This window comes from Coregonus clupeaformis, chromosome 10 (genome assembly GCF_020615455.1).
Source record: "Coregonus clupeaformis isolate EN_2021a chromosome 10, ASM2061545v1, whole genome shotgun sequence".
Classification (NCBI taxonomy): Eukaryota; Metazoa; Chordata; class Actinopteri; order Salmoniformes; family Salmonidae; genus Coregonus; species Coregonus clupeaformis.
In genome coordinates this window covers 53,805,106-53,949,284 of record NC_059201.1, presented here as the reverse complement: position 1 = coordinate 53,949,284, position 144,179 = coordinate 53,805,106, and the positions used below count along the sequence as shown (strand labels likewise).

General features: G+C 43.9%; 1 protein-coding gene across 1 annotated transcript; it reads left to right on the top strand.

Annotated features, from left to right (window-relative positions):
* The first annotated feature begins 22,833 nt into the window (after positions 1–22,833).
* LOC121575567 (potassium voltage-gated channel subfamily KQT member 2) lies at positions 22,834–133,107 on the top strand. Its single transcript, XM_041888742.2, has 16 exons — positions 22,834–23,258; positions 51,550–51,640; positions 55,468–55,594; positions 58,481–58,656; positions 90,557–90,682; positions 91,210–91,320; positions 91,557–91,652; positions 92,620–92,714; positions 108,640–108,711; positions 108,940–108,969; positions 120,072–120,346; positions 124,236–124,344; positions 124,625–124,756; positions 127,290–127,385; positions 130,268–130,391; positions 130,497–133,107. Exons 1-16 carry the CDS (start codon positions 22,963–22,965, stop codon positions 131,220–131,222), a joined length of 2,682 nt encoding a protein of 893 aa, XP_041744676.2. The 5' UTR covers positions 22,834–22,962; the 3' UTR covers positions 131,223–133,107.
* The last annotated feature ends 11,072 nt before the right edge of the window (positions 133,108–144,179 follow it).

Below are 144,179 nucleotides of genomic sequence, written 5' to 3'. Positions count from 1 at the left end.
AAATAATTTTTTATACAGTGAGGGAAAAAAGTATTTGATCCCCTGCTGATTTTGTACGTTTGCCCACTGACAAAGACATTATCAGTCTATCATTTTAATGGTAGGTTTATTTGAACAGTGAGAGACAGAATAACAACAACAAAATCCAGAAAAACGCATGTCAAAAATGTTATAAATTGATTTGCATTTTAATGAGGGAAATAAGTATTTGACCCCCTCTCAATCAGAAAGATTTCTGGCTCCCAGGTGTCTTTTATACAGGTAACGAGCTGAGATTAGGAGCACACTCTTAAAGGGAGTGCTCCTAATCTCAGCTTGTTACCTGTATAAAAGACACTTGTCCACAGAAGCAATCAATCAATCAGATTCCAAACTCTCTACCATGACCAAGACCAAAGAGCTCTCCAAGGATGTCAGGGACAAGATTGTAGACCTACACAAGGCTGGAATGGGCTACAAGACCATCACCAAGCAGCTTGGTGAGAAGGTGACAACAGTTGGTGCGATTGTTCGCAAATGGAAGAAACACAAAATAACTGTCAATCTCCCTCGGCCTGGGGCTCCATGCAAGATCTCACCTCGTGGAGTTGCAATGATCATGAGAACGGTGAGGAATCAGCCCAGAACTACACGGGAGGATCTTGTCAATGATCTCAAGGCAGCTGGGACCATAGTCACCAAGAAAACAACTGGTAACACACTACGCCGTGAAGGACTGAAATCCTGCAGCGCCCGCAAGGTCCCCTGCTCAAGAAAGCACATATACAGGGCCATCTGAAGTTTGCCAATGAACATCTGAATGATTCAGAGGAGAACTGGGTGAAAGTGTTGTGGTCAGATGAGACCAAAATGGAGCTCTTTGGCATCAACTCAACTCGCCGTGTTTGGAGGAGGAGGAATGCTGCCAATGACCCCAAGAACACCATCCCCACCGTCAAACATGGAGGTGGAAACATTATGCTTTGGGGGTGTTTTTCTGCTAAGGGGACAGGACAACTTCACTGCATCAAAGGGACGATGGACGGGGCCATGTACCGTCAAATCTTGGGTGAGAACCTCCTTCCTTAGCCAGGGCATTGAAAATGGGTCGTGGATGGGTATTCCAGCATGACAATGACCCAAAACACACGGCCAAGGCAACAAAGGAGTGGTTCAAGAAGAAGCACATTAAGGTCCTGGAGTGGCCTAGCCAGTCTCCAGACCTTAATCCCATAGAAAATCTGTGGAGGGAGCTGAAGGTTTGAGTTGCCAAACGTCAGCCTCGAAACCTTAATGACTTGGAGAAGATCTGCAAAGAGGAGTGGAACAAAATCCCTCCTGAGATGTGTGCAAACCTGGTGGCCAACTACAAGAAACGTCTGACCTCTGTGATTGCCAACAAGGGTTTTGCCACCAAGTACTAAGTCATGTTTTGCAGAGGGGTCAAATACTTATTTCCCTCATTAAAATGAAAATCAATTTATAACATTTTTGATATGCGTTTTTCTGGATTTTTTTGTTGTTATTCTGTCTCTCACTGTTCAAATAAACCTACCATTAAAATTATAGACTGATCATGTCTTTGTCAGTGGGCAAACGTACAAAATCAGCAGGGGATAAAATAATTTTTTCCCTCACTGTAATTTACCGATTTCTCTCAGTTATTTATCCCGGGAAAAGGGAGTGGTTTTGGGTGGTAAATCGCAATAACCGGGTTCCCTCCATTCAACCCTAGTGTGAATACTTTCTGAAGGCACTGTACCTTGTCCTTAGGACCATAATGTAAAGTGAAATGTGAGCTAACACCATAACTGCAATGTATCTAAACAACACAACGTTGTCCTCTATCCAATGCCCCTAACGCATGTTTCTCTTCTCTATGGTTTTTAAGTGGTCCCTGCGGGCTTCACACACACCACACACAGCCCTATGCAGCTTAAGAGTTTTAATTCACACTCTCAGCAGCTCATAACACCTAGAATTGGTGGGGTTGGGCGGTAACCTTCACATTATTCCATTCCTTTTTATCAGTAATTCTGAGCCAGTTGGAATATTGCCACATAGAAAGACATAGCATATTATAATGTAGATTTCATTATATAACATTGTAAGGCCTCATGTGCTTAATGCATTAATACTGTATGCTCAAAGTAAAGTGTTACCATTAAGGCCATACAACATAGCTGGTAGGAATGTGACAGACAGAATGTGACAGTGTTTGTAGATTAAGATAGATGATGAGAGACAGGGAGGCTGCACAAAATGACATTGAGCAGGTACTGTCAAAGTTAAGACGAACAAAGCTAAACTGGTAAGATTGAAATATGTTCATCTTTAGCTGCAATTTTAGTGGCTTATATTGCATAAATGTTTTTACATTTTGGTAATTTAGCAGACGCTCTTATCCAGAGAGACTTACAGTTAGTGAGTGTACACATTTTCATACTGGCCCCCCGTGGGAAATGAACCCACAACCCTGGCGTTGCAAGTGTCATGCTCTACCAACTGAGCTACACATGTTCCAAACACTGTCAAGACTCAACATATGCGAGCACATTCAGATATATCACACAGTGGGGCTATAATGGGCACATGTTTATCTCTTGATCCGTTTGACTCAGTGATGGAATTTGGCCCACATGCTCAGGGATATGAGTCTAGCTAACCTGTAAAGTATGGTTCAGTTTGGCCGCATGGTGGCTCTGTTGGACAGGAAAAAACATTAATGCAAGCTCATAGCGGCCATATTGTTTTAGCTAGAGTCCAGGAAAATGGTGCATTTAAAAACATTGGTACATAGATGCTATGTACCAAATCTGGTGCTAAATGGTCCAGCGGTTCTGGAGAAGAAGACGTTTAAAGTAGTCAACATCATTACAAATGGTCTAAAATATGTCAAAGGCATATTGCATGATCTGTTTGATGTTGAGTTCTGCTATTTGGCAAGCATGGTAAGAATTACAGAAGTAGCTCATCCTAGGGAGATGTGCCCAATTTGTCCTGATGGTGGCACAGTGGGCCCACAGCTTGAACCCCAGCATTGCTGCTTGTAGCTTTAATCATCCATTTGGTATTCTTCTATAACTCTTCATTAATCATACTCATGGTTTTTATCTCACACATACTGTACATACATATACAAATACATGTCACCGTGACACACAGTATAAATCTTTGCAAAGACCGGTGTAGGCCGTCATTGTAAATAAGAATTTGTTCTTAACTGACTTGCCTAGTTAAATAAAGGTAAAATAAATTAAATTAAAATAATGCAACGAACATACAGCCACACAACTCTATCTACTAGCACATTATACAGCAACCAAATATTAAGTTATGAATTGATTTTTCCTCTAATGTACATTTTCATTCACTACACTACAAAGAGTGTAAAATGAGGATTCCAGTACTCACCAGACGATTCCCTGAGCTCCAGAACCGATGGGTTTTAGATTCTGGTAGCGTTTGAGAACTGTGAAGGTGGAATCTCCTACTTCCACACTGTAGAACTGGTTGTCAACTTTGCATTTGCTCATGTTGTAATGCTTGCCAATGTATGACACATCCACTTGTTTACTAAAACCCTTATTTTAACATAACATACTATCTATCTGTACCTAAAAGCATGGCAATACTTTCTGTAGCTGAGCTTGGCAATAAATACTAGAAGATATACAGTCTATGTCCCAAATGGCAATCTATCCCCTATATAGTGCACTACTTTTGACCAGAGCAAGTGCATTATATAGGGAATAGTTAACTAAATAACTGAATGATTTTTGCACAGTCAATCTTGAGCCATGCTGCTGCCTGGGGCATTTTTATCCACTATTCTTCGTATTCTATATGAATACTGGTAACCAAGGTAAACATTGTCAGAGACAACAACTCCCCCTAATTGGGTAAGAAGAATATTATAATTATTTTCAAGATGCTGTATCATTTGGTCTTTCAATTTAGGTATTGAACAATCCACCTCGGGACTTCACTATTCTAGTCTTTTCCTCCTCCGAATCCAGATTGAAATCCAGTGTGTGTCTGCTGTAGTCTTATTAGTCTGTGTACAGTACACCTACGTACAGTATCTATCCCAAGGGACATTCAGGCAAAGCTACAGAGTCATGGTCTGCCTCTTGTAGTTTATCCTCATTTACGTTCCTCCTCCATCCATCTACCCCCAACTGTACACTCCTGCTGAATGTGCACCCCCCCACCCCCTCCACGACCCCCCCTCCGTCCCCCCCCCCCTCCGTCCTTCCTGACCTGGTCGACCTCTGTGGCTTGATGCGGCCCCTTCGTCAATGTCAAAACCCCACATTAACTGGCAACCCGCAGTCGACCCCCACAATACCTGGCAACCGCAGCAGTGGTATAGCCTTCTGTTCTCTCTCCCAGTGTGGAGGTGGGTCGGCATCCTGGCAAGGTCTGCGAAGGCCTGGGTCAGTTCCATGCCACGTCATCTTAGCCCTCTGAAGCACCGCTGCAACCTGTTATGCTGCACTTTTCTACACCCAAATCACCTACAGTTGAAGTCGGAAGTTTACATACACCTTAGCCAAATACATTTAAACTCAGTTTTTCACAATTCCTGACATTTAATCCTAGTAAAAATTATCTTTCTTAGGTCAGTTAGGATCACCACTTTAAGAATGTGAAATGTCAGAATAATAGTAGAGAGAATGATTTGTTTCAGCTTTTATTTCTTTCATCACATTCCCAGTGGGTCAGAAGTTTACATACACTCAATTAGTATTTGGTAGCATTGCCTTTCAATTAGTTAACTTGGGTCCAACGTTCCGGGTAGCCTTCCACAAGCTTCCCACAATAAGTTGGGTGAATTTTGGCCCATTCCTCCTGACAAAGCTGGTGTAACTGAGTCAGGTTTGTAGGCCTCCTTGCTCGCACACGCTTTTTCAGTTCTGCCCACAACTGTTCTATAGGATTGAGGTCAGGGCTTTGTGATGGCCACTCCAATACCTTGACTTTGTTGTCCTTAAGCCATTTTGCCACAACTTTGGAAGTATGCTCTGGGTCATTGTCCATTTGGAAGACCCCTTTGCGACCAAGCTTTAACTTCCTGACTGATCTCTTGAGATGTTGCTTCAATATATCCACATAATTTTCCTTCCTCATGATGCCATCTATTTTGTGAAGTGCACCAGTCCCTGCTGCAGCAAAGCACCCACACAGCATGATGCTGCCACCCCCGTGCTTCACGGTTGGGATGGTGTTCTTCGGCTTGCAAGCCTTCCCCCTTTTTCCTCCAAACATAACGATGGTCATTATGGTCAAACAGTTCTATTTTTGTTTCATCAGACCAGAGGACATCTCTCCAAAAAGTACGATCTTTGTCCCCATGTGCAGTTGCAAACCGTAGTCTGGCTTTTTTATGGTGGTTTTGGAGCAGTGGCTTCTTCCTTGCTGAGCGGCCTGTTTCCTCCAGCATCTTCACAAGGTCCTTTGCTGTTGTTCTGGGATTGATTTGCACTTTTCGCACCAAAGTACGTTCATCTCTAGGAGACAGAACGCGTCTCCTTCCTGAGCGGTATGACGGCTGCGTGGTCCCATGGTGTTTATACTTGCATACTCTTGTTTGTACAGATGAACGTGGTACCTTCAGGTGTTTGGAAATTGCTCACAAGAATGAACCAGACTTGTGGAGGTCTACAATTCTTTTTCTGAGGTCTTGCACAAAGTAGATGTCCTAACCGACTTGCCAAAACTATAGTTTGTTAACAAGAAATTTGTGGAGTGGTTGAAAAACTAGTTTTAATGACTCCAACCTAAGTGTATGTAAACTTCAGACTTCAACTGTATTTTCTTCTCAATGTCAGCAGCGTTTTGGCGGATTTAAAAATTCAGAAGGGGGGGGAGAGAATGCCCTCTTTTCAGTTTTATGGGCACAGCCGAAAAGGGGAGGTATGCTATGATCCCTGGGACCTCAGTGTTGATAAAACTAGGGGGACAGAGATGGATGGAGGGAAAGGTCTGCATTATTACATGTGATAAGCAGCCTTTATAATGTCTTATTATAAGGTTAATTTGATACATTTTATGCACCTACTCCTTACAGTGGAACTGACAGCACTTTAGCAACATGAAATCTTATTAAAATCTGTTCATATACACCCCCAGGAAGAATGACACTTTTTTTGTACATTTTCTGACAAGCAAGCACTTAGATATGGTCATTTTCACGTTTTCATAAATTCTTAGAATATTTGGGAATCATATATACTAAGGCATTTGTGAAAATTCTATAGCAATATAGAGTGGGAAAGGGGCCGTGCGTTTGGACAATTAATAGAAACTGCAGTAAATAAAACCTAATAAAATTATTTGTCTCATCCAGGACTGGAGTCTACGCAGACCGGTGTACCCTAGCCAACCAGCGCTACAGTAGACCTTTATGCAAACAAGCCATTTGCCACACAGGCCTGCGATCATTCACTTTGAACTGAACTGAGTGTTTACAAGCAGTTGCAACAGTGCGACATTAGATCATTAGAACGCATTCGCCAAAAGCCAAAAAAGACACCTGAATGGATTTATGCAAATATGTCAATACCACAGGAGTCTTCTTACATTTGGGAACTTTACAGTCCTATTGATCAAACAACCATGAAAAGGTAGGCTCTCTCTCCCTCAGTAACGCACAACAAGATCAACAACTAATGCCAGCCAGACCAAGATTAGCTAAAATCTAACGAAGGAACATTAGATAAACCCTCTCAAACATTTCAGCTAGTTGGCCGTCAAAATTGCACTGGTTAACGATAGGGAATTACATTGACATTTTAATCATTTATAGCCTACTCGTCCTTCTGCAGCTTGCTGCAACCAAGCACCCAAGCTAACAGTCAGTCAGTCACCGACTCCTCCAATGACATAGCTCCTCCTAGCAGCTAACGTTAGGCACCGTGTTTTTAGCTTGCTACATAAATAGATCCTCTAGCCTAATAGCCACATTATGACTGACTTGTGATCAATGCCCTTGCTAGTTTGATTATATTGACATTCCCAGCCTTAGTTACATTCATCCGTTTTTGTCCAAAATATTGAGTCATTGAAACTGAAACAGTGCATCCCGAATGGAGGCAGCAAACAATGTACCTGGCCAGATGTGATTTACAACCTGATAGCAATATATTTTGGACTACCAAGAAATGTATTGGTGAATTATATTAATCATGCATTGAATTGCATCCATCTATTCTGCCAACAATGCCTTGGTGTACGTCATGGAGTGTTGAGTCAAATTGAACCTATTTTTAAAACCTCTTATAAAGTTGGTTTTGGAGCATAAACTGGGAATTTGATATTTTTGACATATGATTGTCTGTTTGTTTCATATTGGCAAAATAGTTAAAACGCTGTCAGTTCCACTTTAGTGAACAGATACATTTTAGATGATAAGCCAGTATAAGGGGTCAAAAGGTGGGTTATAGGTGCTTATGACAAGTCTCACAATGCATTTAAACGCATTATAATGCAGTATACCTGCCTACGTTAAAGGAGCCCCTTTGAGTGAAGTGTTAATGTTCTCTTTTCTTTCACTTCTCTCTTTGGTTAATTAATGCACAGCTTCTATTCATGAGGCCAAACCCTACTATTTTCTTCATACACCTTCATTTTATTACATTTGAAAAACAGAAGTTCTATGGATTTTTTGCCTGCCCAATTATTTCTCTGACACTGTGAAGGAGGTCCACGCTGATATTTTATTTATTTTCTTATCTGGATTCGTTACTGCAATATATGCTCCCCAATGTGTTCATTATAGCAATTATTGTACCATTACTAGAAGTTTACAATATCTAACAATGTTCGAGTAAGTATCATATCATATGTGAGGGCTAGATTCAATCAGATTCGCGTGGCTCCCGGCGTTATACCAGTCACAGACCTTACCTTTGGCTGCACAGTCGCATTATAAATCCCATGCAGCCGTGTTTACAAGTTCGAACACTGGAATGTGTGATGTAATCTACACCTGGACTAGGCTGATAGAAATCTTCATTATTTAGTTAAATAATTTTCAATCTGAGTGTCATTATTTCTTAGTAGCCTACACTTTCTCGTTCTGAATTTCTAGCACGAGTGGGACGGCTGTGGCTTCGTGACAATGACCATAGAGCAGCCGCTCACTGATTTGACAGCTCCTACGCAGTTACACCTCGGACAACTCGCCTAAATAAAAGCAATGATCTGCAGGTACCGGTTATCGCGGGTTAAAGCTAAACTGATTGAATCTAGGCCTGAGTTTTTTAGGCCTGTTCAAAAACAAAGTCAATGAATGCGTGTATGTTCTACCATTTCTAATATATTTATTATAACTACACACAGGTCCAGTCTCACATACTGTAAGCACAAATATGACCACTCTTCTGCATCATGGCTTCCATTCCAGCCTGTCTATTTCACTCCTTCATGAGCAGGTGCACTCCGGCTACATTCCGCGGAGCAGAACAGTCTCCTGGCAAAGGATTCTGGGCAAGCAGGAATGCCAGAGGCACCAGACCGTGCACCAGCCAGTCCCAGCCTGCCACTGAAACCAGAGTATGCAATGTAAACAATGGTATTATCCATATGTCTTACGGAGAGTTATATGGACGATATTTCCTAAGGCCCCTATTCAATCAAACAATTTGAAACCCAGCTACAATAAATCATTTACAGAACTGTAACTGGGTTTCAGGGAGAAGTCAACAATTATATTATTCTTGAGCTGCAAAAATGGTTGTTTGGATCCATGTTGCCTACGCAACAAAATAATGCTTATTGTGTGACATACAGCTGCATAAATTCGAACATGTTTTCCTACTGTACAATATCCTAGACAATCAGATTAAACCCTGAAACTCAGTTATCTTTATAATAATATGACAGACTATCCACTCAATATCATCATAATTACAAAAGCATAAATTATGCATGTATTATATCACAGGAGGTTGGTGGCACCTTAATTGGGGAGGACGGGCTCGTGGTAATGTCTGGAGCGGAATTGGTGGAATGGTATCAAATACATCAAACACATGGTTTTCATGTGTTTGATGCCATTCCATATGCGCCGTTCCAGCTATTATTAGTAGCCTCTACTCAGCAGCCTCTACTGTATTATATAGATCTACTTGTACTGTTCGGAACACTTGAACATATAGACAGTCTATTCAGAAATGTCATAAATCCACGTATAATGTTTGAACAAATTTTCAGAGACCTGTGCGAGCTCCAAGGTCACAAATCTATACTGAACAAAAATGTATATGCAACATTTAAAGTGTTGGTCCCATGTTTCATGAGCTGAAATAAAAGATCCCAGAAATGTACCGTACGCACAAAAAGCTTATTTCTCTCCAATTTTGTGCACACATTTGTTTACACACTTGGCGCCGACGAAGATGGCGGCCTCGCTACTAGCTCTTAGGAAACTTAGCGGTATTATTTTGTTTATGTATTTTTTTTTTTTTATCAGCTCAAAGTGTTTTGTATCATTACATACAGCCGGGAAAGTTTTTGGATATCAGAGCGGCGGTAACTCACCAGCATTACGACCAGGGATACGACTTTCCCAAAGCAAATCCTTTGTTTGCTCTCTCCAGGGCAATTTAACTGATTCCAGCGGCTGACCCAAAACAACTCCGGTGGAGGAGAGGCACTCGGAGCGGCCTGCTGGTTCGACTTAGGAGGCGTGCACACCACCCACCGCTTCCAAGTATACTACTCACTAATGTTCAGTCTTTGGATAACAAACTCAATGAGCTCAGGGCAAGGATTTCTTTTCAGAGAGACATCAGGGACTGTAACATATTTTGTTTCACGGAAACATGGCTCTCTGGGGATATTCTGTTGAAATCGGTCCAGCCAGATGGGTTCTCAGTTCATCGCACAGACAGAAATTAATATCTCTCCGGGAAGCAGAAGGGCGGAGGTGTGTGTTTCATGATTAACGACTCATGGTGTAATTGTAGTAACATACAGGAACTCAAGTCCTTTTGTTCACCCAACCTAGAATACCTCACAATCAAATGCCGACCGTATTATCTCCCAAGGTAATTTTCTTCGGTTATAGTCACGGCCGTGTATATCCCCCTCAAGCCGATACCACGACGGCCCTCAAAGAACTTCACTGGACTTTATGCAAACTGGAAACCACATGTCCTGAGGCTGCATTTATTGTAGCCGGGGTTTTAACAAAGCAAATTTGAGGACTAGGCTGCCAAAGTTCTATCAACATATCGACTGTTGTACTCGGGCTGCTAAAATCCTTGACCGTTGCTAATCGAACTTCCGGGATGGTTATAAGGCCCTCCCCCGCCCTCCTTTCGGCAAATCTGACCACGACTCCATTTTGCTCCTCCGTTCCTATAGGCAGAAACTCACAGGAAGTACTCGTGCTAAGGACTGATCAACACTGGTCTGACCAATCGGAATCCATGCTTCAAGATTGTTTTGATCACGCGGACTTGGATATGTTCCGGGTAGCTTGCGAAAATAATTTAGACGAATACACTGAAATGGTGACTGAGTTTATCAGGAAGTGTATAGGAGATGTTGTGCCCACTGTGACTATTAAAACCTACCCTAACCAGAAACCGTGGATAGATGGCAGCATTCGCGCAAAACTGAAAGCGCGAACCACCGCATTTAACCATGGCAAGGTGACTGGGAATATGTCATAATACAAACAGTGTAGCTACTCACTCCGCAAGGCAATTAAACTGGCAAATTGTCAGAATACAAACAGTGTAGCTACTCGCTCTGCAAGGCAATTAAACTGGCAAAACATCAGTATAGAGACAAAGTGGAGTCGCAATTCAACGGCTCAGACACGAGACGTATGTGGCAGGGTCTACAGACAATCACGGACTACAAAAGGAAAACCAGCCACGTCGCCGACGCCAACGTCTCGCTTCCAGACAAGCTAAACACCTTCTTCGCCCGCTTTGAGGATAACACAGTGCCACCGACGCAGCCCACTACCAAGGACTGTGGGCTCTCCTTCTCCGTAGCCGACGTGAGTAAGACATTTAAGCATGTTAACCCCCGCTGCCGGCCCAGACGGCATCCCTAGCCGTGTCCTCAGAGCATGAGCAGACCAGCTGGCTGGTGTGTTTACGGACATATTCAATCTCTCCCTATTCCAGTCTGCTGTCCCCACATGCTTCAAGATGGCCACAATTGTTCCTCTACCCAAGAAAGCAAAGATAACTGAACTAAATGACTATCGCCCCGTAGCACTCACCTCTGTCCGGACGCTTATAAGAAATCCCGCTATGCCCTCCGATGAACCATCGAACAGGCAAAGAGTCAATACAGGACTAAGATTGAATCGTACTACACCGGCTCTGACGCTCGTCGGATGTGGCAGGGCTTGAAAACTATTACAGACTACAAAGGGAAGCACAGCCGCGAGCTGCCCAGTGACACAAGACTTCCAGACGAGCTAAACCACTTCTATGCTCGCTTCGAGGCAAGCAACACTGAAGCATACATGAGAGCACCAGCTGTTCCGGATGACTATGTGATCACGCTCTCCGTAGCTGATGTGAGTAAGACTTTTAAGCAGGTCAACATACACAAGGCCGCAGGGCCAGACGGATTACCAGGACGTGACACCGAGCATGTGCTGACCAACTGGCAAGTGTCTTCACTGACATTTTCAACATGTCCCTGACTGAGTCTGTAATACCAACATGTTTCAAGCAGACCACCATAGTCCCCGTGCCCAAGGACTCTAAGATAACCTGCCTAAATGACTACCGACCCGTAGCACTGACGTCTGTAGCCATGAAGTGCTTTGAAAGGCTGGTCATGGCTCACATCAACACCATTATCCCAGAAACCCTAGATCCACTCCAATTTGCATACCGCCCCAACAGATCCACAGATGATGCAATCTCTATTGCAGTCCACACTGCCCTTTCCCACCTGGACAAGAGGAACACCTACGTGAGAATGCTATTCATTGACTACAGCTCAGCATTCAACACCATAGTGCCCTCAAAGCTCATCATTAAGCTCGAGGCCCTGGGTCTGAACCCCGCCCTGTGCAACTGGGTCCTGGACTTCCTGACGGGCCGCCCCCAGGTGGTGAAGGTAGGAAACAATATCTCCACTTCGCTGATCCTCAACACTGGGGCCCCACAAGGGTGCGTGCTCAGCCCCCTCCTGTACTCCCTATTCACCCATGACTGCGTGGCCAAGCACGCCTCCAACTCAATCATCAAGTTTACAGACGAAACAACAGTAGTAGGCTTGATTAGCAAAAATGACGAGACAGCCTACACGGAGGAGGTGAGGGCTCTGGGAGTGTGGTGCCTGGAAAATAACATCTCACTCAACATCAACAAAACAAAGGAGATGATCTTTAGGAAACAGCAGAGGGTGCACCCCCCTATCCACATAGACGGGACCGCAGTGGAGAAGGTGGAAAGCTTCAAGTTCCTTGGCGTACACATCACTGACAAACTGAAATGGTCCACCCACGCAGACAGTGTGGTGAAGAAGGCGCAACAGAGCCTCTTCAACCTCAGGAGGCTGAAGAAATTTGTCTTGGCACCTAAAATCCTCACAAACTTTTACAGATGCACAATTGAGAGCATCCTGTCGGACTGTATCACCGCCTGGTACGGCAACTGCACCGCCTGCAACTGCAGGGCTCTCCAGAGGGTGGTGCGGTCTGCCGAACGCATTACCAGGGGCAAACTACCTGCCCTCCAGGACACCTACAGCACCCGATTTCACAGGAAGGCCAAAAAGATAATCAAGGACATCAACCACCCGAGTCATGGCCTGTTCACCCCGCTATCATCCAGAAGGTTTTGTCAGTACAGGTGCATCAAAGCTGGGACAGAGAGAATGAAAAACACCTTCAATCTCAAGGCCATCAGACTGTTAAATAGCCATCACTAGCACATTAGAGGCTGCTGCTGCCTATTGAAATCACTGGCCACTTTAAGAAATGGAACACTAGTCACTTTAATAATGTTTACATATCTTGCATTACTCATCTCATATGTACAGTGGGGAGAACAAGTATTTGATACACTGCCGATTTTGCAGGTTTTCCTACTTACAAAGCATGTAGAGGTCTGTAATTTTTATCATAGGTACACTTCAACTATGAGAGACAAAAATCCAGAAAATCACATTGTATGATTTTTAAGTAATTAATTTGCATTTTAATGCATGACATAAGTATTTGATACATCAGCAAAGCAGAACTTAATATTTGGTACAGAAACCTTTGTTTGCAATTACAGAGATCATACGTTTCCTGTAGGTCTTGACCAGGTTTGCACACACTGCAGCTGGGATTTTGGCTCACTCCTCCATACAGACCTTCTCCAGATCCTTCAGGTTTCGGGGCTGTCGCTGGGCAATACGGACTTTCAGCTCCCTCCAAAGATTTTCTATTGGGTTCAGGTCTGGAGACTGGCTAGGCCACTCCAGGACCTTGAGATGCTTCTTACGAAGCCACTCCTTAGTTGCCCTGGCTGTGTGTTTCGGGTCGTTGTCATGCAGGAAGACCCAGCCACGACCCATCTTCAATGCTCTTACTGAGGGAAGGAGGTTGATGGCCAAGATCTCGCGATACATGGCCCCATCCATCCTCCCCTCAATACGGTGCAGTCGTCCTGTCCCCTTTGCAGAAAAGCATCCCCAAAGAATGATGTTTCCACCTCCATGCTTCACGATTGCGATGGTGTTCTTGGGGTTGTACTCATCCTTCTTCTTCCTCCAAACACGGCGAGTGGAGTTTAGACCAAAAAGCTATTTTTGTCTCATCAGACCATATGACCTTCTCCCATTCCTCCTCTGGATCATCCAGATGGTCATTGGCAAACTTCAGACGGGCCTGGAAATGCGCTGGCTTGAGGATGGGGACCTTGCGTGTGCTGCAGGATTTTAATCCATGACCGCGTATTGTGTTACTAATGGTTTTCTTTGAGACTGTGGTCCCAGCTCTCTTCAGGTCATTGACCAGGTCCTGCCGTGTAGTTCTGGGCTGATCCCTCACCTTCTTCATGATCATTGATGCCCCACGAGGTGAGATCTTGCATGGAGCCCCAGACCGAGAGTGATTGACCGTCATCTTGAACTTCTTCCATTTTCTAATAATTGCACCAACAGTTGTTGCCTTCTCACCAAGCTGCTTGCCTATTGTCCTGTAGCCCATCCCAGCCTTGTGCAGGTCTACAATTTTATCCCTGATGTCCTTACACAGCTCTCTGGTCTTGGCCATTGTGGAGAGGTTGGAGTCTGTTTGATTGAGTGTGTGGACAGGTGTCCTTTATACAGGTAACGAGTTCAAACAGGTGCAGTTAATACAGGTAATGAGTGGAGAACAGGAGGGCTTCTTAAAGAAAAACTAACAGGTCTGTGAGAGCCGGAATTCTTACTGGTTGGTAGGTGATCGAATACTTATGTCATGCAATAAAATGCAAATTAATTACTTAAAAATCATACAATGTGATTTTCTGGATTTTCTAGATTCCGTCTCTCACAGTTGAAGTGTACCTATGATAAAAATGACAGACCTCTTCATGCTTTGTAAGTAGGAAAACCTGCAAAATCGGCAGTGTATCAAATACGTGTTCTCCCCACTGTATATACTGTATTCTATAATATTCTACTGTATCTTAGTCCATGCCGCTCTGTCATTGCTTGTCCATATACAGCTGCAGAAAAAATTAAGAGACCACTGCAAAATTATCAGTTTCTCAGGTTTTACTATTTATAGGTATGTGTTTGGGTAAAAATAACATTTTTGTTTTATTCTATAAACTACTGACAACGTTTCTCCCAAATTCCAAATAAAAATATTGTCATTTAGAGCATTTATTTGCAGAAAATGACAACTGTTGTCAGACTTTGAATAATGCAAATAAAATAAGTTCATGTGCATTTTTAAACAACACAATAGTAATGTTTTAACTTAGGAAGAGTTCAGAAATCAATATTTGGTGTTATAACCCTGATTTTCAATCACAGCTTTCATGCGTCTTGGCATGAACTCCACCAGTCTTTCACATTGATGTTGGGTGACTTTATGGCACTCCTGGCGCAAAAATTCAAGCAGCTCAGCTTTGTTTGATGGCTTGTGACCATCCATCTTCCTCTTGATCACATTCCAGAAGTTTTCAATGGGGTTCAGGTCTGGAGATTGGGCTGGCCATGACAGGGTATTGATCTGGTGGTCCTCCATCCACACCTTGATTGACCTGGCTGTGTGGCATGGCGCATTGTCCTGCTGGAAAAAACAATCCTCAGAGTTGGGGAACAATGTCAGAGCAAAATGAAGCAAGTTTTCTTCCAGGACAACCTTGTACGTGGCTTGATTCATGCATCCTTCACAAAGACAAATTTGCCCGATTCCAGCCTTGCTGAAGCAACCCCAGATCATCACCAATCCTCCACCAAATTTCACAGTGGGTGCGAGACACTGTGGCTTGTAGCCTCTCCAGGTCTCCGTCTAACCATTAGACGACCAGGTGTTGGGCAAAGCTGAAAATTGGACTCATCAGAGAAGATGACCTTACTCACTTGATGTCATCCTACGGTTATTGAGTGACGTTCAAATGAGTTGGCGGTCATCCCGGTCAGTAGAGAGTCGTTTTCGCCCTCTGCCGATCTGTAGCTTTGTTGTCCCCAATGTCTGCTGCTTGACCTTGTTCTTATGAACCGCAGTCTTTGAAATTTTAAGGATGGAAGCAACCTGACGCTTACTGTATCCCTCTGCCAGTAAAGCCAGAATTGAACCCTTATTTTCCTCACTCAAAACTTCCCTTTTCAACTCTTTTGGTATGGTCAATAGTTATTTTTTGATTAATATTACTTTTGAGGTACTATTAGCACTGTTTTTTCCATCCAGCTGGTCCTATTGCAAGAAGATAGTGATGACCACAGCAGTGGTTTTTATACTTTTCCTCGTTAAATAAGATTTGGTTCATGTGATCACCTAATCAGTACCCAATTCAGTAGAATGAGGTGTGCCTGTGTTGGAATTCAACAGACACTGGAATGGAATGGCTGTCATACATGTAGAGATGCTGATTTAAGAAAAATATGCAGTGGTGTCTTAATTTTTTCCAGAGCTGTATGTATATATTCTTAAATTCCATTCCTTACTTAGATTTGTGTGTATTGGGTATATGTTGTGAAATTGTTAGATATTACTGCACTGTCGGAGCTAGAAGCACAAGCATTTCGCTACACCCGCAATAACATCTGCTAAACACGTGTATGTGACAAATAACTTTGATTTGATTTGTTAGTGAGAATTTCTCCTTTGCCAAGATAATCCATCCACCTGATTAAACAGCATGATCATTACACAGGTACACCTTGTGCTGTGAACCATAAAAGGCCACTCTAAAATTTGCAGTTTTGTCACACAATGCCATAGATGTCTCAAGTTTTGAGTGAGCATGCAATTAACATGCTGACTGCAGGAATGTCCATCAGAGCTGTTGCCAGAGAATTGAATGTTAATTTCTCTACCATAAGCCACCTCCAACGTCGTTTTAGAGAATTTGGCAGTACGTCCAACCGGCCTCACAACCGCAGACCACGTGTAACCACACCAGCCCAGGACCTCCACATCCGGCTTCTTCACCTGCGGGATTGTCTGAGACCAGCCAGACAGCTGATGAAGCTGTCAGTAATAAAGACCTTTTGTGGGGAGAAACTCATTCTGATTGGCTGGGCCTGGCTCCCCAGTGGGTGGGCCTATGCCCACCCATGGCTGCGCCCCTGCCCAGTCATGTGAAATCCATAGATTAGGGCTTAAGAATTTATTTCAATTGACTGATTATCTTATATGAACTGTAACTCAGTAAAATCGTTGAAATTGTTGCATGTTGCGTTTATATTTTTGTAGTTTCATCATTACATGAAGCTGAAGTGGTGATAGTGAATGAGGCAGACATAGTTTCCATGGTTACCATCCCCAACCAGCTTTTGTATCCAATCTGGAAGAAAAAAACAAACATCATATTCTAGCATTCTCAATCAATGGCTCAGTACATACAGAGGAACTGCTAAACTCGATTGTGAATCATCACAACCAACGTTCTCTTACAAAAGAGACTATACGAACAAACACCTCTTGTCACTAGGTTGTGAAAAGAGGTGTCTGCTTCGTTGTTTATATAATTTTAAAAAGTGTGTAATTGACTATTACAGGTCTAGCTGGTGTTGCCAGTCGTGTTAGAAAGTCAGTCTGTGGAAAGCAGCTGGTGTGTCTGTGGACTGTATTGACAAGATGGACACCACAGTGTGGGTTGGGGTGGAGTGTCTCGCTCCTGTCATAATTGCCCATGGCGGCTTCACTTCACCTCGTCACATCTGGCCATCAGGGACAAGAGAGACAGAGAGGAAGAGGCCTTATTGTTCACTGGGTTAGTTGTCATGGAAATGCAGCCTTAATAGATGAAAACCAAACCCAGCACCTTAAAACCAGGCTGGGTCCAATCTCTAAAAAAAATTATATCGCCATCTTTCTTTCTTTTTCTTTCTCTTCACTAGCTACGTTTCCATCCAATAGGCAACAGATTTTTATGTGAATATTCTAAAATCTGCATAAAAGCATTTTCCACCAGAGGGGTATTTCCATCAAATGGACTTGTTCAAATCAAATCAAATGTTATTGGTCACATACACATATTTAGCAGATGTTATTGCGGGTGTAGCGAAATGCTTGTGTTCCTAGCTCCAACAGTGCAGTAGTATCATAAAAATTCACAATACACAAATCTAAAAGTAAAAGAATGGAATTAAGAAATATAAATATTAGGACGAGCAATGTTGGAGTGGCATTGACTAAAAACAGTAGAATACATATATACTTATGAGCTGAGTAAAGCAGTATGTAAACATTATTAAAGTGACCTAGTGTTCCATTATTAAAGTGGCCAGTGATTCCATGCCTCTAAGGTGCAGGGCTGAGTATCCGGGTGGTAACCGGCTAGTGATGGCTATTTAACAGTCTGATGGCCTTGAGATGGAAGCTGTTTCTCAGTCTCTCGGTCCCAGCTTTGATGCACCTGTACTGACCTCAACTTCTGGATGATAGCGGGGTGAACAGGCCGTGACTCGGGTGGTTGATGTCCTTGATTATCTTTTTGGCCTTCCTGTGACATTGGATGCTGTAGGTGTCCTGGAGGGCAGGCAGTGTGCCCCCGGTGATGCGTTGGGCAGACCGTACCACCCTCTGGAGAGCCCTGCGGTTGCGGACGATGCAGTTGCCATACCAGGCGGTGATACAGCCCAACAGGATGCTCTCAATTGTGCATCTGTAAAAGTTTAGAATTTGTCCACCTTCTCCACTGCGGTCCCGTCGATATAGATAGGGACGTGCTCCCTCTGCTGTTTCCTGAAGTCCACGATCAGCTCCTTCATTTTGTTGACATTGAGAGAGAGGTTATTTTCCTGGACCCACTCTGCCAGGGCCCTCACCACCTCCCTGTAGGCTGTCTCGTCATTGTTGGTAATTAGGCCTACTACTGTTGTGTCGTCTGCAAACTTGATGATTGAGTTGGAGGCGTGCGTGGCTACGCAGGCATAGGTGCACAGGGAGTACAGGAGGGGGCTGATTACGCACCCTTGTGGGGCCCCAGTGTTGAGGATCAGCGAAGTGGAGGTGTTGTTTCCTACCTTCACCACCTGGGGCGGCCCGTCCGGAGTCCAGAACCCAATTGCAGAGGGTGGGGTTCAGACCCAGGGCCCCGAGCTTAATGATGAGCTTGGAGGGTACTATGGTGTTGAAGGCTGAGCTATAGTCAATGAACAGCATTCTGACGTAGGTATTCCTCTTGTCCAGATGGAATAGGGCAGTGTGCAGTGCAAAGGCGATTGCATCGTCTGTGGATCTATTGGGGCGGTAAGCAAATTGAAGTGGGTCTATGGTGTCAGGTAAGGTAGAGGTGAAGTGATCCTTAACTAGCCTCTGGGCCAGCAGGCTTGCGAGGGTTAACACACTTAAAACGAGGGCCCACAGTCCTTGGGAGTGGGCTGTGTCGGTGGCAATGTGTTATCCTCAAAGCGGGCGAAGAAGGTGTTTAGCTTGTCTGGGAGCAAGACATCGGTATCCGTGACGTGGCTGGTTTTCCCTTTGTAATCCGTGATTGTCTGTAGACCATGCCACATACGTCTTGTGTTTGAGCTGTTGAATTGCGATAAAAGCCTGTGGGTGATGTTTTTGCGGTTAAATTCCCATGTATTGAATAAAAATACAAGTTAAATGGGTTTCCATCGCATTTTCAACTCTACTGATAGTTTTGTCGGTAAAAATGTGTTATATAGCGATTGTGCCCACTCTGGTCTTGGCACGTGCACTCTAACTAACAGCTCACAGATACAGTGCGGGTATAACGTACATGATGAGATTATTATGGACAAAATAATTAGGTTATTTTTATTTGTCAAACGGCAGCCAAGCATCGATCATCATGTCACCAGAATAAGACCCTCTATGTTTATTGGAAAGGAGCATCAAGCTCATCACTGTGCACTTTCACCACCCTGTGAAGTTCATCATAATTTATTTCATCTGTAGCCTAATAAACTGCATGCTTTCCCGAGTCGTAGTGGGAGAACATATCATCGCGTGACTTCAAGTTCACTTCGATATGATGGTTATTATATCAATATTTGTGCATAAAGGATTTTCCACTGCCATTTTTCGCATAATACATTTCACAGACACAAAAAGATCACACCTTTTCTAGCCCATTTTCTTTTGTCGACATTTGAAAAGTTTACCGACAAATTAGCTGTTTCCATCAGGCCGGTTGTGACATTTACTCGCAGAAAAAAGTTGTCTGGAAACCTGATCTTGTGATTTTTATTTTGTATCTTTCTCCGTCTCTCACCCTACCTCTTTCGCTCTCTCTACGTGATAAGCTACATGTAGGAAGCCTACTACCATTTATTGCTGAATAATGCATTACTACTTAATCTACATTTGCAAATGTTCAAAGTTCTGAATAGCTTTACTCCAAATATGATCTACATTTGCTTTTAATAAACATTCATATTTCTGTAACAGGTTTTATGTATGTTATGATATATCATGCCCCATATAGTTTTACTGAAGGATTACCAAATCATAAGTCAGTATATACCGCATGTGAACTGATTCCGTTCTTTACCCTTTAAAGACACTTTTTTTTTCATTTGTGATTCATTTGGGGTAACAAAACAATAAGGCCTATATCATTAATTTAAAAATCCATATAGATGTACCAATCACAGATTTAACCTTTAAGGCCTTAAAGTTAAACAACTATGTTACTAGCAAAGATTTTTTATAACTAACTTCCCCTTTTATCTGTGGTATTGTTGCCATATAACATGTTAGGAAGTACAGTATCCAATACATCTCCAACTATACTGATTCCATTTCACGTTGTAGAGTTTGACAGTACAGTAGTGCTACACCATAGAGACCATAAATCAATATTTATACATATGAAAGTATTGCTCAAGTGTTGGTTTTCAGTCATTGGTTTATGTGCCCACCACAAAACATACATAATGAATATAGATTGAACCCCTGGGTCTTTGGTTGTGGTTTCTTTTAGATAAGAGGTCAGGGATGGACTGGGACCAGAGATTGGCACAGGCATTTTTAATATAACGGTCTCATTTTTTTTCCTCAAGGTCTCCATTATTAGCCAAATAAAGATAATTCTGCTCATCTGACCTTTGCCCGAACGGCCACTCAGCCTCTGTAAGAGGTTGATTAAATGTAAGAGGTTGATCTAAATCAGGGTTGCCCAACCCTGTTCCTGGAGAGCTACCCTCCTGAAGGTTTTCGCTCCAACCCCAGGTGTTACTAACCTGATTCATCTTATCAACCTGCTAATTATTAGAATCAGGTGTGCTAGATTAGGGTTGGAGCAAAAACCTACAGGACGGTAGCTCTCCAGGAACAGGGTTGGGCAGTCCTGATCTAAATCATATTGCTTGACAAAAAAGGTTTAGTACTGTACATAGGACACTGCAGCGGCTTAGGTTTGACTTTAAAGTGGGGTGGGGGGGGATACTGTATCATAAGAGAGAACAATTTAGCCTATGACAGGGGATCTTATGTTGGGGTATCTAACACCCCCACATATAGTAGGAGACTGTAGAATAAATTAAATTAAATGCCTAAACTAGCTTACTCTTAGCCTTAACCTCCATTCTACAGTGTATTAGTGCTAACAAACTTCGCCACAGATGAGACGTGTTTTTGTACATTGTAATGGATACGGTGTCGTCTTTGGTAGGTAGGTTGCTGGCAGGCTTCGGCTACGGTACAGCAAAGCCAAGTCAGCCCATTCTCATAGTTTCTCACAGGGGAAGTGAAATGATAGGCTACAATTACTTTACTTATGATGCACGTTGCAAATGACATGTAACAACACCCTGAGCGAATCGGACATGAAACACCATTACAAATGTAACAACAGTACAACAAAATAAGTTCCTTGAATTTTGAATTTTCTTCCGTGGGTGCCACTTGGGGCGACACGGGGAGCAGGGTTTGCAAAATGCAATTATACCATTTGTAAAATTGTCATGTATATGTTTTTATACAGACTAGCTAAAAAATAAGTGAACATTTTCAAATGGCTTGGAGGTGCAAAAGCATACGTTTACAGACCCTATTTTAATTTGCTTCATGGCTCAGGCGGCCAAGTGCAGGCTACAGCGAAAAGCTGTTTTGCTCATTTGCGACTCGCAAAGAGGAACTACTTTGCAGGTGTTTCTGATTAATAAACAATGCCATGCTGGTGGGTGATAACATTCAAATAAAACCCAGCCCTGAAACGAAACGTAGGCTAAAAATAATTTACACGTCATCTCATAGGAAAATACATATAATTGACGTGCATTTGCACAAAGTGGACAGTTCGGATTTGTCACTTCAAGCCCAAATGTCATACTTTGACTAAAACTATGACTTATTGACTTAATAATAATTGTGCAACATCATGGGTAAGCTCTGGCCATCGTCTTTCAGCTGGTGTTTAAAAATAATAATACTTACGTAGTCGCCAAAGTTCCCAAACGTCTCTTTAAGGGTGGTACTACCACTGCTGTCATTAGGTGTAATTAGGTCTGTGTCATAGTGCAGGGCTCCTTGGGGAGGCCCCTGGGGGCCTAAGGGGAAGATGGGGGGATTTTGGATCGAACACTTGAAGAATCTGAATACTGTAGCAATCCTATGCATCTCAGACTAAAAGTGCTTATCTAGGATCAGTTTAGCCTTTAATAAGATCCTAATTAATAAGATTACTCGAACAGGGGGGACATTATCCTAAAGCAGTACTACTCTGGGACGCTTTATGAATATGGGGCAGACTGTAATTTAAGCACTATAGAATAGTTGTTGTATTTGCTTATGGCATTAGTTTGGAGCTTTGGGCAAATTAGGACAGTAGCCTACCACATGAACACTAACTTATGAAGTACTTTGCTATTATTGCTTGAACAATACGTGACGAGTGGTTCTAACCTTGAATATAGCCTATTTCATTCTGTAATAATTTTTTAAGATGGATAGCCAAACGTGGATGAAATCATATGTACACTTTGAAATGCCTCTAAGGATGTACAAAATTACCCCAGTAAAAGTATCTCTGAAGGTGGCAAATGAGCGCATTGTGTGTTTGTAGCGAAATCAAACAACCGAGTGTCAGTGTTTACATTGTTTATATGTAGGCTATAAGAAAAACATTTGTTTTCCCCTATTTTTCTTTCTGTTGTCAGGTGGCCGGAAGACGCTGAGGTAGAAGAAGTGTGTTCATTGCAGATTCTTCTCTGCATTTCAATTGGCTTCTCATAGAAGCAGGGTAGCCTCAGCCACGCGCACAGTCAGGGGCTCCGCGGCTCTACGGATAATCATATACGCCCAGCACTGCGATGCTGGTACCTGGTAAAGGGCTGAAAAAATATCCAAGCTCCCCATGACTGTATTTCGATAGAATGATCCAGAAATCCGGCAACGGCGGTGTTTACACCGGTCCAGCGGCGGAGAAAAAGCTCAAAGTAGGCTTTGTCGGGCTAGAACCTGGGGCTACGGACTCGAACAAAGATGCAGCGCTCCTCATAGCAGGTGCAGACGCGACAACGCGGGGCAGCATCCTTAGCAAACCGAGATCCAGCCTCTCCGGCAAACCCAAGCCTCCGAAGAGAACTGTCTTCTACAGAAGACTGCAGAATTTTCTTTACAATGTTTTGGAGAGACCAAGAGGATGGGCATTTATTTACCACGCATACGTGTAAGTATTTGTTTAAATGGGTTAAAAAGCAAGACCAGGGGTGCAAAAAATTGCACCCAGGTTCCGACACGGTCTCGGGAGGCGTCTGAAACATTGTTTATTATTGTTTTCTTTATATAGGCAGTGAAGACATTAAAACTATGGACTCACCGAGAAGTGTAGCGGGAGGGTTGGGCGTGCAGTCACTCAGCATTAATGTATAGTTTCCCAACTGGGCACACCACCTCATTTCAACGTGGATATTGGGTAATATTTGGTTAAGACGTTGAGCATGCCAAAATTAAGGAAACATTCCAGTTAATGAGTGATACAAAGTATATTGAAAGCAGGTGCTTCCTGAGTTAATTAAGCAATTAAAATTCCATCATGCTTAGGGTCATGTATAAAAATGCCCAGTTGCCCATTATTTTGGCTACCATGGCTAGAAGAAGAGATCTCAGTGACTTTGAAAGAGGGGTCTCAAGGGAGCATAGGGGGTTTAAAAGTTGTTTGTGTGTCAGTCACCAGATCTCAACCTAACTGAACACTTATGGGAGATTTCTGGAGCAGCCCCCTGAGACCATGTTTTCCACCACCATCAACAAAACACCAAATGAGGGAATTTCCTGTGGAAGAATGGTGTCACATCCCTCCAATAGAGTTCCAGACACTTGTAGAATCTATGCCAAGGAGCATTGAAGCTGTTCTGGTAGCTCGTGGTGGCCCAATGTCCTATAAAGACACTTTATGTTGGTGTTTCCTTTATTTTAGCAGTTACAGTGGCTTGCGAAAATATTCACCCCCCTTGGCATTTTTCTTATTTTGTTGCCTTACAACCTGGAATTTAAATAGATTTTCTGGGGGTTTGTATCATTTGATTTACACAACATGCCTACCACTTTGAAGATGCAAATTTTTTTTGTGTGAAACAAACAAGAAATAAGACAAAAAAACAGAAAACATGAGCGTGCATAACTATTCACCCCCCGCCACCCCAAAGTCAATACTTTGTAGAGCCACCTTTTGCAGCAATTACAGCTGCAAGTCTCTTGGGGTATGTCTCTATTATCTTGGCACATCTAGCCACTGGGAATTTTGCCCGTTCTTCAAGGCAAAACTGCTCCAGCTCCTTCAAGTTGAATGGGTTCCGCTGGTGTACAGCAATCTTTAAGTCATACCACAGATTCTCAATTGGATTGAGGTCTGGGCTTTGACTAGGCCATTCCGAGACATTGAAATGTTTCCCCTTAAACCACTCGAGTGTTGCTTTAGCAGAATGCTTAGGGTCATTGTCCTGCTGGAAGGTGAACCTCCGTCCCAGTCTCAAATCTCCGGAAGACTGAAACAGGTTTCCCTCAAGAATTTCCTTGTATTTAGTGCCATCCATCATTCCTTCAATTCTGACCAGTTTCCCAGTCCTTGCCGATGAAAAACATCCCCACAACATGATGCTGCCACCACCATGCTTCACTGTGGGGATGGTGTTCAAGGGGTGATGAGAGGTGTTGGGTTTGTGCCAGACATAGCGCTTTCCTTGATGGCCAAAAAGCTCAATTTTAGTCTCATCTGACCAGAGTACCTTCTTCCATATGTTAGGGGAGTATCCCATATGCCTTTTTGGCGAACACCAAACGTGTTTGCTTATTGTTTTATTTTATCAATGGCTTTTTTCTGGCCACTCTTCCGTAAAGGCCAGCTCTGTGGAGTGTACGGCTTAAGGTGGTCCTATGGACAGATACTCCAATCTTCGCTGTGGACCTTTGCAGCTCCTTCAGGGTTATCTGTGGTCTCTTTGTTGCCTCTCTGATTAATGCCCTCCTTGCCTGGTCCATGAGTTTTGGTGGGCAGCCCTCTCTTGGCAGGTTTGTTGTGGTGCCATATTCTTTAAATTTTTTAATAATGGATTTAATGGTGCTCCGTGGGGTGTTCAAAGTTTCTGATATTTTTTTATAACACAACCCTGATCTGTACTTCTCCACAACTTTGTCCCTGACCTGTTTGGAGAGCTCCTGGAACTACATGGTGCCGCTTGCTTAGTGATGTTGCAGACTCTGGGGCCTTTAAGAACAGGTGTATATACAGTTGAAGTCGGAAGTTTACATACAACTTAGCCAAATACATTTAAACTCAGTTTTTCACAATTCCTGACATTTAATCCTAGTAAAAATTCCCTGTCTTAGGTCAGTTAGGATCACCACTATATTTTAAGAATGTGAAATGTCAGAGTAATAGTAGAGAGAATGATTTATTTCAGCTTTTATTTATTTCATCACATTCCCAGTGGGTCAGAAGTTTACATACACTCAATTAGTATTTGGTAGCATTGCCTTTAAATTGTTTAACTTGGGTCAAACATTTCAGGTAGCCTTCCACAAGCTTCCCACAATAAATTGGGTGAATTTTGGCCCATTCCTCCTGACAGAGCTGGTGTAACTGAGTCAGGTTTGTAGGCCTAGTTGCTCGCACACGCTTTTTCAGTTCTGCCCACACATTTTCTATAGGATTGAGGTCAGGGCTTTGTGATGGCCACTCCAATACCTTGACTTTGTTGTCCTTAGGCCATTTTGACACAACTTTGGAAGAATGCTTGGGGTCATTGTCCATTTGGAAGACCCATTTGCGACCAAGCTTTAACTTCCTGACTGATCTCTTGAGATGTTGCTTCAATATATCCACATACATTTCCTTCCTCATGATGCCATCCATTTTGTGAAGTGCACCATTCCCTCCTGCAGCAAAGCACCCCCGCAGCATGATGCTGCCACCCCCGTGCTTCACGGTTGGGATGGTGTTCTTCTCCTTGCAAGCAACCCCCTTTTTCCTCCAAACATAACAATGGTCATTATCGCCAAACAGTTCTATTTTTGTTTCATCAGACCAGAGGATGTTTCTCCAAAAAGTACGATCTTTGTCCCCATGTGCAGTTGCAAAACATAGTCCTCCTTTTTTATGGAGGTTTTGGAGCAGTGGCTTCTTCCTTGCTGAGCGGCCTTTCAGGTTATGTCGATATAGGACTCGTTTTACTGTGGATATAGATACTTTTGAACCTGTTTCCTCCAGCATCTTCACAAGGTCCTTTGCTGTTGTTCTGGGATTGATTTGCACTTTTTGCACCAAAGTACGTTCATCTCTAGGAGACAGAACGTGTCTCCTTCCTGAGCGGTATGATGGCTGCTTGGTCCCCTGGTGTTTATACTTGCGTGCTATTGTTTGTACAGATGAACGTGGTACCTTCAGGCGTTTGGAAATTGCTCCCAAGGATGAACCAGACTTGTGGAGGTCTACAATTTTCTTTCTGAGGTCTTGGCTGATTTTCCCATGATGTCAAGCAAAGAGGCACTGAGTTTGAAGGTAGGCCTTGAAATACATCGACATGTACACCTCCAATTGACTCAAATGATGTCAAGTAGCCTATCAGAAGCTTCTAAAGCCATGACATCATTTTCTGGAATTTTTCAAGCTGTTTAAAGCACCGTCAACTTAGTGTCTGTAAACTTCTGACCCACTGGAATTGTGATACAGTGAATTATAAGTGAAATAATCTGTCTGTAAACAATTGTTGGAAAAATTACTTGTGTCATGCACAAAGTTGATGTCCTAACCGACTTGCCAAAACTATAGTTTGTTAACAAGAAATTTGTGGAGTGGTTAAAAAACATGTTTTTATGACTCCAACCCAAGTGTATGTAAACTTCCGACTTCAACTGTATACTGAGATCATGTGACAGATCATGTGACACTTAGATTGCACACAGGTGGACTTTATTTAACTAATTATGTGACTTCTGAAGGTAATTGGTTGCACCAGATCTTATTTAGGGGCTTCATAGCAAAGGGGGTGAACACATTTGCACGCAGCACTTTTCCGTTATTTATTTTGTATAATCTTTTGGAAAAAAAAATCACTTCACCAAATTGGACTATTTTGTGTATGTCCATTACATGAAATCCAAATAAAAATCCATTTAAATTACAGGTTGAAATGCAACAAAATAGGAAAAACAAGAAGGGGGGTGAATACTTTTGCAAGGCACTATACCTGTATATTCACCCAATGAAAAAGACAGCCAAAAGTTAATTGAGTTGCGAATGTGTTATAACTGTGCTTTCAACCATTTAAAAGCACAGCAAAGTTCAAATGGGAATACAATGTCAGATATTTTGTTTATTTATACAACAGATTCATGTGTTATAACAGTGCTGCATCTAATAGCAGAACCAATTACTTGGATTGCAGTTGAAGTTACCTTTTTAAGTACATGGTGCAAGTGATCAATGCTGTTTAAGATTCTGCTTATTATTATTATTATTATTATTATTATTACAGCAATTTTGAAGGTCTCCACAGACCCGCGACGACCTATTTTGTTAACTTGTCAACAAGTTAATAGGCTACTTATTGTATTTCAAATGTGATATTTAATTCTGTTTGGTTGTCAACGCAACCAAATATCAACATTTAAAGGAGATGTATCTTCTGCTTGGATAGTTCCATCTGTGGAACTTAGTCTGGCTTGAATTCCAGTTAGTCTACAAATTAATAATTGATATGTTGGATTCACGCCTCCATCTCAACCAAAAATCTAAGCTAAAGAGTAGGACCAACTACTTTATAACATTTGGCCAACGCGATAACGTCACAGCTATTGCATGTACAGTAGCTAGCTGTGTGATGCAGCACTCGGCGCACTTATCACGGCAGAACAGAAACTGCCTTTTCATGAAAACTCATTTGTGCTATTAGCTAGAGTGTCACTACACTAGCTAGAGGGAGTATTCAGCATTGTGTATGAACTGCCATTTTTAGCATCCCATTAGCATCCCTTTCATTTCATTATGGATTGATATGAGACTGTAAAAACTTGACCTGTAATCAGTTACGTTACCAGAAAAAATATTGCAAACAGATTGCAGATACTTTTGAAAAACTAGATGATTACTTCTTGGATTACTTTTAAATGTTTGCGAAAGAAACAAATACATTATGACACCTTTCTGTTTTCTAAATGACATTCAATTCAGCTTTGAAAAAAGGCGCAAGTTTAAGTTTGTTCCACCTGAGCGAGTCTGACCACAAGTCAGAGACCACTATGATGACGCACCTAATGTGCTTGATGGATCATTTTTGTCTTCTTCTCATGCTTCTTAAGGGAAAAGTAATCAAAAAGTAACAAAGTAATCCGATTACATTACTGAGTTTGGGTAATCCAAAAATTACGTTACTGATTACAATTTTGGACAGGGAACTAACTACTAACTGTACATTTAGAAAGTAACCTACCCAACAGATGCTAACGTTAGCTAGGTAGCACATTTTCGTGCACATTTTTGAATTTCATAAATACTGATTCTACAACCACAAAACACCTTAGCTATATGTAGAATTAGGTAGTGAAAACTTGCTCATGAAAAAAATAATCAATATTAACTACAGGTTTATCGTTTATGGTAAGATTAACTCTGACTTTTTAGAGGATGAAAGGGGTTTCAGAGGACGACGTCGCCTTGGTAATATTTTCTAGTGTTAGAACAGTACATTGTAGCCAAGCTCCTTTTGTGTTATGTGAGTGTTTGCGAGTTATCAGACAGATCCGTGCAGATGGCCGTAAGACAATGACCCTGGATGGGAGACCAAAGGGTAGCTGTAGATAGATCAAATCTCCAGTAGGAGGTGCTGCCAGCTTATAGTTTTTTAAATTTTTATAGTGGATATAAGATCTGATGTTGTTCAAAGGTACAAATTCAAAGGTTTGTCTCTGTTGAAATTTGGTGACATAATGACATAATCCTGTGGTTAAAATTTCACACTCAAAACAACGGTTTAGACTTTTGATGACCTTTCTCAAATCCAATGTATTTTCCACTTAGATTCCACGTCACAATACGTTGACAAATTACATGGAAACGACATTGATTCAACCAGTTTCTGCAAAGTGTCGGCGCGCGCAGAAATCATTTTAATATAATCATACTTATTAATTTGCCATACATATCTTTTTATATGGGTGTGAGTGGTGGTATGGGCTACATTGTTATTAGTTTGTGATAACGATCTACTCTGGGCTACTTGGCATCACTTTGAAATCAGTCATTACTTTACATTTTTGTTAATGTTGTTGACATTGCCTTTTAAATGGATAAAGTACAATCAATAGGCTACCTAGGCGATCCATGCAATTATGCTTTTAGGAACGTGGATTATGCATTTTTATATCAGAACATAGGCTACTGCTGTGTCGGTGTGAATATGGTGTGAATTCCTTAAATTACACAGATATGTCTCATGTTGAATTGTCAACGCTTTACCAGTGGCAGACGCGCCAGAATTTCCCCTCTAACCATAGTTACTACTCTCTGTTGATTTAAGGTGATTCCGACTGAGCTAATTGAGCGTACTGCTGCAACCCTTCCAGGGCTTTTGTCAATTCAGCACCAAAAGCAACTGGACAGCTCCACTAGCTGCTACTTTGTGCTCCTGTAAAGCAAAGCACATGGCTCGAACACTATTGCATTTGTGCCTAGAGGCAAATGGTTCCTACGATAGGAACCCAATTATTAAATCATTATATTAAGCTTTTTTTTCGGTCTGTATGTTTTCATTTGTTTTTCAATGCAGTATGGATATTTTTTATACCAGAGTAGAGCTTCTGATCAATGAGCATTGAAGGATGGAAGAGCAGTGAATCCTCACATTTTATTAATGTTCGTCTCTAATCTAGAATTTATACACTTTGTCTCTCCGTCTTCCCATCGCTCACATCCTGTTTTCTACATAAATACCGTTGTGGCCTCAGTAAGAAACATGAGATTCACATCCTTAGGCAGTTTTTCTATTTCTCTTTCCCAATGAACACAGTATTATTTGATCAAGTACTGTTATCCAATAATAGGCCTATGCCATTTATCTCTCTTCCTCCTTTCTATAGATTGAACATAGTATACCTTTATCAAGTAATATGCAGTTAGTCTCTCTATTTCTCCTTCCCATAGCCAAACACAGTAATAGGCTTTTATCAACATTATTACCTGCAAATGCACTACGTCTAGTCATTTGGCATCTTGGTCCTAGCAAATGGACTGCATTAGAATCAATCTGGGGATGCATAAAACATTGATTAGAGACAAATTAAAAGTCTTGCAACTGCTATGGGCATTTTCACACTGGCACAGATGTCACCCTGTGGTGAACAGGCTAGTGGGTTCAGACCAATGATTTATATATACACTAGATCAGTGGTTCTCAAACCTCTACTCGGGACCCCCAGATGTTTCACCATTTTGTTGTAGCCCTGAACTAGCACACCTGATTCACTAATCAAGGGCTTGATGATTAGTTGACAAGTTGAATCAGGTGTGCTACCTCTGGAATAGTTCAACTACATGGAACGGCTGGGGGTCCCCGAAGAGAGGTTTGAGAACCACTGCACTAGATGACTGACGCTGTGTTAAAGCCACCGCGCCTCCATCTTGGCGCACCCCCACCATTGTAAAAAATATTTTGGAAGCTATAGAAATGCATGAATTAATGTCTACATTTGTTTTTGCCACATTTATTATATTACAGACAGCTTAATGCATACTTTTAAATTATATTATGTGAGCTAAACATACAACAACAACATATGTATAAAACCATTTTCCTTCAAGTATAATTTTTTGAGATTGCTAATGTTATTGTCCCCACTACAACAGAAAAATACTTAAATACATGTAATTTTGTCATTGAAAAATGTCATTGAAATACTATACAATTCACAGGAGGTTGGTGGCACCTTAAGGGCGGCAGGTAGCTTAGTGGTTAAGAGCGTTGTGCCAGTAACCGAAAGGTCGCTGGTTCTAATCCCCGAGCCGACTAGGTGAAAAATCTGTCGATGTGCCCTTGAGCAAGGCACTTAACCCTAATTGCTCATGTAAGTCGCTCTGGATAAGAGCGTCTGCTAAATGACTAAAAAATAAATAAATAAATAATAATAATAATTGGGGAGGACGGGCTCGTGGTAATGTCTGGAGCGGAATAGGTGGAAAGGTATCAAATACATCAAACACATGGTTTCCATGTGTTTGATGCCATTCCATATGCGCCGTTCCAGCTATTATTATGAGCCGTTCTCCCCTCAGCAGCCTCCACTGGTAGAATTCCATTCATTCATTCCTATGGAGGACTGCTTCTACTGGGGAGTGCCAATATGGCCTCGCAATGGCCAATACATAGCATCAGCAATTCAGGGTTTATATACGCCATTGGTTCAGACACATTGGCATTTTCGCCCAGTGGCGAGAGTTTGAACCCAGGTTAACCTGCCCAGAGGTGAAATGGTCAATGTGGAAATGCTTATTAAACAGAAAATCTAATGACAAGACACTTTAAACAACATGCTTTTATCTAGCATAAAACTGCTATCTATTCCAAGCCGACAATAACATAACTGTGAATGCTGTTTTGTTTTAGTTTTTTTTACTAGAACTCTGTGTTGCCAAGGATCCGGTATGCTGACCTTCTAGGCAGAGTTGCAAAGAAAAAGCCATATCTCAGACTGGCCAATAAAAAGAAAAGATTAAGATGGGCAGTCTGATATGGCTTTTTCTTTGCAACTCTGCCTAGAAGGTCAGCATCCCGGAGTCGCCTCTACACTGTTGACGTTGAGACTGGTGTTTTGCGGGGTACTATTTCATGAAGCTGCCATTTGAGGACCTGTGAGGCGCCTGTTTCTCAAACTAGACACTCTAATGTATTGTCCTCTTGCTCAGTTGTGCACCGGGGCCTCCCACTCCTCTTTCTATTCTGGTTAGAGACAGTTTGCGCTGTTCTGTGAAGGGAGTAGTACACAGCGTTGTACGAGATCTTCAGTTTCTTGGCAATTTCTCGCATGGAATAGCCTTCATTTCTCAGAACAAGAATAGAGTGACGAGTTTCAGAATAAAGTTATTTGTTTCTGGCCATTTTGAGCCTGTAATCAAACCCACAATTGCTTATGCTCCAGATACTCAACTAGTCTCAAGAAGGCCAGTTTTATTGCTTCTTTAATCAGCACAACAGTTTTCAGCTGTGCTAACATAATTGCAAAATGGTTTTCTAATGATCAATTAGCCTTTTAAAATGATAAACTTGGATAAGCAAACACAACGTGCCATTGGAACACAGGACTGATGGTTGCTGATAATGGGCCTCTGTATGCCTATGTAGATATTCCATTAAAAATCAGCCGTTTCCAGCTACAATGGCCATTTAAAACATTAACAATGTCTACACTGTATTTCTGATCAATTTGATGTTATTTTAATGGACAAAAAAATGCTTTTCTTTCGAAAATAAGGACATTTTGGGAAAATTGGGTTGAGGTTGGGGGATTGTGGAGGCCAGGTCATCTGATGCAGCACTCCATCACTCTCCTTCTTGGTAAAATAGTGCTCGTGCTAATATTTATATATTTCTTAATTCCATTCTTTTACTTTTAGATTTGTGTATTGTTGTGAATTGTTAGATACTACTGCACTGTTGGAGCTAGGAACACAAGCATTTCGCTACACCCGCAATAACATCTGCTAAATATGTGTATGTGACCAATAACATTTGATTTGAGATAGTGAGCTCACCTGAGTAGGACTGATAAGACTAAGGCACTGCCAGCCAGGCTAAATATTACATCTGGCTGCCTGGTACACTAACACCCCACATGGGTGATAACAACGGGAGAAATGGATTCCTCCTTCAACATGAGAACAGTGCCTGAAAGCCTGATCGGCATTGCAGTGATAAAGCAAGAGGAAAAAGACAGAAGAGAGAAGGAATTGTTTTGCAACACATTGGAAGATTGTCAAGGGATGAGAGGAGAGTTTCACAGCAGTCTCATAACGGCAGACTATTGTCAGCGTACATCAGATTGTACTGAGAGGGAGAAAGCAGCCACAATAAAAGCTTTGAGTGATATAAAGATCGATGCCAGGCACTCCTGTCAAATTGGTCCAGGCATTCGATCAGATTAGATGTTTTAGTTTTTTGTTTCCTAATCACCCAATACTGATAAGGATTCTCAAAATGACGTCGTCCCCACAGTGACCGTACGTGCCCCAACCAGAAGCCATGGATTACAGGCAACATCTGCACTGAGCTAAAGGGTAGAGCTGCCGCTTTCAAGGACCGTGACTCTAACCCGGATGCTTATAAGAAATCCCGCTCTGCCCTCCGACGAACCATCAAACAGGCAAAGCGTCAATACAGGACTAAGATTGAATCGTACGACACCGGCTCCGACACTCGTCGGATGTAGCAGGGCTTGCAAACTATTACAGACTACAAAGGGAAGCAAAGCCGCGAGCTGCCCAGTGACACGAGCATACCAGATGAGCTAAATTACTTATATGCTCGCTTTGAGGCAAGCAACACTGAAGCATGCATGAGAGCATCAGCTGTTCCGGACGACTGTGTGATGGACAAAAGGAACACCTACGTGAGAATGCTGTTCATTGACTACAGCTCAGCGTTCAACACCATAGTGCCCTCAAAGCTCATCACTAAGCTAAAGACCCTGGGACTTAACACCTCCCTCTGCAACTGGATCCTGGACTTCCTGATGGGCCGCCCCCAGGAGGTAAGGGTAGGTAACAAACATCTGCCACGCTGATTCTCAACACGGGGGCCCCACAGGGGTGCATGCTCAGTCCCCTCCGGTACTCCCTGTTCACCCATGACTGCATGGCCAGGCATGACTCCATCACCATCATTAAGTTTGCCGACGACACAACAGTGGTAGGCCTGATCACCGACAACGATGAGACAGCCTATAGGGAGGAGGTCAGAGAACTGGCCATGTGGTGCCAGGATAACAACCTCTCCCTCAACGTGATCAAGACAAAGGAGATTATTGTGGACTACATTCTCATCGACTGCGTTGTAGTGGAGCAGGTTGAGAGCTTCAAGTTTGGTCACCATCACCAACAAACTAGCATGGTCCAAACACACCAAGACAGTCATGAAGAGGGCACGACAAAGCTATTCCCCCTCAGGAGACTGAAAAGATTTGGCATGGGTCCTCAGATCCTCAAATAGTTCTACAGCTGCACCATCGAGAGCATCCTGACTGGTTGCATCACTGCCTGGTATGACAACTGCTCGGCCTCCGACCGCAAGGCACTACAGAGGGTAGTGCGTACGGCCCAGTACATCACTGGGGCCAAGCTTCCTGCCATCCAGGACCTCTATACCAGGCGGTGTCAAAGGAAGGCCCTAAAAATTGTCAAAGACTCCAGCCACCCTAGTCATAGACTGTTCTCTCTGCTACCGCACGGCAAGTGGTACCGAAGCGCCAAGTCTAGGTGCAAAAGGCTTCTAAACAGCTTCTACCCCCAAGCCATAAGACTCCTGAACAGCTAATTTAATTGGCTATCCGGACTATTTGCATTTTTCCCCCACCCCTCCCCTCCACCCCCTCTTTTACGCTGCTGCTACTCTGTTTTTTTACCTACATGTACATATTACCTCAACTACCTCAACTAACCTGTGCCCCCGCACATTGACTCTGTACCAGTACCACTAAATATAGCCTCCCTACTATTATTTTACTGCTGCTCTTTAATTATAATTATTTTTTTTTTTTTGTTATCTATTTTTTACTTCACTTATTTTTCTTTAAACTGCATTGTTGGTTAAGGGCTTGTAAGTAAGCATTTCACTGTAAGGTCTACACCTGTTGTATTCGGCGCATGTGACAAATAACATTTGATTTGATGTCCTTTTTCCACCTCTGGGATTTACACCGGTGCATGGCCGAAAGACTCAGCCTTTTGTGTTTCCATGGCTGAGACTGAGGCCAAAGAAAAGTATTGGCTGGGCCCACATTGGTCCTACTCTGATTTAGTGCCACTAGGAAGTCTCATTATAATGTAGCCGAAGTGTGATTCATTTCAGCTCATTTCAGCTAAATTACCAAAATGTACAACAAAAATCTTCTTGGGAACATAGAGAAGGCGTAATCACAGCTGTTGCAGCATATAGAGAGGCAACATCTGTCTGGCAAAAGGCTGTGGGCCAAGTGCCTAATGAGGCTGAAAAACAGTGACTGCCATTGGGTAAGGGTGCTACCAGACCCAGTCTCCCAGTTGGACCGGTGTGCCTGCCGAGCGCAGACTCCAGGCACTCTCACTGCTAACAAGGAAGATGGGTGCAGTAATCTCGTTCCCAGACCCTTCCGCCCAATGCTTTGCCCAATAGCCTGGGGACAAGGTTTTGTAGCGTGGTAACACTTTACTTAAAGCCAACAGGTAGGTTATATGCATGATGATGTGGTTATGTATTGTAAGACTTAACATGTATGACCCTTTTATAATGACTTAGTATCTTTTTATAATAACTAAATGCCTGCCATTTTGAATAAGTTGACATTTTGATACATTAGAAAATAATAATATATGCCATTTAGCAGACGCTTTTATCCAAAGTGATATATAGTCATGCGTTCATACATTTTACGTATGAGTGGTCCCGGGAATCAAACCCACTACCTTGGCGTTACAAGCACCATGCTCTACCAATTGAGATACAAAGGACCACTTTCATTGGTGGACTTGTCATTAACATGCATGAGCCTTTTATAATGACTTAATTTCTTCTCATAATAACTAAATGCCGGCCATTTTGATCAGTTGAAACGTTGACACATAGATAGACAAAACATACAGTATAAGCTTTATTGTAAGAAGTTACAAAGGCTCATACTGGCTTATAAGAAGTTATAAACTAAACTATGATAGCTGAAGACTTTAAGTAAGTGTTACTGGTAGTTTTACTGTACGTAGTTCTGTGTTTGTGCGTATGTTTGAGAGCATGTACAGAGCCAGTCTATGTACGAGGCTGTACATCTATGGGTGTGCAACCATACTGACATTCATGTGTTTATGTGTGCTTTCATATGTGTGATGGCCGCAATGTGGACCGCAAAGTAAAACCCAGGCCATTTTAATTTTATACACATGAACACTCACTTTGCACTATACACATGGCAATACACATAATATACATTACCAGTCAAAAGTTTGGACACACCTACACATTCCAGGGTTTTTCTTTATTTTTACAATTTTCTACATTGTAGAATAATATTGAAGACATCAAAACTATGTAATAACACATATGGAATCATGTAGTAACCAAAAAAGTGGTAAACAAATCAAAATATATTTTATATTTGAGGTTCTTCAAATAGCCACCCTTTGCCTTGATGACAGCTTTGTACACTCTTGGCATTCTCTCAACCAGCTTCACCTGGAATGCTTTTCCAACAGTCTTGAAGGAGTTCCCACATATGCTGAGCACTTGTTGGCTGCTTTTCCTTCACTCTGCGGTCCGACTCATCCCAAACCATCTCAATTGGGTTGAGGTTGGGGGATTGTGGAGGCCAGGTCATCTGATGCAGCACTCCATCACTCTCCTTCTTGGTAAAATAGCCTTACACAGCCTGGAGGTGTGTTGGGTCATTGTCCTGTTGAAAAACAGATGGGGATGGCGTATCGCTGCAGAATGCTGTGGCAGCCATGCTGGTTAAGTGTGCCTTGAATTCTAAATAAATCAAAGCACCCCCACACTATAACACCTCCTCCTCCATGCTTTACGGTGGGAAATACACATGCAGAGATCATCCGTTCACCCACAATGCGTCTCACAAAGCCATGGCGGTTGGAACCAAAAATCTCAAATTTGGACTCCAGACCAAAGGACAAATTTCCACAAGTCTAATGTCCATTGCTCGTGTTTGTTGGCCCAAGCAGGTCTCTTCTTCTTATTGGTGCCCTTTAGTAGTGGTTTCTTTGCAGCAATTCGGCCATGAAGGCCTGATTCACACAGTCTCCTCTGAACAGTTGATGTTGAGATATGTCTGTTACTTGAACTCTGTGAAGCATTTTATTTGGGCTGCAATTTCTGAGGCTGGTAAATCTAATGAACTTATCTCCTGCAACAGACGTAACTCTGGGTCTTCCATTCCTGTGGATGAGAGCCAGTTTCATCATAGCGCTTGATGGTTTTTGCGACTGCACTTGAAAAAACGTTCAGAGTTCTTGAAATGTTCCGTATTTACTGACCTTCATGTCTTAAAGTAATGATGGACTGTTGTTTCTCTTTGCTTATTTGAGCTGTTCTTGCCATAATATGGACTTGGTCTTTTACCAAATAGGGCTATCTTCTGTATACCCCCATACGTTGTCACAACACAACTGATTGGCTCAAACGCATTAAGAAGGAAAGAAATTCCACGAATTAACATTTAAGAAGGCACACCTGTTAATTGAAATGCATTCCAGGTGACTACCTCATGAAGCTGGTTGAGAGAATGCCAAGAGTGTGCAAAGCTGTCATCAAGGCAAAGGGTGGCGATTTGAAGAATCTCAAATATAAAATGTATTTTGATTTGTTTAACACTTTTTTTTTGTTCTTTCATAGTTTTGATGTCTTCACTATTATTCTACAATGTAAAAAATAGTAAAAATAAAGAAAAACCCTTGAATGAGTAGGTGTGTGCAAACTTTTGACTGGTGGTGTATAAATGCATACAATTATCTGTATGGTCCCGTTTCTTATAACGTTATCCCATACATAACTTTATAGCAGAATTACAAGTCATGACATTTGTTATCATTGTTTCTGTATGTTGAGTGCACGCTTCATAGTTTACGTGGTAAGTCACTGGTATAATTTAACTCTATCATCTAACTTTAAAATTTAACCATTATTATTCTCAAAGAAACAGTCAAAGTTCTATGCAGTGTCTTGTTTACCTCTGTGTCTCAGCAGAGTTACCGGCACCATGCCTGCAGCATGTATGCCACTGTGTTCTATCTAGTAAAGGAGGTCCGACCGGAATTCCGATGTTAAAGTATGGTTCTGGAGGGGTGTTGAAAAACGCCTCTGTTCACCGCAGGGGCGTGTTTAAAATAGCCAAATACAGTTATACATTGATATTGTTTCGATATACTTATCAGGTTCTTAAATACAAGCATTATTTTAGCATTAACAGTACACAATATCAATGTATAACTGTATTTGGCTATTTTAAACACGCCCCTGCGGTGAACAGAGGCGTGTTTAAAATAGCCAAATACAGTTATACATTGATATTGTGTACTGTTAATGCAAAAATAATGCTTGTATTTAAGAACCTGATAAGTATATCAAAACTTTATATCATTATTGTCTGTATTGAAAATGTATGTTTTGCAGACTCCCTTGGAACAGAGAATTGGACTGGCCACTCCCCTTATAGTCTCTGTGTAACCAAAGATTATGGATATACTGACAAGATACAGGTCTCTCCGCCCTAACAATGGGAGTTGTTGTCCACAAAGCGGCACGGAGGGCTGTCTAGCTCCCGCCTATCCTTTCTTTGGATTGGTGGATACATCTCATTATTGTAATCCTTTTTTGTAATATTTGATGAAGGTTGTTGACATCAACTGCCTGTATTCAATGGAGAGAGATGCTATGCTACTAGCCTAATCCCATGAATATGCATAGCCATCTTGAGACAACTCCGATATAAAGTGTTTTTTCTAAACATTGCCCGAATGTCACGTGTCCTAATTATATCAGAACAGTCGTAACAACTTAAGCATTATGAAACTTCTATTCGATCAAATAAACCTCACGTAGCAAATAAGTCATAAATGTTTTGATTTATTTATTTTTGAACCAAATTCGACACTCATTGACCTCCATACAAAAACACCTTTCTTGGTGTGCGAAACAACGAAAATACGCCACCTGCTAGATGGAGATAGATTTTCCGCCGAGTTGGGCCTCTCTCATCCTCTTCCTGTCTGGTGTAATGTCCCATTCTGTTCCTGCACTTTAGACTTCAGTTCTTTTTTAAGTTGAGACTTTATAGGACAGTCAGTTCTTTTCATTTAATTGATCAATTTAGTCTGTTTTAAAGCTGGTTTATTTTCTCCTCATCATTTGTATTTTTCTATTTTGAGGAATAAAACCCTTACATTGTTTGCATGCTACTCGGTTGTCTCTCGTTGCCTGCTTGGTCATCATAACAATGAGCGTAGGCACGTTCGGTTGCTTGGGCTCGGCAATTTAGTGAAGGTCTATGGCTAAGCTGTGTAGAACCACTCCTCAGAGCTGTCTGTCACACTGCGCAGATAGGCCATCAATTGTGCCAGTGAGGAACCCAGCCTGTGTTGTGTGTTGAATGGACGGCTAACCAACGACCGTGGCTTGACCCCAATCAGGCAAGGTGAGGCGAGACATCGATGGAGAAAAGATTGGCCATGTCATTTCCTCCCGGCTTCTGAGTAGTTTCACATATTGCCAGTCCATTTTGGGTGTTTAGATTCTCTAGATGGAATAAGCTTATTCTGATTTAGTGGGTTTTGTGGTACAACACTGGCTGGTAATGTGGTAGTTTGGTGTTATGGTAACGCTGACTGCATTTACATGGAGTGTTCAAATCGAAGGCTTGAAGGAAAGCCTTGAAATTTATAGAAAATTATTGAGTACGCCAATATTATCAGGAAAAAATAGGCCTACGCAAGCACTTCTGTAACCATATTCACAAAGAGTTGGAGTGCTGAACTAGGGGCAGGTTCTCCTTCTTATTCATTCTGATTTAAAAGGCAAAACAGATCCTAGATCAGTACTCCTACTTTGAAACACTTAATGAATACAGGCCTTAGTCTTCCATTTCTACCCTTATCGTCCCTTATTTGCTCAAGATGGCGCTGTATCCTTAAAAGTCTGCGATCGTATTCTAGGGCAGATTGTGCTGAGAGGCTGTGTAATTACAGCCTATTAGGAGACCAATACATTATGCATTCAGGCAAAACTTGCTGTTCTCTCAGCTTGGTGTAAAACAGGCTAAAAACCACCCTGAAAAGTGATGTGCTCAGTCACTGTGACTTGTTTTCCTCAGGAAATACATCCAGCCTTGCAACTCATTCATTAAACATAATCAGTTAGCCACTTGTAAGGAGAGAGGTGAGCTCAAGTGTTTTATGAGTGTGTCAAAACCGACGACATTATGGAGAGACATTATTAGAGTTGACAGTCATTTGAGTTGGCAGTCATAAGAGTTGACAATCATTACAGTGGTGACAGCCTTTGGTTGAGAGGGCTTGACGAGCACCGGTTTTAAGTGTGTGTGCGTCTGCGTTGCAATGTGCTTACACACAGTATATGGAGACTAACAGACACAATTTGCACCTCGATGTAGTAGCTGACAGGTATCAGCCTGCCTCCGGTACGTTAGGGTTTAGTAGTGGGAACTGGATTACTAAGATTTACTTAGATTTCCCGCCCAAACCCACTTCTGTTTCCCGCGATAAATACAGTGCCTTGCAAAAGTAATCATCCCCCTTGGCGTTTGTCCTATTTTGTTGCATTACAACCTGTAATTTAAATGGATTTTGATTTTGATTTCATGTAATGGACATACACAAAATAGTCCAAATTGTTGAAGTGAATTGAAAAAAATAACTTGTTTCAAAAAATTAAAAATTAAAAAATTACAGAAAAGTGGTGCGTGCATACAGTGGGGGAAAAAAGTATTTAGTCAGCCACCAATTGTGCAAGTTCTCCCACTTAAAAAGATGAGAGAGGCCTGTAATTTTCATCATAGGTACACGTCAACTATGACAGACAAAATGAGAAAAAATAATCCAGAAAATCACATTGTAGGATTTTTAATGAATTTATTTGCAAATTATGGTGGAAAATAAGTATTTGGTCAATAACAAAAGTTTCTCAATACTTTGTTATATACCCTTTGTTGGCAATGACACAGGTCAAACGTTTTCTGTAAGTCTTCACAAGGTTTTCACACACTGTTGCTGGTATTTTGGCCCATTCCTCCATGCAGATCTCCTCTAGAGCAGTGATGTTTTGGGGCTGTCGCTGGGCAACACGGACTTTCAACTCCCTCCAAAGATTTTCTATGGGGTTGAGATCTGGAGACTGGCTAGGCCACTCCAGGACCTTGAAATGCTTCTTACGAAGCCACTCCTTCGTTGCCCGGGCGGTGTGTTTGGGATCATTGTCATGCTGAAAGACCCAGCCACGTTTCATCTTCAATGCCCTTGCTGATGGAAGGAGGTTTTCACTCAAAATCTCATGATACATGGCCCCATTCATTCCTTCCTTTACACGGGATCAGTCGTCCTGGTCCCTTTGCAGAAAAACAGCCCCAAATCATGATGTTTCCACCCCCATACTTCACAGTAGGTATGGTGTTCTTTGGATGCAACTCAGCATTCTTTGTCCTCCAAACATGACGAGTTGAGTTTTTACCAAAAAGTTATATTTTGGTTTCATCTGACCATATGACATTCTCCCAATCCTCTTCTGGATCATCCAAATGCACTCTAGCAAACTTCAGACGGGGCCTGGACATGTACTGGCTTAAGCAGGGGGGACACGTCTGGCACTGCAGGATTTGAGTCCCTGGCGGCGTAGTGTGTTACTGATGGTAGGCTTTGTTACTTTGGTCCCAGCTCTCTGCAGGTCATTCACTAGGTCCCCCGTGTGGTTCTGGGATTTTTGCTCACTGTTCTTGTGATCATTTTGACCCCCACGGGGTGAGATCTTGCGTGGAGCCCCAGATCGAGGGAGATTATCAGTGGTCTTGTATGTCTTCCATTTCCTAATAATTGCTCCCACAGTTGATTTCTTCAAACCAAGCTGCTTACCTATTGCAGATTCAGTCTTCCCAGCCTGGTGCAGGTCTACAATTTTGTTTCTGGTGTCCTTTGACAGCTCTTTGGTCTTGGCCATAGTGGAGTTTGGAGTGTGACTGTTTGAGGTTGTGGACAGGTGTCTTTTATACTGATAACAAGTTCAAACAGGTGCCATTAATACAGGTAACGAGTGGAGGACAGAGGAGCCTCTTAAAGAAGAAGTTACAGGTCTGTGAGAGACAGACATCTTGCTTGTTTGTAGGTGACCAAATACTTATTTTCCACCATAATTTGCAAATAAATTCATTAAAAATCCTACAATGTGATTTTCTGGATTTTTTTTTTCTCAATTTGTCTGTCATAGTTGACGTGTACCTATGATGAAAATGACAGGCCTCTCTCATCTTTTTAAGTGGGAGAACTTGCACAATTGGTGGCTGACTAAATACTTTTTCCCCCCACTGTATGTATTCACCCACTTTGCTATGAAGCCCCTAAATAGGATCTGGTACAACCAATTACCTTCAGAAGTCACATAATTAGTTAAATAAAGTCCACCTGTGTGCAATCTAAGTGTCACATGATCTGTCACATGATCTCAGTATATATACACCTGTTCTGAAGGCCCCAGAGTCTGCAACACCACTAAGCAAGGGGCACCACCAAGCAAGCGGAAGACCAAGGAGCTCTCCAAACAGGTCAGGGATAAAGTTGTGGAGAAGTACAGATCAGGGTTGGGTTATGAAAAAAATATCCGAAACTTTGAACATCCAACGGAGCACCATTAAATCCATTATAAAAAAATGGAAAGAATAAGGCACCACAAGAAACCTGCCAAGAGAGGGCTGCCCACCAAAACTCACGGACCAGGCAAGGAGGGCATTAATCAAAGAGGCAACAAAGAGACCAAAGATAACCCTGAAGGAGCTGCAAAGCTCCACAGCAGAGATTGGAGTATCTGTCCATAGGACCACTTTAAGCCGTACACTCCACAGAGCTGGGCTTTACGGCATGTGGGAGACTTCCCAAACATATTGAAGAAGGTACTCTGGTCAGATGAGACTAAAATAGAGCTTTTTGGCCATCAAGGAAAACGCTATGTCTGGCGCAAACCCAACACCTCTCATCACCCCGAGAACACCATTGAAGCATAGTGGTGGCAGCATCATGCTGTGGGGATATTTTTCATCGGCAGTGACTGGGAAACTGGTCAGAATTGAAGGAATGATGGATGGCGCTAAATACAGGGAAATTCTTGAGGGTAACCTGTTTCAGTCTTCCAGAGATTTGAGACTGGGACGGAGGTTCACCTTCCAGCAGGACAATGACCCTAAGCATACTGCTAAAGCAGCACTCGAGTGGTTTAAGGGGAAACATTTAAATGTCTTGGAATGGCCTCGTCAAAGCCCAGACCTCAATCCAATTGAGAATCTGTGATATGACTTAAAGGTTGCAGAACCCATCCAACTTGAAGGAGCTGGAGCAGTTTTGCCATGATGAATGGGCAAACATACCAGTGGCTAGATGTGCCAAGCTTATAGAGACATACCCCAAGAGTCTTGCAGCTGTAATTGCTGCAAAAGGTGGCTCTACAAAGTATTGACTTTGGGGGGGTGAATAGTTATGCACACTCAAGTTTTCTGTTTTTATGTCTTATTTCTTGTTTGTTTCACAATAAAAAATATTTTGCATCTTCAAAGTGGTAGGCATGTTGTGTAAATCAAATGATACAAACCCCCCCAAAATCAATTTTAATTCCAGGTTGTAAGGCAACAAAATAGGGAAAATGCCAAGGGGGGTGAATACTTTCGCAAGCCACTGTAACTGTGAGAAACCAGTAAATTATAATAAATTATTTATATGAACAACATGATGTTAAATGGAACTGTTACATTATATGCAGTGTCTACATATTGCTTCTCTTCAGCCTGCTCTGCTAGCTGCATGATCAATCATCAACGCTCAAATTATTTTTCGACATAAAAACACGAGCAAATCAGCTCTAATTTTGGAAATCTGTTCCAAAGTATTCCCACTCATAATAGAGAGAGAGAGAGAGAGTGCATGTGATATTCAAATGTAAGGTTTGAAATGATTATGTTTAAGTCAAATGTTATACAGTTGAATTCGGAAGTTTAGCCAAATACATTTAAACTCTGTTTTTCATAATTCCTGACATTTAGGATCAACTCTTTATTTTAAGAATGTGAAATGTCAGAATAATAGTAGAGAGAATGATTTATTTCAGCTTTTATTTCTTTCATCACATTCCCAGTGGGTCAGAAGTTTACATACACTCAATTAGTATTTGGGAGCATTGCCTTTCAATTGTTTAACTTGGGTCAAACATTTCGGGTAGCCTTCCACAAGCTTCCCACAATAAGTTGGGTGAATTTTGGCCCATTCCTCCTGACAGAGCTGGTGTAACTGAGTCAGGTTTGTAGGCCTCCTTGCTCGCACACGCTTTTTCAGTTCTGCCCACAACTTTTCTATAGGATTGAGGTCAGGGCTTTGTGATGGCCCCTCCATTACATTGACTTTGTTGTCCTTACTAACTTTGGAAGTATGCTCTGGGTCATTGTCCATTTGGAAGACCCCTTTGCGACCAAGCTTTAACTTCCTGACTGATCTCTTGAGATGTTGCTTCAATATATCCACATAATTTTCCTTCCTCATGATGCCATCTATTTTGTGAAGTGCACCAGTACCTCCTGCAGCAAAGCACCCCCATAGCATGATGCTGCCACCCCCGTGCTTCACGGTTGGGATGGTGTTCTTCGGCTTGCAAGCGTCCCACTTTTTCCTCCAAACATAACAATGGTCATTATGGCCAAACAGTTCTATTTTTGTTTCATCAGACCAGAGGACATTTCTCCAAAAAGTACGATCTTTGTCCCCATGTGCAGTTGCAAACTGTAGTCTGGCTTTTTTATGGTGGTTTTGGAGCAGTGGCTTCTTCCTTGCTGAGCGGCCTTTCAGGTTATGTCGATATAGGACTAATTTTACTGTGGATATAGATACTTTTGAACCTGTTTCCTCCAGCATCTTCACAAGGTCCTTTGCTGTTGTTCTAGGATTGATTTGCACTTTTCGCACCAAAGTACGTTCATCTCTAGGAGACAGAACGTGTCTCCTTCCTGAGCGGTATGACGGCTGCGGGGTCCCATGGTGTTTATACTTGCGTACTATTGTTTTTACAGATGAACGTGGTACCTTCAGGCATTTGGAAATTGCTCCCAAGGATGAACCAGACTTGTGGATGTCTACAATTTTTTTCTGAGGTCTTGGCTGATTTCTTTTGATTTTCCCATGATATCAAGCAAAGGGGCACTGAGTTTGTCACCTCCAATGCTTAGCTCCATTCCGTTTATTTTTTATCCTGAAAAACTCCCCAGTTCTTAACGATTACAAGCATACTCATAACATGATGCAGCCACCACTATGCTTGAAAATATGAAGAGTGGTACTCAGTAATGTGTTGTATTGGATTTGCCCAAACATAACACTTTGTTTTCAGGACAAAAAGTTAATTGCTTTGCCACATTTTTTGCATATTACTTTAGTGCCTTATTGCAAACAGGATGTATGTTTGGGAATATTTGTTATTCTGTACAGGCTTCCTTCTTTTCGTTCTGTCAATTAGGTTAGTGTTTTGGAGTTACTACATTGTTATTGGTTCATCCTCAGTTTTGTCCTATCACAGCCATTAATCTCTGTTTTAAAGTCACCATTGGCTGTATGGTGAAATCCCTGAGCGGTTTCCTTCCTCTCCGACACCTGGGTTAGGAAGGACGCCTGTATCTTTGTAGTGACTGAGTGTATTGATACACCATCCAAAGTGTAATTAATAACTTCACCATGCTCAAAAGGATATTCAATATCTGCTTTTCTTTCTACCCATCTACCAATAGGTGCCCTTCTTTGCGAGGCAATGGTAAATCTCCATGGTCTTTGTGTTTGAACCTGGTTCACTGATGAGCTGTGCAGAATGAAGACTCACGGCAGTAAGCTTGAGAGACATTGGAGGAAGGATGGCCTCACTGTCCACCTACTGGCCTATAAAGACCTACTGGCCTATAAAGACCACCAAACTCATGCTGTCCAGCAGCCTCATCTGCGCAGTGCAATCACTTCTCAGATTTTTTCAAGACAAAGATTGACACCATCAGGACAAACATCATGGCCTCTAAGACGGCCTGCATCCCACCTCCTGAGCCCCCAACCCAGACTGCCCCTTCCTTCAGCAACTTTACAGAAGTCACATCCGCTGCTGTTTAGTCAATCATCTCTAAAATGAAGGCCACCACTTGCTCCCTTGACCCTATCCCTACATCCCTACTCAAAACCTGCTCATCTAGCCTGCTTATGTTTGTCACCACCCTGATCAACAAGTGTGTGCTGACCGGAGAGGTACCATCGATCTTCAAAACAGCTGCAGTCGCCCCCTTACATTAGAAGCCCAACCTTGGCCAGGACATCCTTTCCAACAACAGGCCCATCTCCAACCTCCCCTTCCTATCAAAAGTACTGGAGAAAGTGGTTACAAACCAGCTTCAATCGCAACTGTCATCTAATCAGTTGTACAAGGTTTTCCAGTCTGATTTCCGGCCCTTGCACAGCACCGAAACAGCTCTGGTTAAAGTTACCAATGCCCTACTGATGGCTGTTGATTCTGGATCTCAGTGCTGCTTTTGACACCGTAGACCACATCATCCTCCTGCGGCATCTCAGAGAGCACACTGCTCTCTGGAACACCTCTGAACTGATTCTCCTCCTACCTCTTCAATAGGAAGCAATACATCACTATTGGAGAGTCCAGATCGGAGGAGTCTGCAGTCATATGCGGTGTCCCACAGGGTCAGTGCTGGGGCCTATCCTGTTTTTAATTTACATCCTCCCTCTCGGATAAATCCTCAGAGATTATAACATCAACATCCACTGCTACGCTGACGATACCCAGGTTTACATTAACACCAAACCGTACACCATCTCAGTCCTAGCAAAGCTGCCTAGAGGACATCAGGGCATGGATGAAAGAGAACTTCCTCCAGTTGAACAGTAGCAAGGCTGAAGCTATGCTTATGGGAACACCCAAGCAGTTCACCAGTGCTGGAAACATTTGCCCTACAATCAACAGCCAGGCCATCCATCTGTCATCTCCAACCTAGGAGTCAAGTTTGATCCTTCTCTGTCCTTCGATGCCCACATAAAACAAATATTTAAAACATAATTTTTCCATCTAACAAATATTGCCCGGGTCATACCAAAGCAGCCAACAAGTGCTCAGCATATGTGGGAACTCCTTCAAGACTGTTTGGAAAGCATTCCAGGTGAAGCTGGTTGAGAGAATGCCAAGAGTGTGCAAAGCTGTCATCAAGGCAAACGGTGGCTATTTGAAGAATCTCAAATATAAAATATATTTTGATTTGTTTCACACTGTTTTGGTTACTACATGATTCCATATGTGTTATTTCATAGTTTTGATGTCTTCACTATTATTCTACAATGTAGAAAATAGTAAAAATAAAGAAAAACCCTTGAATGAGTAGGTGTGTCCAAACTTTTGACTGGTACTGTACATCCTGTATACCAAATGCATATTGATACTACAACACTTTCCAACACAACCCTATTGTACAAGTAGCCTTCGATTCAATGTACAGAGTGCTTTTAGTTATCATGTTTCATGAATCCTCCCCATGTTAGTCCTTGACCGTCAGATTACATAGTTAACTACCACGTTATCCAATTTCACCTTCCGGGTTATGCTACAATAACCTCACAGCGCCAAACCTAGCCGATCGATCGCCCCAGCGAGCAACACTCCCTCACAGTTCAAAGCGGACCTCCATTTTAAACCGGGCCATGTTCGACTTCAGACAGAAACGTTGGCGGTGGCACCAATTAGCTCGGTCTCCTCAAATCCAATCAAAGGCTTCGCCGGAGTCGCTGTGCTAAGATGGGAGCGCAAACCTTCAACCTGACACGACGCTTGTATTCCCTGATGGAGAGCGCTTTTCCATGAACTAATTTGCAAGGCACAGTGCGGTGGAGAAGTGCTCGGCTTACTGAGGGGACTCAGCCAGAGGCTTGTGGCTGTAGCTGCAGTAATTGATTGCTGCTTCACCAGTCACCTGCTTAACTACAGACCGTGTCACAGGGAGAAATTGATGTCTGGGATGACTGCATTAGGATGACTAAATACAAACACACCTATACACGCACACATGCAAATTACAGTTAGGATTTGTGCCGACATACTTGTGCAAAGACACACAAATGCATACATGGACGGAAGATGCAAAGACGCACACAAACCAAAGTGAGACATCACTGCAGGGCTACCCTGCTGAGGGAGTGATGGATTTTCAGCTGTCTGTAATTTTTTGGGAGCGTGGAGTTGAAATATTGTTTTTGGTCCCCCGAGCTGCTAGCTGGAGGACTAGAACTGGAGCACTGTGGGGGCTTGTGTGTCACTCTTTTTTCCTCTCTCATTTTCTCTCCTCCCCTTGCTCTCGCTCCCTCTCTCTCCCCCCTCCCCTCTCCTCGAGGCTGGCAGGGATTCAGTGGTGCAGATCTGAAACAGGCCAGGCTTTTCCTCTGGCTCCTGATCCATGTACTCCCTGTGCTACTGCTGTTACTGCTTCTGCTGCTGCTGAGTGGGCTGTATTTCTTCCAGCCTGTCTGGCAGCATCTGTCTGAGCCCGAGGCGAGATGACGTGACCACTTACTTTGACACTGAGGGAAAAAGAACATCCTTCTACCACTTCTACTACAGAAACGGCCAGAGGAAATGGTTTATCAATGACCAGAGCCTGGTGAAAGATAAGAGAGAGGGGGGAGAGAGAGGGGGAGAGAGAACAAGACCGAAGGAGGGAGAAAATTAAAGAAAGACTAAATAAAATTAAGAGGGAGAGAGAAAGAGGGAGACCATTCTCTAGGACCCTGACTAATACTTTAAGGCTGAGATAAGCGATACAAAAGGAAAATCCCCATCCGTCAAAACCCTATTGGTCATCCTTTACAGAGGAGCAGGCCCAGACATGTAACAGAGAATGGCCTATAGAGTTTTAGGCTATATTCCTATTATCTCCCTCCAGCCAAACTTGCAACAAGCTAATGCTTTTAAATGCTTGAAAGGGAGTGAATGAGTGTGCACTTCTGGAGAATGGGAGAGACACAGTTTCTCTTTTTCAGGGGAGACATGAATGGGTCTTGCTGGTCATGAAACATTTAGAAAATGACCTGTTTATCAATGACATCAGTTCACTGATCCGTTTCTTTTGTTTTTATTTGCGTAATTGTACTTAGCATCCAGCACCTGTGGCAAGTTATTTGATGTTTCATGTCCAAGCCTCTATCTTCTTGGTTGTGGTCCATAGACAGTGATTTCAAAGACAAATTTAAGATTCTTATTAGGCACCAAACGGAAGAAAACAGACTGAAACATGGAATCGGAACTACCTGAACTTGCCCAATAAGAAACGCTTGGTTTCATTTTCCGTTGCAAAACGGTTTGCTACGGTGTGCCCTAATGAATAGAACCCAGGAGAAGGGGACCACCTTGGTGTACTCAATGCACTCCAATCAAAACCGGGTCAAGGACATACAATCTGCTGTTTCCTGTGTCCAATGCCCTCAGGTCGACCAATGTAATCTGTTCAGAATCAATGGGCTAAAAGTAGAGGAGATATCTCTTCTCATCTGGTGTCACTTAATACACTGTTCACCATGTCCTCCATGTCTGTTTTCAGTTGCTCTTCTATCTGAAATGACCCACACCAAAATGCTCACTGTAAACTGAACCACTGCATGCTTCAAATATGGAAATCCCAAAACAAGTGTCTTTCTAAAGATCAACTAATTACTATCTTGGTTTTTCAAATGTATTGTAGCAAACAGTTACATTGCACCACCCCTTTGTGGGTCTCGAACCCAGGTCTCCTAGTCTGCAGGCATTTTGATTCAGTTGAAATGTTGCTACATAGAAACATAACATATAAGACTTATTACAAGCCATTGTAAAGGTTCATACACACTTATAAAAAGTTGAAATGGTTATATGTACAGGTTTTAACTAGTGTTACAACTTATTTTTTCTCTAGTCATCCTTGACACAGCACCAATGATTCATCAGTTTATTTTTCAAATGGTGTCACTGTAAACACACTGACGTGGGATTTTTTAAATCGACATACCCGACAACTGTTTCCGAGTAGTCGAGTGAACTGTCGGGAGGCCTAATTAATCATCTTGCAGCGACCCTGCAGGATAAAGCCGGGAATAGGATGCCATTTGGGACTCAGCCTCTGTCATGGTGACGAGCAAGTATCCATTTACCCTGGTTTGTAAAGTTTTGCGTCATACATTGATGTCCCAAGGCAAGCATTGTCAGTCATAATAGACACTTCCTAGCAGATGTCTCGCTCAATGTCCTTGAAAGATATAACATTTTACAATGAAGTCATTTGGCAGACGCTCTTAGAAAGTCTTCAGAGCGACCTACATTGACTGATACTGGCAAGAAGATAAATCAACCACATATCACTGCAAGGAAAACTTTAAAAGTAGCAGCTATCTGCCAAAGCAGTGCCAACAAGAGTAATGGGAAAGACAAATACAAGTGTTATGTGTTTGGGGGAGAAAATGGGGTGGGGGCCTCTGTTTTGGATCCATTTTGGTTTAATATGTGGTTTATTTAAAGCTGAGATCTGCAAAAGGTGAAAGCGCCACTGGTCGCTCTAGGCGCATTTGTTATAGTTTTTGTTTTGTTGACTAAACAGAGCTGAGATGCATCCAAAAGGAGGTGAGCAGCGTGCACATTTTTGTTTTGTTTTTTTTGCTGTACATTTTCTGCTGTACTATTGCGCGTGCACTGACGTCTGAGGGGAAAAAAACAGTGGTCTTGACATTTGACCACTTTTGAGGCATGAAAACATTAGACAAACATTAGACAAACATTGATTTTGGAGTAAACTATCACTTTCAGACTCCATTTTTTATTTGTTTTTACCAGGAAGTTCCATTGAAGTCAGAATACCTTATTCCCAAGGGAGACACCTGTGGTGTAGTGTTCTGGAAATACCAATACTGTCTTCAATATTTTTCTCATTGTATTTCCTTTTGCCTTTTTCAGTTTATTTAACTTACTCTCCTCGAATTTCCCCCTTGCCCCAACCCCGACCTTCGCATCACTGTCTACTATAACATTGAGCCCACTACTCACCATTTAAATCTGTTTAACCATAGAGCGAAAAATGCCAATATATTACCTTTTCCCCTCCTCCCCAGCTCTGATCTATAGGACTCAAACCCTCTTGGGTTCCTAACCAGCTACTGTCAGACTAATCTCCTGCATCTCCTGCAAAAGCTCATATGTCTCTTTATGGCCTGGGAGAGGGATACCGTGAAGCTCAGCAATTCCATATTATCAATTGAATTTGTGAAGCCACTGAAAACCCATCATATCTCTCTGCGTGTGAAATTGGTATTACTTGCAGGTTTATTGACTTGCCTGTGGTATATAGGGGTACTTATAGTTATTATCGGTGGAGACAGAACACAATTTGTAATTTAAGTGTATATTGATTGGATTGGACATGGTACAGATTGACCTTTAATGTGTTTTCTCTGATCTTGTTATCCACAGTTTTCTGCTGGTCTTCTCCTGTCTGGTCCTCTCTGTGTTTTCCACCATTAAGGAGTATGAGAAGAGCTCCGAAGATGCCTTGTATATACTGGTAGGCACTCGGTCTTGCACTTACAGTTCATGAAACTTATAAGTAACACTGTTATGTATATGGGGCATACAACCATCTCAGCTCTGCAGATTTTGCTGCGTAGAGACAGAATCATTAGATCACTGATTCTGGTATTGCCCATATGTAGAATGTTTCTGGTCACAGGTTCAGGAATGGCTGAAAAATCACAACATTACCCTACAAATAGCAGTGTTGGGAGATTTGGAAAGCCATAGTCAATCAATCAACAATATAATAATACTTTTAGTAAAATATTCATCTTTACACATGCAAATCAAAAGAAGGCAGTTTATGGAGATGGGTGGGATGGACTGAGAGTAGCTGAAGGGTGGGGTTTAAAAGCTCATGTTGTATAATAGTTATGAAAAAAACAATATATCATGTATACTGTACAGCCCTCAAACTCAACTCTGGACTGGTTCCACTGCATTTTTTTATTGTTACCCTCTAATCAGGGACTGATTTAGACTTGGGACACCAGGTGTGTGCAATTAATTATCATCTAGAACAGAAAACCACCAGGCTCCGGGCCTCGTAGGGTAAGAGTTGAGTTCCCTTGCTGTACAGTATGTGTTTGGATACTGTCTATCCAAATGTGATGTATGTCAAGTAACTATATTCTTGTCATGTAACTACTGTGAAGAAAAGAAAGAGAGCAGTGTATGTAAAATGTGTGAAGAATATACATGTAACAAAGTAACATGTAACACAGACACATGGGATGAATGGGATTTATTATCTGTTAATTTCATCACCTATTCATACTTTAAGCAAGGAGTTGCTAATTGTTTACCTCAATGTTGGTTATATACAGTGCATTCGGAAAGTATTCAGACCCCTTCACTTTTTCCACATTTTGTTACGTTACAGCCTTATTCTAAAATTGATTAAATAGTTGTTTTCCCTCATCAATCTACACACAATACCCCATGATGACAAAGCAAAAACAGTTTTTTATTATTTTTTGCAAATGTACACTACCGTTCAAAAGTTTGGGGTCACTTAGAAATATCCGTATTTTCGAAAGAAAAGCAATTTATTTGTCCATTAGAATAACATCAAATTGATCAGAAATACAGTGTAGACATTGTTAATGTTGTAAATGGCTATTGTAGCTGGAAACAGCTGATTTTTAATGGAATATAGTACAGCGCAAACTGTCTCTAACCAGAATAGAAAGAGGAGTGGGAAGCCCCGGTGCACAACTGAGCAAGAGGACAAATACATTAGAGTGTCTAGTTTGAGAAACAGATGCCTCACAGGTCCTCAACTGGCAGCTTCATTAAATAGTACCCGCAAAACACCAGTCTCAACGTCAACAGTGAAGAGGCGACTTCGGGATGCTGACCTTCTAGGCAGAGTTGCAAAGAAAAAGCCATATCTCAGACTGGCCAATAAAAAGAAAAGATTAAGATGGGCAAAAGAACACAGACGTGTTCTGGACAGACAAATCGAATTTTGAGGTGTTCGGATCACAAAGAAGAACATTTGTGAGATGCAGACCAAATGAAAAGATGCTGGAGGAGTGCTTGATGCCATCTGTCAAGCATGGTGGAGGCAATGTGATGGTCTGGGGGTGCTTTGGTGGTGGTAAAGTGGGAGATTTGTACAGGGTAAAAGGGATCTTGAAGAAGGAAGGCTATCACTCCATTTTGCAACGCCATGCAATACCCTGTGGACGGCGCTTGATTGGAGCCAATTTCCTCCTACAGGACAATGACCCAAAGCACAGCTCCAAACTATGCAATAACTATTTAAGGAAGAAGTAGTCAGCTGGTATTCTGTCTATAATGGAGTTGCCAGCACAGTCACCGGATCTCAACCCTATTGAGCTGTTGTGGGAGCAGCTTGACCGTATTGTACGTAAGAAGTGCCCATCAAGCCAATCCAACTTGTGGGAGGTGCTTCAGGAAGCATGGGGTGAAATCTTTTCAGATTACCTCAACAAATTGACAACTAGAATGCCAAAGGTCTGCAAGGCTGTAATTGCTGCAAATGGAGGATTCTTTGACAAAAGCAAAGTTTGAAGGACACAATTATTATTTCAATTAAAATTCATTATTTCTAACCTTGTCAATGACTACATTTCCTATTCATTTTGTTGTATTTCCTATTAAAACTCATTGCATGTATGTTTTCATGGAAAACAAGGACATTTCTAAGTGACCCCAAACTTTTGAACGTTACTATATATATATATATATATATATATATATTTATTTTTTTAATAATGAAATATCACATTTACATAAGTATTCAGACCCTTTACTCAATACTTTGTTGAAGCACCTTGGGCAGCATTTACAGCCTCGAGTCTTCTTGGGTATGACGCTACAAGCTTGGCACACCTTTATTTGGGGAGTTTCTCCCATTCTTCTCTGCAGATCCTCTCAAGCTCTGTCAGGTTGGATGGGGAGCGTCGCTGGACAGCTATTTTCAGGTCTCTCAAGAGATGTTAGATCGGGTTCAAGTCCGGGCTCTGGCTGGGCCACTCAAGGACATTCAGAGACTTGTCCCGAAGCCACTCCTGCGTTGTCTTGGCTGTGTGCTTAGGGTCGTTGTCCTGTTGGAAGGTGAACCTTTGCCCCAGTCTGATGTCCTGAGCTCTCTGGAGCAGGTTTTCATCAAGGATCTCTCTGTACTTTGTTCTGTTCATCTTTCCCTCGATCCTGACTAGTCTCCCAGTCCCTGCCGCTGAAAAACATCCCCACAGCATAATGCTGCCACCACCATCCTTCACCGTAGGGGTGGTGCCAGGTTTCCTCCAGACGTGACGCTTGGCATTCAAGCCAAATAGTTCAATCTTGGTTTCATCAGACCAGAAAATCTTGTTTCTCATGGTCTGAGTCCTTTAGGTGCCTTTTGGCAAACTCCAAGCGGGCTGTCATGTGCCTTTTACTGAGGAGTGGCTTCCGTCTGGTCACTCTAGCATAAAGGCCTGATTGGTGGAGTGCTGCAGAGATGGTTGTCCTTCTGGAAGGTTCTCCCATCTCCACAGAGGAACTTTGGAGCTCTGTCAGAGTGAGCATCGGGTTCTTGGTCACCTCTCTGACCAAGGCCCTTCTCCCCCGATTGCTCAGTTTGGCCGGGCGGCCAGCTCTAGGAAGAGTCTTGGTGGTTCCAAACTTCTTCCATTTAAGAATGATAGAGGCCACTGTGTTCTTGGGGACCTTCAACCTTCAAATTGTTTGGTACCCTTCCCCAGATCTGTGCCTCGACACAATCCTGTCTCTGAGTTCTACGGACAATTCCTTCTAACTCATGGCTTGGTTTTTGTTCTGATATGCACTGTCAACTGTGGGACCTTATGTAGACAGGTGTGTGCCTTTCCAAATCATGTCCAATCAATTGAATTTACCACAGGTGGACTCCAATCAAGTTGTAGAAACATTTCAAGGATAATCAATGGTAACAGAATGCACCGGAGCTAAATTTCGAGTCTCATAGCGAGGGGTCTGAATACTAATGTAAATAAGGTATTTCTGTTTTTTATTTGTAATACATTTGCAAACATTTCTAAAAACCTGTTTTCGCTTTTTCATTATGGGGTATTGTGTGTAGATTGATGAGAATTTGTATTATTTAATCATTTTAGAATAAGGTGGTAAGGTAACAAAATGTGAAAAAAGTCAAGGGGTCTGAATACATTCCGAATGAACAGTACGCACATGTCATATATTATATTGACAACTTTCAAAATAAAAGCATATACCAAACCATTATCATAATAGATAATATGCATGATCGATGATGATCAAATGCCTTGGGCAACTCTGTGATAACAGGAAGCCTTTGTCGTTAAACAGGAAATAGTCACTATTGTAGTGTTTGGGGTGGAGTACATAGTGAGGATATGGGCCGCCGGATGCTGCTGCAGATACAGAGGATGGAGTGGCCGTCTGAAATTCGCCCGCAAGCCCTTCTGTGTGATCGGTGAGTTTTACCCCCTGCCTGTTCTGAGTCATCAGTGAGATAAAACTGTCCACTAGCGGTCACTTAACCCTTTACACTCGTGGGAATTGGTCTATATGGATAGGGCTAAATTAAAATGTTTTTTACAGAAGAAATATAAAATGCATACGCATTAGCATGGTAGTAATTAAAAGGGAACTGTTTGGAGAATATGGGAAAATTATTAGACCAAAGTTGAGGACACAACAGTACACCTGACACAAGACTGAATCCAAACATTACACTATTGATTTTGATGTGTATTTTACATTTACTGTACTTTTCGCTGTATTTGTTGATAAAGACATCTGAAAATACTCTGGATACATTCAGTAACAAAATAATATTCCTGGAAAATGTAGGGTAGATGCAACATAGGACAAAAACAAGGGTTGGAGTGAGAGGACTAACTGGTGTCTACAAGTGACCACACACCTCTTCCTGGAAGATGAAATTGTCCCAGTTTTTCCATGGCCTGCATACTCACCAGACATGTCACCCATTGAGCATGTTTGGAATGCTCTGGATCGACCTGTACGACAGCGTGTTCCAGTTCCCGGCAATATCCAGCAACTTCACACAGCCATTGAAGAGGAGTGGGACAACATTCCACAGGCCACAATCAACAGCCTGAGCAACTCTATGCGATGGAGATGAGTCGCGCTGCATGATGCAAATGGTGGTAACACCAGATACTGACTGGTTTTCTGATCCACGCCCCTACTTTTTTTTAAAGGTATCTTTGACCAACAGATGCATATCTGTATTAACAGTCATTTGAAATCCATAGATTAGGGCCTAATGAATTTATTTTAATTTACTGATTTCCTTATATGAACCGTAACTCAGTAAAATCTTTGAAATTGTTGCATGTTGTGTTTATATTTTTGCTCAGAATATACGTTTTTTTTATCTCCTAGTTGTGCCGTTGAGGAACTAAAGCGAGCACATTAAGTTGTTTTGTTTGGAACACAACCCTGGATCCCCGCCATCACAGAATTACTGTTGTTGTTTACACAATCCAAAAATTGCCCATTATAAATCGCAATCTGGGTCAGGTGGGCATCATTTGAAAGCTTGTTCTATTGCCAACATGACTAGCAAAGTTATAAAATACGATCTTACAGTGTTAGGCTTTCACAAGGCAATTCAGAGAAACAGATTATAATTTTGTTGCACATAAAGAAGGAGTCTTGAGTGCATTCAGGTGCTTGTGCTGCGGCGAATTTTCTTCACAATAGACAAATATGCTCATTCTTTTCAGAACAACCAATGGCATGACGCCATGTCATCTTGTAACTGTACATCAAACATAGTGATCATAAACGTTGACACTGTACTGTATATGACATGAGTTTTATGATATGGAAATGTGAAGTGCACATTTGGACTCACAGGTGTTTGGCTTGCTTGTATGACATTAAAGTGGTATTTAATATAATCCCTTAACGTCTCATCTTTCAAAATACATTGAGTCCTCTTAATTTATAGCATTTCCCTCACTCAGACAACAAAACATTTGCAAAAGTTGACTAATTAGCGGGAGGGATGGGGCAACTTCTTGTTGCGTGCGGTGCTCATGTTCAGAACGGCTGTCAGTCTAAACCCATATAGCGCTGTGAAGCGCAGAGTCTGAGCTCTGACGTCATTTATAGCATGTTACTATACAGCCACTGCATTCTAATTTAGGCGCTTACCAAATCTGCCATTTTCAACTCTTATACAGGTGTAAAGATATACGTGGTCTGTTTGGTAATTTATTCCATGGACTGCTTGGTCATTTTATTGCATACATATTGTTTCTTCTTTCTTCTCAATTTGGGCCAAATATACCCATATCTCTTCCTTCCCCTCTGATTTGTGGTGATTGTTCTAGCACAAAATGGCTGCCATGCATCTCCCAGGCCAGGTGGCTGCTGGCTGTGGGTTGGTGGTGGATGATGAAAGTGATGCCCAAACTTTAAGTGCTTCATCAAATCCCGCCTAACAATACTTATGGCTAACTCCCCGCTAACAACTTCTATCCATCAACAATATACAGTACTTGAACCCAATAAAACTGTAGAGAGGAGATGTTTTCGTTCAAAATGTGGGATAGGTTGTGTGCTGAACTGTGTCTCTCGAAGATGGAGATCCTTGATTTCCTCACAACTGAATTCTGAATTCAACTCTGTTGTCCATGTATTGTCTGGCAGTACAAAACATTAAGAACACCTTCCTGCACCGGTGGTGGATGACGAAAGTGTTCCACAAGGATGCTGGCCCATGTTGACCCCAATGCTTCCCACAGTTGTGTCAAGTTGGCTGGATGTGCTTTGGGTGGTAGACCATTCTTGATACACAAGGGAAACTGTTGAGCGTGAAAAACCCAGCAGCGTTGCAGTTCTTGACACAAACCGGTGCGCCTGGCACCTACTACAATTTTTTTTTTTACCCATTTACCCTCAGAATGGCACACACACAATCACAATCCAATGGCACACACACAATCCATGTCTCAATTGTCTCAAGGCTTAAAAATCCTTCTTAAACCTCATCTACACTGATTGAAGTGGATTTAAAAGGTGACATCAATAAGTGATCATAGCTTTCACCTAGATTCACCTGGTCAGTCTATGTCATGGAAACCTCAAGTAGCTGTGGCTTTCTGTTCTATCAATATTTTATCATGTAGGTGAATATAACAGTGATCAAATGTCTTAGTTCCAACCGTATCAGGCATGATACGGTTCAGAATAAATACCTTCATACACATCATCTTAATGTTGATTGTTTTTTATGTCCTGTGATAGGAAAAGATAAATACATATAGCCTATATACATACAGAACATGCACACAAATAAAAATAAAATGTATCTCTTTCCCAGATGTCATGGTGCTGATTGCGTCCATCTCTGTGCTGGCGGCTGGAACCCAGGGGAATGTCTTTGCTACTTCTGCCATCAGGAGTTTGAGGTTCCTGCAGATCTTGCGCATGATCCGGATGGACCGCCGTGGAGGCACATGGAAACTCCTGGGATCTGTCGTCTACGCTCACAGCAAGGTAATAAATGGCTGGGGCCGGATCGTGTGGGTGGGTGCGTGCATACACGTTTATATATGTGTGCACGTGTGTGAGATTTGATTAATTTAACTGATGCATGTACCTCACCACCCCAATCTGGCTCCTTGCCCGCATTGCAGCATGTTTCTATAAATCCAAAATCCGGACTCAAGTGTCAAGTGTATTGATCCAAGTTCATTGATCACACTGCCATATGACATAACAGTGTCCCTTCCCCGTAACCAGATTGATTGACAGGCTGCTCAAACAAATAATAACTTCTGGGAACATTACGGCTCTCAGATTGTTCTACTACACCCGTAGCACAGAAAACAATACGCTCATCCTCGAGCTCTCCACGGGACATGCTGTGACCAATCCCATACCCACTATAATTAACTGTACCCTCCAATTTGTCAAAGGCTCCCGAAGCTTAGATTGCATTCCAAATGGCACCTTATTCCATATGTAGTGCACTACTTTTGATCAGGACCCATATGGCTCTGGTCAAAGGTAGTGCACTATACAGAGAATAGGGTGCCATTTGGGACACACTTGGTCTGATAAATGGAACACTCTCAGTTGGGAATTAAGAGTGTCTGCCTCTCCCAGTCCCAGAGATGCATAGCAGCAGAATCCCCATAGCGAGCCAGAGAGAAAGAGCAGAGGGCAGTGAAGTGCAGAGAACCTAAGGAGATCTCCTGTTAGAGGAGTGTCAGGGCAAAATGGATCAGGTCTGGAGTCTGACAAAGGCAGAAGCCGAAGCGGCCATGGACTATTTCCTCTTATTGAATTTGGCTCACCACACCGTGTCTGTCTTCTGCCTGCCTGTGAGATCGAACAGCTAGATTGCTGTGCAGCCTTGTCGTGATCTAATATATTAACAATGATAAAGGCAATGTTATTTCCTGGTCGTTGATCTTTTACAGAGCCTTGGGATTGAGCATGAGCAGAATGCACCAAGGCAGGTGGTTGTGATTGTTATTACTGGTGTTCTGTCTAAGCTTAATACATATTGTCGCTAATTACCTCATATATACAGTGCATTCTGAAAGTATTCAGTCCCCTTCCCTTTTTCCACATTCTGTTACATTACAGCCTTATTCTAAAATTGATTAAATAAATAAAAATGATCATCAATCTACACACAATACCCTATAATGACAAAGCGAAAACAGATTTTTAGAAGATCTTGCAAATTTCTTAAAAATAAAAAACGATGAGACTCGAAATTGAGCTCAGGTGCATCCTGATTCGATTGATCATTCTTCAGATGTTTCTACAACTTGATTGTAGTCCACCTGTGATACATTCAATTTATTGGACATTATTTGGAAAGGCACACACCTGTCTATATAAGGTCCAACAGTTGACAGTGCATGTCAGAACAAAAACCAAGCCATGAGGTTGTAGGAATTGTCCATAGAGCTCTGAGACAGGATTGTGTTGAGGCACAGATCTGGGGAAGGGTACCAAAAAAGTTCTGCAGCATTGAAGGTCCCCAAGAACACAGTGGCCATCATTCTTAAATGGAAGAAGTTTGGAACCACCAAGACTGAGTTGGTCCGCAGAGTGAAGGAAAAGCAGCCAACAAGTGCTCAGCATATGTGGGAACTCCTTCAAGACTGTTGGAAAAGCATTTCTCATGAAGCTGGTTGAGATAATGCCAAGAGTATGCAAAGCTGTCATCAAGGCAAGGGTCACTACTTTGAAGAATCTCAAATATAAAATATATTTGTTAAACACTTTTTTTGGTTACTACATGACTCCATATGTGTTATTTCATAGTTTTGTTGTCTTCACTATTATTCTACAATGTAGACAATAGTAAAAAAGAAAGAAAAACCCTTGAATGAGTAGCCTTCTAGCCAGTGCCGCTCCTCATCTCATCATTCCATTTGTTTTGTCTTGTTTATTACACACACCTGGTTCATATCCCTTCATCAGTACCTGTATAAGTGTTCCCTCTGCCCCCTTGTCTTTGTGTGTTATTGTTTATTGTGGAGATGATTATAGCTCGGTGGAGCTCTTTTGTATTGCCGGGATATTCTCCTGTGTGCCGTGTTGTTTTCCAGTGTGCCGTATTTCCGCACTAGAGTGTTTTACGCATTGCTGCGTACCGCTGTGTTACGGAATAAACCATTTATTCTGTGATTAACCCTCCTGCGCCTGACTCCTTCGCCTGTCTGAGTGGACTAATCCATTGTGGAGGCCGTCGGGGTGGCATAGTCCATCACTCTTAAGACGTGCTACTGAAATTATATATGGTTATATTACGTAAGAACAATGGTGCAACACTAATAAAAATATTATTGTTTTTTAACAAATGCGTTTTCTCCTGTGTTGGATAGCGGTCGCTATCAGTGGTTCTGAAACACATCAGTGTGCTGTTGAATTAGCGCCTTTTCCTAGACCATGTTGCTACGTGTATAAAAGCAAAGTTCACCAGCATATTCGTGTTGAGAACAATGCTGTGGAGTTAGGAGACGAGAAAACAGCCCTTGCCTTATTTGTCTAAGAAAAGTGAGGAGAGAGGAAACCCCAACTTAATTAGGTCTATAATCAATAGCCTAACTGTTAAATGTGCCTGGCTTTATAAATCATCCATATATATCTAAAGAAATAAGACAGATCCTGCTCATGTTGAGTGTTTGTTTAATAGCCTACTGATTCCGTGAGCACCATGCCTCACTGTCACGACTTCCTCCGAAGCTGCCTCCTCTCCTGGTTCAGGCTTCGGCGTTCGTCGTCACCGGCCTTCTAGCCACTGCCGCTCCTCATCTCATCATTCCATTTGTTTTGTCTTGTTTATTACACACACCTGGTTCATATCCCCTCATCAGTACCTGTATAAGTGTTCCCTCTGCCCCCTTGTCTTTGTGTATGATTGTTTATTGTGAGGAGAGTGAAGCTCGGTTGAGCTCCTTGTATTTTGTATTGCCGGGTTATTTTCCCTGTGTGCCTTGTTGGTTCCAGTGCGCCTGTTTTGCTCACTGGACTGTTTTGACGCATTACTGCGTAACTCTGTATTACGGAATAAACTCTGTTATTCTGTGATTTACCCTCCTGCGCCTGACTCCTTCAAATCACCCATCACACTCACACAACCATGACAAGTCGGATAAACAATTTCACAAATCCGGCAGTTTTTCATCTTTTCTATGCCTCTGGTATTATTTATAATTGATTTAGTGTTGTTTAAACTGTTCCAAATTGTCAGGAAAATGCAATTTATAATAATAATAATAACCTTCCTTTTTCTTTATGTCCTTATTGTTATTATTGCTATTATTGTTATGATCATCATTATTATAATAATAATAAGGAATGTCATTATCATTAGTAGGCTTAGAATAACAGCCTTGTATAACCACCATCGAGCTGTAGGCCTAAGAGTGCATCCTGTTTAGTCTTAATACATACAGTGCATAGGGAAAGTATTCAGACCCCTTGACTTTTTCCACAATTTGGTACATTACAGCCTTATTCTAAAATTGATTGAATTGGTTTTTTCCCCTCGTCAATCTACACACAATACACCATAATTACATAGAAAAAACAGGTTTTTAGAAATTTTTGCAAATTTTAAAAACTGAAATATCACATTTACATAAGTATTCAGACCCTTTACGCAGTACTTTTTGAAGCACCTTTGGCAGCGATTACAGCCTCGAGTCTTCTTGGGTATGATGCTACAAGCTTGGCACACCTGTATTTAGGGAGTTTCTCCCATTCTTCTCTGCAGATCCTCTCAAGCTCTGTCAGGTTGGATGGGGAGCGTTGCTTCACAGCTATTTTCAGGTCTCTCCAGAGATGTTCGATCGGGTTCAAGTCCGGGCTCTGGCTGGGCCACTCAAGGACATTCAGAGACTTGTCCCAAAACCACTCCTGCGTTGTCTTGGCTGTGTGCTTAGGGTCATTGTCCTGTTGGAAGGTGTACCCTGGTGGCACAAAATAATCAAAAGTCTGACTGCACAGAGATGCTTGGGAAAATGGTCACAACGGGGGACCAGCGTGTGTGTGTGGGGAAGGGGGTGGATCTGATCTCCATCACCTAGGACTTGACATTGGTTAATCAAATCTCAAATGTTTGCACATTTTTGCTCAATCTCACATGCTTTCTCAAACAGCTTTTACTGTATATACATTCGTAAATTAGGTCCTTTCTTGTGTTTGGCTCTGGGATGTAACAACCGTTGAGCATCTGAGCTTATGGTTGATTGTGGGGGAAAGGGGTTGAGTGTGTAAGAGTATGTGTGTGTATTTATCCCACATTGTTAATGATAGAAATTAAGATAAGAAAGATATTTTAATATATATATATATTTTTAATAGCTATATATAAAGCAAATTGAGGTGAGAGCATTATAAGTACTTTTAGCAGTTGATCTGCTTCTGTTCTGTGGGTGGCACTGTGTGCTGTTTTCGAAGGATGGGTCCTGGCCTCTCGGGGGGCCTATGGATCCGGGGGGACGGGGGTGGTCTGCCGGTCTCTGGGATGACAACCCAACTTGAGATGGGGAGGGGCTTTAGCGGGTGGAATAGTGGAGAAGAATTGGAGGGTTACTTAGTAGCAATGCAAATATCATGGTACAGCTATATCGACACTCAATCACTATGGTACTTTTTAATGGTCAATTTACAAACATATATTATGATAAATAAATATAATATAAATTATCTCACTATGGTAAATGGTGAAATAAGGATAGCCAGTTACAATTGTAATGGCTTAGCAGATAATAAGAAAAGAAGAACAATATTTACCTGGCTCAAAGAGAACGAATGTAATATCTATTGTTTACAGGAAACTCATTCAACAATTTTAGATGAAATTGTGTGGAAAAAGGACTGGGGAGATGAAATATACTTCTCCCATGGGCAAAGAAACTCAAAAGGGGTGATGATATTAATTAACAGTAATTTTGATCCAATTGTGCAAATTATCCAAATAGATCCGCAAGGTAGATGGATGATTTTAAATATGTTATTGGACCACAAACAGATATGTCTCATTAACCTTTACGGACCAAATCATGATGATCCACGCTTCTTTGAAAATATATATATCATAAATGATCAACCCTTCTGTAATGACGCTCCAGGAGAGTGAGGATCCATTTGCAGTTTTATTACAATCTGGGTCGTACAAACAGGGTCAATCGCCAGCAGACACAACAGTAGGGATAAGGCAACTCGTAATCCAGGTACAGGCATAAGGTCAGGGCAGGCAGCAAGCTTACCAAAATCAGTCCAGTAAAGAATATAGTCCAGGGCAGGCAGCAAAGAATCAAGGAGGGAAAAACAGTCCAGAGTAAATCCACGGGCAGACAGACACAGGCAAAAACGCACAGAAATGATCACCAGGGTAAACAAGACTTCGCAAGGGGAGAGAGTTTGAGAGCACCTAAATAGTCTACTGATGGGAGTCAGGTGCAACGGTAATCAGAGCCAGGTATGTGGGAAATGTAGTTCAGGGGTTTAATACTCAGGAGAGGGTTCCCTCTGGTGGTGAGCAGGAGGAACAGCGGGAGTCTCGTTTGTGACAGAGCCCCCCCCCCTGCGAGCGGCTCCTGACGCGAAGAGGCGAACGACGCCGGGGTCTTCCTCGAGGTCGGGGGCCCGGTTTCTCCGGGTGCGTCCTATGGAACTCAGTCATGAGTGCGGGGTCGAGTATGTCCTCTGTATTAACCCAGGATCGCTCTTCCGGTCCGTACCCCTCCCAATCCACCAGATATTGGAGGAGCCTGCCCCGGCGTCTGGAATCGAGTAGATCTCGAACCTGATATGCCTCCTCGCCGTCCACCAAGATGGGTGGGGGCCCTGATCACTGGTCTGCTCCTCCTCCTCCGCTCTCGGACCACCAGCGGGTTTGAGAAGTGATACATGAAAAGTGGGAGAGATACGATAATTAGAGGGTAATGCCAAACGGAAGGAAACTGGTGTAATCTGTTTAACAATTTGGAAGGGACCTACATACCTGGGACTGAGTTTCTTGCAAGGAAGTCTGAGGCGTAGGTCTCGAGTGGATAGCCAGACCCATTGACCTGGAGTATATTCGGGATTGGGGCGACGGTGACGATTGGCCTGCAACTTCTGTCTCCTGACAGCACGTAGCAAGTGGGTGTGAGCCTGACTCCAGATGTCCTCGCTTCTCTGGAGCCAGTCGTTGACAGAGGGTACCTCGGTGGGTTCCCCTGACCATGGAAATAGGGGAGGTTGGAAGCCCATTACACATTGGAATGGAGTTAGACCGGTGGAGGGTTTCTGGAGTGAGTTCTGTGCATACTCCGCCCACATGAGGAATCGACTCCAGTCTGCTTGGTTCTGATGACAGTAGGCTCTGAGAAACCGGGTGATCTCCTGATTGAGGCGTTCTGTCTGACCATTAGATTGTGGGTGATATCCTGAAGTGAGGCTAATGTTGATGTTGAGTTGTTGGAAGAATGCTGACCATACTCTGGATGTGAATTGGGGCCCCGGTCCGACACGATGTCCTCAGGCAGGCCATAGAAGCGAAACACAAGGTTGCACATGAGTTCGGCTGTTTCCAATGCTGTGGGCAGTTTGGGAAGTGGAATCAACCGGCAGGCCTTGGAGAAGCGATCTATGACAGTGAGTATTGTGGTGTTCCCATTGGACTTGGGAAGATCGGTAATAAAGTCTATGGCAAGATGGGACCATGGTCGGTGGGGAACTGGCAGTGGTTGCAGTAGGCCCGATGGTAGTTGTCTGAGATGTTTGCTTGTGTTACAGGTGGTGCATTCGTTAATGAATTTTATTGTGTCTGCCCGCAAGGTTGGCCACCAAAAGCTGTTCTGAAGCAGGTGAACAGTGGCAGCGATTCCAGGATGACCGGAGCTGAGTACGGAGTGAACTTGCTGTAGCACTTTCTGACAGAGATCCTGAGGTACAAAAGTTTTGTTAGGGGGCATTCGGGAGGAGGGGTCTTTTGTGAATTGGCCTGGGTGAGCTCTGTCATGATGTCCCACTGAATAGGGGCCACGATTAATGACTCAGGAAGCAGGGTTTCCTTGGATTCAGTGGGAACTACACCGTCGTGTTGGCGTGATAATGCGTCTGCTTTGGTGTTCTTTGAACCGGGACGATAGGTAACGGTGAAGTCAAATCGTGTAAAGAAGAGAGCCCACCTCGCTTGTCTGGGATTCAGTCTCTTGGCAGATCGCAAGTATTCCAGATTCTTGTGGTCAGTTAGAATCACAAACGGGTGTTTAGCTCCCTCCAGCCAATGACGCCACTCCTCCATAGCTGCTTTCATGGCCAACAGTTCTCGGTTCCCGACGTCGTAGTTCTGTTCGGCTGGACTAAGTTTGCGGGAGTAATAGGCGCACGGATAGAGCTTGAGTGGGGATCCGTGCCGCTGTGAGAGGATGGCTCCAATGCCCGTATTAGAAGCGTCCACCTCAACTGTAAACGGGATTTCAGGATTAGGGTGGTGGAGGATGGGGGCAGATGTGAAACGTGACTTGAGTTCTGCGAAAGCCTCCTGTGCTGTAGTTGACCAGGTGAGGTGTGGTGCATTTCTCTTAGTCATAGAGGTTAAGGGAGAGGCTACCGAGCTGAAATTCCTGATGAAGCGTCGGTAGAAGTTCGCAAATCCCAAGAAGCGTTGTAACTCCTTTAAGGTTACTGGCAGTGGCCAGTCTAGAACGGCCTTGACCTTCTTCTCGTCCATGGTGACTCCCTCCTGGTTGATGATGTAGCCCAAGAAAGACGTGGAAGTCTGGTGAAATTCGCACTTCTCTGCTTTGGCGTATAGTTGGTGATCAATGAGTCGTTGTAATACTGTTCTCACGTGTTGCACGTGTTCCTCATAGGTGTTGGAATAGACGAGAATGTCATCGATGTAAACAATTACCCAACGATTAAGCATGTCCCGAAAGACGTCATTGATAAACGACTGAAATACGGACGGACTATTGGACAGCCCGAAAGGCATCACCAAATACTCATAGTGCCCAGTGCTGGTAGAGAAGGCTGTCTTCCATTCATCACCGTCCCGGATGCGAATGAGATTGTAGGCGCTGCGGAGGTCCAGTTTGGAGAAGTACTTGGCTTTGCGGAGTTGTTCTAGGGCAGCTGGTACCAGCGGTAAAGGATATCGAAACTTGACGGTGATGTCGTTGAGACCCCGGTAGTCGATACAAGGGCGTAGGCCACCGTCTTTTTTTTTAACAAAGAAGAAGCCAGAGGCTGCAGGTGATGTCGACGTTCTAATGAACCCCTTCGAAAGTTCCTCCTCGATGTAGTTGTTCATGGCTTCTGATTCGGGTTGTGATAGGGGGAAGATTCGGCCCTTAGGTGGTGTTGTGCCTGGTAATAGTTCGATGGAACAGTCGCTTGATCGGTGGGGGGGGAGTTCCATCGCCTTGGTCTTGCTAAAAGCTTCGATGAGGTCAGAGTATTCAATGGGAAGAGTGGGGAAAAGGACCGGCTCGTCCTTTAGCGTGACGGTCTGAATGGAGAGTGAAGGGCTGCCAGTTAAGCAGTTGGAGTGACATGACGGGTCCCATTTGATGATACGACCCTCCCTCCATGAGATGAGGGGATTATGTTGACGTAGCCAGGGGAGTCCAAGAATAACCGGGTTATGAGGTGATGAGATGACGTAGAAACGAATTACCTCAGTGTGAAGGGTACCGGTCTGTAGTTGAAGGTCCACGGTGGTGTGCAGGACCCTCCCATCGCCGAGAGGCCGTCCATCTAGCGCCTCCACTGCCAATTGAGAGTTACAGGAGATTAATGGGAGTTGTTGTTGTTGGGCAAACTCGTGAGACATAAAGTTCCCGGCTGCTCCTGAGTCTAATAGAGCTGATGTGGATATATGATTGCCCTCTAGAGATAATACTATAGGTACTTTGATGCAAGAACTGGAATGATGTGCTTGAACACAAGGACTCACCGAAGAGGGATTACGAGGAGGTGGTCTTGTGGGGCAAAACGCCCTCAGATGGCCCGGTTGACCACAATAGAGGCAGAGATGTTGACGTATGCGGCGTTCTCGTTCTTCCGGAGTCAGGTGAGTATATCCGAGCTGCATGGGTTCAGTTTGAGACAGAGTGACCGGGTATTGTGTGCTGGTGGGTACCGTTCTGAGTGGACGACGTGAACGAATCAGATTGTCAATCTGAATGGTTAGTTCGATTAATTGATTCAGCGATTTCCCTTCATCTCGGCAGGCCAGTTCGGATTGCAACTCCAAGCTGAGTCCCTTGCGAAAGAGCAGTTTAAGTGTGCTCTCCACCCAGTCGGTTTGAGCTGCTAGAGTGCGAAATGTCAAAGCATATTCTGCTGCGGTATTCCTGCCCTGGCTCAACGCAAGTAGTCGGTCATCAGCTCTCATACCTCCCTCCGGGTGTTCAAATATTTCCCGGAAGCGTTGAAGAAAGGTACCAAACGATGGAAAAGCAGTGCCATCCTCTCTCCAAACCGCCGTCACCCACTCTAACGCCTTGTCAGCGAGGAGTGAGCATACCAAGGAAATCTTGCTGGCATCGGTGACATACATAGCTGGTTGTTGATCAATGAATAATGAACATTGCAGTAGAAATCCCTTACTTTTAGTTGGGTTGCCGTCGAACTTATCAGGGAGAGCCAGACGTGGGTTAACTGTGAGTGACGGTGGTGGAGAAGCGCCCACACTCGCGTTCGGTGGAGGAGGGGCTGGGTTTGTTAGCGACACCGGCAACCTCTGTAGCGTCCTGACGAGTTCCTCTGTTACTGTAGTTAAATGGGTTAGCTGCTGTTGATGAATGGCGAGTTGGTGAGCTTGAGTGGAGATCTCCGTGGACATCTGAACCAGAGCTGCTGGATCGTGTGTTGGCGAAGTCTTCTGTAATGACGCTCCAGGAGAGTGAGGATCCATTTGCAGTTTTATTACAATCTGGGTCGTACAAACAGGGTCAATCGCCAGCAGACACAACAGTAGGGATAAGGCAACTCGTAATCCAGGTACAGGCATAAGGTCAGGGCAGGCAGCAAGCTTACCAAAATCAGTCCAGTAAAGAATATAGTCCAGGGCAGGCAGCAAAGAATCAAGGAGGGAAAAACAGTCCAGAGTAAATCCACGGGCAGACAGACACAGGCGAAAACGCACAGAAATGATCACCAGGGTAAACAAGACTTCGCAAGGGGAGAGAGTTTGAGAGCACCTAAATAGTCTACTGATGGGAGTCAGGTGCAACGGTAATCAGAGCCAGGTATGTGGGAAATGTAGTTCAGGGGTTTAATACTCAGGAGAGGGTTCCCTCTGGTGGTGAGCAGGAGGAACAGCGGGAGTCTCGTTTGTGACACCTGCAAGCAATACAAGACTCTATTATTATGGTGGGCGATTATAATACTGTTTTAAATACCTCAATGGACGTAAAGGAAATCACACCACAAACTATCACCCTCATGCTCTTAAGGAAATCATGAATGTCATGGATATATTGGAACTAGTGGATATATGGAGGCTTAAATATCCTGACCTAGTGAGATATACATGCCGGAGGCTCAATCAAGCTAGTCGTCTTGACTTCTTTCTTATGTCATTCTCGTTGGCACCAAAAGTTTAAAAAGTGTTGATAGGGGACAGAATGCGGTCGGACCATCAGATAAAAGTGCATATACAGTTGAAATCGGATGTTTACATACACATTAGCCAAATACATTTAAACTCAGTTTTTCACAATTCCTGACATTTAATCCTAGTAAAAATTCCCTGTTTTAGGTCAGTTAGGATCACCACTTTATTTTAAGAATGTGAAATGTCAGAATAATAGTAGAGAGAATGATTTATTTCAGCTTTTATTTCTTTCATCACATTCCCAGTGGGTCAGAAGTTTACATACACTCAATTAGTATTTGGTAGCATTGCCTTTACATTTTTTTACTTGGGTCAATCGTTTCGGGAAGCCTTCCACAAGCTTCCCACAATAAGTTGGGTGAATTTTGGCCCATTCCTCCTGACAGAGCTGGTGTAACTGAGTCAGGTTTGTAGGCCTCCTTGCTCGCACACAATTTTTCAGTTCTGCCCACAAATTTCCTATGGGATTGAGGTCAGGGCTTTGTGATGGCCACTCCAATACCTTGACTTTGATGTCCTTAAGCCATTTTGCCATAACTTTGGAAGTATGCTTGGGATCATTGTCCATTTTGAAGACCTGTTTGTGACCAAGCTTTAACTTCCTGACTGACGTCTTGAGATGCTTCAATATATCCACATAATTTTCCTTCCTCATGATGCCATCTATTTTGTGAAGTGCACCAGTCCCTCCTGCAGCAAAGCACCCCCACAGCATGATGCTGCCACCCCCGTGCTTCACGGTTGGGATGATGTTCTTCGGCTTGCAAGCTACCCCTTTTTCCTCCAAACATAACGATGGTCATTATGGCCAAACAGTTATATTTTAGTTTAATCAGACCAGAGGACATTTCTCCAAAAGGTACGATCTTTGTCCCCATGTGCAGTTGCAAACTGTAGTCTGGCTTTTTTATGGAGGTCTTGGAGTAGTGGCTTCTTCCTTGCTGAGCGGCCTTTCAGGTTATGTCGATATAGATCTAGTTTTACTGTGGATATAGATACTTTTGTACCTGTTTCCTCCAGCATCTTCACAAGGTCCTTTGCTGTTGTTCTGGGATTGATTTGCACTTCTCGCACCAAAGTACGTTCATCTCTAGGAGACGGAACTTCCTGAGCGGTATGACGCCTGCGTGGTCCCATGGTGTTTATACTTGCGTACTATTGTTTGTACAGATGAACGTGGTACCTTCAGGCGTTTGGAAATTGCTCCCAAGGATGAACCAGACTTGTGGAGGTCTACAATTTTTTTCTGAGGTCTTGGCTGATTTCTTTTAATTTTCCCATGATGTCAAGCAAAGAGGCACTGAGTTTGAAGGTAGGCCTTGAAATACATCCATAGGTACACCTCCAATTCACTCAAATGATGTCAATTAGCCTATCAGAAGCTTCTAAAGCCATGACATGTTCTGGAATTTTCCAAGCTGTTTAAAGAACTGTCAACTTAGTGTATGTAAACTTCTGACCCACTGGAATTGTGATACAGTGAATTATAAGTGAAATAATCTGTCTGTAAACAACTGTTGGAAAAATTACTTGTGTCATGCACAAAGTAGATGTCCTAACCGACTAGCCAAAACTATAGTTGGTTAACAAGAAATTTGTGGAGCGGGGCGGCAGGTAGCTTAGTGGTTAAGAGCGTTGTGCCAGTAACCGAAAGGTCACTGGTTCTAATCCCTGAGTCGACTAGGTGAAAAATCTGTCGATGTGCCCTTGAGCAAGGCACTTAACCCTGATTGCTCCTGTAAGTCGCTCTGGATAAGAGCGTCTGCTAAAATGACTGAAATGAAATTAGTGGTTGAAAAACGAGTTTTAATGACTCCAACCTAGGTGTATGTAAACTTCCGACTTCAACTGTACATTACTCTTACTGAATTTATATTGGAAATTTAATCAAAGCCTATTGGATGATAACTTGTTTTTAACTAGGACAGAGGATTTTATAACTGAATTTTTCCGACATACGATGGGTACAGCAAATCTCCTTATTGTATGAGAGACTTTTAAATGTGCCTTTAGAGGCCATGCAATTCAGTACTCGTCTCTAAAACAAAAGAGTCCATACTAACAAAGTAAATAGAAGGTCTAACAGAACAGATAGATAGCAATAAAACTGTAACATAGAGGCTCTGAATAAGTTAGAGGAAAAACAAAAAGAAATGGAGGAACTTATTCAAGAAAGATGGATGCAAACTGGATGGAATATGGGGAAAAATGCACCAAATTCTTTTTTAATCTTCAACATAGAAATGCTAAAAAAAAGAATATACTGAAACTGGTTACAAATGACGGAGTCACCCATGATATTTTGAAAGAGGAAGCAAAGTACTTTAAGCATATGTTTTCATTTCAGACTCCTCCATCTCCTCTAACCGAAGCTAATTGTATGGATTTTTTTTCTATTTTTAATGTAAAATTAACAGCCGTACAGAAAGATGAATGTGGCGAAACTACAGAGGAGGAACTTCTTGATGCAATTAAAGCCTTTAAGTCCGGGAAAACTCCAGGGCTGGATGGCATACCAGTTGAGGTATACCAAACCTTTTTAGCATGTTTTAACCACTCCTATGTAAATGGTAGGTTATCAGACACTCAACAAGAAGGTCTAATTTCATTATTACTGTAATGGGAAAAAGTGGGAAATATAAAGATCCAGTCCATTCAAAAAATTGGAGGCCCCTTACACTTCAGTGTTGTGATGCAAAAATTCTAGCAAAATGTATAGCGCATATAATTAAAAAGGTATTGTCGGACATTATTAATTCTAATCAGACAGGTTTTTTACGTGGACGATACATTGGAGATAATATAAGGCAAGTACTGAAAACAATAGAACACTATGAAAAATCTGGGAAACCAGGCCTGCTATTCATAGCTGACTTTGAAAAGGCTTTTGCTAAAGTACGACTGGAGTTCATACATAAATGCCTGGAACAGTTTTGGAGAATGTCTTAGAATCATGTATAGTAACCCTAGTTTTAAAATGGCAAATAGTGGCTACTTCTCAGAAAGTTTTAAACTCCACTATTGGCATATCTACAGTGGGGGGAAAAAGTATTTAGTCAGCCACCAATTGTGTATGTTCTCCCACTTAAAAAGATGAGAGAGGCCTTTAATTTTCATCATAGGTACACGTCAACTATGACAGACAAATTGAGAGAAAAAAAATCCAGAAAATCACATTGTAGGATTTGTAATGAATTTATTTGCAAATTATGGTGGAAAATAAGTATTTGGTCACCTACAAACAAGCAAGATTTCTGGCTCTCACAGACCTGTAACTTCTTCTTTAAGAGGCTCCTGTGTCCTCCACTCATTACCTGTATTAATGGCACCTGTTTGAACTTGTTATCAGTATAAAAGACACCTGTCCACAACCTCAAACAGTCACACTCCAAACTCCACTATGGCCAAGACCAAAGAGCTGTCAAAGGACACCAGAAACAAAATTGTAGACCTGCACCAGGCTGGGAAGACTGAATCTGCAATAGGTAAGCAGCTTGGTTTGAAGAAATCAACTGTGGGAGCAATTATTAGGAAATGGAAGACATACAAGACCACTGATAATCTCCCTCGATCTGGGGCTCCACGCAAGATCTCACCCCGTGGGGTCAAAATGATCACAAGAACGGTGAGCAAAAATCCCAGAACCACACGGGGGGACCTAGTGAATGACCTGCAGAGAGCTGGGACCAAAGTAACAAAGCCTACCATCAGTAACACACTACGCCGCCAGGGACTCAAATCCTGCAGTGCAAGACGTGTCCCCCTGCTTAAGCCAGTACATGTCCAGGCCCGTCTGAAGTTTGCTAGAGTGCATTTGGATGATCCAGAAGAGGATTGGGAGAATGTCATATGGTTAGATGAAACCAAAATAGAACTTTTTGGTAAAAACTCAACTCGTCGTGTTTGGAGGACAAAGAATGCTGAGTTGCATCCAAAGAACACCATACCTACTGTGAAGCATGGGGGTGGAAACATCATGCTTTGAGGCTGTTTTTCTGCAAAGGGACCAGGACGACTGATCCGTGTAAAGGAAAGAATGAATGGGGCCATGTATCGTGAGATTTTGAGTGAAAACCTTCTTCCATCAGCAAGGGCATTGAAGATGAAACGTGGCTGGGTCTTTCAGCATGACAATGATCCCAAACACACCGCCCGGGCAACGAAGGAGTGGCTTTGTAAGAAGCATTTCAAGGTCCTGGAGTGGCCTAGCCAGTCTCCAGATCTCAACCCCATAGAAAATCTTTGGAGGGAGTTGAAAGTCTGTGTTGCCCAGCGACAGCCCCAAAACATCACTGCTCTAGAGGAGATCTGCATGGAGGAATGGGGCCAAAATACCAGCAACAGTGTGTGAAAACCTTGTGAAGACTTACAGAAAACGTTTGACCTGTGTCATTGCCAACAAAGGGTATATAACAAAGTATTGAGAAACTTTTGTTATTGACCAAATACTTATTTTCCACCATAATTTGCAAATAAATTCATAAAAAATCCTACAATGTGATTTTCTGGATTTTTTTTCCTCATTTTATCTGTCATAGTTGACGTGTACCTATGATGAAATTACAGGCCTCTCTCATCTTTTTAAGTGGGAGAACTTGCACAATTGGTGGCTGACTAAATACTTTTTTCCCCCACTGTATTTATTATGGCCATCGAAATGTTAGCTTTTAAAATCAGATCCAACAATAATATCAGGGGCTCTTTTAAATATAACCAGTGCAACCATTGCAGAAATATTGCACAGAAAAAGTATTTTGTTGACACAGCTTCCAAAATGGAGTATTACGTCAAGCATTTCATTAACTGCAAAACCACTCATGTCATCTATAGATTGGAATGTCCGCAGTGCAAGGTGTTCTACATTAGACGGACAAAGAGACGCCTTCAAGACCGCTTAGCGGATCACAAATACGCCATACGGGTAGGCAATGAAGACTACCCCATGGCAAGGCACTACAAGTCCTTACACCATGGTAACCCTGCCTCCCTACAAGTTATGGGTATTGATCATATTCCGGCCTCTATTAGAAAAGGGGACCGTCTGAAACAGTTAAACCAAAGGGAAAGTTTTTGGATTTACAAACTATAGGCCACTAAATACCGTGGTTTAAATGAAGATATGGATTTCTCACCCTTCCTGTAGGGTTATGATAGGTCCATTTGCTGTCATCTAGTGGACATTGTGCTCAATTGCCCTCAGCTATGTTTAGACTGTTGTTGTTCATGTTTTTTGCCTGTATATATTGCTTTCTTATTTTTGACACTTTTCCCAGTCATATTTAAGGTTAGAACTACCTTTCTAAGTGTTCTGATACTTCTAACTTGGAGTTGTATTTGTATGATAACATAGTTACAGTATTTCACTTTTTAATGTGTATAGTATTGCTTACTAGGTGTGTCCAATCAACTTTGTAACCACTCCCTCTTCAAATTAAGGCTAATTGGAAAAGCTGTTCAAAAGAGGACATTGTATTATTTCTTTGTACTCCCTGACGAAGGCCATGCAGCCGAAACGCGTCAGATTTAAAAAAAATCTTGTTTCTATTGAACATGCCATACTAATAAAGGCATTTTAATTAATTATATGAAGAGTCCTGGTTTTCGTTCGTCGGGGAGGTCATCGGGTAAGCTTGGCGTCGGGTAAGCTTGGCTTTACACATAGCTTGGGCTTTGTCGAGTAAGGCTTAAACTATGTATTTAGATTGTAGTTAGGTATTGTAGGTAGTTATTGTGGGTTGTTGTATGTAATTATTGTAGGTTAGTATTGTATTCGGCTGTGCCCAGCGTAGCCCAGCGTAGCACGAAGCTAGCTAGCTAACCCACCACCGGGACTAGCTGGCGAGTAGCTATTAGCAACGGTATAGTTATTTCACGACTGAGAGTGCCTGTAATTACGCCAGCTGGCTGCCTACAATAATTACATACAATAATTGCCTACCATTCAGCTGTTTCCTAACCTCATTGTCTGAACCGTTAACGTTAGGTAGCAAGTGGCTACTGTGCTTGAAATATTAGCTAGCTTGTTGCTACCTGGATAGCTACTAGTAAACAATAGCTGGAACGACCGTGTGAACAGACGCGATTCAGTCAATTCAGTGGCTAGCTTTGCACTTGGCTAGCTAACAGTAGCTGCTAGGGGTAAGTCATAACCTACATTTGTCTAGTTTTTTACATATTGATAGCCCGAGTCGTTCAAGGAATTTGGGACATGGGTGACTAGTTAACGTTAGTTTGGCTCTCTCTGTGTGTTCGTGCCGTGAAAGGAGGGGTTCTTCTTTGTCTGAAAGCAATGGCTAGCTAGTTTGCTAACTATTCTAGCTAACTAACTGTCTGAATAAGTTGACGACGGACTCGCTCAAGCTGTCGGGACTAACCCACAACGTTAGACACGGACACGAACAATCTGATTGCGTGTTGATACACTGGTGGTTTGTTGTGGCAGAGTATTGGCGCTAAACCGTGTTGCTGGAGTCCGGCATGCTAGCTGGCTGTGGCGTCATATGACTTGATGCCCGGACGATTTTCACGGAATAATACTGCACCTAGTTAGCTAGCTGAATAAACTGAGTTAGTCTATTCCTAGAAACATTGAACCGCTGTAGTTTACAACAATTATAGTTTCTGAGGTGGAAGTTGGGAGAGTTATATTTGGGAGTTGTGCTGAGGGAGGCCCCGCTCTCTCCTTTCCCAGATGTTTAGTTCATTTCATTCCGATCTCCTCTGCATTATTGTAGCCATTTGCTGCAGCCTGTCAACTATGCCTCTGCCTATCCCTGTTCTCTCCTCTCCGCACAGGCTACACAAACGCCTCACACCGCGTGGCTGCTGCCTCTCTAACCTGGTGGTCCCTGCACGCACCACCCACCTGGAGTTCCAGGTCTCAGGCAGCCTCTGGAACTGCCGTTCTGCTGCCAACAAGGCAGACTTCATCCCAGCCTATGCTACCCTCCAGTCCCTCGACTTCTTGGCGCTGATGGAAACATGGATTACCACTGAAAACACTGCTACTCCTACTGCTCTCTCCTCGTCTGACCATGTGTTCTCGCATACCCAGAGAGCATCTGGTCAGCGGGGTTGTGGCACAGGAATCCTCATCCCTCCCAAGTGGACATTCTCAATTTTTCCCCTAACCCATCTGTCTATCTCCTCATTTGAATTCCATGCTGTCACAGTCACTAGCCCATTTAAGCTTAATATCCTTGTCATCTATCGCCCTCCAGGTTCCCTTGGAGAGTTCATCTATGAGCTTGACGCCTTGATAAGTTCCTTTCCTGAGGATGGCTCACCCCTCACAGTTCTGGGGAATTTCAACCTCCCTACGTCTACATTTGACTCATTTCTCTCTGCCTCCTTCTTTCCACTCCTCTCCTCTTTTGACCTCACCCTCTCACCGTCCCCCCCTACTCACAAGGCAGGCAATACGCTTGACCTCATCTTTACTAGATGCTGTTCTTCTACTAATCTCACTGTAACTCCCCTCCATGTCTCCGACCACTACTTTGTATCCTTTTCTCTCTCGCTCTCCTCCAACACTACTCACTCTGCCCCTACACAGATGGTAATGCGCCGTCGCAACCTTCGCTCTCTCTCTCCCGCTACTCTCTCCTCTTCCATCCTATCATCTCTTCCCTCTGCTCAATCCTTCTCCCTCCAATCTCCTGATTCTGCCTCCTCAACCCTCCTCTCCTCCCTTTCTGCATCCTTTGACTCTCTATGTCCCCTATCCTCCCGGCCGGCTCGGTTCTCCCCTCCAGCTCCGTGGCTTGATGACTCATTGCGAGCTCACAGAACAGAGCTCCGGGCAGCTGAGCGGAAATGGAAGAAAACTAGACTCCCTGCGGACCTGGCATCTTTTCACTCCCTCCTCTCTACATTTTCTTCATCTCTTTCTGCTGCTAAGGCCACTTTCTACCACGCTAAATTCCAAGCATCTGCCTCTAACCCTAGGAAGCTCTTTGCCACATTCTCCTCCCTGCTGAATCTCCCCCCTCCCTCTCTGTGGATGACTTCGTCAACCACTTTGAAAAAGAAGGTTGACGACATCCGATCCTCGTTTGTTAAGTCAAATGACACTGCTGGTCCTGCTCACACTGCCCTACCCTATGCTTTGACTTCTTTCTCCCCTCTCTCTCCAGATAAAATCTTGCGACTTGTGACTGCAGGCCGCCCAACAACCTGCCCGCTTTACCCTATCCCCTCCTCTCTTCTCCAGACCATCTCCGGTGACCTTCTCCCCTACCTCACCTCGCTGATCAACTCATCCTTGACCGCTGGCTATGTCCCTTCCGTCTTCAAGAGAGCGAGAGTTGCACCCCTTCTCAAAAAACCAACACTCGATCCCACTGATGTCAACAACTACAGACCAGTATCCCTTCTTTCTTTTCTCTCCAAAACTATTGAGCGTGCCGTCTTTAGCCAACTCTCTTGCTATCTCTCTCAGAATGACCTTCTTGATCCAAACCAGTCAGGTTTCAAGACTGGTCATTCAACTGAGACTGCTCTTCTCTGTGTCATGGAGGCTCTCCGCACTGCTAAAGCTAACTCTCTCTCCTCTGCTCTTGTCCTTCTAGACCTGTCTGCTGCCTTTGATACTGTGAACTATCAGATCCTCCTCTCCACCCTCTCCGAGCTGGGCATCTCCGGCGCGGCTCACTCTTGGATTGCGTCCTACCTGACCGGTCGCTCCTACCAAGTGGCGTGGCGAGAAGCTGTCTCCGCACCCACGTGCTCTCACCACTGGTGTCCCCCAGGGGCTCGGTTCTAGGCCCTCTCCTATTCTCGCTATACACCAAGTCACTTGGCTCTGTCATATCCTCACATGGCCTCTCCTATCATTGCTACGCTGACGACACACAACTAATCTTCTCCTTTCCCCCTTCTGATAACCAGGTGGCGAATCGCATCTCTGCATGTCTGGCAGACATATCAGTATGGATGACGGATCACCACCTCAAGCTGAACCTTGGCAAGACGGAGCTGCTCTTCCTCCCGGGGAAGGACTGCCTGTTCCATGATCTCGCCATCACGGTTGACAACTCCGTTGTGTCCTCCTCCCAGAGTGCGAAGAGCCTTGGCGTGACCCTGGACAACACCCTGTCGTTCTCCGCTAACATCAAGGCGTCGACCCGATCCTGTAGGTTCATGCTCTACAACATTCGGAGAGTACGACCCTGCCTTACACAGGAAGCGGCACAGGTCCTAATCCAGGCACTTGTCATCTCCCGTCTGGATTACTGCAACTCGCTGTTGGCTGGGCTCCCTGCCTGTGCCATTAAACCCCTACAACTCATCCAGAATGCCGCAGCCCGTCTGGTGTTCAACCTTCCCAAGTTCTCTCACGTCACCCCCCTCCTCCGCACACTCCACTGGCTTCCAGTTGAAGCTCGCATCTGTTACAAGACCATGGTGCTTGCCTATGGAGCTGTGAGGGGAACGGCACCTCCGTACCTTCAGGCTCTGATCAGTCCCTACACGCAAAGCGGGGACATTGCGTTCATCCACCTCTGGCCTGCTGGCTCCCTTCCTCTGCGGAAGCATAGTTCCCGCTCAGCCCAGTCAAAACTGTTCGCTGCTCTGGCACCCCAATGGTGGAACAAGCTCCCTCACGACGCCAGGACAGCGGAGTCACTCACCACCTTCCGGAGACATTTGAAACCCCACCTCTTTAAGGAATACCTGGGATAGGATAAAGTAATCCTTCTACCCCTTCCTTACCCCAACCCCCCAAAAAAAACAAAAAAAAAACAATTTGTAAGTCGCTCTGGATAAGAGCGTCTGCTAAATGACGTAAATGTAAAGTAAATGAGTTTCTTGGTCCTCCTTTCTTTTTGATGACCAAATCACCCCTTTGACCAAAGAGCACCTTATGTCTACCAACATGTACTATTGTGTACCTTAGTAGCGCTTCCCTTCCTCCTCTTTCTAATAATATCAGGGGATTAGAAATCCAGGGCTTAAAAAAAGGTGTCATTGTACACTGATGATTCATGTTTTCTTTTAAATCCACAACTTGGATCCCTCCACAGCCTCATAGAGGATCTAGAGAATTTTTCTAACCTCTCTGGATTACACCCAAATTATGATAAATGTACTATGGTACGTATTGGATCACAAAAAATATTAAACTTTTACATTACCGTGTAGTTTACCAATAAAATGGTCTGATGGTGATGTGGATATACTCAGTATACATATCCCGAAAGAAAGAAATTATCTCACTCCAATAAATGTTAATAGAAAGTTAGCAAAAATAGATAAGATCTTGCTACCATGGAAAGCTAAATACCTGTCTATTTGTGGGGAAAATCACCCTGATTAACTCTGTAGTAATATCCCAGTTTACCTATTTGCTTATGGTCTTGCCTACACCTAGCGAACAGTTTTTTTTTTAAATTATATGAGAAAAAAATATTCCATTTTATTTGGAACGATAAACCAGACAAAATTAAACGGGCCTATTTATATAATGAATATGAATTCGGAGGGCAGAAATTATTAAATATTAAAGCATTAGACCTCTCACTAAAGGCTTCAGTCATACAAAAGTTATACCCTAAATCTGAACTGGTTCTCTAGCAAATTAGTAAGAATGTCTCAACCTATGTTCAAGAATGGCCTTTTTCCCTTTATTCAGATTACAACATCTCACTTTCAGTTATTTGAAAAGGAAATCATCTCCCAAATATCACTATTTTTAAAACAAGCCATAGAAAGTTGATTGCAATTTCAATTTAATCCACCAGAAAGGACAGAACAAATAATGCAACATATAATGTGGTTAAACTCAAATATATAGTATAATCTTCGTAAATGATATCATAGGTAGGACTGGTGGAGTTATGTCGCACATGCAGCTAACAAAAACATATGGAAATGTCTGCTCTACCCAAAATCACAACCAACTAATTGCAGCATTACCGCAAAAATGGAAGAGGACAGTGGAAAGGGGAAAGAGTAAGGAACTTGTCTGTCGGCCATGCATTAAAGACCATAATTGGTTAAAGAAAATTGTGATAAATAAAAAAGTATACCAGTTTCATTTAAGGACCGAAAAATTAACAGCCGTGCCATATAGATTGCAAAATAGTTGGGAAGAGAATTTTTGACGTACCGATTCCATGGCCCATGGTTTATGAACTGATACGCAAAACGACGCCGGATTCAAAACTTAGAATGTTTCTATTTACATGTTTTACTATTTACATGGTGCTGCCACCACCATGCTTCACCGTAGGGATGGTGCCAGGTTTCCTCCAGACGTGACACTTGGCATTCAGGCCAAAGAGTTCAATCTTGGTTTAATCAGAGAATCTTGTTTCTCATGGTCTGAGACTCTTTAGGTGACTTTTGGCAAACTCCAAGCGGGCTGTCATGTGCTTTTTACTGAGGAGTGGCTTCCGTCTGGCCACTCTACCATGAAGGCTTGATTGGTGGAGTGCTGCAGAGATGGTTGTCCTTCTGGAAGGTTCTCCCATCTCCACAGAGGAACTGTGGAGCTTTGGTTCTTGGTCACCTCCCTGACAAAGGCCCCCTTCTTCCCCTATTGCTCAGTTTGGCCGGGTGGCCAGTTCTAGGAAGAGTCTTGGTGGTTCCAAACTTCTTCCATTTAAGAATGATAGAGGCCGCTGTGTTCTTGGGGACCTTCAATGCTGCAGACATTTTTTGGTACCGTTCCCCAGATCTGTGCCTCGACACAATCCTGTCTCAAAGCTCTACAGACAATTCCTTCGACCTCATGGCTTGGTTTTTGCTCTGACATGCACTGTCAACTTTGGGACCTTATATAGAGAGGTGTGTGCCTTTCCAAATCATGTCCAATCAATTGAATTTACCACAGGTGGACTCAATCAAGTTGTTGAAACATCTCAAGGATGGTCAATGGAAACAGGATGCACCTGAGCTCAATTTTGAGTGTCATAGCAAAGGGTCTGAATACTTATGTAAATAAGGTATTACTGTTTTTAATTTTTTATAAATTTGCAAACAATTCAAAAAACATGTTTCGCTTTGTTATTATGGGGTATTGTGTGTAGATTGAGGATTTTTATTTATTTAATCAATTTTAGAATAAGGCTGTAATGTAACAAAATGTGGAAAAAGTCAAGGGGTCTAAATACTTTCCGAATGCACTGTATATTTCAATACTTATTATATAGGCTACAGTACTGTATCAATCAATCATTCATTCGTTCATTATCATCCCGAGTGGCGCAGTGGTCTAAGGCACTGCATCGCAGTGCTAGGTGTGCCACTAGAGATCCTGGTTCGAATCCAGGCTCTGTCGTAGCCGGCCGCGACCGGGAGACCCATGGGGCGGTGCACAATTGGCCCAGCGTCGTCCAGGGTAGGGAAGGGAATGGCCGGCAGGGATGTAGTTCAGTTGGTAGAGCATGGCGTTTGCAATGCCAGGGTTGTGCGTTCGATTCCCACGGGGGGCCAGTATGAAAAATAAAATAAAAAGATAATGTAAGTCGCTCTGGATAAGAGCGTCTGCTAAATGACTAAAAATGTAAATGTAATACGAGTCATTCATGATTTGAAATGATATCAAGCATTTTAGTTTAAAATGAAGTAACAAAGCGACCTTTGAATAATTAGCGTAAACAATAAATAAACCGTTCCATTTCGGGAATTGCCTTCACGAATGAATGCAACTGCTTTTAGTCTGCTGTAATAAAGGCTTTACAACAACAACAACAACAAAATCGTTACAACAGACTCACTGGTACGCTTATGATTTATTTAGTGTTGTTTACATTGTTCCAAACGGTCAGAAAAATTATATTGTAATCTAACAGCACCTGTTTGGCACACATAATATGCATGCAACGCTTGCTCCTTACCTTCTTTTTCTTGATCTCCAGTATCTTTCTACAACTATTCAAATTTATTCCACACATCTGACTTCCCCTTTACCTCCTGAGCAACCAGTAAACATTCCCCCGTTTCGAGTTTATTTGTCACATCCTCTGTATCCATTTTGCTGTCACATGCGTTCGGATGTTTGTTATGACCAATTTATTGAATATGATATGCTATAGGTCAGGCCCTATTGGTCACGTACATGTGATGGATACATGTTTCACGTAAAGAGAGTAAGGGTTAAGGGATTAGGGAATGTTAAACAAATGAGGGATTTCGGTAACAGAACTTTTCAGTCAGAAATGGCTGTAATGATGTTGCATCTTCAGCAACACAGCGCGATAAACACTGTTGATGTTCTGTGGTGGTCGCTGCAGCAGGGAGGAGAGAGAGACAACGGGTGCTAGTCACACAGTCACTCGCTCTCATTTTTTTTAACACAGTGCAGCAAGTCTGAGCCCACTTAAGTGCCTTGTTGCGGACAGGATGCATGTTTTGGAATATATTTATTCTGTACAGGCTTCCTTCTTATCATTCTGTCATTTATGTTAGTATTGTGGAGTAACTACAATGTTGTTGATCCAGCCACAGTTTTCTCCTATCACAACCATTAAACTCTGTAACTGTTTTAAAATCACTGTTGACCTCATGGTGAATTCCCTGAGCAATTACCTTCCTACCCAGCAACTGAGTTAGGAAGGACGCCTGTATCTTTGTAGTGATTGGGTGTATTGATACACCATCCAAAGCCTAATTAATAACTTCACCATGCTGAAAGGGATTTTCAGTGTCTGTTTTGTTTTGTTTTACACATTTACCAATCGGTGCCCTTCTTTGTGAGGTATTGAAAAACCTCCCTGGTCTTTGTAATTTAATCTGTGCTTGAAATTCACTACTCGATTGAGGGACCTTACAGATAATTGTATGTGTGGGGTACAGAGATGGGGTAGGTATTCAAAAATAATGTTAACCACTATTATTGAACATGGAATGAGTCCATGCCATTTATTATGTGATTTGTTAAGCACACTTTTATTCCTGAACTTATTTAGGCTTGCCATAACAAAGGGGTTGAATACTTATTGACTCAAGACATTTCAGCTTTACATTTGTTATTAATTCCTAACATATTCTAGAAACAAAATTCCACTTTGACATTATGGGGTATTGTGTGTAGATCAGTGACACATTCAATCTCAATTTAATCCATTTAAAATTCAGGTGGTAACATAACAATATGTGGAAAAACTAAAGGGGTTTCTATACTTTTTGAAGGCACTGTAGCCTATATGATCTATCAATGACTGATGCAGGCTCTCTTACGCTTTGTGTTCTCACAAACCTGGTACAGAATTCCACGTGAAACAGCCCAGAAAGTGGAGCCTATTTTTAGCCCAACTAATTATGTTACTTGTTCGTTTTCGTCGTCTCAGCAGTTTCTCGTCTATTCTAAACCAGTGCTTGCCGCAAGGGGAATAGGGAAGCTGTTGTGTCAGTGAGAAAAACCCTGTACATTTCTATCTTTAACAAATTGATAATCATCTTGGGTAGCGTTGTGTTTTGCATTGTAAACATATGTCACGAACGTTTATGGAAGATACGGACCAAGGCGCAGCGTGATAAGCGTACATTTTATTAAGTACTTAACTCACGACAAACAAACGAAACGTGAAGTCCTAGGTTACACAAAACAAACCTTAACGGAACAAGATCCCACACCGACTAGTGCCAAACAGGCTGCCTAAGTATGGACCCCAATCAGAGACAACGAGATACAGCTGCCTCTGATTGGGAACCACCCTGGCCAACATAGATCTAAACGATCTAGAACATCAACATAGAAAATATAACACAGAAACTACACACCCTGGCTCAACATTTCAGAGTCCCCAGAGCCAGGGCATGACAGTACCCCCCCCAAAGGCGCGGACTGCGACCGCGCCACACAAACACAACAGGGTAGGGGCCGGGTGGGCATTCCGCCTCGGAGGCGGATCCGGCTCCGGGCGTGACCACCACTTTCTCTCCACCTCCCCGTTGCGCCCCTGATCTGGTCTGGCACTGTTGACTAGAGCTGGACCCGACGACGGTGGATCAAACCGTACAGGCTCCGGACTGGACACCGGTGGAGCGGATTGCTCTGGCTCCGGAGTGGATCCGCTGACTGGAGTTGGACCGGACCCCGGTGGAGCGGATTGCTCTGGCTCCGGAGTGGAGCAGCTGACCGGTGCCGGACCAGGCACCGGTGGAACAGGCACGAGCCGTGCCGGACTGGCACACGCAGCACTGGCTTGTGCGGGGGAGCAGGAACGGGCGGACCGGGCTGACGACACGCACCACTGGCTTGGTGCGGGGAGCAGAGCGGGCCGGACGGGCTGACGACGCGCACCACTGGCTTGGTGCGAGGGGCAGGAACAGGCCGGACCGTGCTGGCGGCGTGCACCACTGGCTTGGTGCGAGGGGGCAGGAACAGGCCGGACCGGGCTGGCGTCGCACCACTGGCTTGGTGCGAGGAACAGAACGGGCCGGGCTGGACTGGGAATACGCACCACTGGCTTGGTGCAGGGAGCAGGAACGGGCCGGACCGGACTGGGAACACGCACCACCGGCTTGGTGCGGGGAGCAGGAACGGGCCGGGCCGGACTGGGAACACGCACCACTAACTAAGTGCGAGGAGCAGGAACAGGTCGGGCCGTACTGGGATCACGCACCACTAACTTAGTGCGGGGAGCAGGAACGGGCCGGACCGTACTGGGAACACACACCACTGGCCTTGTGCGGGAAGCAGGAATGGGTCGGGCCGTACTGGGAACACGCACCACTGGCTTAGTGCGGGGATCAGGAACGGGCCGGACCGGACTGGTGACACACACCACTTGCTTGGTGCGAGGAGCGGGACTGGGTTTCCTTATAAACCTCCGCTCCTTCTGCTGCCTAACCAGTTCCTCTCGCCGTGCCTCTACACTCTCCCTCTCCCTTAACGCCTCTTGTAGCTCCTCCCTCCGACCAATTAACTCCTGCTCCCTCTGGACCAATAGCCCCCGTAACCTGGTGGCCTTCTCTCCTAGTCTGCAGATTCGCCCTGTAGCTGCCTCCTGCTGCCCCGTCGTCCACGCCGTGTGCCACCCCCAAAAAAAATGTCTTGGGGTTGCCTCTCGCGTGTCCGTCGTCGGCACAGTTGGCGCCGTTTCTCCTCTCCTGCCTGGGCATTTACCTTTGCCCATGGCCCTTTCCCCGCGAATATCTCCTCCCATGACCACCATTTGCCCACCTGAGACATCGCTATCTTCTCCTCCTGGGCACGCTGCTTGGTCCTCTTTTGGTGGGATCTTCTGTCACGATCGTTAACGGAAGATACGGACCAAGGCGCAGCGTGATAAGCGTACATTTTATTAAGTACTTAACTCACGACAAAACAACAAACAAACGAAACGTGAAGTCCTAGGTTACACAAAACAAACCTTAACGGAACAAGATCCCACACCGACTAGTGCCAAACAGGCTGCCTAAGTATGGTCCCCAATCAGAGACAACGAGATACAGCTGCCTCTGATTGGGAACCACCCTGGCCAACATAGATCTAAACGATCTAGAACATCAACATAGAAAATATAACACAGAAACTACACACCCTGGCTCAACATTTCAGAGTCCCCAGAGCCAGGGCGTGACAACATAGTTTAAATATGCATGAGTTTCCACTGCATCGTCTGCTTACTCATTCAATTCAGGGTTTTGGACTTGAATAAGAGTGGGTTAAAATTGTACGTTGGTTGTTAGTCACTGTCTAAAGTGTAAAGTGAGTTTTTCTCACTTTCAAAGAGTTTCTTCTGTGATAAGCTCCTTTTTTCTGACTTGCTTGCAAAATGTATTTTGGTCAATAAAATATATCATCTTTATCACTTCATTTCAAGGTGCCTAATCTTATTTATTTATCCAAGCAGATATTAATATTATATCCTCTAATATGAAACCGCATACCTAAAGCTATGAGCCAGCTTCTCTCCTCAAGACAACCAATATTCCTAACACAAATAGTACAAAAACACGTCCTTTTTAGGTATAAAAAAATCCCAACTCTGCCAACACTGAAGGGACAACACAGGGAATCAAGGATAATTAACCAACATGTCCATCTCTGTGATCTTGAGCTGTGCCTATTTCCACACAGCCGTCAGGGTCATGACTATTTTGCCGCATTGATGTTTCACGTTCAGGAATGCCACCTTGCACTTTCATCATTCTGACCTTTCAGTCAGTCATTCCTTCCTCTCGCTCTCGCTCTCTCTCTCTGTTTCTCTCTCTGTTTCTCTCTTTCTCTCTTTCTCCATCTCCATCTCATCCCCATCTCTCTGTCACTTATTCTGCATCTGTCTCTCTACCTTATTCTGCATCTGTCTCTCTCCCTCTCGCTTACCTCCTCCTCCCTCTCTCTCCATCTCATCCCCAACTCTAGCACTTATTCTGTCTCTCTATCTCGCTCCTCCCCGTGGTTAAATATGGACAATAGTGGTATCGGGGGAGCTGCCTCAGCAGCCGGAACGATAGGTAATGCCAGGGCATGCCCATCCTATTTCTCAGAGTAGCTAACCACGGTATTTCCTCGTGCTGACTTCAGCACCAGTCAGTCCCTCAAACAAAGTGGACCTGATACTCTATCTATCCAGAACTGGATATTTTATTACCAGATTATAACCTGACATATTTATAGGTTACAAAATTTGCTGGATTGAAAAAATATGAGTTTTCAAATAATTTATTGTGGTAAAAAATCAGACTTTTAGTTGATGTATTTTGGGTTTACGTACAGGTTTTTATCATGCTAGTCACTGCTCAGTGATACTCAATAAAATTGTTGTTTCTCATCGGTAGTAAAGCGTCAAGCTTTACAGCACTTTGAGAATTGATATCGACCTTCATTTCCCTCAAATAGGAACTTCCCTATATGAGGTATTTACTCCTAAACCTCATTCTTTGGGTTGACCGTTTTATTGAAAGACCTGGTCCCTCTGTGTATGTGAGTTGTAGGTCAAACCCATTACATCAGGTTGTTTTTATATTGATTCATCAATTGACTAATGGTGTTTACTATACTGTATACTATACACTGACTGTACATAACATTAGGAACACCTTCCTAATATTGAGTTGCACCCCCTTTTGCCCTCAGAACAGCCTCAATTTGTCGGGGCATGGACTCTAGAAGGTGTAGAAAGCATTCCACGGGGATGCTGGCCCACACTTGTGTCAAGTTGACTGGATGTCCTTTGGGTGGTGGACCATTCTTGATACACATGGGAAACTGTTGAGCATGAAAAACCCAGCAGCGTTGCAGTCATTGAGACACTCAGACCGGTGTGCCTGGCACCTACTACCATACCCCGTTCAAAGGCACTTAAATATTTTGTCTTGCCCATTCACCCTCTGAATGGCACACATACTCAATCCATGTCTCAATTGTCTCAATGCTTAAAAATCATTTTTAACCTGTCTCCTCCCGTTATCTACACTGATTGAAGTGGATTTAACAGGTGACATAAATAAGGGATAATAATTTTCACCTGGTCAGTCAATGTCATGGAAAGAGCAGGTGTTCTTAATGTTTTGTACACTCAGTGTATAACCTCATGTAGCTGTGGCTTTCTGTTCTATCAATATTTGATCATGTAGATGAATGTAAGGATTGGTGTGAGGTGTGACCCAGGTGCGGCGCAGGATATACAGTAGGCAGTAGGCAGAGATGGTGAAACAAGGTTCTTTACTGGTGGTCCCGAAGCCAGAATACAAAATAACAGACTTATCACGATAAAAGAAAGGCGGAGCAAATACACTACAAAAGTTTGGGGTCACTTAGATATGTCCTTGTTTTTGAAAGAAAAGCATTTTTTTTGCCAATTAAAATAACTTCAAATTGATCAGAAATACAGTGTAGACATTGTTAATGTTGTAAATGGCTATTGTAGCTGGAAACGGCTGATTTTTAATGGAATATCTACATAGGCGTACAGAGGCCCATTATCAGCAACCATCAGTCCTGTGTTCCAATGGCACGTTGTGTTTGCTAATCCAAGTTTATAATTTTAAAAGGCTAATTGATCACTAGAAAACCCTTTTGCAGTTATGTTAGCACAGCTGAAAACTGTTGTGCTGATTAAAGAAGCAATAAAACTGGCCTTCTTGAGACTACATTTTTACATTTTAGTCATTTAGCAGACGCTCTTATCCAGAGCGACTTACAGTTAGTGAGTGCATACATTTTCATACTGGCCCCCCGTGGGAAACGAACCCACAACCCTGGCGTTGCAAGCGCCATGCTCTACCAACTGAGCTACAGGGGACTAGTTGAGTATCTGGAGCATCAGCAATTGTGGGTTCGATTACAGGCTCAAAATGGCCAGAAAGGGGAGTGGCAGGCCCCGGTGCACAACTGAGCAAGAGGACAAATACATTAGAGTGTCTAGTTTGAGAAACAGACGCCTCACAGGTCCTCAACTGGCAGCTTCATTAAATAGTACCCTCAAAACACCAGTCTCAACGTCAACAGTGAAGAGGCGACTCCAGGATGCTGACCCTAGGAAGAGTTGCAAAGAAAAAGCCATATCTCAGACTGGCCAATAAAAATAAAAGATGGGCAGTCTAAGATATGGTATGCGCGTTGGCTAGAACTAATGGCTTGGTACTCGCCCATCTCTAACGGCTTGGCTAGAACTAACGGCTTTTAACAGACCCACTGGGTCTGTTAAAAGCCGTCTTCCACACGTCCCCCTCCCGAATCCTCACCAGGTTGTAGGCATTGCGTAAGTCCAGCTTGGTGAAGACCAGGGCTCCCTGCAACGACTCGAATGCCGTCGTCATCAGGGGGAGTGGGTAGCGGTTCTTAACAGTGATGTCGTTGAGCGCCCGGTAATCACTGCACGCCTCTTACTAAACACCTCCCCCAGATCCCAATACTCTTGGGGAATGCCTGCCAGGTCTGGGCCGGTGACGGAGTCTGTAGCCGCCGTCCTCCCCGCCGCTAGGGCGGTAGGCGGTTCGGAGTGCGGGACCTGGGGAAGAGGTGAGGACTGGTAGGTGGTCTGGGACGGTGGTTTGGGCTGATGAGTGGTCGGTGGAGACCAGAACAGGACGGCGGCAGAGCCTCCCTCCAGGATGTGTCGCCCCGTGGACCAGTCTATCCGGGGATTGTGGGCGACCAGCCAGGGGTGCCCGAGGATGAGGGGACACTCCGTAGAGTCCACAATGAAAAACTGGATATCCTCCCATAGCCCCCCCGCCACCCGGACACGCACAGGGCCAGTGCGCCTTGTGATGAAGCCCGACCCCAACGGCCAGCCGTCCAGTCCCATGACCGGAACCGGCTCGGAGAGGGAGAGTAACGGAACGCTCCACCCTTGGGCCAGCCCCGCGTCCATCAGGTTTCCCGCGGCCCCAGAATCCACCAGTGCATGCGCCCGACGCACAGCGTGGGCCCACTGAACCCTGATGGGGAGAAAAGTCCGGGAGTCTCTGGAGTTGGGGTTTCGGTTTGGTGGCTCTCCATCCTGGACAAGCGCGCCGCCCCCAGCTGCATAGCCTACTCCTGAGGCGTCTCCTCCCTGAATTGGCGGAAAGCGTCCGGGTTGATAGGGGGACGCGGAGGCGCGCCTTGCGTCATCCCTCTCTCATGCGCCCTCTCACGACGCCGATTGTATACCTGCACCGAGAGTTCGACGAGGCCGTCCAGTCGCTCAGGCAGCTCCCTGAAGGAGAGTTTGTCCTTCATCCCCTCCGATAGCCCCTATGCGTAAAGGACGACCAGGGCGGCCTCCTCCCATCCCGTCCTCTTATTCCATACACCCGTTTTTTTACTTTGTAGCCCTTTTCACTCACAGCTTCTGTCATCCCGTATACGGGTTGAAAATGGCAGGTTTTTCATTGATACGTGCCTAAATTGGCTGTACAGTACCTCCATTCCTCCCGCTGATTAGGCAACTTTTACACATTTTGTTGTTGTGAGGGAAATGCTGTAAATCGATGTGTTCTGAAAGATGACATGTTGAGGATTATAATAAATACCGTACAAACAAACCACACACCCGTTAGTCTAAGTGTGCACTTCACTTTCCTTATTTAAAAGCTCATGTAATTTACAGTATCAACGTTTATGATCTCTATGTTTGATCCACAGTTACAAGGATGACATGCAGAAATCATATGCTTTTTATAGTTATTTTAGAAACATTTCAATTTGGCCCTATCTATATAGGCCGATTTCCACTAGTGTAAGGGGTTAAGTTAATATTGCTTTGGTACTCTGGTCATAACATAAATATGCAGTACCTGGCATCTATTGATTTGATAAAGCAAGGTTTTCCTTCATAAGGATTATTGCTTCGATACTCTTGTTCCTGAAATAAATGAAGTAGCTACAGTATATTGTTTAGTCCTTCCTGACACCTTGACCTTTTGCAGGAGCTGATCACAGCGTGGTACATCGGCTTCCTCTGCCTCATCCTGGCGTCCTTCCTGGTCTATCTGGCAGAGAAAGAGGACAACGACCAGTTTGAGACCTACGCAGACGCACTGTGGTGGGGCCTGGTAAGTCATCACTCTAAGCCTTGTTTCACTGGTCCTCACAAACCATGCTCAGCGGTTGTTAATAGGACAATGTTGGCATGTCCCAACAACACACTCAGTGGTTGGAAAGGAGTATGTCTGCAGGTCCCACAAAACACTCAGCACTTATTTATAAGATAATTTCTGCAGGTCTCCACAAAACATTCAGCACTTGTTTAAAGCCAAATATCTTAATGTCCCCAGAAAAATATCCAGTGCTTGACAGCAGAATTTCATCAGGTCCCCACAAAACACCCAGCATTTCTTAATAGGATAATTTATATAGGTCCTCATAAAACACCCAGTACTTGTGTGAAATCGAAATCTAAAGGATATTAGTGTGATTCAACCTTGGGACTTAACATGTTGGTGGTATTTCACCCACTTATGTCACACTTCCACAATTACCATGAAGTTGAATTATATTGAACAGCTTAGCGTGAGATGAAGAAACACTGTGAATATTTATAAAAGGTGTCATTCAAGATGTCTGCCGATTGCCTTCTCAGATCACCCTGACTACCATTGGGTATGGAGACAAGTTTCCCATAACGTGGAACGGGCGTCTTCTGGCCGCAACCTTCACCTTGATTGGAGTGTCTTTCTTTGCACTTCCAGCAGTAAGTCAAAGACTATTGATTTGTGAAGAAATGGCTGAGCTAAGTTATTAATGTGCACTGAATGCAAGGAAATGGAGTGCTTCTGAGGAAACTCAGGAAATGAGTGCCTGAAGCATCTGCCATTTGAGTCAAGTGCTACTCTGAAGTAATTCACTGGACTTGGCAATTTAATTGTGAATCAATCATGTTTTCCAGAGGCTTGTTGTTGTGACTAATGGTTTCTATGTGTCTCTAAGGGTATATTGGGCTCTGGCTTTGCCTTGAAGGTCCAAGAGCAACATCGACAAAAACACTTTGAGAAGCGGCGGAATCCTGCGGCAGGGCTTATTCAGGTAAACAAAGCAGGGCGCTTACCCACTCTAAAAACCAACAACATTTAGAGCGTTGGTGTCCTGGTGGGGTACCTTAGACCGTTACTGGGAATTTCACTATATAGTCTTTGATCCACAAGAACTGAAAATAACGGTTTCATGGTACGCTTTTCAAGACACATTCTACATGATGTTACTATGCTCGCTTGTTTATACACTACCGTTCAAAAGTTTGGGGTCACTTAGAAATGTCCTTGTTTTCGAAAGAAAAGCAATTTTTTTGTCCATTACAATAACATCAAATTGATCAGAAATACAGTGTAGACATTGTTAATGTTGTAAATGGCTATTGTAGCTGGAAACGGCAGATTTTTTATGGAATAGCTACAGAGGACAAATACATTAGAGTGTCTAGTTTGAGAAACAGATGCCTCACAGGTCCTCAACTGGCAACTTCATTAAATAGTACCGGCAAAACACCAGTCTCAACGTCAACGGACTCCGGGATGCTGACCTTCTAGGCAGAGTTGCAAAGAAAAAAGCCATATCTCAGACTGGCCAATAAAAACCTTAAAGTAATTGTCCAGTGTTTCCAGATTTCTATGAAATATTACCTATAATTAATTACAATACTAGTGAAATAGTTTTCCTTCCCAAAAATTGTAAAAATGTGCATGCAAAGATTTGTATGATCTCGTTTATTTCAAAGGACTCTCAGAGCACCGAGATAGATAGTAGCAAAGCGAACATAAAGAAAACGCTGTATTCATTACCTACCCTTCAAAACCATGCACTGCTCTCTCGCTCACTCTCTCTCTCTATTTTTCTCTATCTCTCTCCATTTATTATTCATCCATTTCTCTATACTTCCCTATTTCATCTCTCTCTTTCTGTGTCTCTCTCTCTCTCTCTTTCTGTCTCTCTCTCTCTCTCTCTCTCTCTCTCTCTTTCTCTCTCTCTCTCTCGCTCTCTCTCTCTCCCCCCTCAGGCCGCGTGGCGCTTCTACGCCACCAATCTCACCCGGCCAGACCTGGAGTCGACGTGGGATTATTACGAGCGCACCGTATCCGTGCCGATGTACAGGTATTGATCACATAGTAAATCAGCGCCTAGATTTACATTGAGCCTGTCTGCACCTCTCCAGTGTCAGCTGAGACGATCCAGCCATCTCTGCCACCATCGATCCCAGCTCTAACCTTTGCACACTGCTTTTTCCCCTCAATCTGAAGGTTAATGAAGATGTCCAATCAGCATCTACAGTATATAGAGGCTACTGACCCAATGGATTATTATTGGTCCAAGCCATATTACCATCAAAACAGTATATGCTTTTAAAACTCATCTCACTGTGATCGATCAATTTGAAGAAAGAAGTTCAAAAGCAGGTTGAAACTGAGTGGAAAACATGGTCATTGTGGATTTTGTTTCAAAGCCTGACACAGCAAAATGGACAACACCTTGTAAGGTGATGATTAATTCAAAACACCCATAGAGCTTATGCATAGGCTTATGAGCCCGAAAAAAAACAACTGAATTGTGATTGTGCTGTTATACAATACATAGCCAACTGCATATTACGCATGGCAGAATTTTTTTAACAAAACTGATTTAAGATGTCTTTGGTACGTAATTGGTCTAGCCTATACTCTAAAATTAAACAAAATTAAGTAATGGCTTTGAGTGTGGACTGTATCATTATGCATACTGGATGGACTGGGTTGCCTTATGCTATCCTCCAAAATGTCTATCCACGAGTCTGGGAGAGAATATATAGCCCTAGGCGATTCTGTTGGTTCATTGATTGTGCAGGGCGGCTTACAATTATAGTACATTTGTATAATTTTCAATAGCCTAGTAATAGGGAATGTTTTATATTTTCATAATTAATAGGCTGACATATTACCTTTAGCTACAGAATATCTCACCACCATGCATTCCCATCTCCTCCTCTCTCTCCTTCATTCCTTTCTCGAGGGCGCAGAGGGGCTGTCAATAGTTTAGTGAAATATGTTTTGTTACGAACAGATTTCACTTGGTTTCCCAAATTAAGCACTGGATAACTGCAGGAACAGGTTTGGAGAGCCCAAGGCATACAGAGTTTGAAGCTGGTTGAGAGAATGCCAAGAGTGTGCAAAGCTGTCTTCAAGGTAAAGGGTGGCTATTTGAAGAATCTCAAATATAAAATATATGTTGATTTGTTTAACACTTTTTTGGTTACTACATGATTCCATATGTGTTATTTCATAGTTTTGATGTCTTCACTATTACGCTACAATGTAGAAAATAGTACAAATAAAGAAAAACCCTTGAATGAGTAGGTGTGTCCAAACTTTTGACTGGTAGTGTATAGTAGACCAACTCATATTATGTTCATCTAAAATACATTTTATTCATATCATAATGTTTCATTAGACCTGACTAAAATAAATAATGGATTTATTGTGATGGTGTATATTAAATTGATTTATTAGACTTTTTAAATGTAGTAGTTCCAAAGGTGTGCATCAGCGGCTTGAATGCAGCTTGTATGCGTGGAGGCCTGGAGATGCTAAACTTGTTTATGTTAATTTACGGTGAATTACCGTGAGACCGGCAGGCTTTTGCATGACAATAACCGGCTGACAAAATTTCATGACCGCCACAGCCCTAGATTTAGCCAGTCAAGATGCTCTCAATGGTGCAGCTGGGGAACTTTTTAAGGATCTGAGGGCCCATGCCGAATCTTTTCAGCCTCCTGAGTGGGAAGAGGCATTGTCGTGCCTTCTTCATGACTGTGCTGGTGTGTGTGGACCATGATAATTCCTTAGTGATGTAGACACCGCGGAACTTGAAGCTCGACGTCCCGCTCCACTACAGCCTTCAATGTGGATGGGGGAGTGCTCGAGCCCTCCGTTTCCTGTAGTCCACGATCAGCTCTTTTGTCTTGCTGACGTTGAAAGAGAGGTTGTTGTCTTGGCACTACACTGCCAGGTCACTGACTTCCTCCCTATAGGCTGTCTCATCATCGTCGGTGATCAGGCCAACCACCATCATGTCGTCAGCAAACTTAATGATGATGTTGGAGTCTTGCATGGCCATGCAGTTGTGGGTGAACAGGGAGTACAGGAGAGGATTAAGCACAAACCCCTGAGGGGCCCCCGTGTTGAGGGTCAGCGTGGCGGATGTGTTGTTACCTATTCTCACCACCTGGGGTGGATCCAGGATCCAGTTGCAGAGGGAGGTGTTCAATCCCAGGGTCCTGAGCTGCTTGGAGGGAAGTATGGTGTTGAATGCTGATATTACAGACTGGGTCAGGGAGAGGTTTAAAATATCAGTGAAGACACTTTCAAGCTGGTCAGCGCATGCTCTGAGTACGTGTCCAGGTAATCCATCTGGCCCCGCGGCCTTGTGAATGTTTACCTGTTTAAAGGTCTTACTCAGTATATGTGGTCCTCTGCAGCTCAATTGGTAGAGCATGGCGCTTGTAACGCCAGGGTAGTGGGTTCGATCCCCGGGACCACCCATACGTAAAAATGTATGCACACATGACTGTAAGTCGCATTGGATAAAAGCATCTGCTAAATGGCATATTATTATTATTATAAATATTACTCGCATTGGCTATGGAGAGCGAGATCACACAGTCATCCGCAACAGCTGGTGTTCTCATGCATGGTTCAGTGTTGCTTGCCTCAAAGCGAACATAGAAGAAATGTAGCTTGTCTGGTAGGCTCGCATCACTGGGCAGCTCGCAGCTGGGTTTCCTTTTGTAATCCGTGGTAGTTTGCAAGCCCTGCCACATCCGACAAGCATCAGAGCCGGCGTAGTAGGATTCGATTTTAGTCCTGTATTGAAGTTTTGACTGTTTGATGGCTCGTCGGAGATCATTGCGGGATTAGTGTCCCGCTCCTTGAAAGCAGCAGATTTAGCCTTTAGCTCAGTGTGGTTAATGCCTGTAATCCATGGCTTCTGGTTGGGATATGTACGTATGTACGGTCACTGTGGGGAAGACATTGTCGATGCACTTATTAATGAAGTCGGTGACTGATGGGGCCCCGTGTAGATCAGTTGGTAGAGCATGGCGCTTGCAACGCCAGGGTTGTGGGTTCGATTCCCACGGGGGTCCAGTATGAAAATGTATGCACTCACTAACTGTAAGTCACTCTGGATAAGAGCGTCTGCTAAATGACTAAAATGTAAATGTAAATGTGGTAATGATATCAGATGAATCCTGGACCATAGTCCAGTCTGCTATCGAAATAGTTATGTAGCTTAACATCCGCTTCATTGGACCACTTCCATATTGAGCACATCACTGGTACTTTCTGTTTGAGGGCCGTGTATGCGTTTCTGTGTGAAGAGTAAAGGTGATCTAGAGTTTTGGCGCTTCTAGTTGTAAAGGTGACATGCTTGTAAAAATGAAGTGAGACAGATTTCAGTTTCCCTGCATTAAAATCACCGGCCACTAGGAGCGCCACCTCTGGATGTGCATTTTATTTTTTTCTGATGGCCCTATACAGCTCGTTGAGTGCGGTCTTAGTGCCAGCATTGGTTTGTGGTGGTAAATAGACAGCTATGAAAAATGTAAATAGTATGGTCTGCGGCTTATCAAGAGGTATTCTAACTCGGGTGAGCAAAATACTTCCTTAACATTAGAGACTGCACACCAGCTGTTGTTAACAGAGACACACACCTCCACCTTACCCGAAGCTGCCATTCTGTCTTGACGATGCATAGAAAAACCAGCTAGATGTATATTATCCATGTCCTTGTTCAGCCACGACTCCGAGAAACATAGGATATTACAGTTCTTCAGGTTCCGTTGATAGGATAGTCTCGAAAGGAGCTTGTCCAGTTTGTTCTCTAGTGATTGTACGTTCGCCAATAGAACGGAGGGTGGAGGCGGTTTATTTACTTGCGGACGTAGTCTCGTCAGGGAGCCCACTCGTTTGCCTCTCTTGCGCCGTCTCTTCCTTTTTCGAGTCCCAGGGATTAGGGCCTGGTCCAGAATGAGCAGTCCACAGCTGCTGACTCGTTGAAGTAAACATCGTCATCCAAATTCAAATCAAATGTTATTTGTCACATGCGCCAAATACAACAGGTGTAGACCTTACCGTGAAATGCTTACTTACAAGCCCTTAACTGATAATGCAGTTTTAAGAAAATAGAGTTAAGAATTGAGGTTAATGATCACTGTTTTGATGTCCCCAGAAGCTGTTTTTTGTCATAGGAAATGATGTCAGAAATATTGTGTACAAAAAAAGTTAAGATCAGCGTGAAGAAAACACACAAAATAGCAGAATTGTTCAGCTATCCACTGCAGCACCATCTTCTCATCATATTCACTTACTAGAAGCAAGAGACAGAACTAGGCTGTTGGTAACATCGCTAATAGACCAGACACTAACTAGAGGCAAGAGACAGAACTAGTCTGTTTGGTAACATCGCTAATAGACCAGACACTAACTAGAGGCAAGAGACAGAACTAGTCTGTTTGGTAACATCGCTAATAGACCAGACACTAACTAGAGGTAAGAGACAGAACTAGTCTGTTTGGTAACATCGCTAATAGACCAGACACTAACTAGAGGCAAGAGACAGAACTCGTCTGTTTGGTAACATCGTTAATAGACCAGACACTAACTAGAGGTAAGAGACAGAACTAGTCTGTTTGGTAACATCGCTAATAGACCAGACACTAACTAGAGGCAAGAGACAGAACTCGTCTGTTTGGTAACATCGTTAATAGACCAGACACTAACTAGAGGCAAGAGACAGAACTAGTCTGTTTGGTAACATCGCTAACAGACCAGACACTAACTAGAGGTAAGAGACAGAACTAGTCTGTTTGGTAACATCGCTAATAGACCAGACACTAACTAGAGGTAAGAGACAGAACTAGTCTGTTGGTAACATCGCTAATAGACCAGACACTAACTAGAGGCAAGAGACAGAACTAGTCTGTTTGGTAACATCGCTAATAGACCAGACACTAACTAGAGGCAAGAGACAGAACTAGTCTGTTTGGTAACATCGCTAATAGACCAGACACTAACTAGAGGTAAGAGACAGAACTAGTCTGTTTGGTAACATCGCTAATAGACCAGACACTAACTAGAGGCAAGAGACAGAACTCGTCTGTTTGGTAACATCGTTAATAGACCAGACACTAACTAGAGGCAAGAGACAGAACTAGTCTGTTTGGTAACATCGCTAACAGACCAGAGACTAACTAGAGGTAAGAGACAGAACTAGTCTGTTTGGTAACATCGCTAATAGACCAGACACTAACTAGAGGCAAGAGACAGAACTAGTCTGTTTGGTAACATCGCTAATAGACCAGACACTAACTAGAGGCAAGAGACAGAACTAGTCTGTTTGGTAACATCGCTAATAGACCAGACACTAACTAGAGGTAAGAGACAGAACTAGTCTGTTTGGTAACATCGCTAATAGACCAGACACTAACTAGAGGCAAGAGACAGAACTCGTCTGTTTGGTAACATCGTTAATAGACCAGACACTAACTAGAGGTAAGAGACAGAACTAGTCTGTTTGGTAACATCGCTAATAGACCAGACACTAACTAGAGGCAAGAGACAGAACTCGTCTGTTTGGTAACATCGTTAATAGACCAGACACTAACTAGAGGCAAGAGACAGAACTAGTCTGTTTGGTAACATCGCTAACAGACCAGACACTAACTAGAGGTAAGAGACAGAACTAGTCTGTTTGGTAACATCGCTAATAGACCAGACACTAACTAGAGGTAAGAGACAGAACTAGTCTGTTGGTAACATCGCTAATAGACCAGACACTAACTAGAGGCAAGAGACAGAACTAGTCTGTTTGGTAACATCGCTAATAGACCAGACACTAACTAGAGGCAAGAGACAGAACTAGTCTGTTTGGTAACATCGCTAATAGACCAGACACTAACTAGAGGTAAGAGACAGAACTAGTCTGTTTGGTAACATCGCTAATAGACCAGACACTAACTAGAGGCAAGAGACAGAACTCGTCTGTTTGGTAACATCGTTAATAGACCAGACACTAACTAGAGGCAAGAGACAGAACTAGTCTGTTTGGTAACATCGCTAACAGACCAGAGACTAACTAGAGGTAAGAGACAGAACTAGTCTGTTTGGTAACATCGCTAATAGACCAGACACTAACTAGAGGTAAGAGACAGAACTAGTCTGTTTGTTAACATCGCTAATAGACCAGACGCTAACTAAAGTCTATTAATCTAAAGTGGAAGTTGGGAGAGTTATATTTGAGTGTTTCAGTGAAACGTGAGGGAGGCCCCGCTCTCTCGCTTTCCCAGATGCTTAGTTAATTTAATTCCGATCTCCTTTGCATTATTGTAGCCTTTTCTGTAGCCTGTCAACTATGTGTCTGTCTATCCCTGTTCTCTCCTCTCCGCACAGGCCATACAAACGCTTCACACAGCGTGGCTGCTGCCACTCTAATCTGGTGGTCCCTGCGCGCATGACCCACGTGGAGTTCCAGGTCTCCGGTAGCCTCTGGAACTGCCATTCTGCGGCCAACAAGGCAGAGTTCATCTCAGCCTATGCCACCCTCCAGTCCCTCGACTTCTTGGCGCTGACGGAAACATGGATTACCACAGAAAACACTACTACTCCTACTGCTCTTTCCTCGTCTGATCATGTGTTCTCGCATACCCAGAGAGCATCTGGTCAGTGCGGCGGTGGGACAGGAATCCTCATCTCTCCCAAATGGACATTCTCTGTTTTCCCCCTGACCCATCTGTCTATCTCCTCATTTGAATTCCATGCTGTCAGTCACTAGCCCATTCAAGCTTAACATCCTTGTCATTTATCGCCCTCCAGGTTCCCTTGGATAGTTCATCAATGAGCTTGACGCCTTGATAAGTTCCTTTCCTGAGGATGGCTCACCCCTCACAGTTCTGGGTGACTTTAACCTCCCTACGTCTGCCTTTGACTCATTTCTCTCTGCCTCCTTCTTTCCACTCCTTTCCTCTTTTGACCTCACCCTCACACCATCCCCCCTTACTCACAAGGCAGGCAATACGCTTGACCTCATCTTTATTAGATGCTGTTCTTCTACTAATCTCACTGCAACTCCCCTCCAAGTCTCTGACCACAACTTCATATCCTTTTCTCTCTTGCTCTCCTCCAACACTACTCACTCTGCCCCTACTCAGATGGTAATGTGCCGTCGCAATCTTCGCTCTCTCTCTCCCGCTACTCTCTCCTCTTCCATCCTATCATCTCTTCCCTCTGCTAAATCCTTCTCCCTCCAATCTCCTGATTCTGCCCCCTCAACCCTCCTCTCCTCCCTCTCTGAATCTTTTGACTCTCTATGTCCCCTATCCTCCCGGCCGGCTCGGTCCTCCCCTCCTGCTCCGTGGCTTCACGATTCATTGTGAGCTCGGAGAACAGGGCTCCGGGCAGCCGAGCGGAAATGGAGGAAAACTAGACTCCCTGCGGACCTGTCATCTTTCCACTCCCTCCTCTCTACATTCTCTTCCTCCGTTTCTGCTGCTAAAGCCACTTTCTACCACTCTAAATTTCAAGCCTCTGCCTCTAACCCTAGGAAGCTCTTTGCCACCTTCTCCTCCCTGCTGAATCCTCCTCCTCCTCCCCCTCCCTCCTCCCTCTCTGTGGATGACTTCGTCAACCATTTTGAAAAGAAGGTTGACGACATCCGATCCTCATTTATTAAGTCAAATGACACCGCTGGTCCTGCTCACACTGCCCTACCCTATGCTTTTACTTCTTTCTCCCCTCTCTCTCCAGATGAAATCTTGCGACTTGTGACGGCCGGCCGCCCAACAACCTGCCCGCTTGACCCTATCCCCTCCTCTTTTCTCCAGACCATTTCCGGAGACCTTCTCCCTTACCTCACCTCGCTCATCAACTCATCCTTGTCCGCTGGCTATGTCCCTTCCATCTTCAAGAAAGCGAGAGTTGCACCCATCCTCAAAACACCCTGTCGTTCTCTGCTAACATCAAAGCTGTGACCCGATCCTGTAGGTTCATGCTCAACAACATTCGCAGAGTACGACCCTACCTTACACAGGAAGCGGCACAGGTCCTAATCCAGGCACTTGTCATCTCCCGTCTGGATTACTGCAACTCGCTGTTGGCTGGGCTCCCTGCCTGTGCCATTAAACCCCTACAACTCATCCTGAATGCTGCAGCCTGTCTGGTGTTCAACCTTCCCAAGTTCTCTCACGTCACCCCACTCCTCCGCACACTCCACTGGCTTCCAGTTGAAGCTCGCATCTGCTACAAGACCATGGTGCTTGCCTACGGAGCTGTGAGGGGAACGGCACCTCCTTACCTTCAGGCTCTGATAAGTCCCTACACCCAAACGAGGGCATTGCGTTATTTCACCTCTGGCCTGCTTACCTCTGTGGAAGCACAGTTCCCGCTCAGCCCAGTCAAAACTGTTCGCTGCTCTGGCACCACGACGCCAGGACAGCGGAGTCACTGACCACCTTCCGGAGACACTTGAAACCCTACCTCTTTAAGGAATACCTGGGATAGTATAAAAGTAATCCTTCTACCCCCCCCACCCCCCAAAAAAAATAAAAAGGATAAGGAAACATTTATAAATATACTCAAAAATTAAGAATGAAAAAAATAATAATAATAATTGTAAAGTAGTTGTCCCACTGGCTATCATAAGGTGAATGCACCAATTTGTAAGTCGCTCTGAATAAGAGCGTCTGCTAAATCATGTAAATGTAACTGTAAATATATTAGATGGGTGTTGTCCCCCACTCAATGTCCAGTAACGCGCGCGCACACACTCGCACTCGGTCTCGCTCGCTCTCTCGCTCTCTCTCTCGCTCGCTCTCGCACACAAACACACCGCACGGCACAGCATACCATTATGCACACACAAACACACACACGGTAGATGAAGACAAATGAAAAAGACTGATGTATTCCGCTCTGTTCCATTTCAAATTAAATGTTGATGAATTATGGTTCACAATTTCAGTTAGTTTGTGACTATTTGGTCCCCTGTTAGGATGTCACAGGCTTGTCTAAGCATATTGTTAGTGATTAGTCTTTCTTTATGTTAATGAACTATGCCAGGTGTATAGATGGCTGACTTGAGCTTGAGTATTGATTGATGGTGGAAGGGAAAAATGCGAACAGGCAACTGGGCCATATCTGATTGTCGCATGGTGGGCCCAGGGCCAAAGGACTGGGTACTTTTTACCTCATATGCAGAGAAAGGTTTCCATTGGATAGGTACTGCAAGTCTTAGATAAATTAAAGTGTGCCGGATGTGTTGTCTCATATGGAACAACAGGCTACTTTGGAAGTTGGGGGGTGAAATTAAATTGAAAGGCTGTATGACTACAGTCAAGTTCAAACATAACGTTACGTAAGACAAGTATCTTTTACAAAACTATGGACGATTACTGAACGGGATAGTTATGCAGTTGTTTGTTACTGTGTCACATTCTCTTATCTGCATTCCCCAAAAATTATGAAAATGCCATCTTAGTTCTGGTTACAAGGCAATTGAAAACATCCTCCCAGAATTCAAGCTTTTGGCGAGGGTTCAGCCTCATCGCTGCCCGGATGTACTCCAGGTTACGGTGGTCAGTCCAGACGAGGAAAGGGTGTTTCGCCCCCTCGAGCCAGCGCTGCGGTTCCACCTCAGGGAGCGGCGAGTGCATCCAAGCCACCTGTTCCCGTGCTATCACCCACTTCTGCGGGAACCCTCGGCCTACCAGAGCTATGACGGTAAAACTACTAAATGTAGCGGCTTCCTGCTACAGGTTTCACTTTATTTGGCGCGTCAGCCTGGGGCATATCCATTTGACCAAGCCAGGATAGTGCTGGTGATTTCGCTACTTAAAGGAAAGGCGCTGGATTGGGCCACGGCAGTCTGGGAAGGAGAGGAGGCAGTGGCGCATCCCTACCCCACCTTCCTCGCTCGTTTCAGGGCGGTGTTTGATCATCCCACGGAGGGAAAGGATGGCGAGAAGGGCCCGCGTCTGAGTACTCTCTGAGCTTTCGCACGGTGGCGGCGTCTTCCGGCTGGAATGAGCGTGCTCTGCACATGGCCTTCAGGAGAGGCTTACGGGAGGACATTAAGACGGAACTCGCATGTCGGGACGACGAGATGGACCTTGATACCCACATCACCACGTCCATCCGTCTTGACGACATGTTGAGAGAGAGACAGCGTTCCCAACACCTCCCGGAGCCTCGACGCTCACCCCATCTGAGCTATGGAAGCCGCCCTGCTTCCGAGTCCTCACCCATGGAGGTGGGCAGCACCCCCTACACCACCACGGACCACAGATCTCCTGGCAGCTCCCTATCTAGGCGGTATGACTCCTGCCTCCGCCAGCTTCTTCTTCGTGGCCAAAAAAGACGGAGGACTGAGACCATGCATTGACTACAGGGGGCTGAACGCAGTCACCACCAAGTACCGGTACCCCCTCCCTCTGGTTCCGTTGGCCATCGAGCAGCTACGAGGGGCCCGATACTTTACCAAGTTGGACCTGAGGAGTGCTTACAACCTGATCCGATTCCGGGAAGGAGACGAGTGGAAAACGGCATTCAGCACTACCTCAGGCCACTATGAATACTGCGTCATGCCCTATGGCCTCGCCAACGCACCTTCTGTGTTCCAGTCCTTCGTCAATGACGTGTTCCGGGACATGCTGAGTAGACAGGTGGTGGTGTACATCAACGATATCCTGATCTACTCGGCTACGTTCGAGGAGCACGTCAGGGACGTCCGAGCTGTCCTACTCTGCCTCTGTGAACACAGCCTGTTGGTGAAGGGGGAGAAATGCGAATTCCACAAACAGGCCATCTCCTTCCTGGGATACAGGATCAGTCCTCGGGGTGTTCATGGAAGGAGTGAAGACGGACGCCGTCAGGTCATGGCCAGTCCCCACCACCATCAAAGGCCTACAGAGCTTCCTGGGCTTCGCCAATTTCTACCGGCGTTTCATCAGGTCCTTGAGCTCCATAGCCGCCCCGCTCAACTCTCTCCTTAAGGGTGGACCTCAGAAGCTGGCCTGGAACCCTGAGGCTGACGCTGCCTTCAAGAGACTGAAGGAGAGGTTCACCACAGCGCCCATCCTAAAACACCCAGATCCATCTCGTCCTTTCATCCTGGAGGTGGACGCATCGGAGGAGGGCGTGGGTGTGGTCCTCTCCCAGTGGGACAGTAAGCCAGAGAAAATGTATCCCTGTGCCTTTTTCTCTAAAAAGCTTACCCCCGCAGAGAGGAACTATGGAGTTGGAGACAGGGAGCTGTTGGCAGTGGTCCTCGCTCTGGAGGAATGGAGACATTGGCTGGAGGGCACAGCCCATCCATTCCGGATTCTTACTGACCACCGGAATTTGGAGCACATACGGGCAACGAAACTCTCATCAAGCCAGGTGGGCCCAAATTCTTACTCGCTTTCAATAAATTCTGTCCTACCACCCAGGATCCCAGAATGTGAAAGCGACACACTCTCCAGGATGCACCATACCGGAGGATCTGGGGGGTCTTATCCTGCCCTCGTCTCTCATTGTTGCACCTGTCATTTGGGAAGTGGACAAAGACATCCGCCTTGCGGCTCAGGAGGACCCAGCGCCTGCCAATGCCCCTCCGGGGCGCGTGTATGTACCCACCTGTATCCGTGACCGCCTGCTGATCTGGGCGCACAACACCCTTACGGCAGGGCACTCTGGTATTACGCGCACCCTGCATTCTCTAGCCCAAAAATACTGGTGGCCCACCTTGGCTTCTGATGTCTCCCGCTATGTCAACTCCTGTTCCGTATATGCCCAAATGAAGACACCTCGGAATGCCCCGACAGGCAAACTAGTTCCTCTCTCAGTGCCTCAGTGACCTTGCTCACACCTGTCCATAGACTTTGTCACCACCCTTCCACGTTCTGACAGCTTCACCACAGTCATGGTGGTCGTAGATCGGTTCTCCAAATAATGCAGTTTTCCTTCTGCTCTCCAGGTCGCTGAGGTCCTGTTCCAATAGGTCTTCCGGCATTATGGAAGACCTATTGGGCTCGGACCGTGGCCCCGATCTTCTCCAGGAAAGCCTTCCACACTCGGGAGGTGAATTGGGGGCCACGGTCCGAGACGATGTCCTCCGGAAGTCCATAATGCCGGAAGACCTGTTGGAACAGGACCCCAGCAACCTGGAGAGCAGAAGGAAGACCAGCCTCACTTCCGGGTATAGGCCTCAGTTGAATGGGCAGGTGGAGCGCATGAACCAGGAGCTGGGGAGGTTTCTTCGTTGCCACTGTCAGGACGGGCAGGGTGAGTTGGCGAGGTTTCTTCCCTGGGCAGAATATGCCCAGAACTCCCTCGTTCACTCCTCCATGGGGCTCACTCCCTTCCAGTGCGTCCCGGGGTACCAGCTGGCCCTGGCCCCTTGGATACACAGCCAGACCGATGCGCCCGCTGTGGACGAGTGGTTCCACAGGGCCGGACAGGTCTGGGACACCGCCCATGTCCATCTCCAGAGGGCCATTCGTCGGCAGAAGGACCAAGCCGACCCCCACCGCAGTGAGGCCCTGTATACCAACCTGATGATCGTGTCTGGCTGTCCTGCAAGAAACAGAGCCCCCGGTTTGTGGGGCCGTTTAAGGTCCTCCGGCGGATAAATGAGGTATCAAACCGGCTGCTCCTTCCCCCTCCCTACCCTGTCTCACCCACTTTTCATCAGTACTTGTCACAATAATGCCCATTCGTCCCCTTCCCGGATACGCACCAGGTTGTACGCACTCCTGAGATCTAATTTTGTGAAGAAGCGCACCCCATGCATTGATTCGATAACAGAGGAAATGAGGGGTAGAGGGTAACTATAGTGAATGGTAGTTTGATTAAGTGCACGGTAATCAATGCAAGGGCGCAGACCCCCATCTTTCTTCTTCACAAAAAATAAAGTTGAGGAGGCGGGTGAAGTGGAGGGACGTATGAGACATATGTCTCCATAGCCTCAGTTTCAGCCTGCGACAGGGGATATACAGTGGGGAGAACAAGTATTTGATACACTTCCGATTTTGCAGGTTTTCCTACTTACAAAGCATGTAGAGGTCTGTAATGTTTATCATAGGTACACTTCAACTGTGAGAGACGGAATCTCTAAAACAAAAATCCAGAAAATCACATTGTATGATTTTTAAGTAATTAATTTGCATTTTATTGCATGACATAAGTATTTGATACATCAGAAAAGCAGAACTTAATATTTGGTACAGAAACCTTTGTTTGCAATTACAGAGATCATACGTTTCCTGTAGGTCTTGACCAGGTTTGCACACACTGCAGCAGGGATTTTGGCCCACTCCTCCATACAGACCTTCTCCAGATCCTTCAGGTTTCGGGGCTGTCACTGGGCAATACGGACTTTCAGCTCCCTCCAAAGATTTTCTATTGGGTTCAGGTCTGGAGACTGGCTAGGCCACTCCAGGACCTTGAGATGCTTCTTACGGAGCCACTCCTTAGTTGCCCTGGCTGTGTGTTTCAGGACATTGTCATGCTGGAAGACCCAGCCACGACCCATCTTCAATGCTCTTACTGAGGGTGCAGTCGTCCCTTACAAGATCTTGCGATACATGGCCCCATCCATCCTCCCCTCAATATGGTGCAGTCGTCCTGTCCCCTTTGCAGAAAAGCATCCCCAAAGAATGATGTTTCCATCTCCATGCTTCACGGTTGGGATGGTGATCTTGGGGTTGTACTCATCCTTCTTCTTCCTCCAAACACGACGAGTGGAGTTTAGACCAAAAAGCTCTATTTTTGTCTCATCAGACCACATGACCTTCTCCCATTCCTCCTCTGGATCATCCAGATGGTCATTGGCAAACTTCAGACGGGCCTGGCTATGCGCTGGCTTGAGCAGGGGGACCTTGCGTGCGCTGCAGGATTTTAATCCATGACGGCGTAGTGTGTTACTAATGGTTTTCTTTGAGACTGTGTTCCCAGCTCTCTTCAGGTCATTGACCAGGTCCTGCCGTGTAGTTCTGGGCTGATCCCTCACCTTCCTCATGTTCATTGATGCCCCACGAGGTGAGATCTTGCATGGAGCCCCAGACTGAAGGTGATTGACCGTCATCTTGAACTTCTTCCATTTACTAATAATTGCGCCAACAGTAGTTGCCTTCTCACCAAGCTGCTTGCCTATTGTCCTGTAGCCCATCCCAGCCTTGTGCAGGTCTACAATTTTATCCCTGATGTCCTTTCACAGCTCTCTGGTCTTGGCCATTGTGGAGAGGTTGGAGTCTGTTTGATTGAGTGTGTGGACAGGTGTCTTTTATACAGGTAACGAGTTCAAACAGGTGCAGTTAATACAGGTAATGAGTGGAGAACAGGAGGGCTTCTTAAAGAAAAACTAACAGGTCTGTGAGAGCCGGAATTCTTACTGGTTGGTAGGTGATCAAATACTTATGTCATGCAATAAAATGCAAATTAATTACTTAAAAATCATACAATGTGATTTTCTGGATCTCTACATGCTTTGTAAGTAGGAAAACCTGCAAAATCGGCAGTGTATCAAATACTTGTTCTCCCCACTGTATGTAGACTAAGAGCTAAAGACCTGTCCATAAAGTTCCCAGCTGCGCCTGAATCTACCAGCTCCTTACACTGGAGAATTACCGGGTAATCAGGGAAGTTGATGTGGATGGTGAAATGCGCAGCAGAGGGCTCTGAACGAGTGTGGGTTTGCGCTACCTGGGGTGACGCGAGAGTGCCCTGCCTGCCGCCTCCAGAACCAGAAGAACTCTGACGACATCATGCAGCAGAATGTCCTCTCTTGCCACAAGAGTGACACTGGATCTGTCGTCCTCCATTCTCCCAGAACGCTGCACCACCTAGCTCCATCAGAATGTGATCCAGGTTGAAGGGGGGTGAAACGAGCAGGCCCCTTCCAGGACGTCCTCTCGAAGCCAGCAGGTTGTCCTACCGGATGGCCATGTCCACCAGTTGGTTGAAGGTCAACGTGGTATCCTGGCAGGCTAGCTCCCTACGGACGTCCTCACGCAGGCTGCATCGGAAGTGGTCGATGAGGGCCCGCTCGTTCCACCCGGACCCAGCCGCTAGAGTTCTAAACTCCAGGGCAAATTCTTGCGCGGTCCTCGTCCCCTGCCTCAGATGGACTAGACGCTCGCCCGCCTCTCTTCCTTCGGTGGGATGATCGAAGACTGCCCGGAAGAGGCGAGCAAACTCTCTGTAGTTGTCCAACGCGTCTCCTCCTTCACTCCAGACCGCGTTGGCCCACTCCAGGGCTTTCCCCGAGAGGCAGGAGACGAGGGCGGACACCTTCTCCCGATCCGATGGAGCAGGGCTGATAGTGGTGAAATAGAGGTCCAGCTGCAGGAGGAAACCCTGGCAGCGGGCCGCTGTCCCATTGTATTCCCGCGGTCGAGACAGGTGAATACCTCTGAGTGCTGGTGTGTGGGTGGCTGGATCCGGTCGCTCAGCTGGTTCCGCAGGGTCGGGTCCTCTCCTCTCCAGGTGCTGGACGACCTGGAGAACCCGATCCATCGCTTCACCCAAGCTGGCTAATATGTTGTAACGCTCCCGGACCCGCTCAAAGACTCCAGGCATATTCCCCACTCCTGCTGACTCCATGCTGTTGGGTGTGTGATTCTGTAGCCGGTGATTTGTCAGGTGCAGGAGGTGTAAATCACAGAATAATGGTTTATTCGGCCAATACAGCGGTTCGCAGCAATGCGTAAAACAACTACAGTGCGACTTAACAGCGCACTGGGGAAAACAAAACACATGGGTGAATATCCCGACGATATCGAATAAACCATTATTCTGTGATTTACACCTCCTGCACCTGACAAATCACCGGCTACAGAATCACACACCCAACAGCCTACTACCCATAAATGGCAGTGATTGCATCGGGAATAATATACATTCATACAGAAAATTTGAAATAAAACAAAGCCATTCTATATGCAGGGAAGCTATGCTGAGGTATGTTTTTCTTTCTCCCTGTAACACCAACACGTCTTTTGTATTTTATTTATAAGTAGACTGATCCCGCCACTAAATCAACTGGATCTACTAAGAAATCTGAAGAGCAAGTCGGGACTGTCATTCAGGTCAGAAACAAAATCAGAATTCATCACCTCCTAAGATGCAATGTCTTTATAACATTATGAAACATGATGGAAAATAAAGTGTGCTACTACATCTATAAAAAATATAGCATCAATACTACTATATCAGATTTGACAGATTATTGACAATTGAATGTACTGTATGTGCGTTTGTCTGTTTTTTGTTTGTTTATGTGTGTGTGTGTATCTTTGCGTTTCCTGCCCAAACAGGAAGGAACCCCAACCAGAACCCTCCCCAAGGTCAGTATCAAAACTTTATTTTACAACAAGGTCAAAAAAAATCTATTTCACTCTCATCTCCAACCCATTTTCCGGTCAGTTCCAAAGTCGACACTGAACCTGAAGACTGTTCAAAACAGTCACTATCATTGAGAGTACCATCCCATGTCATATTATCACTAAGGTGGCCAACACTCGACCAAACAAGTCCTACAGGCTCTAGTTTTATCACATATTGACGATTTCACGGTTGTATGGTCAGGTGCAGCAAAGAAGGACCTAAGAAAGCTTCAGCTGGCCCAGAACAGAGCAGCACGCCTTGCCCTTCACTGTACTCAGAGGGTTCATATCAACACTATGCATGCCAGTTCTTGTTTTTATGAGAAGTATCTCTGTTGTAAATCCCAAATTGTTTGTTTAAACAACTCAATTCAGAAAGACTTACTCACCCCACCAGACATGTTACCAGGGGTCTCTTCATAGTCCCCAAATCTAAAACAAATGTAAGGCAACGCACAATTTTACAGTGCCTTCAGAAAGTATTCACACCCCTTGACTTTTTCCACATTTTGTTGTGTTACAGCCTGAATTGAAAATTGATAAAATTTTGATTTTGTTGTCACACACATTACCCCATAATGTCAAAGTGGACGTGAGAGAACTGGGGAAGGTTGAACACCAGACGGGCTGCGGCGTTCTGGATGAGTTGTAGGGGTTTAATGGCACAGGCAGGGAGCCCAGCCAACAGCGAGTTGCAGTAATCCAGACGGGAGATGACAAGTGCCTGGATTAGGACCTGTGCCGCTTCCTGTGTAAGGCAGGGTCGTACTCTGCGAATGTTGTAGAGCATGATCCTACAGGATCGGGTCACCGCCTTGATGTTAGCGGAGAACGACAGGGTGTTGTCCAGGGTCACGCCAAGGCTCTTTGCACTCTGGGAGGAGGACACAACGGAGTTGTCAACCGTGATGGCGAGATCATGGAACGGGCAGTCCTTCCCCGGGAGGAAGAGCAGCTCTGTCTTGCCGAGGTTCAGCTTGAGGTGGTGATTCGTCATCCACACTGAGATGTCTGCCAGACATGCAGAGATGCGATTTGCCACCTGGTTATCAGAAGGGGGAAAGGAGAAGGTTAATTGTGTGTCGTCTGCGTAGCAATGATAGGAGAGGCCATGTGAGGATATGACCGAGCCAAGTGACTTGGTGTATAGCGAGAATAGGAGAGGGCCTAGAACTGAGCCCTGGGGGACACCAGTGGTGAGAGCACGTGGTGCGGGTACAGATTCTCGCCACGCCACCTGGTAGGAGCGACCTGTCAGGTAGGACGCAATCCAAGAGTGAGCCGCGCCGGAGATGCCCAACTCGGAGAGGGTGGAGAGGAGGATCTGATGGTTCACAGTATCAAAGGCAGCAGATAGGTCTAGAAGGACGAGAGCAGAGGAGAGAAAGTTAGCTTTAGCAGTGCGGAGAGCCTCCGTGACACAGAGAAGAGCAGTCTCAGTTGAATGACCAGTCTTGAAACCTGACTGGTTGGATCAAGAAGGTAATTCTGAGAGAGATAGCAAGAGAGTTGGCTAAAGTCGGCACGCTCAAGAGTTTTGGAGAGAAAAGAAAGAAGGGATACTGGTCTGTAGTTGTTGACATCGGAGGGATCGAGTGTAGTTTTTTTTGACAAGGGGTGCAACTCTCGCTCTCTTGAAGACGGAAGGGACATAGCCAGCGATCAAGGATGAGTTGATGAGCGAGGTGAGGTAAGGGAGAAGGTCTCCGGAAATAGTCTGGAGAAGAGAGTAGGGGATAGGGTCAAGCGGGCAGGTTGTTGGGCAGCCGGCCGTCACAAGTCGCAAGATTTCATCTGGAGAGAGAGGGGAGAAAGAAGTCAAAGCATAGGGTAGGGCAGTATGAGCAGGACCAGCGGTGTCATTTGACTTAACAAACGAGGATCGGATGTCGTCAACCTTCTTTTCAAAATGGTTGACGAAGTCATCCACAGAGAGCAGCAGTAAAATAACAGTGGTGAGGCTATATACAGGGGGTACCGGTACAGAGTCAATGTGCGAGGGCACAGGTTAGTCGAGGTAATATGTACATGTAGATAGAGTTAAAGTGACTATGCATAGTGTAGCAGTTTCAGGGGTTGTGTTGTGGATGGACGTTATGTGCCTGCAAGTTTTTGTTTTTTTTGGCTGCCAGGACCACGGACAGCAATGCGAAGTATTCCCACAGAGGCAGGACCATGGACAGCTCCGGGGAAACTTCTAGACTGCAGCAGAGCAGCCACACCTGTCTCCAGTTATAATCAGAGCCAAACTGCAGACAGGTGAAACCAATCAGTCTCTCTACTTTAACCGCGCCCTGGGTTTCTTTCTTTGTCTTTGTTTTGATCCCGGCAGGTGAAGGAGTAGGAGGCAAAGCGTACGGAAGGAAAAGGAGGCTTTAAAAGACGAAAGGAAAATAGGCTTTTAACAAGGGTTGATTTCCGCTAAAGACAAAGCTTGGAGGACCTTCCACGGGAAGCGAAGTATTTACTTTGTTTCTTTTGGGTATGATTTGTCAAGAACGCTGCCAAAGCCTGATCATAATAAACAGGTTTCACCTTTTCGTTGGACTTGTGTTGTGTGTAAACCCTGCCTTGCAAAGAACCCGGCCCCGAAACCGCTACACGCAAAGAAATATATAAAAAAAATTTGTGGTTTAAGGGCTGACAACCAGGGAAGATCTGTTGAAGCAATTGGTCACTTCCAATAACATGCAACAAGAAGCAAATCGCCAGCAAGCGGAAACCAATCGCTTGTTATTGGACGAACAAAGGAAGTGTCAAGTGCAGATGGATATGGACATGCAAAGGTTAACTGCTGAAATCACTGCGGTGAAAATTGCTCAACAGACTGCGGGTCTACCCATCGCGGTATCTACAGAAAATGACGCCAAATGATGACGTTAAGGCTTTCCTAAAGACATTTTAGTGCACGGCAGAATGAGAGGCATGGCCACAGATAGAGTGGGCAGGAATACTGGCTCCATTTCTTTGTGGGGATTTGGAAGCGACAGAAGCCAGTGACTATGACACACTGAAGAAGGAAATATTAGCCCTGTTGGGAGTCCCTGTTTCTTTGAGGGTGCAGTGGTTCCATACGTGGACGTATCAATCCGAGAAGACACCCAGGGCACAGATGTTTGACCTGGTCCACCTAGCGAAAAAATGGCTGGACCCCGTGACCCTCAGTACTGGGGCCATGGTGGAAAGAATAGTGATTGACCACTACATCCGGGGCTTACCTTATGAGCTAAAGAAAGTTGTCAGCCAGAGCAGTCCCACCACGGCGGACAGAGTGGTGGACCTCGTTGAGAGATGTTGAGCAACGGAAGAACTGCTCAAAACCAGCCATCAGAACCGAACCACCCATGAACAGGGAGGCCTCAAAGAAGGTGGAAGAAAAATAGCAGCCACCCCTGGGTTTGGAAATAAATAATCCAAAGGACGGATGGGGAACATGGATGCCAGGAATAGGTTTTACAGCCTGAAGCAAGGTGAGGTATAGAGGGGTTGATACCGACACCCGGGAGTGCTGTCGTGAAATAGGACACATCGCATGGAACTGTACGAAGAAGGAGGAACCCATGCAGGTCGATATTTCCAATCTACACCACTGCCATGCCAATTCTGCCCATGTCCAAGCCCACCGCCACCCACCGCACCTCAGTTGGGTACAGGTACAAGGGAAAGAAGTAGATGCTCTTCTAGACTCCAGGAGCATGGTCTCCCTCATCATACCTTCCCTACTAACCCAGCCGCATAGGGCTGCAGCTCCACCCATGGACATCACCTGTGTACACGGGGACACCAAAACTTATCCAACTGCAGTGGTAGACATCAACACCACCAAAGGGCGGTTCAGAGGTAACCTAGGGTTGATTGAAGATCTACCATATCCCGTGATACTGGGTCGTGACTGTCCGTACTTTCAAGAATTGTGGAAAGTACTACAGGACAAAGGAGATGGCTGTGCCAGTTATATGGCATGCCAGGGACCATTTACATTTTCCAGTGAAACGAAAATGAAACCGCTACAAAAGACCTCCCTGTCCTATGAAAGAAAAAATAACAAATTGGTACTTACATGCCGGCCTCCCATGGCCAACACTTGTGTTCTCCTGGGAGAAGAAGGGGAAGAAGCCGACGAAGAGACGGGAAACCTAAGGTGGATAAATGGTCCCGAAATGGGGGAAGAGGAGGAGTTTGAAGAGCAGTGAAATTTGGTGACACATTCGTTTTTTCCTCCTGAGCAGGGACGGCCTGTTCAATAGGGCGATATGGGCGACGCACTGCCAAACGGGAAAAGGAAGGGATTTTTTTTCTAATCAATTATATCACGGCAACAGTAGTTATCAGTGTTGTAATCTATACGTCTGATCTGCCACAGTGCCACACTGCCACTAAATGTCGAATCAGGCTAAAGTCGTGCTTCAAATGGCTCCACCCCCTTTTGGGGCGATTTCAGTCAGATTGAAAATCGCCCAGAACTTCTGTCATAGACTCCCATGTAAAATCTATTTTTTTCAAATTTCAGAGCCTTCAATACAATCTCAATGGGTGTCTGTGGGCTTGCACTTACGCGCTTTCGTCATACGTTACGTAACCATGAACGTAACTGAGAAAAGAGTGGATTGTTTGAAAGAAGTTCCTTTTTGTCGGCGAACAAATGGAGATAAATTGGCAACGAAACAATTAGGACCTCCCAGACCAAATTTAATAATTCAACAGGTTTCTACTAAAGGCGGAAAGTCCTACACCCGAGGATTTTCCAAAAATTGGTACGAACGAAAAAGACATTGCCACTCACTCAACTGGATGACGAGGGATACAGGCTAGCTGTCCGCCGCCACAACGATGAGGTTAGTGTTGATAATCACAAGTTTACTGGATGTGGATATGGTGTAATAAAGGCAGTTTATTCAGAGGTAAATATATCTGGAATCGCGTTCACGGACCCGTTCGTCAAACTCTTAGGGAGCTATAAATTAAGCCCCATTACTTACCATATCAGATAAGAGAAATTGCTGCAGCTACATATATTTTACATCCTGGCCCTACATAGTTCACTATTTGCATCACTTACCAAAATATTACATGTGGTCATATATGCTTGGAAAGTGGAGATGCCATAGAACGTCCAAAAAGTAAACATTGCTGGAGACACATTGCCGTTTTGGAGAAGACATCGCGTTTGCTAGCGAAGAGATTTGTTGTGGCAAATGAACTTGGGCTGGGAATTGCCAGGAACCTCACGATAAGATATATGCATCAGCATTGCGAGTCTCATGATTCTATACGTATTGCGATTCGATACTGTGATTTTATTGCGCACCATATGTCTGTTGCAGAGGGATCAGAAAGCCATGAGAACGAGTTTTGATCAGTCATGGAAATAAAAGTGCTGAAAACAAATTGGCTCCCAATGTGAAAAGATTGAGAACAAGCTATGAAGGAACAATAATGGTGTTTTGGTGCAGGTACAGCCAACTAGCGCTAAAATATTGCGATATTGTCAATACAGTATATCGTAAAGTATCACTATGTAACTCGATTTCTTTCACCCCAATCCCTCAAATTAACGGTAAATAACTGAATTGTTTGCCCCACATTTAGCTAAGATGATTAGCTAGCCAGCTAAAATGTTTTAGTTAGTTAGCAGTCGCTAACTAAAAATGACGTGGTGTCTCCAATTGTGTTGACATTTTACAATTGCAATGCGCATCCATGAGTATCCACTTTCTGTAGCTCAGCTGGTAGAGCATGGTGCTTGTAACGCCAAGGTAGTGGGTTCGATCCCCGGGACCACCCATACACAAAAATGTATGCACGCATGACTGTAAGTCGCTTTGGATAAAAGCGTCTGCTAAATGGCATATTATTATTATTATTATTATTATTATTATCTGAAGAGAGCCCCGAAACATTGTGTGCAGACATTTTATGCAATAAATGAAGTAGGTTCAATCTAGTAGTTCTGATCTTCTGATTGGTCCTGATGAGTTGGGCGAGGTCCCCTGCAGGCTACTGTCACTGTTGCATTGGCTCTGAGTCGGGTTCTCTGTCTTCAAATGTTCAGCCTAAGAGAGGGGATTTTTGTGTGTGTGTGTGTGTGTGTGTGTGTGTGTTTAACAGTGATGATGTGTGTGTGTGTGTTTAACAGTGATGATGTGTGTGTGTGTGTGTTTGTGTGTGTGTGTGTCCTCAGAGCAAGAACTCGTGAGTTGGAAGAACTGAGAGGCCTATGGCGTGGGTGTTGTCCTTGGCCACCTGCTGACAAGGCTGACAAGATAGGACCCTTTTGTCCATTGTTATTGGATAGGAACAGAACTTATAACCAGCTCCTGACCTAAATAGATCTTAGCACAACATTTTACTCAACATATCATATTCCATATTCACTATAACAAATATATTTACTACGACATTAGCAAGAACCGCCACATCCTCAGCCGGCTAATCCAGTGTGTGAAGTTTTGCGGAGTGTTTGAGTTAGCTTTGCGAGGCAAAGATGAAACTGAGGGCTCCACCAACCCTGGTAAGCCAACACTTTTGAGATCAGTCAATAAATGCTTCTGGTATTGACTTATATGCTGCCCCTGTCTTCATGTTGTTGCTGGACATATCTTTTTTTAAATGTGTGTAGGTCACCTAAATCATCAGAAAAATTGCCCCTCCTGAGAATTTTTTCAGGAGCCGCCACTGCTCCTGAGTCTCGTACGGCTCAGCTGGAAGACCCCACACTACAGAACACAAGATAGAATGTTAAGGTAATAGATGGCATACCTATAAATCCGGCTAATGTACTCACTTTTCCTCATTTTTCCATGAGAAATAATATCTTATACCAGGTCACGGAATCCAATGACATTACGGTGGAGCAGCTGTTGGTTCCAACCCCGTTTCGGCGAACAGTGCTGAACCTGGCCCATAGCCAGCTATTGGGAGGACATTTACGGAGAGAGAAAACACAAGAGCGGGTGTTACAATGTTTCTTCTGGCCGGGGGTGTATGCAGATGTCGTAAGGTATTGCCAGGGGTGTCCTGACTGTCAGAGAACCTCACCCCTTCCTGATTTACGAAATCAATGAATCCCGTTGCCAGTGATAGACACACCCTTCGATAGAATTGCTATGGATTTAATTGGACCATTGCCACGGTCTGCGAAAGGCTTTCAACATATACTGGTTGTGGTAGATTATGCCACCAGGTATCCCGAGGCCATACCCCTGTGTAGTCCCAACACCAGGAGCATCGCCAGAGAGCTGTTACAGATGTTCTCCCGGGTGGGATTACCCCGAGAAATCCTGAAGGACCAATGCACAGTGTTCATGTCCAAGATAATGAAAGATCTATGTAAATTGCCAACATTCAGACTTCACTATTTTCGGCCACTTCCTCTTCTTCAGAGAACCTGCTGGAAGAAATTGCCTTCGGAGATGTAACGCCTTCCCAGACCCAGGAGCTATGTGAGTTGGTTGTGAAAAATAAAGATGTGTATTCTTCCTAACCAGGGCACACCCATCACATCCAACATGACATCATCACGCCTCCGGGGATACGGGTCCATCAAAAACCTTATCGGGCGCCAGAGGCGAGGAGAGTGGCAATAAAAGAAGAAGTGAGGAAGATGTTGGAGTTGGAAGTCATTGAAGAATCACACAGTGCGTGGTCCAGCCCGATAGTCCTGGTATCAAAACCAGATGGTACAATACGATTCTGTAATGACTTCCGTAAGTTGAATGCCATTTCGGAATTTGATGCTTATCCCATGCCACGAATAGATGAGATGATGGAGAGACTGGGATATGCACCCTTTATCAGTACACTTGACCTAACCGAGGGGTATTGGTAGGTTCCTCTGACCCCTGCAGCTCGGGAGAAGACTGCATTCTCTACTCCAGAAGGCCTGTTCCTATATGTGCGACTGCCCTTTGGACTTCAAGGAGCCCCTGCCACATTTCAAAGGCTGATGGACCGCATTCTGCGCCCACATCAATCCTATGCTGCAGCCTATCTGGACGTTGTGATCATCCACAGCCACACTTGGGAGGAGCACCTAATCCGGTTAACAGCAGTCATCGATGTACTTCGGCAAGCAGGGCTCCTGGCCAACCCAAAGAAATGCACGCTGGGGGTAAGTGAAGCAAAGTATCTGGGCTATTCCATAGGGCGAGGGTTCATCAAACCACAAGAGAAGAAGGTCGCGGCAATCCAGGATTGGCCTCGACCAGTAAACAAGTAACCGGTACGTGCTTTCCTGTGAATAACCTGTTATTACAGACGTTTCATCCAGGATTATGCAATCATTTCAGGAACCCTGTGTGACCTGACCCGGAATGCCCAACCTGCCATGGTAAAGTGGAACCATGAGGCCGAAGAGGCTTTTCAAAAACTGAAAATGGCCTTATGCACTGCTCCTGTATTGTATTCTGCGGATTTCTCGAAGCCTCTGATTGTACAGACAGATGCATCGGACACGGGAATTGGAGCTGTACTCTCGCAGGAAGTGAATGGAGAGGAACATCCAGTGCTGTACATTAGCCGTAAATTGACTCCCTGTGAAACCAAATATGCAACAATAGAAGAAGAGTGTCTGGCGATTAAATGGGCTCTGGAGTCCTTGAAATATTAAGTTCTGGGTCGCAAGTTTGTATTGATGACAGAGCACGCTCCTCTCACCTGGATGAAGCAGAATAAGGACACTAACGCCTGGATCACCCATTGGTTCCTCAGCCTCCAGCCTTTCCACTACCAAAATCGTCCACTGTTCGGGTTCTAAACATGGTAATGCTGATGCCCTGTCTCTTCAACCGCTCTGACCCCAGTGTCAACGCTGAGGGGGAAGGTATGTAGCAGTTTCAGGGGTTGTGTTGTGGATGGACGTTATGTGCCTAGCAGGTTTCTTTGTTTTTTGGCTGCCAGGTCCATGGACAGCATTGCGAAATATTTCCTCAGAGGCAGGACCACGGACAGCCCCGGGGAAACTTCTAGACTGCAGCAGAGCAGCCACAGCGTGACAGATGTGTTGTTACCTACCCTTACCACCTGGCGGCGGGAGGTGTTTAGTCCCAGGGTCCTTAGCTTATTGATGAGCTTTGATGGCACTATGGTGTTGAACGCTGAGCTGTAGTCAATGAATAGCATTCTCACGTAGGTGTTCATTTTGTCCAGGTGGGAAAGGGCAGTGTGGAGTTCAATAGAGATTGCATCCTCTGTGGATCTGCTGGGGCGGTATGCAAGTTGGAGTGGGTCTAGGGTTTCTGGGATAATGGTGTTGATGTGAGCCATGACCAGCCTTTCAAAGTGCTTCATGGCTACAGACGTGAGTGCTACTGGCCATTAAACCCCTACAACTCATCCAGAATGCCGCAGCCCGTCTGGTGTTCAACCTTCCCAAGTTCTCTCACGTCACCCCGCTCCTCCGCACACTCCACTGGCTTCCAGTTGAAGCTCGCATCTGCTACAAGACCATGGTGCTTGCCTACGGAGCTGTGAGGGGAACGGCACCTCTGTACCTTCAGGCTCTGATCAGTCCCTACACCCAAACGAGGGCACTGCGTTCATCCACCTCTGGCCTGCTGGCTCCCCTACCTCTGCGGAAGCATAGTTCCCGCTCAGCCCAGTCAAAACTGTTCGCTGCTCTGGCACCCCAAGGGTGGAACAAGCTCCCTCACGACGCCAGGACAGTGGAGTCACTCACCACCTTCCAGAGACATTTGAAACCCCACCTCTTTAAGGAATACCTGGGATAGGATAAAGTAATCCTTCTAGCCCCCCCCCCCCAAATAATAATAATAAAAATAAAAAAAATAAAAACCATTGTAAAGTGGTTATCCCACTGGCTATAAGGTGAATGCACCTATTTGTAAGTCGCTCTGGATAAGAGCGTCTGCTAAATGACGTAAATGTAGTCATTTAGGCATGTTACCTTAGTGTTCTTGGGCACAGGGACTATGGTGGTCTGCTTGAAACATTGGGTGCAATGAATATGGGACCAAATACTAAACTTTTGACTACTTTAATACACATACAGTGCATTCGGAAAGTATTCAGACACCTTGACTTTTTCCACATTTTTTTACGTTACAATGAATATGGGACCAAATGTTTTATTCCCCCTCATCAATCTACACACAATACCCCATAATGACAAAGCAAAAACAGGTTTTTAGAAATTTTAGCAAACTTATTTTATATTATTCTTATTTAAAATGTATGTAGCTCTGTCCTTGAGCTGTTTTTGTCTATCAATGATTTGTATTATGTTATGTTTTTTGTGGACCCCAGGAAGAGTAGCTGCTGCATGAGCATAAGCTAATGGGGATCCTAATAAACAAACCATCTGCGTCCCAAATGGCACCCTATTCCCTATATAGTGCACTACTTAGGACACAACAACACAGAGAGCCTGTGGCTACTACTGACACTCATGTTTTACCCATCACATTTCTAACTAATGATGCAGGATGGCGTGACGTCAATGACAACGTTATTTATGAGCATGGCACAATGTCGTGCTCTGACCTTGTCCTCTCATGGACTCGTGGCCATGCTCATAAGTAGTGCACGTGCTTACTCAAGTGATTTAGTCATACAGTCACCAATATGTTGAGCTCATGAGTGTGAAAAGGCCTGGGTAAGATGTTTCTGTTTTAGAAAAGTCCTATAAAATGAGAAGATTTATTGAAAAACTTTATTTGACTGATTACTTACTGCCAAGTAAATAGAGGTTATGACTCTCCGTCAATATTCAGTTGGGGCTGAATGAATGCAATACCAAAACATAGCCCATAGGTTGTGGGTTCGATTCCCACGGGGGGCCAGTATGAAAAAATGTATGCACTCACTAAAACTGTAAGTCGCTCTGGATAAGAGCGTCTGCTAAATGACTAAAATGTAAATTGTACGGCTAGTAAACCACTAAATATTGCGACATCAATAGCATCTGATTACCATAACTGCATATTGGTAAGTAAAGATGTGCATGGTGTGCATGAATACACAGAAAAACACTGACTTGTATTGCTTGAGTGATAATCACATGACATATCTCCTCTCAACATCTCTTGATCCCCTGACCCCTCCAGTCAGAAGGTCAGCCTGAAGGAGCGCGTTTTCTCCAGTCCCCGGAGCTCGGGGACAAAAGGGAAAGGTTCACCCCAGGGCCCCAGCGGACAAGGCAGCCAGGGTCAAGGCCAGGGGGGCCAAGGCCAGGGCCAACCCATCCGCCAGTCCCCCAGTGCGGACAACACCAACGAAGACAGCCCCAGCAAAGTGCCCAAGAGCTGGAGTTTCGGAGAACGCAGCCGGGCACGTCAAGCCTTCCGCATCAAGGGCGCAGCCTCGCGCCAAAACTCGGAAGGTAGGATTATCTTTACGCTATGTGTTTCTGTGGTACTTGATATGTTGAGTTCAGTCTAGCTTTTGAATGATGTGTTATTCTTTGTGGCTTTAGTGTTGCAATGAGTTTGTGTGGTGTGATGAGCTGTGCTGTGAGAGTTCAGATCGTATGTTGTGTTATGTACTGTATCTATTGTGGGCCTGTTTTTTCCCGGGGGTCATACCTTTTTCTCTGTTATCTGTAGTATCTTTGTTGCCTTGCTGTTTGGTTCATTTGAAACAAACTTGGAACAGTACAATTAGAGAAAGACATGATTATGTTCTGCTGATGTAGGTGATGTATAAAATGTTAGGTGACATTGACAAGTTACAACAATGGTCATAATGCCACTTTATGCTATCATAAGGATTTGGTTAGCTACATTACTCAGACTATGGCTGGTTGAAACAAACCTTTGAACTGATAACAGTGACAGTGTTATAACCGCTGTTGAACTCATGTTCTCACTACATGTCCTATAACAATGCTATTGGCAGTATATTATTGGCATTGGCGTTGTCACCACCTCTTAAAGTATTTTGATGTTCAAGTCTTAAATTGTTTAAGTGTTACTGTTAATTAATCGTAGATATTAATCATGAAACTAACTGTAAGTCGCTCTGGATAAGAGCGTCTGCTAAATGACAAAAATGTAAATGTAAATGAACTAAACAGCATGGCAGCATATGTTTGCCCTACATGATGCAGTTCTGTTAAACATGTCCGGTCTGTTTTATGTGTCTGTATTCATGCAATTGTTGCTCTTGATGGCGTTTTCTCTGTACGTTGACAGAAAACAATCATTTGATGCACGATTGGCAAAATGCAATCCTCATCGATTCCTTTTTCGTTTCTCTGTTTGACGCTGTGCTAAAGTGCTGATTGAGATGCAGGATGAAGAATTCAGACAGAAGAGGTCACCAGGTCAGGCAAACAGGGATGGTTGTTTCAACATCCACGATCAACACATCAATATATATATATATATATATATATATATATATATATATATATATATATATATATATATATATATAGAGGGATTTATATATATATATATATATATATATATATATATATATATATTCATATATATATATTCATATATATATATATATATATATATATATATATATATATATATATATATATATATATTCATATATATATATGAATATATATATATATATATATATATATGAATATATATATATGAATATATATATATATATATATATATATATATATATATATATATAGAGGGATTTATTACCTCATGTACAGATATGCTATCATGTTTTGTTTTTGGTTTGGTATGCTTTTTGGACTAATTTCCCAGACACAGAAGCCCCTGACTAAAAAGCGTGCTCAATGGAGAATCTCCATTTAAAGTGCTTTCCAGTCCAGGACTAGGCTTAATCTGTGTCTGAGAAACCAGCCCATGTTTGGAATTTGTTTTTTTGATTTGTTCCATTTGGCAAACAGCTGTAAAGAGGTTAAAGTATAGTATTGTACATCCAATGCAAATTTCCACAGCATTATCACCGGTTGCTGCATGACAGTGTAGGGTTTTCACTGTCAAATTACCATTGTGTCACAACATGCCTTTTCACAATTTTGCAATAGAATAAGTGACTGCAACCAGTATGAAAATCTTGGTAACACTTTCTGTGAATGCCCTAATCATAATGAAATGTAAGCGCCAATGTTTTGCATTATATAATATTTTTTGCATATTTCTTAAGGGGTTATTAAAACCTGTTTCTGCAGTCCTTTCTTCTTCAGTCCATTCCACTAATTACTGTACCAAACTACATTTGATGGCCATAATTATTACTTATCACCCCTCCCTTTCACGATGCAGATCTGGCCAATACCCTTGCAGTCCTTATTGCATTGTACCTTCAGAGAGTTTCTGTAATACATGACAAGATACAACCTGACACAACTGAATATCACCACTGCCCTCGGGTTCTTTACATCATGATATTGTATACCATTTCCTAATAAGCCTGTTTTTTGGTGATTGTATTATGATTTTTTCCACAATTTAACCAGCTTTATCTTATTGTCTTTTCCTTCTCCTCTACACCTCCTTTGCAGCAATTGAGGGGTTAATCAGTAAGAAGAAAATCCCATGTCTGCTAGGGGGATGGTCACCAGATCAAAATGAATAAAAACAAGTGTTTATATGATAGAAGCAATATAATGCATGCCCAACTGTAGACCCATTCCATGAGCACAGTAGTGGGTGGGCCCCATCATTTCCATAATAGCCCACTCCAACTCCAAGCAAGCAGCCCGAAAGCCATGCACTCAACTGAAAATGGCTGCCGCTGCTGCATTCTAACCTGCATGAAGGAAGCTGTCTGATCTCTGTCAGTTGGCCTTCGACGCCCACTAAGGGCCTTTAAACATAGCACTGTAGAACCGTGACACTAGATCCCCTCCCCTTAAAATGGAAGCCATGTTGGGGAAGACGTGTTGCAGTTTCACGGCTCTGTAGTTTGGTTGGCATTAGGTGCACAATGTTTTTGTCTGTTGGAGTGAAACTGGGATAGGTCAATGCTGTGACCCAAAATGATTGACACCTTCAGGCAAGTTCAAGCTCTTTATTTGTCAATACAGATATCGGCTTCAAATTTCTTGAGCTCAGAGTTCACATAGACATACTTGATTACGCTAGATACACATACTACATACACTAGATACATAGAACCAAAGACAAGCAAATCCTCTTGCACACCATAAAACCATTATTGTCTTGAAAAGGGAGAAATCCATACCCTCTCAAATACAGCACCAATATTGAAATATGTAGGGAGAGATTTACTCAGCCTTGTCACCAGTCTGAACCTCCAATTTCACTGATGCAAATTGCTGCCAACTCGAGTCTGGCCTTTAGATCCCAAAAATAGAAAAGCAATCCCTTACAATAATTGAAAGATAAATGTGTGACTGCATAAGCCAATATCCAAACTCCTTCTCGGCTCCCCCCTCACAGTCAAATTTACAGTAAATCCAGTGACTCAGCCACACAAAAAAGTTTGATATCGAAAGGAGTATCAGAAATGTTTGATGCTTAATATAATGAATTATATACAGGAGGACCAGTTTACACTGTTACACTGTTTCCACTATTGCGTTTTACTTCAAGATATAGCTAGATACATTGATTGCGGAGTTAGCTGTCCTGCTATGGCTTCTATATAGGTGCTTATTGAGCATCCATGTTTTGTACTGTTACGTCTCTGTCTCTGCATTGAACCTCATGTAGGCACATAGTCCCCCTTCTACCATAATAGGCATTCAGCAGTTTGAAACACTTGAACGACTATCCCACTCTGCATAGGCCTACACCTTGAACTCAAGTGTCTCAAACTGCAGATTGACTAGGCTGTGGTCCACTGCAGTGGACTGTCTACTGACTGTCTCAGTGTCATGCACAACGATGCTAGCTGCTAGCGTAGCTTAAGATAAGAGCACACTGGCTTTGGCACGCCACGTCACGCCTCCATATTTTTGGGTCACAGTAGTCAGGTGAAGCCATTAACCTCTGAAACTGGTACCGCTATGTCCCCCCTTCTTCCCAATCCCCCCCTTTCATTTTCCTTATCCTGCATCAGCCAATGAGATGAACCGACACTGCCATTAAGCTGCCCTCAATTCGACGCCCAATCCCTCACTGTAACCCTGGGCTGTGCAAGTTAATGGCTGTGCCTTCGCTAGGTTCCATGCAGACTGGCATCCTTAAAGACTGAATGAGTGGAGGTTAAGGGAGAGTGCAGATGACAGTTCAGTGTTTCCATCCACCCCATCCCACAGGAACACGCTAACACCGGAGCTCTCGTGTGCTTGTTGTGTTTCGTAGAAGCCAGCTTCCCTGGAGAGGACATAGCGGACGACAATAAGAGCTGCCACTGTGAGTTTGTCCCTCAGGACTTGACTCCCGGACTTAAGGTCACCATCAGGTCCATTTGGTAAGCCAAGACAAGTTTTGTCTTTCAGAGTGGGTCTGGGTCAGGTGAATCTCTATCTCTCATTATCTGTATAATTTTTTTGTTCATATCACCCTCTTGTTCTTCAATCTCAATCTGGGAAAATCGTTTTATACTGTATACAGACATGTAAGAAGTTGAATTGAGATATCTCACGGCCCACATAATTGTCCCAGATCCTTGTATAATGATCTATGAAATGTCCCATTTAAAATATCCTATTGAGGTTGTGTTTATATCTCAAACGTCTCTCTCTCCTCAGCATTATGAGGTTCATGGTCTCCAAGAGGAAGTTCAAAGAGAGCCTGCGGCCGTATGACGTGATGGATGTCATAGAGCAGTATTCAGCTGGCCACTTGGACATGCTGGCCCGCATCAAAAACCTCCAGTCCAGGCAAGATACCCTCCCTCTCCTATTCTCTCTCTCTTATTCTCTATCTCACTCTGAGACCTGTCTTTTGCCACACTTTTAGATCCCTGGGTACAGCAAAATTCCAAATTAATAAAAGATTAAGACGTATTGATTGCGTATGTCTTCACACCGCAGAGTTAATACTTGGTGGAAGCACCTTTGGCAACCATTACAACTGAATCATTTTGAAAATATTCTACCAACCTTCACAACACATCAAAATTGCTCAAGCTCAGTACATTTAGTTAGGAATCATTAATGGACAGCAATATTCAAAACTCAAGCAAATTTAAGTCAGAACTGAGACTGAACCACTCAGGAACACTCAACACCTCTTGGAAAGCCATTAAAATGTGTGGCATTAAAATATGTGTAATTGTCCTGCAAAAAATTAAAACTCTATCCCAGGGTTAGGTTTACAGAAGATTACGGCGGGTTTTCCTCTAACTTTTTACCTGTGCTTTGCAACTTTCATAATTTCTTCTGATCCTGACAAACTCCCCAGTCCCTTGGACTGAAATAGATGCCGGTACTATTTTGACTGCTATTATGATTGTCTGTTTATTTCATATCCGCAAAGTAGTTAAAACACTGTCAGTTCCACTTTAAATGTTTCAGTGTTCCTGAATGTTCCACAGGGGCGTAGGCACGGGTAGGACTGGGTGGGCGTAGGCCCACCAACTGGTGAGCCAAGCCCACCCAATCAGATTGAGCAAAAAATTCATAATTATGCTCTACTTCTCAGTGTTACAAATGGGACTGAGAGATGACCATTAGTCCAGTGAGTTGCATGTTAAATGCAAGAGTCATGTATTTAAGTAGGCCTACAAGACTACTTGGTCTGTAATACTATATTATATATTTTTTTACTTTTCACCCCATTTTCTCTCCAATTTTGTGATATCCAATTGGTAGTTACAGTCTTGTCCCATCGCTGCAACTCCCGTACGGACTCGGGAGAGGCAAAGCCATGTGTCCTCCGAAACACGACCCTGCCAAGCCGCACTGCTTCTTGGCACAATGCTCGCTTAACCCGGAAGCCAGCCGCACCAATGTGTCGGGGGAAACACCGTACAACTGGCGACCGAAGTTAGCGTGCATGCGCCCGGCCCGCCACAAGGAGTCACTAGAGCGCGATGGGACAAGGACATCCCGGCCGGCCAAACCCTGCGAATTGACCACAAAAAGCCAAACAGATATATTTGACTAAAACATAATAATTTAAAACCTTGCTTGCATATTTGTATACAATCACATATACTGTATCTCTCTAATTACGTGGGAATACTTTGAAACGGATTTCCAAAATTAAAATCACTTGGATCTTTACAGTCTTATTTATGTCCAACAACAAAAAATGTCAGGGGCCAAATAAAATATTGTTACTTTTACTTAAACAGGTAAGTTACTGAGAACACATTCTCTTTTACAATAACAAACTAAAATAATGACACTTGAGTCAGTGCCATGCTTTGATGTCACACAATTCATAGCTCAATTCAATTCCTTAAACCTATTGTTGACGGTGTTATGATAGTCTGTCAATCAAATATTCCTAAACCAAATGGCATGTTGTTAATGCTGTGAGCAAACAACAGCCACTGTTGGCTGGAATCATAGGATGATTGATAATTCATGATCTTCCTGAGTCCCACCCACATCACTTTATAGGCTACTGTACCTCAAATAATTACACGAAAAGATCAACTCGCAATACGGATTCAGTGAATCAGTGATGATCAGTGATTATTTCAATGAAACGTTGATGTAGTCTGCTTCTTTGTAACTGTCCTGTATGCATGTTAATACAACTCTTATCAAGACAATTAGCATTTGGCTTGACCTGCTCCCTGCATATTTTATGATGTTAAGAGACTTACCATAAAGGGTCCAATTTCCAGAGACACAACCCTGATACCCATGACCAAGCAAATTTTCCGTGAGGTTGTTCTTACCAAGTGAACCCAGCAATTTTTTGTTGTTGTTGCAATTATGGAGTTGTGAGTTTTGTTCCCCCAAAGGTCAGAACGCATTGAATCTGAATTCAACGTCTATACGCATTACACAACAATAGTAAGTGTCTGTCCACCATGTATAACACAAAGGCGACATCTTGAGCATATTCAGTCTCATCTCAGGGGCAACGTTGTCGAATAAGTACAATATATGTTGTGAGTTTACAAATGATACCACATATATGTAAATATATTCCTACTTAGAAGAGAAAAAAATGTAACATTCAAATCTCCTCCCTATTTGTTTTAAAATGATGGCTTCACTGTCATATCATACATCTGCAGTACAGAGGCTGATTAATTTACCAAATGAAAACAGCAATTTGCTGTTTTACTATTGGCAAATATGTTTGGAATATATTTTCACTTATTTGTCCTTGTCTTTTGTCTCCTGGTTCTGTTGTTTTGGTTTCGTTCATTTGATGTGCGCCTGTCGGACTGGTCCTTGTTGCGCCGTCATCCTGCATTGTGCTGGTGTCTTCTCTATTCACTTTTGCCAGGATAGATATGATTGTTGGTCCCCCTGGGCCCTCAACTCCCCGCCATAAGAAGTATTCAACTGATGGACCCAAAGAGTCACCAAAAAACTCTCCTAGGTTAGGCCTCACCAGACTACCTCTCTCTCATCAAGAGCTTATCCCTCAGTTCATTATCTATTGTCTTGACAAGCAGCGAGAAACCTTTTTTTGGCTCGGCCTACTGTGACAGCGTGTTACTAGCGGTGTCTACATCGCAGTGTGATGCAGTGACTTGATCAAAGTAGCAAACGTCTTGCAGCAATTATTCAGTTATTCTCAGCAAATAATTACTCAAACTCAGTGAGTCATAGTCTCTTTGATGCCCTTTGAGTGCTGATCAGCTTTATACACATGTGTATACGCATACACAGAGTGTACAAAACATTAGGAACTCTTTCCTAATATTGAGTTGCACCTGCTTTTACCTTCAGAACAGCCTCAATTCGTCGGGGCATGAACTATACAAGGTGTAGAAAGCGTTCCACAGGGATGCTGGCCCATGTTGACTCCAATGCTTCCCACAGTTGTGTCAAGTTGGCTGGATGTCCTTTGGGTGGTGGACCATTCTTGAAACACACGGGAAACTGTTGAGCGTGAAAAACCCAGCAGCATTGCAGTTCTTGACACACTCAAACCAGTGCGCCTGGCACCTACTACCATACCCCGTTCAAAGGCACTTAAATCTTTTGTCTTGCCCATTCACCCTCTGAATGGGACACATACACAATCCATGTATCAATTGTCTCAAGGCTTAAACACCCTTCTTTAACCTGTCTCCTACCCTTCATCTACACTGATTGAAGTGGATTTAACAAGTGACATCAATAAGGGGTCATAGCTTTCACCTGGATTCACCTGGTCAGTCTGTCATGGAAAGAGCTGATGCTCCTAATGTTTTGTACACTCAGTGTATCTAACACATATAACAGTAAAAAAATATATATTCTTATTTGTCTTGCGCTATACTGCTACGATTTAACTAGATAATTAATAAAAGTAGAATAAAAGTAAAAGAAGACTATGGTAAATGCTCCTGTAGGATATAGGAGAGCTTATGCTCCTGTAGGACATAGGAGAAGCGAAGCTCATAGGTAAGTAGTCAAGTCATGTAGCCAAACAAAAAAGGGTTGCGCTGCTGATGTAAAAATGGCTTTATAAATAAATGTGATTGATTGATATTGCCTGCAATGCATTGACAATGTGAAGGCCTTCTACGTAAAGATATCGAAATGAATCTACAGCCTATGACCTGTGAGGCGGCTATGAACAATACAGTATATTCTTCGGTTTTGGATGCATGTTGGCATGAAGTGTATTGAAGCATGCCACGAGATGCACAATGTACATTTTAGAAGTTGCATAGTTTCTAATCTTGGCCGCTTTGAATGTTTGCAAAATTGGTAAGCATGTTTTGCCTAACCATGGAGCCGTTCTGTTAATATCTATTTTTTCTACTGAGGATATTGCTCTCTTATTCAGATGTTTAAAATGGTAGTTCAGTGCCAACCCTCTTATAAGTAGGCCTCAGTCAGTTTTCAATCTTGCATAGATGTTATGGATGGTTTTTAGAAGGTTCATGGTGCTTTACAACCTGGTCTCAGAGCATTTAGTATTATTCTTTACATAAATCCGGACCACACCATTTATAATGCTATGTTTTGAATGGTATGTATTAATTTGTGGATGACCATCATCCATCTCGTATGATATGTTACAAATTACAATTCGTATGATATGTTACAAATTTGCTAAATGTACGATATGTTATGTTTTTGCAAAAAGTACAATATGTTACCAATTCCAATTTGTTGTAGCTACGTTAGCTAGGTGGCTAATGCTAACGTTAGCTAGCTGGCTAACATTAGCTAGGCTAGGGGTTAAGGTTAGGGTTAAGTTTAGGAGTTAGGTTAAAGGGTTAGGGTTAGCTAAAAGGGTTAGGGTTAGGGGAAGGGTTAGCTAACATGCTAAGTAGTTGCAAAGTATCTAAAACGATACTAATTATCTAAAATGCTAAAGTTGTCCGTGGTGAGATTCGAACACACAACCTTTGGGTTGCTAGACGATCACGATATACGCCCACCCATCCAACCTGACCAACCACCCTCCTTTCATTTTTGCCTTAAGTTACATTCTGTCTTATGTAACCATACCAAATGTAACATATTTGAGTATCCCGTACTATGTTACGTCTAGTCTGAGACCAGGCTGTGCTTTAGGGCAATAAGTATCGCTGATCCAATATGTCCAAGCAATGTTTTCAGTGACACTTTACTTGAAGCAACCTTCCCTTGAAGTGTAAACATTCGATTCACACTTTACCTTTAGAATGCGTACAGAACCTTTGTCATAGCAGTCAAAGATTCCTTGTCATGACTGTTTGTGACAACTTGCCTTACACTTCTGACAACTGGCATGCCAATGTTATAAAGCAGACCATCTATGGCAACCATATTACCATCCCTGGCAACTTCATAGGGTGTTACTTCCTTTGCAGAACCTGTAATACCCACTTGAGACAGGTATTATGTCATTCTTATAACAGCTTTAAGTAGGCATACAAACATAAAGTAATGTGTTGCTGTATTGTCTTGCTGGGTTCAAGAGCCAATGATGAGTAGTTGAAATAAAAGATGACCCTAACCCTGCACCCTGTAAGGCCCTGGGTCCTCCTCCTCCTCCTCCTCCATCTCTCCGTATGCCATCCCATGCATGTGCCCATCCCACTCCCACTGTGCTCAGCGCTCGGCAGGTGAGAGCTATACCTGAGTGATCTCCTCTCTACACCTGCATTCCTCTACATCTTGCAGAGAAAGTATTGGGTTACATACATTCTTTACAATTGTGGACATTCATTACTTTTGAAGGTTGATTTTATTTTTGCTGTGTCAATTTCAAACAGGTTTTCTTCAACGCTGTTGGCTTTATTCTAGACATTGTCCGTTTGTGTTTTGAATCGGTAGAGTTGACCAGATTGTTGGTCGAAGTACTCCAATCACAGATAAAGACCGTCCCAAAGGAACCACTGACGGGGGGGTTGAGGAGGACCCAAGCATGATGGGGCGTTTGGGGAAAGTGGAGAAAAAGGTAAGGTATACCATTAGCAATTAATGGCAGTATTCACTGTGTCCCTGTGTTTCCCTTGGGCTTTCCAATTCTCCATCACGCCATGGTGTCTTCCCTTCTGGGCAGGTCATGTCAATGGAAAGAAAGCTGGACTTCTTGGTGAACATCTACATCCAGCGCATGGGCATCCCCCAGTCGGAGACTGACGCCTACTTTGGGTCCAAAGAGCCCGACCCGGCACCACCCTACCACAGCCCCGTGGACCACATGGAAAAGAGAGGCTCCATCACCAAGATCATCCGCTTCAACAGCTCGGCCGGACAGAAGAACTTCGACCCCCCGCCAGCCTGCTCTGGCCTGGGGGGCCACTGCCCCCCCTCCACCTCCTGGCAGCAGCACCCTGTCAGCGAGTTCCACCAGCGCAGCCAGGGCAACTCGCCTTCCCCCGTAGGGGATCCCTCCCTGGTCCGCATCCCTCCGCCACCGGCCCATGAGCGCTCATCTGGAGGCCACAGTGGGAGCAATCGGGGGTCCCACCGCAACAACGGTGGTGGTGGCAGTGGCGAGGGGGATAGAGAGGGCAAGGCAGACAGCGACACGTCCATCTCTTTCCCCTCGGTGGACCACGAGGAACTTGAGCGCTCCTTCAGCGGCTTCAGCATCTCCCAGTCCAAGGAAAATCTGGACTTCCTGAACAACAGCAACTTCAGTGTTGTAGCCCGCTGCGCCAAAGTAAGGCCCTATATCGCAGAAGGTGAATCCGACACTGACTCGGACCTCTGCGCCCCCTCGCCCCACTCGGCCACCGGGGAAGGCGCTTACGGGGACAGAGGGTGGTCAGGATCCAAGTAGGCCAAAATTGGAACTGCTTATATAAATGCCTTGGAGTTCAGAGCTGAAGGTCTGATGTGCTAGGTGTTAGGCTGCTACCACCAATGATACTTGTGAGAACCAAATAACCTGGCTCCTCTTGAATGACTGCAGCGGAGAATGAGGAAAAAAGTTATCACGCTCCAACGGTTTTTACTGAGAAAGCGCCTGTAGTTTTTCAATTTGACTTAAAGCACACACATTTGTTCTCATGTATTCGCACACTCATTAACTCAAGGTTAAGTTTGCCAGTGATTGTTTTGATCTTTTACTCAGGAACGGAATGCAGATTAATTGCCAACCTTCTATATTATCATTGAGATGGTTAAAGAGTTAAAGAACACACTTGAATTTGGACAAAACTATGACATCCATATTCTTTTGTTGCATTTGATTGTTTTTGTGGCATAAGAGATTCCCAATTTCATCTAACATGTCATGTATTGTATTTTTATCCCAAATGACTTAGTTCTTTACAGTGGATAACAGATTACATGTTTTGCTTTATGGTTGATCAGCTAAATATATATATTTCAAAGGAATGTCTTATTATAGTCAACATTATGGCTCGTGTCCATAAACCCTATGGGATGTAGGGACATGTGATAACCAGTTCTATGTGCACTATTTTAGTAGTGATTGTTGTACACAACCCTATAAGGCTTATTTGCATAAATGTGTACAAGGCACAAACACACTGATGATATTCACATTACACTACTTACTATAGAGATTGCACATATTCTATTCGATACACACAATATTACATTTGTGATATCCACAAATATGCTTTCTTTGGCAAGAGGTGGAGTACAACCAATATTGGGACATTTTGTTTTGTCTTTATATGATCTGTAAAGATGTATTTTATTGATTTTTATATTACATATTTGCAATTATATTTATTTGTTTATTCATTTGCTGTAAGACACATTTGTGACATTTAGGAAAACATGCCGCTTGTGCAAGCACAAACACCTTGCAGCTGTCTTGATTTTTATATTTTTGTTTAATTTTGCCAAATAGTATTCAAATGCACTAATTGTCAACTAGATCCATGATATGACACTAATATAAAATTACAACAGCTATAGTTTGATGAACGCTTTGATATTTTGTTGAATTGCATCACATTTTTATAAAAGCATAAAATCTCATTTCATGATGCTACATTTTTGTACAAAATATTCAGGCATCCTATTTAATTAACATCACATATTTTTGCAAAAGCCTCACTCACAGGCTTTGACATGATATTTGATGTGAGCCAAATGGGGGCATTTAACAAACGGTTTTATCCTTTGAAAAAGCCCCTTGATCCATTGATACGGCAACATTTTGAGTGTAATTTTTTTAATTCATTGAGTGATGTTCCATTATTGTCCTTTCAAAGTCAAAATAATTTAAGAATGAATGTGTAATTTTTTCCTTTCACTTTATTATTTATTCAAACTTCCGTTCGCTCTGCCAATATTTTTGCTGCTGTTTTCCCTCCATTTTCTCCAGTGCCGATCAGAATATCTAGACAAATATTGAGGGCAAAGGTACACACGTATGAATTACTAACAGCATAATTTTTTTTATTCACACTTTGTATTGTGGATGCACAATGATTGAACTGATACAGTCTGCAACTGGATCTAAATAGTTTCATCCAGAGATGAAAAAGTATTGTTAAATTACTCCATGAATTATTAAATTAATCCTCAAATAGAGAGCTACCTTCGAACCCTTTAAAATGCAGTCTTGCATGAGGTAAAATGATATTTTCAGCAACTGCCTTGTAATTGTCCTGGTGACATACAGTTGAAGTCGGAAGTTTACATACACCTTAGCCAAATACATTTAAACTCAGTTTTTCACAATTCCTGACATTTAATCCTAGTAAAAATTCCCTGTTTTAGGTCAGTTAGGATCACCACTTTAGTTTAAATGTTTTCGTTAAACTTTTTCACCCCGGACGTTTATCCTGAGACAGAAGAGTCATTTTCCTGTACGTTTTAGCTGCCAACTTTACGTTATTTTCCATTTTTTCCATCGCAACTTTTTTCCCTTATTCAACTTTTTCACCCGGACGCTTTATCTGGACATGGTTCATCAACATCTTCAACAGCCGAAGCTAAGTAGTAACATTAACATGATCTCTTCTAATTGCAGTCGCTGTACTCATAATATACAGGAGAACGATCGCCTTACGGCGAGAATAGCTGTGCTACAAGCCCAGCTTCAGACGCAATCGTTAGGCAAGGGTAATTTCAGTGTAGGAAAGGAAGAAACAGCGTCTGTGCCACCAGTAAGTACAGACAGTAACGTTAGTATAAATCCCCCGCACAGTCCCCGCAGCCGGACAACTTTCTCATGGCTTCTGGAGGGAAATACTGTTGGAATGCTCAACCGGTGTCGCTCATTCAGCCGACAGAAACCTTCAACCGGTTTTCCCCATTATGTAGCGAGTCGGAGTCTGAGTCTGAGTCTTCTCTAGTCTCTACTCCTCCCGTTACGGGGTCTGAGACGCCGAAGGCTCCCACCATTAGCTCTGACAAATTGAAAACCCTAGTCATTGGCGACTCCATTACCCGCAGTATTAGACTTAAAACGAATCACCCAGCGATCATACACTGTTTACCAGGGGGCAGGGCTACCGACGTTAAGGCTAATCTAAAGATGGTGCTGGCTAAAGCTAAAACTGGCGAGTGTAGAGAGTATAGAGATATTGTTATCCACGTCGGCACCAACGATGTTAGGATGAAACAGTCAGAGGTCACCAAGTGCAACATAGCTTCAGTGTGTAAATCAGCTAGAAAGATGTGTCGGCATCGAGTAATTGTCTCTGGCCCCCTCCCAGTTAGGGGAAGTGACGAGCTCTACAGCAGAGTCTCAGCACTTAATCGCTGGTTGAAAACTGTTTTCTGCCCCTCCCAAAAGATAACATTTGTGGATAATTGGCCCTCTTTCTGGGACTCACCCACAAACAGGACCAAGCCTGACCTGCTGAGGAGTGACGGACTCCATCCTAGCTGGAGGGGTGCTCTCCTCTTATCTACCAACATAGATAGGGCTCTAACTCCTCTAGCCCCACAGTGAAATAGGGTGCAGGCCAGGCAGCAGGCTGTTAGCCAACCTGCCAGCTTAGTGGAGTCTGCCAATAGCACAGTCAGTGTAGTCAGCTCAGCCATACCCATTGAGACTGTGTCTGTGCCTCGACCTAGGTTGGGCAAAACTAAACATGGCGGTGTTCACCCTAGCAATCTTATTAGGATAAAGACCTCCTCCATTCCTGCCATTATTGAAAGAGATCGTGATACCTCACATCTCAAAATAGGGTTACTTAATGTTAGATCCCTCACTTCAAAGGCAGTCATAGTCAATGAACTAATCACTGATCATAATCTTGATGTGATTGGCCTGACTGAAACATGGCTTAAGCCTGATGAATTTGCTGTGTTAAATGAGGCCTCACCTCCTGGTTACACTAGTGACCATATTCCCCGTGCATCCCGCAAAGGCGGAGGTGTTGCTAACATTTACGATAGCAAATTTCAATTTACAAAAAAAAAATGGCGTTTTCATCTTTTGAGCTTCTAGTCATGAAATCTATGCAGCCTACTCAATCACTTTTATAGCTACTGTTTACAGGCCTCCTGGGCCATATACAGCGTTCCTCTCTGAGTTTCCTGAATTCCTATCAGACCTTGTAGTCATAGCAGATCATATTCTAATTTTTGGTGATTTTAATATTCACATGGAGAAGTCCACAGACCCACTCCAAAAAGTCTTTCGGAGCCATTATCGACTCAGTGGGTTTTGTCCAACATGTCTCTGGACCTACTCACTGCCACAGTCATACTCTGGACCTAGTTTTGTCCCATGGAATAAATGTTGTAGATCTTAATGTTTTTCCACAAAATCCTGGACTATCGGACCACCATTTTATTACGTTTGCAATCGCAACAAATAATCTGCTCAGACCCCAACCAAGGAGCATCAAAAGTCGTGCTATAAATTCTCAGACAACACAAAAATTCATTGATGCCCTTCCAGACTCCTTCTGCCTACCCAAGGACGTCAGAGGACAAAAATCAGTTAACCACTTAACTGAGGAACTCAATTTAACCTTGCGCAATACCCTAGATGCAGTTGCACCCCTAAAAACGAAAAACATTTGTCATAAGAAACTAGCTCCCTGGTATACAGAAAATACCCGAGCTTTGAAGCAAGCTTCCAGGAAATTGGAACGGAAATGGCGCCACACCAAACTGGAAGTCTTCCGACTAGCTTGGAAAGACAGTACCGTGCAGTACCGAAGAGCCCTCACTGCTGCTCGATCATCCTACTTTTCCAACTTAATCGAGGAAAATAAGAACAATCCAAAATTTCTTTTTGATACTGTTGCAAAGCTAACTAAAAAGCAGCATTCCCCAAGAGAGGATGGCTTTCACTTCAGCAGTGATAAATTCATGAACTTCTTTGAGGAAAAGATCATGACCATTAGAAAGCAAATTACGGACTCCTCTTTGAATCTGCGTATTCCTCCAGGGCTTAGCTGTCATGGATCTGCACAGATTCTGCGAGGGCCTGGGATCGGGAGAGACACTTAAGTGTTTTAGTACTATATCTCTTGACACAATGATGAAAATAATCATGGCCTCTAAACCTTCAAGCTGCATACTGGATCCTATTCCTACTAAACTGCTGAAGGAGCTGCTTCCTGTGCTTGGCCCTCCTATGTTGAACATAATAAACAGCTCTCTATCCACCGGATGTGTACCAAACTCACTAAAAGTGGCAGTGATAAAGCCTCTCTTGAAAAAGCCAAACCTTGACCCGGAAAATATAAAAACTATCGGCCTATATCGAATCTTCCATTCCTCTCAAAAATTTTAGAAAAAGCTGTTGCGCAGCAACCTCACTGCCTTTCTGAAGACAAACAATGTATACGAAATGCTTCAGTCTGGTTTTAGACCCCATCATAGCACTGAGACTGCACTTGTGAAGGTGGTAAATGACCTTTTAATGGCGTCAGACCGAGGCTCTGCATCTGTCCTCGTGCTACTAGACCTTAGTGCTGCCTTTGAAACCATCGATCACCACATTCTTTTGGAGAGACTGGAAACCCAAATTGGTCTACACGGACAAGTTCTGGCCTGGTTTAGATCCTACCTGTCGGAAAGATATCAGTTTGTCTCTGTGAATGGTCTGTCCTCCGACAAATCAACTGTACATTTCGGTGTTCCTCAAGGTTCCGTTTTAGGACCACTATTGTTTTCACTATATATTTTACCTCTTGGGGATGTTATTCGAAAACATAATGTTAACTTTCACTGCTATGCGGATGACACACAGCTGTACATTTCAATGAAACATGGTGAAGCCCCAAAATTGCCCTCGCTAGAAGCCTGTGTTTCAGACATAAGGAAGTGGATGGCTGAAAACTTTTTACTTTTAAACTCGGACAAAACAGAGATGCTTGTTCTAGGTCCCAAGAAACAAAGAGATCTTCTGTTAAATCTGACAATTCATCTTGATGGTTGTAAAGTCGTCTCAAATAAAACTGTGAAGGACCTCGGCGTTACTCTTGACCCTGATCTCTCTTTTGACGAACATATCAAGACTGTTTCAAGGACAGCTTTTTTCCATCTACGTAACATTGCAAAAATCAGAAATTTTCTGTCCAAAAATGATGCAGAAAAATTAATCCATGCATTTGTTACTTCTAGGTTAGACTACTGCAATGCTCTATTTTCCGGCTACCGGATAAAGCACTAAATAAACTTCAGTTAGTGCTAAATACGGCTGCTAGAATCCTGACTAGAACCAAGAAATTTGATCATATTACTCCAGTGCTAGCTTCCCTACACTGGCTTCCTGTTAAGGCAAGGGCTGATTTCAAGGTTTTACTGTTAACCTATAAAGCGTTACATGGGCTTGCTCCTACCTATCTTTCCGAGTTGGTCCTGCCGTACATACCAATACGTACGCTACGGTCACAAGACGCAGGCCTCCTAATTGTCCCTAGAATTTCTAAGCAAACAGCGGGAGGCAGGGCTTTCTCCTATAGATCTCCATTTTTATGGAACAGTCTGCCTACCCATGTGAGAGACGCAGACTCGGTCTCAACCTTTAAGTCTTTACTGAAGACTTATCTCTTCAGTAGGTCATATGATTGAGTGTAGTCTGGCCCAGGAGTGTGAAGGTGAACGGAAAGGCTGGAGCAACGAACAGCCCTTGCTGTCTCTGCCAGGCCGGTTCCCCTCTCCACTGGGGTTCTCTGCCTCTAACCCTGTTGCAGGGGCTGAGTCACTGGCTTGCTGGTGCTCTTTCATGCCGTCCCTGGGAGGGGTGCGTCACTTGAGTGGGTTGAGTTACTGACGTGATCTTCCTGTCTGGGTTGGCGCCCCCCTTGGTTTGTGCTGTGGTGGAGACCTCTGTGGGCTATACTCGGCCTTGTCTCAGGATTGTAAGTTGGTGGTTGGGGATATCCCTCTAGTGGTGCGGGGGCTGTGCTTTGGCGGAGTGGGTGGGGTTATATCCTTCCTGTTTGGCCCTGTCCGGGGGTTTCTTCGGATGGGGCCACAGTGTCTCCGGACCGCTCCTGTCTCAGCCTCCAGTATTTATGCTGCAGTAGTTTATGTGTCGGGGGCTGGGGTTAGTTGGTTATACCTGGAGTACTTCTCCTGTCTTATCCAGTGTCCTGTGTGAATTTAAGTATGCTCTCTCTAATTCTCTCGTTCTCTCTTTCTCTCTGAGAACCTGAGCCCTAGGACCATACGTCAGGACTACCGGGCATGATGACACCTTGCTGTCCCCAGTCCGCCTGGCCTTGCTGCTATTCCAGTTTCAACTGTTCTGCCTGCGGCTACGAAACCCCTACCTGTCCCAGACCTGCTGTTTTCAACTCTTAATGATCGGCTATGAAAAGCCAACTGAGAGACCTGAGCCCTAGGACCATACGCCGGGACTACCGGCCGTGGTGACTCCTTGCTGTCCCCAGTCCGCCTGGCCTTGCTGCTATTCCAGTTTCAACTGTTCTGCCTGCGGTTATGGAACCCCTACCTGTCCCAGACCTGCTGTTTTCAACTCTTAATGATCGGCTATGAAAAGCCAACTGAGATTTATTCCTGATTATTATTTGACCATGCTTGTCACTTAAGAACATTTTTGAACATCTTGGCATGGTTCTGTTATAATCTCCACCCGGCACAGCCAGAAGAGGACTGGCCACCCCTCATAGCCTGGTTCCTCTCTAGGTTTCTTCCTAGGTTTTCGCCTTTCTAGGGAGTTTTTCCTAGCCACCGTGCTTCTACACCTGCATTACTAGCTGTTTGGGGTTTTAGGCTGGGTTTCTGTACAGCACTTCGAGATATTAGCTGATGTAAGAAGGGCTATATAAAATAAAATTGATTGATTGATTGATTTTGAGAATGTGAAATGTCAGAATAATAGTAGAGAGAATGATTTATTTCAGCTTTTATTTCTTTCATCACATTCCCAGTGGGTCAGAAGTTTACATACACTCAATTAGTATTTGGTAGCATTGCCTTTAAATTGTTTAACTTGGGTCAAATGTTTCGGGTAGCCTTCCACAAGCTTCCCACAATAAATTGGGTGAATTTTGGCCCATTCCTCCTGACAGAGCTGGTGTAACTGAGTCAGGTTTGTAGGCCTCCTTGCTTGCACACGCTTTTTCAGTTCTGCCCACAAATGTTCTATAGGATTGAGGTCAGGGCTTTGTGATGACCACTCCAATAACTTGACTTTGTTGTCCTTTGCAACTTTGGAAGTATGCTTGGGGTCATTGTCCATTTGGAAGACCCATTTGCGACCAAGCTTTAACTTCCTGACTGATGTCTTGAGATGTTGCTTCAATATATCCACATAATTTTCCTTCCTCATGATGCCATCTATTTTGTGAAGTGCACCAGTACCTCCTGCAGCAAAGCACCCCCACAGCATGATGCTGCCACCCCCGTGTTTCACGTTGGGATGGTGTTCTTCGGCTTGCAAGCCACCCCCTTTTTCCTCCAAACATAATGATGGTCATTATCGCCAAACAGTTCTATTTTTGTTTCATCAGACCAGAGGACATTTCTCTCTCTTTCTTTTAATGACTCCAACCTAAGTGTATGTAAACTTCCGACTTCAACTTTATCTGTACTCCTGTCATTCTAAATGAAAAGACCCAGAAGACCCAAGAAAATTATATTTCCTAGGTTCAACTTGCAACACAATTTACTGCAGGGGAGAATACACATTTTCAACAACTATCATCTCCGCTAAAATATAAAGAAATATCATGTTTGTTTTGTTTGTTACATATTTTTACATCTACGCTGCCTTGCTTGCTTATTTACATAAAAAATTTTTCCAAAGAGTATACTTCTAAAATGCCTTGGATGTCTTTAATGGGTTTTTTTTTCAGCCTTTATTACAGGCCACGTTTGAAAGGTGCAGATCTATTCTGAACACAAAATATGCTTCTGAATGTATTTTTGAATGTTGTCTCACTCAAGCTATTACTCATCACTGTTAGCACACAGCATGCTTAAACGTTAATTTTTGTGGGGGGTGGGAGCACTTATCATACTATGTGTTTACAGCATATATACATTTTACTTGACTGAAGTATTAATTTCACAGTCACATGGTGTTTGTGACATGCTGTAAGCCAGGGTCGGCAGCAAGCAGCCCGCAAATGTGTTTTTTTTGGCCCCCCAAAGTTTTTAGTAAAATAAACTTTGTTATTTTGTTAAAGAACAATACAAAAATCACCAGGAATTCAGCATAAAATAAAATGAGGAAGTCTGTATTTCCACAAATAAAAAAAGAGCTATGAAATTATTGTTATTTTGAAATACAGTCTCTTTTTGGGCTTAGTAGTGGTCAATTTGCAGTGCACAAATTATTATTATTTTCCGGCCCCCCGACCATAAACTCTGACAAAAATCAGGCCGCGGCTGAATCTAGTTGCCTAACACTGCTGTAAGCGTTTCAAAGCTGTAATGAAAATGTTGACTCTGATTTCAGCCATGATTGTTTTTTTTTTTTTACTGAAGTACTCCATCTTTTGGAATCAATGCTTGCCAGCATGTTTTGAACCGTAGTATGCCATGAACATATATTTTACTTATTATGTATCATTACCGTGTAGTAACACTCAAATCCATGAACCTATGGAAACTGTATAATAAACGTTGTTTATCATAAGATTTACACGTGTTTTAGACTGTTTTCATTGATTCGATCAATATGGTTTGAGTACAGTGAACGGTTCAGTCTCTAACTAACCAGACTTAATTTTCATGTTACAGAGAAACAAGACTCGACGTGTAAAAACAAAAAAATCACAGGGCGCAAGTTATTCCAAATTCATCTCATGAAGGTGAGTTTCACCACAACCCAGAATTAGATTAGACACATGATTAAAACCTGAAGATATGCTTCTGACCAATGGCATAGGAGCTGGGGTGGACATGTCCCCCGCCAATGTTAGAAGCAGGTTAAATGGTCCTCCCCAATGAATATATTATTTTGAAAAACGAGTCGCCGTATTCCTTGAGGGACATTTATTTTGAAAAGGCATCCGCTGCTAGAACATGAGTCACTTCTCCCACCCCCACTGGCTGCTTCATTCTCACCCTTGGTTGGTTGTTACCAGCAGTGTGGCAGTGTGTGAGTGAGAAAAAAAGCACTATTCGTCACATGCTTTGTAAACAACAGGTGCAGAGTGAAAAAAAATGAAAAAATGTAACAGTGCACGAGCAATAAATAAACAATGAGTAACGATAACTTGGCTATATACATGGGGTACCAGTACCGAGTCGAGGTAGATATAGGTAGGGATAAAGTGACTAGGCAACAGGATAGATAATAAACAGTAGCGGCAGTATGTGTATGTGATGAGTCAAAAGAGTTAGTGCACAAAGGGTCAATGCAGATAGTCCGGGTAGCTATTGGTTAACTATTTAACTAACTATTTAGCCGTCTTATGGCTCGGGGGTAGAAGCTGTTCATGGTGCTCTTGGTTCCATACTTGGTGCATCGGTACTGCTTGCCGTGCGGTAGCGGAGAGAACAGTCTATGACTTGGGTGGCTGGAGTCGTTTACTATTTTTTGGGCCTTCCTCTGACACCGCCTGGTATAGAGGTCCTGGATGGCAGGGAGCTCGGCCCCGGTGATGTACCGGGCCATACACACTACCCTCTGTAGCACATTGTGGTCGGATGCCAAGCAGTTGCCATACCAAGCGGTGATTCAGCCAGTCAAGATGCTCTCAATGGTGCAGCAGTAAAACTTTTTGAGGATCTGAGTGCCTTCTTCACAACTGTGTTGGTGTGTGTGGACCATGATAATTCCTTGGTGATGTGGACACCGAGGAACTTGAAGCTCTCGACCTGCTCCACTATAGCCCCGTCAATGTGAATGGGGGCGTGCTCGGCCCTCCGTTTTCTTTAACTCCTTTGTCTTGCTGATGTTGAGGGAGAGGTTGTTGTCCTGGCACCACACTGCCAGGTCTCTGACCTCCTCCCTGTAGGCTGGCTCATCGTCGTCGGTGATCAGGCCTACCACAGTCATATCGTCTGCAAACTTAATGATGGTGTTGGAGTCGTGCACGTGTCAGGTTTTATCTAATTAACTAACGCTGTGTAGTTTTGGCTGTGTGAAACTGATAGTGAATATTTTGAAGCCAAGACTTGCTAGCTACAGAATTACTTGCTCAATCACTGTCTTAGTCTTCATCATATAGTTAGCAATGGATGTGCCACCAGTCAAGAAGAGAGAAAAAAGAGGACATAAGAGTTTTATTTCAAAGGAGTGCATTTTGCTTCTCCCTTCCTATAGGCAGAAACTCAAACAGGAAGTACCCGTGCTAAGGACTATTCAACGCTGGTCTGACCAATCAAAATCCACGCTTCAGGATTGTTTTGATCACGCAGACTGGGAAATGTTTTGGGTAGCTTGCGCAAATAATTTAGACGAATACACCGATACCGTTACTGAGTATATCAGGAAGTGTATAGAAGATGTCGTACCCAGTGTGACTATTAAAACCTACCCTAACCAGAAACCGTGGATAGATGGCAGCATTCACGCAAAACTGAAAGAGCGAACCACCGCATTTAACCATGGCAAGGTGACTAGAAATATGGCAGAATACAAACAGTGTAGTTATTCACTCCGCAAGGCAATCAAACAAGCAAAACGTCAGTATAGAGACGAAGTGGAGTCGCAATTCAACGGCTCAGACACGAGACGTATGTGGCAGGGTCTACAGACAATCACGACTACAAAAGCAAAACCAGCCACGTCGCCAAGACCAACATCTTGCTTCCGGACAAGCTAAAGACCTTCTTTGCCCGCTTTGAGGATAACACAGTGCCACCGATGCAGCCCGCTACCAAGGACTGTGGGCTCTCCTTCTCCGTGGCCGACGTGAGAAAAACGTTTAAACGTGTTAACCCTCGCAAGGCTGCCGGCCCAGACGGCATCCCTAGCCGCGTCCTCAGAGCATGTGCAGACCAGCTGGCTGGTGTGTTTACGGACATATTCAATCTATCCCTATCCCAGTCTGCTGTCCCCACATGCTTCAATATGGCCACCATTGTTCCTGTACCCAAGAAAGCAAAGGTAACTGAAACAAACGACTATCGCCAGTAGCACTCACCTCTGTCATCATGAAGTGCTTTGAGAGACTAGTCAAGGATCATATCACCTCTACCTTACCTCTCACCCTAGATCCACTTCAACTTGCTTACCGCCCCAATAGATCCACAGACGATGCAATCGCCATCACTCTGCACACTGCCCTATCCCATCTGGACAAGAGGAATACCTATGTAAGAATGCTTTTCATTGAGTATAGCTCAGCATTCAACACCAAAGTACCCTCCAAGCTCATCATTAAGCTCGAGGACCTGGGTCTGAAACCCGTCCTGTGCAACTGGGTCCTGGACTTCCTGACGGGCCGCCCCTAGGTGGTGAAGGTAGGAAACAACACCTCCACTTAGCTGATCCTCAACACTGGGGCCCCACAAGGGTGCGTGCTCAGCCCCCTCCTGTACTCCCTGTTCACCCATGACTGCGTGGCCAAGCACGCCTCCAACTCAATCATCAAGTTTGCAGACGACACAACAGTAGTAGGCTTGATTACCAACAATGACGAGACAGCCTACAGGGAGGAGCTGAGGGCTCTGGGAGTGTGGTGCCAGAAAAATAACCTCTCACTCAACGTCAACAAAACAAAGGAGATGATCGTGGACTTCAGGAAACAGCAGAGGGTTCACCCCCCTATCCACATTGATGGGACCGCAGTGGAGAAGGTGGAAAGCTTCAAGTTCCTTGGCGTACACATCACTGACAAACTGAAATGGACCACCCACACAGACAGTGTGGTGAAGAAGGCGCAACAGAGCCTCTTCAATATCAGGAGGCTAAAGAAATGTGTCTTTGCACCTAAAACCCTCACAAACTTTTACAGATGCAAAATTGAGAGCATCCTGTCGGGCTGTATCACCGCCTGGTACGGCAACTGCACCGCCCGCAACCGCAGGGCTCTCCAGAGGGTGGTGTGGTCTGCACATTTTATTTGTTCCGTTCCACTGTTCCAACCTGCAAGATAAAGTTCTGTACCGGTTCGAACCAAAAAGAAGGACCAGTTTATATTGTTACTTAACCTTCCTTTACGTTCCTTTTTAAACTTCTGAAATTGATAATGTTTTTACATTTAGCTCGACATTAAATTACTTCACCAATTAGTGCAGATCGAGCAGCTTTCTATGGAGCGGGCAAGCTATAGTTGTTTACATGTGCGATAGACAGACGGCGTGAGATGCGACTGAAATTTTGCGGGTGGGGAGAGAGGGTGGAGGAGGAGGCTTGGCTTGAAGCGCTGGGCATATTGTTATGACATGCATTATCTGAATTAGTCCCACAGAATTATGC

What these genes read in the sequence shown, in the direction of transcription:
- LOC121575567 (XM_041888742.2), top strand. Translation starts at nt 22,963, where the DNA reads ATGATCCAGAAATCCGGCAACGGCGGTGTTTACACCGGTCCAGCGGCG. An exon ending in CAAGCCCTTCTGTGTGATCG is followed by an intron (nt 55,595 to 58,480) that starts GTGAGTTTTACC and finishes TCTCTTTCCCAG; the next exon opens with ATGTCATGGTGCTGATTGCG. An exon ending in AAGTCGGGACTGTCATTCAG is followed by an intron (nt 108,712 to 108,939) that starts GTCAGAAACAAA and finishes CTGCCCAAACAG; the next exon opens with GAAGGAACCCCAACCAGAAC.